The sequence below is a fragment of the Ixodes scapularis genome, unplaced genomic scaffold, assembly GCF_016920785.2.
Source record: "Ixodes scapularis isolate PalLabHiFi unplaced genomic scaffold, ASM1692078v2 PGA_scaffold4__175_contigs__length_147842914, whole genome shotgun sequence".
Taxonomy (NCBI): Eukaryota; Metazoa; Arthropoda; class Arachnida; order Ixodida; family Ixodidae; genus Ixodes; species Ixodes scapularis.
In genome coordinates this window covers 146849540-146993718 of record NW_024609879.1, presented here as the reverse complement: position 1 = coordinate 146993718, position 144179 = coordinate 146849540, and the positions used below count along the sequence as shown (strand labels likewise).

The following is a 144179-nucleotide window of genomic DNA, read 5'->3' as shown; positions in this document are numbered from 1 at the left end:
TCTCTTGCGTCGTGTCTGTTCGCTCCCCGCGCCTTGTACCAGTGTTGTTTTAGTGGGGGGGCTCGTTAAAAGTTTGGGGGGTTTTGAACTATCCAAATTACTTTCTTCCTCCCCCCCCCCCCTTTTCTACGCCACATGCTTCCCCCTCCGCAAATATCAGCTGATCTTCCAACACCTTATCTCTGTTGATGGGCAAAACAACCACTAAGATTCGAACGTAATTTGTAATTTGAGTAGAAGTTACTCGGAAAAGTAGTTAAACTACTAATAACCAAAATAGAAATGTAATTGAAAGTTACTAAACTACCCAGAAAAGTAGTTAAACTGCAATAACTTGAGTAAAGTAGTTGAACTACGTACAAGTTTGGCTGGTAGGAGCTCTGCGTAAGGGTTTTCACCCATCTGTCTAGCCCCGCACACCACCACATGGGCCCCTTCCGATATGTGCAAATAAAATTATTATTATTATTATTATTATTATTATAACAATCTTGTTTCAACTCACAAGTGGTTTGTGCCAAAACAGAATAATATTGCTTTTTAGTTCGCGTTATTTCGCTATTTCCATATATCTGCATAAAACTAAACACAAAACTATCATGCCTGGACGTTGCACGTCCGACATTCCTAACTCTCCCCAAATTCATAAACGTCCGTGTGTGTCGTAACACCAGAAATTGGAATTTTAAAGATTAAAAACGGCACGTTGCGAATAGGGAACCCATACTTTCATGCTAAGTTGACGTCATGTGACTCAAATCGAAAAACACGCATATTTACAATATTGTTATCTCTTCTGGTGAAGGCAAAGTAACCGTTGCATTCGTTTTCGGGCACGAAACAGTGACTCCCAGAGAGAGTAAAAACGCAGGGATTGCCTTTGTTTTAACAATGTAATCAAACTTGCAGGCGTGTGCTGATGAAGCCTCAAAATCAAAACTCCCGTAGCGTGAATCGTGACTGCGCCGGCTACCACCCAACCTCGTTGTCACTCCACTTTCTGCAAGCAACCACTAAAATTGCCAGTAAACACAAAAAGCGATATGGATACTATCTTGTAGAATAACACCTTATTTAGTCATAACTGTGTCAATAGGCACTAAATGTTGTATTACAGTTAAGAAGAAAAAAAAACATTAACCTTTTTTCGTTAGAAAAAACTTTATATCAATGTTAAGCCTAGGTAACAGTGCATTTTTGCCGAATCATTGCCGAATATTTAATGAAGTTCGGCAGAAGTTGCGCCGATTTTTCGATTCGGCAAACGTTTGGCCCATCACTAGTAAAAATGTGCGTCCGAGGGGGGGGGGGGGGGGGGGGCTGGTTTGCCCCCCCTCAAAAACAAGTTGGTACGCCACTGAGCGTCGGCTACGTCTGGACTTAAGCTGAAACGAAGTATAGGAGGCGCAACATGTATCGTAAGCAACGTGCTCCGCTGTTTGCGTTCCATTCGTACTCGATTGTACTCTTTTCCTGCTTCTTAGAAAGAAGACAATGATGCCATTATTTTGTGTAATTTACCATACCATTTCCAGCAACAAACATTCAATGGCGTTTTTCCGCCATGTGGGAATTTGTTTCTCGGAAACGATAGGCGTGCGGCCTGCTATTGTCCCAGGTCCTCTGGGTGTGCCAGTTCGAAGCTTGCCGGAATTTCTTCAAGCTGACTACACACCTTTTTCTGAATATCTATCAACATCACTCGCATTGTCAGAAACGCCTACGTGTTTTAACGCGTCAGAGGACGCTCAGGCAAGGGCAAAATCGAATCTCATGTTCGAGAACTGACGCCACTGCTGCTTCGACCTACGAAGAGCGAAATATTAAATTCGGCCAATAGCAAAAGACTACTGCATTACATACAATGAATTCGACTTCGTGGTTAACGACATAAGCAAGTGCACAAGTGCTACATTAATTTTTGAAACCCGTTTGAGGACGACTTTTGGGTTTTCAGTGTCTAACAGCCAAAAAATACAGAGGAGCAAACACTATACAACTTCAAATCAATGATTCAAGCTAACACGGTGATGTCATTGGTGTAAGTAATTTGGGACCCACGAAAAGAGCTTCAAGACCACGGGCATATTTATTATTTTTATTCATTCCAATACAATCTGTTATTAAAAGTTGAACTGTCCAAATAAACAACCTAGACTTTCTTGCTTTTGCACTCCTGTGCCTTTACGCGTTAATATAAAGCGCTCCCCCCCCCCCCCCCCCTCTACCCCACCTCCCCCCCCCCCCCGCAAAAAAAAAGAGAACAAAACAATTAGTGTATTTTTTACCACAAAAATAGACTGTATCCTAAAATACTCGGCCGCAGCTCAAATGTAGCTGTAGCGGTCTAAACCAGATTCCAAAGTTTCTAAACTAACCGTTATCTTATTCAAACCTTATCCGCCACGCAGCTTCGAAACTTTTCAAGGGGTAAATCATTCTCGTTGAAACCCTTAATACGAGGATGCATGGCGTGAACTACCGGAAATGTACCAACTTTTTATTATTTTTGCACCAAATAACTCAAAACTTTTGAATAAGAGAATAGTTATTTATGAAACTGCGGCATTTCGTCCGGACCGCCAGTGCTACATTTGTGCCCGGACTGAGCGTTCGTTGATGCTTCGGTTATTTTTGCTGTGGAAACAAAAACTGCCTCTTTTTTGGGGACAGCCTGTACATCAACGAATAGATACACAGTAGTGCAAAAAGCAAAAATGTTTTGTCGTTTAGTTGGACAGGCCAACTCCTAACATTGACATTGCATCGCAGTGAAATGGATGGAAATAATTAATATGATTTAGCTCTGCAAGTTGTTTTCCTTGTCCAAAATAACTTGGATTAATCACAACACATTGTCAAATATAATCATCATTGAAGAGTTGTATAAAGTTTTCTCCTCTCCGCCTTTTTTTTCCGAGTTAGTTGCTGAAAACTAGATGTTTTTGAAGTCCTTACGGACGACACCAGATTCAACGCAAAACTATTGCGCCGACTAAAGGTTATTCATAAAACAACAGGGTCTGAATTCCGCTATTCAGAAAGGGATGTTCTCATATGCACACAAACGGATGAATGAGATTAAAGATAAAACAAATTCGTCAATTTAAAATATTCAGTAAAAAGTCTACTTTGATTACTATCATGGTATATGCTATAAGAGTTTTGCAGTGCTCTGTGTCATTGTAACTTTTTAAAACTTAAGTAGTTTGGAGGAAACTGTACAATATTGCTCTGTCGCCTGAATGATGCACACTGTTCTTTTGCACCTTAGTTGTTGGACAGGTGCAGCCAGGACGTCCTGTTCTAATCAAGTAGATGGCCACCAGCACTGAAGCAGGAGCCGATCTCTGGACAGTTGTTATTTCTTTTTCGGGCAAGTTAATAAATTGTTTTGTTTTGGTGGTGTGCGCACAGCAGCTCAATGAGAAAAACAAAACAAATACGAATGGTGATTCGAGACAGTCAATTGTATTTACCTTGTGCCACGACGCCTTTTCAACAACCGAAAGTTTTCACTTGCAATCTAAGATCTAAGTGCTGAAACATGATGTACAAAGTTAAGCCTCCCAAGCGCTTTGATGACACCTCCAGTCAATCATATCTATATTCTATATTCACAGCTTCCAAACAAATCGAGGTGGTTGGGCCAAAATAAAGCATCCCGCCAAAACAGAAATTCTAGCCATACGGGCATCTAGACGAATTAGAGATTCTAGCTAAATCGGGCAATCAACCAATTGGAAGCGTCCTGCAGAATTGTTTTTTTTTTCAGAAAAATTGAGCCATCAGCTAAACGAATACCTCCCAGCCCGATCTATACCCTAACACTAACACCCTAAGTCATATAGATCCCAAGTTCCGTAGCACTCCCCCTGCCCCAACCTTCTGGCCCCCAAATTCCTGGCTTTACACTCTGCACCTTAAGCCTGTTGTCTTTGTCTTGTTGCAGTTCAGACCACGCACTGTTATGTTTATTTGCTTCCACGCGAGGCTTGAGCGCATGGTATTTTTCTCATTGGGATAATTGTAACAAATATTATGTTCCCCGATTATGTTCGCCGACCACTCTGGGTACCATTACCGGTTTTAAATTGCGCACAATCAAGCTTCCCCTAATTTGATTCGCGTAAATTCCGGGGGCCACGTCCGTTTTATCGCCATCTCGTTTCCTTTTTTACCTGGAAGCAAATGATCGCTTATTAAATCATTTTTGTTGTTACGCCTGCACCTACTATTTTATCTGCGCGACAATATTAACTATATTTTGCGCGTGCACAACCTGGGAAATATATTTGGTCATCGCAAAAATCTTTTTCGTCATTTTAGTGGTTGAAACTAAAGCTCGAAAGAAGAAAGATGTAGTGGTAAAATTGTAAAAGCAATAAAAATAAGAACAGTCGCAAGCAGTCAACAGTCAACCGGGCTGGGATAAACACTTGCAATATGTGCATGTAATTTTCCCTTCATCAAATATATATTAACGAATAGGTAGACCCATTGTATGCGTCATCCAACATGTAGTTCAGTCTGCTTCGACACGTAGCAAAAAAGGAGGCTGTGGGAGTTTGCACCCTTGATTTCGTCATCAATAAAAAATAAACAGATCGTGGTCACAGTCCCTTGCCACGCCTAATGCATTCCTGGTATATAAGGAAGAAAGAAGCCTCCTGGAGGTATAGGCTACGTGTCATTCGTTGTACTAAGACAGAGCTACGAAGATGTTCACACTGAGGTTCTTTATTCTCTTCGCACTCGCTGTATTATGCTTCGGTAAGAATATGCCATTTTGTCTTTCTTGTTAGCAAATATTTCTAATTTACTTATTTTTTGTTTAGAGCTGACTGCTTTTGTTCCCTTTGTATCTTTTTATACATTTCCAGGTTTCTTAGATATATTTCTAATGGGATATAGCATATCAATCGTGGAAACAGAATATCGGCTTAGTAGCAACTTAACTGAAACGTAACCTCAACTCTCAGTCGAGCTTGCATCGCTAGTTCATGCAGTTTATTTTTATTTTTAAGAGATAATATCTACCAAACTAGATGTACTACTCCACAGAACAGTGGCTTTCTACAATTTACTGTAATATTTTACTTCCGAATCACCTTACAAAAATCCTAGCAGGTATCAAAATAGAGACTCCACCTCAGTGGCTTTGATTCAAAACAAGGGCCCACGGATTCTCATGGGGCGGGTTCGAATCCCGGTCCAGGTACCTGCCAGCTGACGGTGGCTAATTGTGAAGAGTGAATCATGTAACCGAGATTTCGGTTGCATGTCAAAGATCTCCAAGGGGTCAAAGTTAATCATCGGTCCTTCGCTGGGCCACCCCAAAGGCACTTTTTTTGGTTCGGCACATAAAACCCCCAAAATGTAATTTTACGTAACTACAAAACCCTTTATATTACGCGAAACTTCATCCAAAAAGCTGGGGCTCCAATCCACGCTGTGATGGTGGTTGGCCAGCGAAGCTGTGGTATCACCTGCAACGGTTGTCCACCGCATTATATACCCCTTCCAAAATACTGCTCTCTGTTGGTAGCTGTAGAATCCCTGCACAATGGCGGACTAAAACCACAATGTCAGCCACACTTTATGCGTTTGGTTGGAGTAGAAAAAAAAAACATCCCCGCAGAAAATGTTATGAGAGCAGTGACGTTGCCCTTTCGACGCTGTTTGATTGGCTCGCCGGCTCCTAGCGTTGGCTACACTCCGACGTTCGCTATCTTATGGAATGACTTGCACGTTCCACGATGTCAGTTGCTCCGTTATTGAGCAGGGGTTCCGACCTTTTAATAATCGGCACGCGAATTTCGAAAGGACAAATGATTGATGAAAAAAAAGAAAATGCACTGTACCGAAACTTTCATTTTGAAACGACATTGATAATTACTTTGTTATCAATGCGGGGAGCGCTACCTGCTTCGCATTGTTCGCGCGCGCCTTATCATCTACCATGTGGTTTTACACTTGTTTTGTGCTCTTACAGAAACGAATACTGGGATGTGTGTTGCATGCACAATCCCCAGTATGTGTTTCAATATGAAAAGCACGAAACAAGTGTCAAAACCACATGGTAGATGATAAGGCGCGCGGGAACAATGCGAAGCACGCAGCGCTCCCCGCATTAGTAACAAGGCAATTTCCAAACAGTTCTTTTTTTTCAAAATTTATTTAATATTTTAAAATCACGAAAACATCTGAAAAACGAGTCATATACAGCTTCGCTGTTAAACTTCATTCCTTCAGATTTGGTTTGACTTTGATCCCACACAATTTGTGTGTCATCTAATAACGACAAAATAGTTTCCCCAATGTGTGCAAATATTCCTCAGTCAGATTGGCATTACAGACAAGTTTCGCCTTGCCGAAGAAGGAAATATTTTCCCGTAATCTCAAAATTCTGAACAGATACGAACCCTTTCAATCTTAAATTTACATGTTGGGGCCTATGTCTTGACGGATTAAAAACCGATACTCGAACTCCTGCCACTGCCAGCAAGAAGTGGAAGGTTCAGTAGAGCAAGGGTGTATTTCGCCTTAATTTGGTTACCCGCCAGTATCATCAAAAGAGACGCGACTTGCTATTTATTGTATAATGAACAATGCGAACGAAGATACTTCTTTGTTGCTTTTATACCACCCAAATATGTAGATTTAAATAACAGCAATATATCAGCATTATATAAGCTTTAATAATGATAAGTAGTGAGCAAAACCAGAAAGCTACAGCAGCTTCCAAACCACATATCGTTTAAGCATATTTGGAGGTGATGCCAGTTTACTGTATTCACAACTGTACAATTATTAGCCTCACCTATGAAGGCAGAAAACCATATCAAGAACAGCAGTCAAAGCGAATTAACATGGCACTGTGTAGCTATCGTAACATTATTATGAAACATACGCAAATAATTTCTGGCTCTGCAGCATTAAAAAATGACTACTCTTCAGCGGACAGCTGTGGCCAGCTCTACAAATCATTATAATTTTATAACTTATCACTGTTCTGCATTTGAACAAAAAATTACAAACGATGCCCTATCTTGTCAACTGATGTTTTTTGTTCTATTAGGGCTTACAAGAGTTTCCCTGATAGTTATATATATATATCTATATATATATATATATATGCCCCCGTGTCGTCACTAATACAGAGAAACACAAGTTAAAACTTTCCAGTAGCTTTCTTTATTATGCAGCAACATAAATAATAAAAATCTTATTGTTTGTGTTACTTCGTTTTGTTTTGTAGCCGTATAAATTTATCGCTTGGGAGTCCATTTTATATAGAAATTTTGTGAACAATTATGCTCGACTAAACAGGCTTTTTCTTATTTTTTTCTTATTAGGTGATCCAAGTGCCAGTGGGACCGGTTAGCCAATTTTACATATCTATTTTAATATATAAGAACATCAGAATATACAATATTATATAATATAAAATGATGATATATAATATAAATATTATAATATAACGCTGATGTTGAAATCCGATATCTGCAATTTTACGCTTTGATTACGCACTAAATCTCAGACGTTTCAATCAAACGTAAACAAAGAGAACGCGCTTCCCACAACACACGCCTACGATCGGCAGAGTGCCTTTAATATTAATCGATTGCCATCATTGCGTTATTGCCTAAATACTGAACATAACTTTTTACTAGACGTGTATATAAAATACTATAAGGCAGGAACATAGCATGATAGGTCATTATATTATTGTTTTGTGCAGTGCCTTTTAAATATATATTTCGACACCGTTTCGACGTGGTTATTTTATACATTCGAATTTATTTACAAGTGGCTTCTCATCATAACATATACCCTGTGACAAGGAGAAATATAATGTATGGCAAATTGCTAAGCAATTGTGTTTCAAACGTGAACTTTTATCATCACAAACGTTTATCGACACTCTGAACTTTCACACGCCAGACGCCTACGTTCACGGCGATCTTCATCAGATAGTTAAACGCGTACCAGGTGTACGCTCGATAGTTGTTCCTGGAATGAAGCGACAATACCGGTAATCGGGCTAATAAATCTGGCGATCTTTTAGAGCCTTCCCCCCTCTCGAGCTCCTCTCCCTCAGTGCGCACAGGTGGTGGAGCATCCTCCCCGCCTACCTCTTTGGTCACGTTAACTAATCAGCGTCAAGCAGCTCACTCATCCTCTCCCACCTGCCTACGAATCAGTGTCGACCCTTGCGGCAGCGCTTTTATCTGGACTTTACGAAATGCCGAACACCTAGCCAAAAAACGTTTTGCGAATGGCACCTCACCTCGACTCACGGTGAAATGCTATAAAGAAGAAAAAAACAAAAAAAGAATCATGGCGATATGCTGGAGAGACACTCGCTTGATAATAAAATGAACAGGGCTCAGTTCCCCTTTGTCGCAAACGCTTTTTAGTGCGATTCCAAACAGTGTCGAGCCTCGCAGTTAAGCTTTTATCCGGGGTTCATTTTTATCTGGGCTTCACAAAACGCTGAACACCTAGCCAAAGAACGTTTCACGTTAAAATAAAGGAAAATACGATGCATAGGCGTGGAGTAGCCATTGGCGCTTACTGGCGCACGGAGGATTGACAATAGGACTATAGACAACACACTCATAAGCAATGCCTTTTGATAGATGAGCTTTTAAACTCTACTACATTTAGAATCGGAGTTATATAGGTATATTTTCACATGTTTGATTTAACAAAAAAATGAAAGACGTTTACAATGCCCTGTAACGCCGAATTAGAGCGCAGCTCTAGAGGAGGAGGAGGGTAGGGTACTGAGGGGAGAAGGGGGAAAGTCCCCCACTACTAACATGGGTGTCGATCGACGTGTGCTTAAAGCAAGTCGCAAAACATGCACACCTTTGGTCAGAGCATCGCGTGTAAATTTGGCGGGAATTTAGCGAGGAGAGTGTTTCCCCTAACTTTAGCGGTGAGTTTTTTTTTCGCTAGAATTAGCGGGGAAATGTTTTCCGCTAAATTTAGCGGAGAAACTTTTTCCGCTAGACTTAGTGAGAAAATTTTTTCCGCTAAATATAGTGGGAAAATTGTTTCCGCTAAATTTAGCGGAGAATTTAGCGTCATCGTTATCGTCATCGTCACTGATGACGTCATCAGTGACGTCACCAGTGACGTCACGCGTAACGACATCAGTGACGATGACGATGCCGTCATCGTGATGACGTCATCGTAATCCTCATCGTCATCGTTATCGCGTGGTTACACTGACGGCGACTGCGACGCCGCTCAAACCGGAAACGGGCGCCTAGGAGCTGCGCTCTAAAAAAAACTTCCGAACCATGTTTGGGCAACACTAATTGGGTAACAGTAAAAACAAAGTGTACACGTTTATGACGAAGTCAAACAAGCCCCATTTTTGGTTGGCATCGACATGAAACAAACACATAGGAACGCGGTTAAAAGGACATCTCAGTCATTTTCTATTGTGCAGTCGATAGATCTTCTCTTTTTAGAGCCCCTCTCTTAAGCCCGAATCACATAGGGCGTATTCGTAGGGCGTATATGAGGGGGGGGGGGGGGGGACCAAAGTCTCCCCCCATATCAACACGAACCTACACAAACTTCTGGACAGCTACCGCCATCTATAAGAGACGACGGCAAGCGCACAACCAATCTGATTGCCGCCGTCGCTCATAGATGGCATCAACCTTTCCAGCTATTATAGAAGAATGGCTAGTTGGGCGAGTTTGTAGGAATTCATCGTAGGAAGCAGCGCGCAAAACAGACGAGGACGAAGAAGAAACACACGTGACAAGCGCTGCGCTCGTTACGTGTGTTTGTTCGTCCTCGTCTGTTGTGCGCGCTGTTTCCTACGCTCTTATCAGTTTCGGTTTGGACTTATAGCGAGTTCGTTTCACGGCACTCGTGCCCACGCGTGCCCACTCGCAGCGTGGAACGGGTTCGTTTCGGCCGGCACTCCACGAGTGGTTGCACTCTCCGAGTTCGTTTCAGCGCTGACACCCCACGCGTGCATGCACTCGCTGCACCGAGAAAATCGGGACTCGGGAGTGCGCCAAAATGCAATCCCATCATGCCTCGCTCCGGCGGGGCCGGCGAGGAGCGGGAGCAGACGACGAGGGTTCGTCTGCTACGATGTGTCGCGGAACCGAACGAAAAAAAAAGTAGATTTTCTGATAGAAATCGCGTTCCACGGGCAACGAAATCAAACGCGAGGTTGAATTGTGAGCGCCTGCTATTTCACGAAGGAAGCAATTGACAACCCGTGATTTATTTGCAGGTTTTAAATCGCTCTGCTGCCGTACAAACGCTGAAATATACCAGTGTGTAAAGAAATGCTCAGAACAAACGCAACAGCGGCCCCCGAGATGTCTATCACCATCCGTGTGCGGGTGAAAAATTTAACATTTGTCGACAAAACTCCCCCAGCAGAAACCTCCGACTGCCCAATAAGCATCAGAGAAAGCTAAAGATGGAGACTTTACACGAGGATTGGGCAACATCATCATGTTTAACATTTACCTACGTCAGCTAACTTGCCCCGTCGTATTTTGTTCGAGAAAGCTCTCGTTCTTGACGCCCTCACCAAGGCTAATATCTAATCCACCTATAATGACAATCCAAATCGAAAGTCCCAGTTTTGCTGGATATTCCAACAGGCTAGTTTTAAGCCGTACCCTTTCAGTGGTTCACGCGTAATACCATGCTCAAACGGACCAAGCTTCTGCTCAGACAGAATTATCAGTTTTCTTCAGTGTAAACGGTTATAAGAATTGAAAGATCACAACCAGCTGCTTTATAGACAGCTGGTTGCGGAAATTTACGCAGTCTGTAATTATCTCTACGGCAGCCTTGCTGCTTGAAGTCATCGCAACTATAAACTACAGGTTGCAGCGACCAACGTTTGTAGATAAACTTTGGTAGCGACTGCATTCTCGCATTCCCACGCATCACTCCGCACAGAAAGGCACTAGTTTCAGTTTGAAGTCGGTACCTTTTCTATAACATAGATGGCGGCAACATCAGTCTTCTGCACTCGGTGCATTTGGCGAGTTCGTTTGAGTCCAGTTTTCCGTGCAACACTCTGTGAGTGCGATGCATTCTGGGAGAGAACTCGAACGGTGCCAGTACGTGTGAAACGAACTCACTATTAGGATGGGTCGGCCGCGTGCCCTTTCGGGGAAAGGAGACTGGGTGAGGAAGGAGCGACGACGCACGCAGCAGCGCGAATGCGTCCGCAACCGACGCGAGGCCGCTGTCGCCTTGACTTCCACTGCGTCCACAATTAAATATTTTGCCATTTGCCAAGTATTTATTCTCTCCATATTTATATTAAAAATACTTAAAAAATACAACGAAAACATTCAATTTTTAATTGGCAATCATGTTTTTTTGTTATTTTTTTCTTATCAGGCCAAACGTCGGATGGTCAAGAAAACGACTGTAAGCACTCTCATTAAACATTTTTATAATTCCAAGTTCATTTTTACTTTCCTTTTTGTCTGTAGGGTTTACGTGGCTAGTGAGCGTAGTACCGGTCTAACTGTGAATCTGGTTGGTTTCACTTAACTGAAGCAAAAGTATCAGTGTGGATAACCATGACTAAATGTACAGCTGACGGTTGGTTCACGGGGCCTTTAGCGAGAAAATGCACCGATACAAAAAACAGCCCTTATATCGTGTCTCATGCGTTGGCACATTCTAAATTCTATCTGACAGCAAAAACTTAATATATGAAGAATACCAAACGTTATTTAAATTTCCAAAGCAATATTTATCAAATAGTTTTAGTGACACACACACACACACACACACACACAAGGATTTCACAAATAATGGTTTGATCAGCGTGTAACGTCAATGGTACTGGGAAGATGCTACCATACTTTTGTTTCAAATTTCGGCCAGGCCAAGAGGTCATTGTACTTCCGGGTCACGACAAAAGTCACTGTTCAGGTTTCCAGTTTGGGTCATACTATTTGTGCTTTCGAGGAAAGAGAGGTTGTGTTTTTGTAACAGTGAACTCTATGGAACCATAGAGATTGCATAAAGTGGGGAAGAGGGACAGTTGAAACTTCTCTATTACACTTTTCACCACTCTACCTCGCGCGGCCGCGCGGTAGGTTGATGGAATAGTATCGAATGATTACAAGCTTTCCAGCGAGTACCTCCCGGAGTTTATTGATTTTAAGGTATCGAAATTTAATGACTTGTGAGCAACTGTTCTCGTAGGAAATATTAATTAGTATTGCCAGTAGTAATGGCACCAGCTCCAAATACAACTGAAGAAGATATTAATTGATACAATCGCGTTTTTTTTTTGTCCAGTATGCGTTTACACCCGGATAATATTTTTTTTTAATAGCAAATACTGCGAAATTAAACTGCGAATTTTCGGTGAATTGGGAATCAAGCATAAATAAACTCGGATAAACTCCCAATTTTCGGCAAATATGACCTACGAAAAACACCTTCCGAATTTGACGAAAAACAAATTCCTAAAACACGGAACCCTTTTTCTCATCTATATTAATGATCTGTCTGAATGTATCTCCTCTAATATTAGTTTATTTGCTGATGATTGTGTACTATATAGGGAAATAACAGATTACTCCGACATCTCTGTTCTCCAATCTGATCTTAGCTCTGTATCTAACTGGTGCGACAAGTGGTTGATGCAACTTCATCTTAATAAATGTCAATCCATGAGAGTTTCCTGTCATACTAACAAATGCCTGAATTACTACATCGACGACAATCCGCTGCAGTCTCTGTCCTCTTACAAATACTTAGGTGTTTACATAACTTCTGATCTTTCCTGGGAAACTCACACTAGCTGCGTAACTAACAACGCCAATCGCATGCTTGGATATCTCAAACGAAATTTTTCACAGTCACCAGTGTCACTAAAACTCCTTTTATAAGGAGTTTTAGTGACACTGGTGACTGTGAAGGAGTTTTAAATACCTTTGAAGGAGTTTTAAATACCCTTCCAAAAAAATTTTTGGAAGGGTATTTAACCCGGTCCGTGGAAGATAATTGGCTCATGTTTAGAAATGTACTTACCAATTTAATCAACAGGTTCATTCCTCTTATCACCATCAAAACTGTAAACACCGCTCCGTGGTATAACCAACAGCTTCGACGCCTCAATAACAGAAAGAAGAGACTTTACCGCCACGCCAATAAAACAGACCCCCTTTCAGTTTCCTGGTTACGCTATAAAACATGTGATAAGGAATATCAGTCACTGCTTACAACAACTAGACGTCATTTCTTCAAACATGATTTATCATCTATGCTACTAAATAACCCTCGGAAATTTTGGCGTGTCATTAATCCTGTTGAGCATCCTGATATCGTCCTTACCGCCAGTAATAATGACGTCATTCCCATGTCTCAGTGCGCACAGGTTTTTAACGACGCATTCATATCAGTATTCACATGTGAAGACATCTCGTCATGCCCGAAAGTTAACCTCATTCCTGATATCAGCATGCCAGAAATAATAATAACTGAAGCGGGTATATACTCCTTACTAAATAAACTCAAAATTTCTACTGCTTCTGATCATGTCGGCTTTAATAATAAGATACTAAAGAATATATCAGCTAGCATCTGTCCCATACTGTCAGCCCTTTTTTCACAAATGTTATCGTTAGGTTGCATCCCACATGACTGGCGAATCGCAAAAGTAATTCCCATCTTCAAGTCTGGTGAACGCTCATCGCCATTAAACTATCGTCCCATCTCGTTAACCAGTACCATTTGTAAACTTCTTGAACATATAATACACACACAAGTAATTAACTACCTGGAAGATCATAACATCATACATAAATATCAGCATGGTTTTCGCCGAGGATACTCATGTGACACGCAGCTCGCCGGCTTCATTCATGACATACATTCAGCTCTTGACGGTGGATCCCAGGTTGATGCTGTTTTCCTCGACTTTTCTAAAGCTTTTGACCGTGTCCCTCATCACCGGCTTCTAACCAAACTGTCCAGGCTTAAGATTCACCCTAACATTTTGGCATGGGTAAAAGATTTCCTTTCGTCTAGAAAACAGTTCACGTCCGCTAACAATTGTAACTCTTCCTTCAAACCAGTAACCTCGGGAGTCCCACAGGGTAGCGTACTAGGTCCACTACTATTTCTAGTCTACATTAATGACTTGCCATCCTGTGTCTCATCCCGAATTAGAATTTTTGCTGACGATTGTGTAATTTACCGAATAATTTCCTCTGTCAATGACCAGAAAGCTTTGCAAACTGATCTAAATGCTATTAATGCATGGTGCTCTTCCTGGCTAATGACCCTAAATTGCTCTAAAACAAAGTTTATGTCTTTTACTAATCACGTACCCCGGATTCCTACCTCCTATGTGTTAAATAATAATACTGTTGACCTCGTCTCCACTTATAAATATCTTGGAATTCATTTGCAACCTGATCTGTCATGGCACTACCATATAAAGCTCACCCTGGCGGCTGCTAACCGCTCTTTCGGATTTCTCAAGCGTAACCTTAAACAGGCTCCTCCTAACATACGCAAACTTGCCTTTTCCACACTAATACGTCCAAAATTAGAATATGCATCAGCCATTTGGGATCCCGAACATGCTTACATCATAAACGACATTGAATCACTGCAAAATCGTGCCGCTCGCTTCATATTTTCAGATTATTCACGTCATTCCAGCGTCACAGCACTAAAACGCCGAGCAGAGCTACCCGAACTACTCCATCGTCGCAAACTTTCACGCCTATCTCTTTTCCATAAACTTTACCACCACGCGTCACTTCACGGTGATTTCTTCGAGCCACCTGCCGTTATTTTTCCACGCCGCGATCACCCCTACAAAGTTAAACGCATAACCTGTAAGTCATCTGCCTTTTCCCGGTCATTCATTCCACGTACCACAATCGATTGGAATAATCTACCATCGCACATTGCCTCAGAAAAAGACACCACGAAGTTTCAAGAACAAATTCAAAATACTGATGCCATCTAACTTTTGCTGTTTTACATTGTTGTTTCATCTTTTCCGGAACGTGCAGGGCAAATGTGTACTATTTTGTTTTTACCTTGACTCAGCTTTATTGCAGTGTGATGAGTGAATGTATGTTTTTTTTGTTTTTTTTTTATTCGTTTTTGAGTGTATCCTTTATTTTCTTTTTATTATTAAGTGTATTGATTGTTTTCTAGTATTCTCATATGTTGTTCAATGTGCACTAGTTCCTATTGGAACGATTTATGTACCCCCCCCCTATGTAATACCCTCTCACGAGGGCCTTTAGGGGTAATATGAATAAATAAATAAATAAATAAATATACTACTTTAGTACGTGCTAAACTTGAATATGCATGTTCTATCTGGGACCCCGGTCATAACACTATCATTGCAATATTGGAATCAGTTCAAAATCGTGAAGCACGTTTTATATTTTTCCCATCGTACATCCAGTGTGTGATGTATCTGCTTATGCTATAGCAGATGGCGGGACATGTTGGGAAGCGCGCGGTCCCCGCGTGCTGAGAGCGCGCGGTTTGAAAGAGCACGGGTCTCGGTCAGTCGGGAGCCATGATTAAAACGAACGAGTCGAGCGACTAACGGCTGCAGCTTGGTCTTACTCGCGATACACCACATTTTTGGCGACGAGGTCGGTGAACGGACACCACAAGGGCGAGTGAACGATGGCTACCCAGGGCAAGCTGGAAGAATTTGATGGAACAGCGTGGCCGTCTTGGGCAGAGCGACTTGGATTCTACTGCGAAGCAAACGGAGTGCTGGAGCCTACAAAGAAGAGGGCTTTACTGCTGACCCTTTGCGGAGCAAAAACTTACGAAGTGGTACGAGCGCTCGTGGCACCAAAGACTCCTGGTGAGGTCAGTTTCGACGAGCTCATGGCGACATTGAAGAAACACTACGACCCGCGGCCGTCGGAGCTTTTCAGCAGGACGAGATTTCAGCGAAGAGACCAGCAGGTGGGCGAGTCGATATCGAGCTATGTCGCAGCTTTAAAGAAGCTTTCTGCCGACTGCAATTTCGGAGTTCTGACGGCAACCCCAGCGGCGGTCACAGCTAGCACCAGCAGCGCAGGTTCCGCAGGCGAAGCACAATCTCCTGCTCGACAGCCAGAGCTGAACCCAACGTTGCTGCCTCTCGAGGTAATGTTGAGGGATCGTTTTGTGTGCGGCCTGCGCGACGAACATTTACAACAGCGACTGTTTGCAGAAGTAAGCCTGACCTTTCAGAAGGCGCACGACATGGCGCTGCGGACAGAGAGCGCCGCACAGCATCAAAAGGATCTGAAAGCAGAGAAGTCCGAAATTCACGAAATCCGGAAAGAGAAGACACCACTTAAAAAAAGAGACATCAAGGAAAAGAGAACATCCGAATCGACCAGATGTTACAGGTGCCAGGAACAACATTCAGCTGCTTCCTGCCGATTCCGTAACGCGCGATGTAACTTCTGTCACAAAACGGGCCACATTGAAAAGGCTTGCTTCGCGAGGACAGGACTCAAGAAATACCCGCGCTCCACACATACCATCGAAAAAGAAGATTATGCATCTGAAACCGAGGATGATTCCCCTGGAACTTCGGCAGATCTATACGAGCTTAATGCTGTGCGAGCATCAAGTGCATCACCCAAGTTCATGATCAAGCTCAAGATTGAAAATCGAGTCATGGATTTTGAGGTGGACTCGGGAGCGGCCTGCACCATCATCAGCGAGGAAACATATCGTCAGATGTGGCCAAAACACCCTCCGAGGCTAGACCAAGAAGATGTGACCCTACACACCTGGTCAGGCGAAGGAGTGGAAGTGCTCGGCACAGCCGATGTCCAGGTACGACACAAGTCCAAGGACTACGTACTACCTCTGTTAGTGACGCAAGGAAGGGGCTGCAACCTGCTAGGAAGGAACTGGTTCAGCGCACTAAGAATCCAAGTGAGCGGAATACACAACGTGGGTGCCAACGACAACGTTGCAAGGGTTCTAAGCACACACGACAACGTTTTCGACTGCAAGATCACCGGACACAATGGCCCACCTGTGCACCTGGAGTTGAAAGAAGATGCCAAGCCACATTTTCTCAAGGCACGACCGGTGCCGTTCGCGATGCGGACAGCAGTGGAAGCCGAAATTCAGATGCTCCAAAATCAGGGCATCCTCGAACCAACTCAACACTCGGAGTGGGCCACGCCAGTCGTAGTCGTACGGAAGAAAGATGGCACTATCAGGTTGTGTGGAGATTACCGTAGCACGGTAAATAAGAAGCAAGGACAGCGGTGTACCCAATGCCTACGATTTCCGAGATACTAGCGAATCTCCAGGGCGGATCAGTGTTTTCAACTCTGGATCTCACTCAGGCCTATCAACAACTGAGCCTGACTGCTGAGACTGCAAACGTGTTAACCATCAACACCACAAAGGGACTTTTTAGGGTCAAGAGGATGCCTTTCGGTATTTCAGCAGCTCCGGCGATTTTTCAACGATTTATGGAGACAGTGCTAGCAGGAATTCCTGGAATCGGAATATACTTAGACGACGTAATTATCAGCGGATCAACACCATCGCAACATCTGGAAAGGCTCAGTACGGTACTATCACGACTTTCCCAAGCAGGCCTTCGTCTCAAAAGGGAAAAGTGTCGTTTCGCAGTTGATCGAGTGCGGTACCTCGGACACATCATTGATGCGGCAGGCATTCATGCTACCGACGATAAGCACAAAGCCATCAAAGAGATGCCTGAGCCAACTAATCGCACAACTTTGCAGTCGTTTCTCGGCCTGTTGGCATTCTATGACCGATTTATAGAAAATCGGGCAACCATTGCAAAGGAGCTCTACGCTCTCCTCGAAAAAGACGCTCCCTGGAAATGGGACAAAAAGCACCGGGAAGCCTTTCAACAATTGAAAGAAGCCATTACCCAGGAAACGGTTTTAGCACATTATGACGAGAAGAAACGCTTGGTGGTATCATGCGACGCGTCACCGTATGGCGTTGGAGCGGTTTTAGCGCAGCTAGACAAAGACGGAAACGAAGCTCCCATCATGTTTACCTCGAGAACCTTGGGAGAAGCGGAAAAGAACTATTCGCAATTGGATCGAGAAGGACTTGCGATTGTGTTTGCCATGCAACGTTTCCACCGATATCTTGCCGGACGTCACGTGACAGTAACCACCGACCATCAGCCTTTGCTTGGGATTATGGGTCCGAAAGCTCCAGTGCCAGCTGTTCTGTCACCGCGCATGACACGATGGTGTGTGAAATTAGCTGCATACGACTACGAACTCGTCTACAGAGCAGGAAAACACAACCAAAACGCAGACGCGTTGAGCAGACTGCCATTGAGAGAAAGTGAAGATGAACCGCGACCACCAGGGGACGTTCTTATGCTGGAAGCATTGACTAAGCCTCCCATGACAGCTAAAGACCTTGCAGACCAGACTGCTGTGGACCCCACGCTTGCTGAAGTTCTACAAGCAGTCAAGAGTGGAGAGGTCAAGAAGCTAGCTGGCGAGCGTTTCACAGCCTACAAGATGAAGTCCACGGAACTATCGATACACCGAGGTTGCCTAATCTGGGGATCGCGCATCGTAATTCCCACCTCTATGAGACCAGAGGCGTTAGCCTTGGTACATGCAGGACACAGGGGAGTGGTCGCCATGAAGGCGTGCGCCCGAAGTTACCTCTGGTGGCCGGGGATCGACAAGGAGATTGAGTCGTGTGGCCCAGTGCGACACGTGTCAGCGACACCAGAAGGCAATACCCAAAGGAAGCAGCCCAACATGGGAAAGACCTTCGACTCCGTGGGACACGCTTCATGTAGACCTTGCGGGACCGGTGGACGGAAAAGTGTTCCTGGTCATTGTGGATGCGTTCACTAAGTGGCTTGAAGTACATGCTATTTCGAGTATGACCTCAGCATCCGTTATCTGCGAGTTACGCAACGTTTTTGCGACGTTTGGTGTACCACGAAAAGTGGTATTGGATAATGGATCGGCTTTTGTTTCCAATTAGATAAAGACATTTTACCGCCTAAATGGAGTTTTGCCGGTCACAAGTGCGCCGTACCACCCCGCAACAAACGGTCAAGCGGAACGGATGGTGCAGCAGCTAAAGCAGGCACTTGCTAAAAGAGGAAGGCAGGAATTCAAGTGTTTTCTACCACGGTTCCTTTACAAGCAACATACCACAGTGCACACGGCGACAGGCAAGACACCAGCTTGGATGATGTTTGGACGAGAGTTGCCATCTCCACTTGAGAGACTGATACGCGTACCCAAGGACGAGGTACAAGCGACAACCGAAAATCCACGCCAGTTTATGGTGGGACAACCCGTATGGGTTCTAAAGTTCCCAAGTGGACGAACTTGGATGTCGGGGGTCATTACAGAGCGCCTGGGTTCGCGGTCATGGATAATCCAGACAGAAGACGGACTAGTTCGACGGCACATGGACCACATACGACCAAGGCTATTAGCTGCACGTCGGTCGAGTGATACACCATCAGCAGCCTGGGGCTTGGACGTTCAGGCCGAAGAGGCACCAGCTGACGCGATAAGTGCAGAAGGCAACGAACTGTCCGAACCTGTGGCTATGCCCATCCGGGCAGGAACGCGGGAGCGAAGACCGCCCACAAGATACGGGATCACAGCCAAGTGAGGGGAAGATGTGATGTATCTGCTTATGCTATAGCAGATGGCGGGACATGTTGGGAAGCGCGCGGTCCCCGCGTGCTGAGAGCGCGCGGTTTGAAAGAGCACGGGTCTCGGTCAGTCGGGAGCCATGATTAAAACGAACGAGTCGAGCGACTAACGGCTGCAGCTTGGTCTTACTCGCGATACACCACACAGTGTTTCTTCAATGAAATATAGCCTGGGTTTACCCACACTAATAAACCGTAGACGCATTTTTAGCCTTACTTTATTTCATAAGATTTACCATAATAACCCTTTCATGCGCCGTGAACTTCTAATGCCACCTACTTATGTTTCATCCCGTGTAGATCACCAGTACAAAGGCGGTATCCCCAATTACAAAACTAACGCTTATTATAACTCCTTTGTTCCTCGAACTAGCTCTAATTGGAATCGCTTTCCGCTGACATTGCCTCCATAACCAATATTATTGATTTTAAAAATGCCTTGTTTGTTAGTTTTGATTAACCATTTTTTAGTTGGTATTACTGTTATAACATTGTGTAAACTTTATTTTTGAAGTGTCTCAGCAAGCGTGCATTAATTACTGTATTATATTTCATGTATCAGCAACTGTACCCTTGTCACCTAATCCCCCCCCCCTCCCCTCTGTAATGTACATCGGGGCCTTGAGGGTAAATAAATAAATAAATAAATAAACCCTAGTTATATTTGAAAACTCTAGGAACGGTAGTCCGGCTCCGGATAGTCACAGACAAAGCCATCTCTCCTTGTTGATACTTTTCTTTCGCCCTTCTGCTCGTGCGGACATTGAGAACGACAGGCAATCGCTTTTGGGAGGCATTGGCAGGTCAACAGCAAACAGATTTGTACTGTTCCCCTGTTCTCTTTTTTTTTTTTTTCATTATGACGGGTAAGGCACTGCTTTCACAAGCTAATGTTTTTATTTTTGTTTATCTTCAACGAGAGAAAGTTCCCACAAAGCTTAAAAAGCTACCTTGCTTTAATTTAAATTTCTCTCTTTTTTCACTTTTCTTTTTTTCTTTTAACACGGGGCATGTTCAAATTTAACCACTTGATCATCGTTAGAGAGTGGGACAGTTAACGACCTAACCACACAGATCATCGTTGGAGAGTGGGACGCTTAGCAGGAAGGATGGTGCAACGACAGCTTCTTCTAATTTTTGGTATGCGGATGTCGAAGACGGTAACAGTGCCTGAACAACAGGGAAGGCATAAAAGTCACATAGTAACGCCGATGCTGAGTTATTGAGATCCTGATGCATTATTGAGATCCTGATGCAAGGGGGTACGGTGCAAGGCATAAACATATCAAAATCTTGAAATAGTTATTTGTTAACATACTAATGAATCATGCTTTTCTTTTCATTTTTTTCTCACTAGCCCAAACATCGGAGGACCGGAAAAAAAATAAAGGTAAGGACACTGATAATATTTAAAGAAAAGAAAATCCGGAGTCCACGCTAACCTCCCTTTATGCTCGTAGTGTTCAAAGGATCAAGGAAGGTAGCACTGGTCTGACAGTGATCACCTTTTGGTTTCACTTAACTCAAGCAGCATAATCCGTATTTAAAAACATGATGAAATATACAGCTGCCCGTTTTGTTCCCAGGGCCTTTAGCGAGAAAATGCACCGACACAAGAAACAGCCCCTTCATCAGTGTCTCATACGTTGGAACATTCAAAACTCCCTCTGACAACACAAATTGAATCGTAGCTAAAATAACAAACGATATTTAAATTTTAGAAGCAATATTTATTGTAATCATCAAGCACCATAATTTTTCATTCAATACAAGGTATATTTGCAGCATGAAATTAATTAATTTTCGATAAAAAAAAGTGAAAGCCGTTTACAACTCCCTGTAACACCGAATTAGAGCGCAGCTCTTGAGGAGGAGGAGGGAAGGGTACTGGGGGGGTGAAGTGACCTGGGGGGGTCACGTGACCTTGGCGGGTCACGTGACGATGCCGATGATGTCATCAGTGACGTCACTGATGACGTCTTCAGTGACGATGACGATGCGGACTCCGATGACGTCATCAGCGATGATGACGATGACGATGCGGATGTCGGTGACGTCATCAGTGACGTCACTGATGACGTCATCTGTGATGATGACGATGACGATGCGGATGCCCCACCTCGAAGTCACGTGACACCCCCAGGTCACGTGACCACCCCAGGGTCACGTGACCCCCGCCGAGGTCACGTGACCTCCCCGATGACGTCATCGTCACTGATGACGTCACCGGCATCCGCATCGTCATCGTCATCATCGCTGATGACGTCATCAGTGACGTCACTGATGACCTCACCGGCATCCGCATCGTCATCGTCATCATCACTGATGACGTCATCAGTGACGTCACTCATGACCTCACCGGCATCCGCATCGTCATCATCACTGATGACGTCATCAGTGATGATGACGATGACGATGCGGATGCCGTTCGACGTCATCAGTGACGACGTCATCGGGGAGGTCACGTGACCTCGGCGGGGGTCACGTGACCTGGGGGTGTCACGTGACTGGGGGGTCACGTGACTTCGGGGGGGGGGGGGTCACGTGACCTCGGGGGGTCACGTGACTTCAGAGGGGTCACGTGACTTTGGGTGTCACGTGACCTTGGGGGTCACGTGACCCTGGGGGAGGGGTCACGTGACCTTGGGATGACCTTGGGGGGCCACGTGACCTTGGGATGACCTTGGTTACGCCGACGCCGACGCCGACGCCGACGGCGACGCCAACGGCGACGCCGCTCAAGCCGGGAACGGGCCCCTAAGAGCTGCGCTCTAAAAATAACTCTTTCTTATAAACTAAACCTCCGCAGGGCCGGGGTTAGGCGCAGGGCTACCAGGACGGCCACAGGAAAACACTCTAGGATTATGCACCCCCCCCCCCTTCAACCGTAGTCCATTGTCTTCTATACGGGGAGCACATGCCTCAGTCACAGCTTCTAACATATCATCGATCAGACTTCACTACCGCCATCAACATTGGGTCACACAAGATAGCAACCGCCCAGTATTTTATCGTTCAAAAAACGTTTAACCACTACCAACCGCCGGCAGAGCCCTATTCTCCTATCGTCTATGGATGTTTGTTTACTTGTCGTTTTATGTCACATTTGGACAGTGTAGTAGGCGATATCGAGAAGAAGTAACAAAGCACAATACTCGTTACTTGCAAATAAAAGGAACGCGTTACCGACCTACGCTGTCTCAAAATAAAAGCAACGCTTTACCGTTACCGATAAGATGTAACGCACGTTACTTTTGCGTTACTTTATACTTTTCTTCAATTATAAATTAAAAGGTTTTACTGCTTTGACGTAAAACGCAAAAAAATGTACTTCCTTCGAAATTTTGAGAACTTTTGAAGGCATGTGGAATGAGTGCCTTCACAAACTTGGTGCAGAAAAACATGAAAGGTTAGGTGTAATCTTTTTAACTCTTTGGAAGAGGGTGTAACCGGCAAAGTAGCAGCGTTACCCGTTGCTCCAAAGATACGACGTGACCATGTTAGCCGTTTCTGCTTTCGAAAGGCAAGAAGTGTACCTTTGCCCCCCTCCCCCCCCCCCCCCCCAAAAAAAAAAACAACAACAACAACAAACAAACAAAATTTACTATGTATTGTTCTGGATGGCCTTTTACGAAGGTAAGCGCCCGCAAGTTAACAACTTTTACAAATCCAGGCAAAGAGCGTAGTAACTACCACGAGAGCAACGTAGCTTAACTGCAATCTTTCCCGAAATTAAAACAAAAGCCGGCAAACAAAACAAACCACCAAATATTTTTATATCGCCTCAATAATAATAACCATGGCACAACGTCCGTCTTTGGCACGATAATGAGTTTGTGCATTCTTACAACGCTACGAGTGGACCCCAAACTGGACTCGATCTCGTCGAAGTCATTCTAATGTCACGGTATGAGGCCAGAAATTAGTAAAATCGAAGTATCAGCCCTATTATAAATCACAAATTTCTTAAAGGAACAAAAGACCTAGGTAAGACCGGTAACCAACCGGTGGTTCCAGACCAAGTCTAAAGCCAGGGAGAGGGACCAGTACGCGTAAAAACAAAAACAGAAAAATAAATTCACTAAAGCGATAAAAAGCTACGCACAGCACCCTAGAATCGACCCTACAAACAAATAAAATACTCAATCAACAAGTGACCCGGTGGCAATTCATTTTTGAAAACCTTAAGACTGACGCAAACAGAACACGCTAAAAAAACCATGTAACCCGAGAAAGACAGAAAAAAAAAACTTTAGGCAACAAAGCCGCAAGAAAAAAAAAAAAAGTCGATTTGAATTATAACGAAGGGAATAATTTCATACCGATGATTCAAACTCAACACAAATGCAGGCCAAATCGTGCCTGGCAGTGCAAAACTACAGGGAACGAAACTCTATCTTCCCATCAGCCGAGTCCTATTGAAGTCCGAAGGCTGCCCAAAGTCTAGGAAAACGTAGCTACAGGCCGTGGGCGGAAGGTCTTTGCCGGTACAGGTAGATAGTACGAACCAACTCCACACCACCGAACAACACTCACCCACAAAAAGAGAAACACGCCGATCACGCAGAACACGCCGTTGAAGGCAACTCGCCACAGCGGGTTACACGCCGTAATGAAACTACGGCATCGGCCCTCCAAATATTGAAGATAGATGCGGGACAGATGATGGGAAGGGACGACTAAGAGAGCACTGGGCCATCCCGGGGTATCGCTGTTTTTCTCCCGTAAAATTTCTCGCTTCTGTTGCAAAATTATATAGGCTCGCGACCCTAAGATCAAAGCTAGGCCCAAACTTCGAAAAGCAACCCTCTTCCCTTAACCTATAATCTAGCTCATGTCAAGGTTCTTCAAAACTTCAGTTGACCCTCCAAAGAGGCGAGGCCAAAACATAAAAAAAGCGGGATTGATGGTCAGACCGCAAGCTCGCAGCTCGCGTCAACAGGCCTTTTATAACCAGGAGGAAAATACAAACACAAGCAAAACTCAGATAGGCCCCCAGCGACACCTTCCCAAAAAAAAAAACCCAAGAACCGAGACAAACCATCTGGTGTTTTTGCATTCCAAACTATTACAGGTATTCTATAGCTCCCGCAGAACAACACGCAGATTAACTCATCGTAACTTTTTCATTAATAAGCGGGGACACAAATGTAAATCACCTAACTGGCAAAAGAATATATAAAAATACAACGAAATGTGCTGAAATTTGATATACTATAATCCCCATTTATCAGCCCTACTTCGCAAATCCATTCATCATCAGTTGACAACTTGTATAATATGAATTTTGGAACTACAACTTTCTTAATAATACTCACATATATGCCCCTTATTTAGAGACGAGTGACGCATTAAAAAAATTGAACTTCATTTCGGTCTGCAAACATCCGATGCAAAGTACAATATTTTCGAGCAGTGTATGGGTCAAAGGTGGAACTCATCACTCAATCAATCGATTTATGATACACACAATGCCAAACGAATAGACGTAGACATCCTCATTTGACAAAAATGAAACTAGAGCACGGTGGCCTTATTTTAACGCAAAAACTATTCATTTAGTTTAGAAAAAGAAAAATTTCTACAGTAATCTATTTTTCTTCCACTGTCACGCTCTCTGCACCTGCGAAAGCAACTAATTATTGTATATGCCTTTTTCATTTCGTTACATCTCTACACATTTGTGGTGCCACCCAAGACAAAGAATTAGGTGAGTAAAACTTTGGTTTAAAGTACACTGGGCGACGCTGTCAGCGCAAACAAGCAATCGCCATGTTTTTGTTTTTCTTCAAAAACATTAGACTGGTCTTCAAATGCACTGGTATTGTGGAGAGTGCTTCCTGGGAACACAAAGTTAAGCGGTAAATTTTGGCGCTACAAAACCCTATCAAGTAAACTACAATAAAAAAAAGTGTGAATCTTGTGTCCACGCTAACAGTGTCGCAGAGTGTACATTCAAAATAAAATGTATTCTTTTTTAATTGTCTGTGGAAACCATGAAACGTTGATTAATCGATGCGTATCAGTTCATTTTATCATAATAGTGGCTAGAAGCAGTATGACAAAAGAACGCTGTTCAAGTGGCTAGAAGCAGTATGATAAAAGAACCTGAGTCAAGCCTTTAAAGTGACCGCATAAAGCGGCTTGGTAACGTATCGCACTATACGGCATATTACAGAGGGGCCTGAAGATGGTGGAGGCATTGCATTAAAATTTCAAAGAACGAACTTACCTGAGTAAAGAATAACCAAAAGGATAACTGCTTTTCTTTACTTACGCGTAACGCGTCTGCTAACCGCGCACCATCTGACCATGGCGCAATAACCGACAAATGGCGGCACACCGTAAAGATCCCATGTAGACACCCTATAGAGGCCGTATGAACTTTATATGGTGTCTTACTATAGAGAGGGTATACGATGACCCTACATTGTCCTATAGAATAGGACGACCAGAGAACGTCCGTTGGCCAATATTCTATAGGGCAGCCATAGGACGCCTTCACGAAGGCAACAGCAGTCATGGTCTGCCTATAGATGCCTGCCGCAGCAGCTTACAGAAGCTATAGAGACTACATCGCGGAGAGTTTCCAACTGCTCGATAAGGGGTCACGGGGTTTATGGCCGCCTTTGCGATACGAGCTGCGAGGAAGTGACAAAAGCGTTGATCGTCTGCAAACGTCTCCGCTTTTCTGCTTGCTTTGCTACTAGCCACTCGAATACGCAGCGCATGCGCACTTGAGGTAAATCTCCGCACGATTATAATGCAATTAAATGCAAAGGTGCAATCGAGCTGTACAAGAATGACGAAAATAATCCCTGCAGAAGGGGAACAAGGGGACAAAGGACAAACATAAATCTCCAAACACAGCTAGGTGACTGGAGCGCGACCGAAAAAATCCGCCTGGTCCGAGTATTGAACCCGGGACCTCTCCATTACAGGTGGAGCGCTCTACCAACTGAGCTAACCAGGGGTTAGACGTCAGTAGAGCAAACGGGTTTTATCAGCCGCCGCCAGTCGTAGACTGGTGGCAGCTGATAAAACCCGTTTTAAACTTTTCTGCCAAATTCCCACGGAGTCGTGTCCACGGTTTTAAACTTTTCCTCGGTCGTTGCGCGGCTGCGACTGCAATCAAAAGAGAGAGAGAGAGAGACATTGCATTCTGAATGTCGCTGTGTCGTCAACATCACGTGCGTTGCCCACTCAGTCACGAGGAGTCGCAAATTTCAACCCTAGCGTGCTGAAATAACATACCTGAATACATCCTTAACTAAAAATTGTGATGAGAGGCTATTTGTTAAGCTCGTTGCTTCCGCTAGGGGAATATTCGTGGCTAGTTGTTGGTCAAAAGAGCTGTCAATCAACGCGGCCAAGGTCATTGAAACAATTTCGGCCAATGACATGCCCTTATTTTCTTCCTATTGTTACCAATTAATGACCAAACTCCCTACATATACGGCTCTGCATGTCGTCTGCTTTTCGCGTCAACGAGAGGCTATGGGCTGCCCTAAGCCTCCGCAGCCCGCTCCCGCCATCTGTCTATTAACACTCTGTTGTTGCGCCAGTCAGAGGTGAAGTAATTTACTCTCGTGAGAGTACTCGGTGAGTCAACCACTACGAATGACTGAGGAATAGAAAGGGATAGAAAAGATAAAAAACGGAAAGTTGCACAGGAAAGTATAATATATTATTTCCGGTTTAACGTGCGTTAATGAGTGATAATTAAAGTGTTGTTGCTTTACATTGGACAGAACAAGGGCCTGACAGGACTATATTCCATTTCACTTTAGGTCCAGTCGACGCCACGACCCGATGTAGCCAATAAAGCGGCGCCAAAAGTGCATCGTCACGGCGCTCGTTGTCTTCGTCTATTTCCAATCACCCACTAAACCAATCACGCACAAAAACAAAACAGGAACCGTGCGGCGCATTTACTCTGCGTGATTGGTTTAGTCGGTCATTGTAAATGGACAAAGACAACGAGCGCCGTGACGATGCACCTTTGGCGCCGCTTCATTGGCTACATCGGATCGTGGCGTCGACTGCGTTCGGACTCGAAATGAAACAGAATGTAGTTATAAATCAAATGTTTCAGCTTTATGCATTAATATTTCAATTTTAATTATCTCCAGGTATGATATGTAATGATGCGTACGAGGAAATATATATCAACATGTTTTGCACGGCCTTCCGTATTGACGGCGTTTGCGATTATTTGTTTTAGGCGATCATTTGCCAGACTTCATCGGTACTGAAAAGGACAAGGTATCCTATCTGGACAAGCTACTGTCCGTGTGCAATAAAGAACACCCCGTTTACAAGATTAACAAAGTAAGTATTGTCAGATAACAAAAAATAAACAGTATTTCTAATGTCTTATTTTGTGCCTCGGTTGTCATCGTCCAGGCAAATATAACCTTCGAAAAATGCACTTTCGCCTGTCTACGCGAGGATATGACCGCATCAAGTAAAGAAGAACGAATTCCAACAGGCCTGCTTTGCAACAGCGACGGAGGGGTACGTATAAGTGACTCATTTTTGAGAAAATAATAGGCATCAAGAAAGTTGGTTTGTTGCGCATAAAAACAAATTTAAATATGATCGAGTCAAGATTTTGGTATTTGCAAGGTTTTGTGTTTAGTTACTCCGCCATGGGATCTTCAGAATTGTAGAGATATCTACTCTAAACTTCGGGGTGCCTCACTGCTTCCTTCAGAATATTGTAGTTATTTTATCAAAGATTAGGAATAGTTGTTTGACGAAAAAGGCACTAAAGTTTAAAAAGAAATATTCCTTTGGTTTAAAACTACTTACAGCGGCGGACGTCAGGTTACGAACGAAAAGTATGAATTAGTTATTTCTTGATACCAAGATTTACTATTGAACTTTTAAATCATTCGCCTTTGCCTGCACATTCTAATGAGCGATTAATTGTTTCTCATCAAAATAGGTAATTGCTGCTAGAGCTCAGAAATTCTCATAAGAGCTATTTTATGTCAATTTTAACCCATGAACATCCTCAGATTTATTTACTGATTCATTGCTTGATTTACACATACTGCAAACTGCCATTTGACTGCCGAGGCACGAGGAGGTACAGGCAACTGAAATAACACATCAACAAATTCAAAAATACAAAAATCAAAATAGGCAACAATAACTCACCTGCTAAAATGAATTTAAAAAGTAACACTAAAGCGCTGTAAAAGATATTGAATGGACCAAGCACTCGTAATTTTACAGTGACGACTATTTCAATCGTTAATGCTACGCGTGAAAATTATTTTTCTTAAAACACTCGTACTGCAGTGGGATACGAAGTGTTTGCATTTTTGTGACGTGTTTGACTTGACTTTTAAATTTCATAACTTTGTTAAACGAGAGGTGGAATGAGCCCTGAGCAGTGATATATTAAATCTTTAATCGATTAGTCCTGCGACCACTTCATAGGAGGTCAATTTTAGATTGTTTATAACTTTTTCTGTTGGAACTCATACTTCCATACTCGTTGACAAAGTGCAAAGCCATCTTCTGCACTCTCTCAAGTTGTTTAATATTCGCCTTTGTAGATGGATCCCCACACAACGTCCGCATATTCTAAAAACAATTGAACTAATTTATTACTATAAATTCAAAGCTTGGTTGAGGGTGTGCAGTGCTTTAGCTGCCTTTGCAGTGACCGGAGCTTTGCTAGCGCTTCTTCAACGATCGAGGATGTATGACTGTTCTAGCTGAGATTTGGAGTGATTGTGACACCTAACTACTTGAACTCATGAACAGTTTGTAGTCGGATGTCATCTATACAGTTTTTATATACCAGGGGGATGTTTTGCCGGTTATGCTCCTTTTCACGCATTTTGAAGTGTTCAACAGCATTTGCCAGTCCTTATACCACTGAAAACTAGTGTACAGAAACTATAGAAAGAAAGTAATTTGATCAGTAAGAGACGTTCGCTCTCCGCAACGCACACCATCATCTGCGAAAATACGGCAATGAATTTCCTCGCCAGCTTTCACGTAATTAATAAAAAAAAGGAGTAGTCCGAGTACTAACACCTGGGGAACACCATATGTCACCTGCAGAATTGGGGAGAAAGCACCACCCACTTCGACAAAATGGTGATGATTGTTAAAATAGGAATCTAGCCACCGCATGAGTTGCTAGTTTCCCAGTATTTATTTCACTTTGATGAGCAGTGTCTGGTGCGACACGCGGTCGAACGCTTTTGCAAAATCTAAGAGGACTATGTACGTCTGCCCCCTTTATCAACAACCTTCGCAAATTTATCTAATGTCTGAAGACGTTGAGTAAAGGCCCGTTCACACTCTTGCGACCGAGTACGACCGAGTACGACCGAGAGAGACTAGACCGGTTTTTAAGCCTCTTGCGATCTCTTAGGACCAGCTCCGCTGCATCGCATCGTCGCAAAAGGCTTAAAAACCGGTCTGGTCTTTCTCGGTCGTACTCGGTCGCAAGAGTGTGAACGGCGCTTTACCGTAAACAAAGAACGTCGAAAATCATGTCGACTTTCTGACAAAAAAATAATTATCTACAAAATGGGACATAACATGAATAAAGAAATTGTTCCAGAACCTTGTTGCTTAAACAAAGTAAAAATATCGGCATATATTGTATTATTGCCTATACATCGTAAATGGGAATGACTAGCCACTTTCCACTGTTTGGGAACCACATCCTTTTCAAGCGACTTGCTATATATGAGAAGGAGATATTTGGAACACCCCTCTGCACATCATTTAAGATATGTATTAGAACTATTTTATGAACCGCAAGGCTTTTTAGTGCGAAAGCATTAACTGTGTCATCGAACGAAGCCGGCGTTGTCTGTAACCGTCTGTAGCAGCGAAACGGCAGTTAAATTCCCATCTGCCAAAAGCACAGCAACGCCGATGCTTCGTCGCGCAAGCCGTGGAACCGGCGGGGTTCGCCGTGCCTGCGCAGTGAGGGAGCCTGATGTCACCGCCGCATTAATTGTAAAATACTGTTGTGTGTGTTTCAGGGTGTGGGGGGAGGGGGGGATTGGCACGTCGAAATTCGGAGTTTATCGGATAAATCCAAATTAACCAAACTTTTACTGGCGGGTTTTTTTCGGAGTTTTTCGGATTTATCCAAAAACACGAAACACTACATATAATCAAAAACAATGAATGGTAACAAACAATTCCACATTATTATTTCACTTAGGATCTACAAGAATCAACAAAGTAGAAGGGAGTATCCCTTCATGCCCGGTCCACTTAGCGTAGTCCACTCAGTAATACCGGTTTGCCAACAAATTAATTTTGTAAGTAATCGAGGACATGCAGGCGATCTGGTGAACTTCCAACATCTTGAACATCCTAGACTTAGGAACAAAAAACGTACACTTGTGTGTGTTTTGTCCTCTTTATTGGTCCCTGAGTCTCGGGTGTTCAAGATGTTGAAACTAAATCATTGGCCACAGCAGCGTCTACAGTACATCGTCAATTCGTTGATAGGGCGGCTCGGCAGTGTTGGTTTTTGAACAGTCACACACAAGGCGTGATTAAGCTGTAGGACACTAGATATAGAGGCATAGTAGTGTGTTTCGTACCAAAAGGAACACAAAGTGGAATAATTACCTGGCTTCGTTTAGCATGCTTTACAGTTAGGCCTTGCTAAAGTCAGCTCTGTGCCACAATTTCTCCCTCGAAAAACTTTCCCTGGGACTGCAATTCTGACAAATTACGGTCCCACAATTCCTTGCTAAAACGTTTCCTCTCTTGGCTATTCTGACAAGTGCAAAAAAGGGACAGCGCTAGAAACGAATAAGGCTGGCGTTGTTTTCCTTATTCTAGCTATATAAGAATTCACAATGGCGTCCATATTCTCGCTTTGTCTGCTCTCTTCGGAATTTTCGGGCTTGTAGAGATATGATAATAAAACTTCACAGTGTTACTGAATTATTAGTTTTCTTCGTGCAATGTTAGTTGTTTGTTTGTTTTTTTCGGGGTGGGCGAGGGGGACAATAATCACTGAACTAAAATCGCAATACAAATTATATGTAACAGTTAAACAGACACGTAACGCTAATCTCGACAGACAGTACATGAAAATACCTTAGCAAAACCGCTGCCACAAGTACATCTTGCTTTAAGTACGAGATGTTACAAACTAAATAAGAACAACTACTGATACAATTAGATGCGGTCGCCACTGTTATTTATTCGCAATTGCCCCAATTGCTTGCAAGCAGTTAACCCTAGAGAAACAATTAACTCCGCACGAAATTCTCTGTCTAAAACATTGAAACATTTACTCAGGAGGCACTGGTTGATATAAAATTCGTAAAAGGGTATTTTGAACTAACGTGATGCCCAACCGTTTCAGAAATGCCCCGACGAAGGACCCTGCCCAAAACTCCCATTGCCAAGCAGCTAAAGAAAGGAGAATGCCGAGTTCTCTCTCTACAGGGCTACTAAATGAAATCATGTTCCAAATAAAAACTGTTTTAAAACGCTGAAAGAACAAAGTTTAACAATGAATTAACACACTTTTGGAAACGCTCACTCCCCGAGATGAATATTTTTAAACATTTCAGTTCCACTTCTTTTGATGGTTGGGACATACATGACACACCTTACCAAAACGATGGATGCATAATTTAGGTTGTAGTACTAGCGCCACGCCTCCGGATTCAAAAACACTGTGAAATTCCTAGGCCAATATTTTGCCTCAAAGACATCGAGGTCGCTTGAAGCTAAAACAAATTACTCATCAATAACATTTTCAAATCTTTGGTTTCGTTGCTCTGCAACGAAAGTGTTTCACATTTGGAACATTCTTATATGAGGTAATCCGAGGCTGACACAAAACCTCCAAGTTTCATTGCCGATCTTGTGGAGGGGAGATTGTGAAGTTTTATAGTACACTCTGAGAAAAGATGAAGGAAAAAGGTCGCAATGGCGCAGGTTCCTCTCTTCTACTGACGTGCCCCCAAGCGGACACGAGAAGAAGGGAGGAACGAGACGTTTTTCTGCTCCTCCAGGCAAACGGGAAAAAGCTTCCTTCCTCCAGACTTTTCTTCTTTCGGTTTCGTTTTTCGAGCACGTCGCACAGGTTGTTTAATAAAAGTAGTTAAGTTGGGGGGATCGGTGGCCGAGTGGTCTAGCGCACACCAGCTCGGAGCACGTGGAGCGAAAGCTCGCGCTGCAGAACCCCAGGGGTCCTGGGTTCGAGCCCCGCCCTTGCCCGTTTCGATCTGGATGAGCATCGTTCCGGCGTGCGGTCGTGTATCAGTACTGCGTGGTGCACGTTAAAGACCCCAGGCTAGCGGCTGTACCGCACTGGCTAAATTTCTCATCTACAGCTGGGAGACTCGTTGCCCCTGTGAGGCAGACCAAGTTCTAGGCTGTATAAACACACACACAACCCAATTATTATTATTAGTAGTTAAGTTGACAGAGCTTCAGCGGTAGCTAAGGCTGTCTGTAATTCCGTGTCCCAGTGCAAACGTGCAGAGCGTTGCGGTTGCATTGACGCTTTACCACTGATTTTATCAAACGAGCAAACGAAGCCGCTAGAAACAGCGAAGTTCCGGAGCAATGCCAGCAGCGCTACGTACACTGGGCTAAGATGGCCATTTCTGGATTGCGGAATCAAGGGGAGGGGGGAGGAGAAGGGGGGGGAGAGTTGATAATAAGGGAGGGCGCGGCCTCGCTCCTCTCCTCCTCGCTTCGGTTCACCAGCTAGACGGGACGAAGCGAGGAGGAGAGGGAATGAGAGTCGTGACGTGACTCGGCTCGTCGGGCTCGTCGGTTGTGTTCAATCACACATTTCTTTTCCGAAAATACGGCCATCCGTTAGAGATTCTGGATTCTGCAGAGTCCCACCTATCGCACCAGTCCTGCTTTGTGAGCTCGAAATTTCGGTTTAGTATCCCTTCAAGTTCTATGTTGTAGTGCCCATTTTATGAATACTACATATTACAACGTTATCTTCGATTACTGAGCGTTGTCAATATGTGCAATGTTCAAGTAAAAGTCTTTTTTTTTAAGAGGATTAAAGTATGATAAACTAATTACCGTCCAAAGCACGAACTGTCAAACTATTATTTCTACAACTTACTTTAAAACACAATTAGGCTTTAAACAAATTAAAGATTGTTTAGCCTATGCGTGGACGGCACTCTAAAGGATGTCATATACAAAAAACTATCTTAGTTGCACTATCAAGTCATATTCTAATTTTGGATGCAAATTAATTTTAAAAATGCTTTCAAAGCTCGAAAACAATCTTGCTAAATCAAATGCCGAAATTAGTTTCACAGTGTTGAGGAAGCACTTCCATCTAAAAAATTCTTGCGCGCGAAGGCGCCTCTCACACTCCCTCTCTAGCCTCTATACACCTCCTCAGTCAAAAGCAACTTACCTGCTTTGGACTGAGAATGTTAATTCTTTATTGAATTCATTGCATATTTCCACGGGCCGCGCTTTTCTAATGCCAATCACCACACGCTCGAAAAGTGTCGCTCATCTAAACTAGAAGGATAATAAACCCTGGACAAGCAAATCTCCAAACACAGCTAAGTGTTCGTAGAATTATTGTCTTTCCTGCCTCGCTTGCACTGTTCTGTTAACTGTATTATCATCAAAATAGAAGGGCGTAATTTCCAGAATCACCAAATCTTGCTTCAAGTAGATTTCATCAACGAGATGTGACAACAAATAAAACTTGATTTGATTTGATTTGATTTGATGGTTCTTACATTTATCTATTTTTGTAAGAAATTGAAGTTTATGCAAACAGTATTAGTTAGATTTAAAGTGCATGCCTCCAGGTGTCGTACCTTGCTGTTTTAATGTTTTCTATTCGAAGTTTTGTACGATTTGTTTCCCAATGCTTACATATTTCTTGAGAACAGACTATTCATCGATCGTGTTTTATGAGTGCAAAAGGCCCATTTTCAGAAACTCACCCTGCAACATTTTCGGACGCCATTTTTTTCGGTACGAAGCCTGTGATTGTATCCGACTACTCGCTGAACGCTGACGCGGAACTCGTGCTCGATACGAGCTAGACCGAGTTCACACCAGAGTGTCGATCCGGAACCGAACCGTTATATTCAGCCAAACCAGAACTGAACCGAACCGAAGTCGTCACCGCCATCTTGAAATTAAACCGGAACTGAACCGGAAAGAAATACAACAGTAACCGGTTCAAAACGGTTCACAATATTTTTTGTACATACAAAACATTCGTATTTGAGAATAAAAAATTGGCTGTTGTATTATTATATATCGATCAAAACGTCGTATACAAAATTGCAATGCATGAGATATTGGTTGTTTTCGTGACGCTTTTGTATTGGCACTATCATCAATCATGTGTCACGTAGTCACGTGACGTCGCGGTGTCAAACCATGCAGTCAAGTAATGTCACGTCACGTAGCTCCGTGATGTCACGTGACTACGTCACGTGACTCACTGAGTTAAGCGGATTTAAATCGAGAGCTTTACTAAATTTATTAGCGTTGCTGACACTGTCATATCACGTCCCGACTTCGGACCGCGAGTCACGTGACACCGTAACATACTCGACTGTCATCAGCCCGAGTCGAATGCTCAGGCTCATGACAATAAGCATCGACAAAAATCAGTGTAATCGCTTGTGTTCAATCTGAGAATAGCCAAACTCTAACGGTGCCTGAGGCTCAGCCCATGATAGGCTTCGCCAGCCCCAGCGCTTGCCTATAATGAACACGGACGGCATATAATTAGGGTCAGACCACGAGGTTGCTTGTTCTAATTGCGAGTTGCAAAGGGGAGAGCTGTTTCTTTCCTGTATTCTTTCTGCGTCTGCAAATGCGCGGGAAGCAAATCTAATCAGTATCAACGTCAAGAACCTTATTATTTTTCTCTTTCTGCATATTATGTGTGCTGCGTTCAGACCTATCATGTGAGCACATAGACCTTTTTCGCACGAGCCGGTATTTCACACTGCCAAATAACGAACAAGAAGGCACGTTTCCGCAGACCGGCTCAACAGCTGGCATATTTTCCAGTATCATCCTCCCGCGTCGGTCTCAAGCGGTATGTGAACTTCATACAGTCGAATTTATTGATGATAATAAAATATATTTAATTACTGCCTGAAGATTTGACAACATAAATAAAGGAACGACCTCCGAGTAAATGTACCCCCAGTTTATCTGAAACTTGCTCTGATTTTTTGGTTGGCTTTTATCATCGATAGGCGCGTGTATAAGTGCGTTGGGAAAGCCGTAAGCAAATTTCTAATTTTAAAGCTTATTAAAATAACTATATCTGTTCCTGGCATATAGGGAGTGCCTGGAGTCACTAGGCTTGATATAAAATTGACCGTAAACATTGGCGCCTGCATGTAAGAATCTAAATTTTTCGAGAAATCTGTATTTCACAGATCGGTTTCATCCTGTAAATTTACAAAGCGCAGCCCCCTTTCTGTAAAACATAAGGCCAAAGAACTTGCCTGGGTCAACGGCGGACGGCGACGCACACGACCGAATCGGGTAGCGGGGTGCGTTTGGCGCACGTATCAATAGATGGCGTCGGAGCAGCGTCTGAAGGTGCAGCCGACCTGCGAAAGAAAGCAGACGACACGCAGACAAGATCTGCCGGCAGCAAACACCGTCGTTAAGCAACCGTGTTTTTTGTTTGTTTTTACTTCAAGTTTTGCTTTTATTGTCTGCTTTTAGTTTTAAACCAAAGGTACCTAAGGTAAAAGATTCGGTTCAGTTTAATAAACCACCGTCGTCGTGAGCAGTCTCGAAAAAGAGGTAGCGCCATCTATCAATGCGTGCGCCAAACGCGTCCCGCCACTCGACTCGGTCGTTTGCGTCGCCATTCGCCGTTGACCATCGCAAGTGTTTTGGCCCTATTTTTAAGAAAAAGAAAGCTATACTTCGTAATTTAAAAGAATAAAACTGACCTGTGAAATACACCTTTGACACAAAGCTTAGAATGCTAGGTGCAGGTGTCGATTTTTACGACCCATTTTAGATCAAGCCTTGTTATTTCAGTCACCTTATACATTCTGACTGAAATAGTCAGGCTCGATCTAAAATGGGCCGAAATATCCAGCGCCTTGCCGAAGCAATCTAAACTTTTCTTCAAAGGTTTTGTTTCACACGTCGGTTTTATCTTGTAGAATTACAAAGCGTAGCTCCCTTTCTGTAAGAATTAGGGTCGAAAAACTTGCCAGGGTCACCGAGGACGGTGACGTAGACGACGGGGAATCGAATGGCGGGGAGTGGTTTTACGCACGTGTTGATAGATGGCGTCGGGAGCTGCGTCTGAAGGTGCATCCGACTAGCGAAAGAAAGCAGACGACACGCAAACAAAATCCGTTGGCAGCAAAAGCGCCGCCGTAATGCAACCTTGTTTTTAAATATATTTTTATTTAAGGTTTTGCTTTTATTGTCCCCATTCATTTTTCAACCGACTGTAAATTACAAAAAGATTATATTAATTTCGGTACATTATGGTGCTCGCGAGCAGTCTCGATAATGAGGTATACAACTTTTGCTAAATTACCCAAGGACCAGGGAACATGCTGCAAGTGTAGTTACACGTGAAGCACGTGCTGGCCTCAGAAGTAGTAAATTTTCTAATGCAAATGCCTAAAACAAGTGGTATCTGGCACGCGCGTTCGTCAACGCTTTTTTTTTTTGTAATTTACTTTGAATCTTTTGTGCGGGGAAGGCGAGCGCGTGTGACGCGTGTACATACATTCCCAGCATTCTCCTTGATGCTTGGCTAATTTAGCAATACGTCTATTGCCATCTAACAATACGTGCGCCAAACGCGTCCCGCCACTCGACTCGGTCGTCTGGGTCGCCGTCCGCCGTTGACCCTGGAGAGTTTTGTGGCCCTATATTCTACAGAAAGAGAGATACGCTCTGTAATTTTCCAGTATTAAACCAAACTGTGAGATACATTTTCAACGAAAAGTTTAGATTTCTAGTGCAGGCGCCGATTTTTTCGGCATATTTTAGATCCAGCCTTGTTAGTTCAGTCACTCATATATAACTTTTTAAACATAAAGAAGTTTGCTATTGCCTCTTTAATGTAATGAATATCAATCTTAATGACTGTGGGCTGGACAAAAACAAATTACATACACAGGGGCGGACGGCGGAACTATAATAAGCACACAGACCGTCAGAAAGTGGCCAATTAAGTAGCTGCCATGTTGAGTAGAGCATGAAACACTACTTCGTTTTATTTAACGAAGTCATCAGTTAGCAAGGGTGATGTTTATTTGCAAATTGAATTGACCGGAATCTTGTGAAGAACAAACCCCAACAGTCAGGCTATGCTCGTTTATCCTGTATAACAAAAGGTTACCTTGGGTACGCGCTATTGTAGGCCGGATTTGATCTGAGTACAAAGGGGCGCATAGATTTTAGCGAACAATTTTATCACTCCTTTCTTCATGGATCTTTGCCTGCATCACGGTCCTTAATGTCAGCAATGATGGATTGGAAAACAAGCGTTTTGATTGCCGCTCAGTGTTTCTATAAAAGGTTGACTGTAAGGGATTGTCCTAAATCTTCCATTACACTTTGAAAATATTATAACGTTTAGTTTAGTTGCGTCCTCATCATATATATTGTGAAATCTATTTCGTGAATTACAGTTCACGATATATTAGGCGGCGATGATTCAACTTTTAATACTACGACTCAAAGTTGTACAAATCACGGGTATATTAGGCGACCTACCACGATTCTTGACAACTTTTCAATTCATGTAAAAAGTGTGGGAAAGAGATTGTAGGCATTATCTTGTTGCTGTCCGTCTTGGAGAATGACACAACGCACTGGTTCAAAAACACGTAGACGTTTATTCACGGTCACTGCACGCTCCGCGATCCCAAGAACCACTCGCGACGGCATTTTATCAGAGGCGCAGCGCCACTCGCGTGACCAAATGGCAGTTGTACCTCTCACGGCGGAAATGACAATGGACGATGTGGCATGCAGGCCACCTGGTTCTACGCTTTGGATCCCGCAGGATACCCACAAGGTAAAGAAATGGATGTTGAGTCGTATGAGCATGACGTTTGTATGTTAATAAAGATTTTATTTTACTGCTGCGTCAAAATTAAATAACGCAATTTCTTATTTTTGGTACATGACAATTAAAGTGGATTGTACGATCGATACAAAAACAATATAGTTACTCGTTTCACGGCGGAAATAGTGCATATTTCTAAAACTACGCGGGAAGCATGTTCTCAATTTAACGGTTCAAACCAGTCTGAACAGGTTTGTAACATTATCTTTGCTCCCCGGAAATGAACCGGAACTGAACCGAAAGCCGAGCACCCGAACCGGAACCGAACCTACTAAAATGTCAGTTCGGCACTGGTTCACGCCAAATGCCGACGCAGCCGGCGTGCTCAATACGGCAAAAGAGTACATGCTCAAACAATGGTGGACTCGGATAACTGACTCAGCAGGTACTAGAAGGTGCGCTGTTAAAAAGGGTCTGTTGAGAGAGTACGCGGCGTTTCCATTGGCCCCGTAAGTGATGACCTAACACCATCGCGCTGTGCTTCAAACATATCGTAACTAGGACCGTTGTAATGGACATGTAGAGATCAGATTAAAAAAAAACAGCGCAAAGACGAGGACAAAGTAAAAAGTAACCAAGAGGACGCAGCTCTGTGCATTTTCGGTCACCTTTTACTTTGTCCTTTTTGCGCTGCTTTGTTTTTAATTATATCTGCATACCAACTAGCCCAAACTTCTACGTTAATCAACATATAGAGGCTCGTTACCCTGCACGTATAACGTTATATTAACAATATTTGCAAATCAACAACTATTCGAACAATGTTCGAAGAAATCTGGTGTAAATGTTGCTTTGAAGCTCACGCGGCTCTCGTGACCGCTTCGTCTTCCTCCTTGGGATGGTCACTAGAAGTACTCCCTCCCTTTAGTAAAAACGCGAAGATGACAAGCGTTTTCTTTAGCTTTTGTGGTCGTTGTTTTGAAAAGTTACAGCATGAAACTACTGGTACTGCCGCTGTGTAGTTGTATTCCAACGGAACGAGGTCTTTGAAGCAGTGTTGTTTCAGGCACACAAAAATCGGTGTCGAGATGAGCAGGCGTCACTCGATCTAACAAAACGACTCTTTTGATACCGTTATCAGCGGCATCAGAGTTTTGTCACTGCGTTGTAGAAATGCCAGAGCATCGTACATCCATCATCTGGTCAGCCATATGAGTCAGTGTGGCGAGCGACTGTTTCGCTGACCTACCGAGAATCATTCACACTTGGGTCGGGAGTCGTTGGAGAATGAGCTCTCTATTGAAAATAACATTTCATCCCTGTTGTGTTACGGGACGCTCTCAGCGCTTCAAAGCCTTTCAGCCCATCATACCCCTCCACCCTTCAAACCCCGTCACCCTTCAAACTCCTTCAGCTCTTCAACACTTTAGACGCCCAAATCACTGTGAACATAGACAAAAAATGCAGTTTAAAATGTTATTAGAAGTTCATTTCAGACATTGAGTTTTACATGCACGTTGTGACTTAAAAATATGATAAGAGCCAACCTGTACTCAAATCCGGGCGCAAGATGCTGTAGACAAGAGCGATCAGACCAAACAGAGACAACCAATTCCTTTGTAGGGGAAAAATATTTCGAGGTACTCACAACGCAACTGGTAAGTTCCTGAGATGTACGGTAGTACATCTCAGAAACTTACTAGCCTTTTGTACTGGCCCTTCTTTCGAGCTCTGCCCGAAAGATAATAAAGGAAAAAAAGTTAAACTACAAAAATTGAGCAGGTACACCACATGCACATACGCAAACTCTCAGCAGCATGTTTAGCAAAAACCACGAACGCGAAACCAACGTCCGCCGCCGTTGACAAATCCTGAGCACAGTGACGGTTTCGTTCCTGGTACCGTCACGGTGACGTATCTGGCGTCTTTATCTCTCGCTGGATGAACTTCTAAAGCCGGATAGACAAAGGGCGCAAGGAAGAAGGCACTGAGAGCCCTTCGTGATGCGCACGCTGAGCTGCTCTAGAGGTCCCACGCATGGGACGAGAAGCCGACACTAAGCGTCCGCTCGTTGTGGCCGTCCGATGTAAAGTCGCCAAGCGGCTCCCGGACGCATATATCCTAAAGGGTCAGGGGATCCCACCCATAGACCCGTTAAAACGATTTCGATGAGTGCTGTGCTTTCACGGAAAAGATTGGGACAAACCCCACAGACCTCTCAAAAAACTATGACGGCTCACTTACTGTTAAACTTTTCAAAAATGCATGAAGGGTACGTCAGGCCCCTTAGAAAATTTTGAGAGACATCTTGAAGCCCTCAACAGTGTTTGAAGGGTGCATCAAAACATTTCAGAAATCCTGATGGGCCCTATAGACGGTTTTCCAATAGGGCTCGATCATGATCGACGTGTTCATGTTGTCACTTGGTCTCCGAGGAGTTTTTCCATGCTTCAGAAGAACTCGGTGAGTTTTCCATCGCCCAACACCTCGTGCACTCTGAGAAAAAATATGGTCTCAAAGGACTAACGGCAGCATTTGGCCCTCTGAACTCCCATTTGCTCCCTAAACAGAAAATCTGGTTCGAGCTAGGTACCGTTCGCAAATGCTGAGGACTAACTGCACTCGAGCGGGACTAACCGAAAGGCGCGCGAGAGAAAAACAGCTGCGGGAGCAAAAGCGCTGGAGAAAAAGCAGCGAGAGGCGCGAGGGAGCAAAAGCGTAGGAGCAAAAGATGCGCGGACAAGATGGCGGCGCCTGCTGCATCGCCGATGGCCAGAGTTAGCGAAGCACTCATTTCTTCAGAACGCCCAGACAATCACAGCTGACTTTATAACGATGATAGCCTCTGGTCCAGCACCTCGTGGAAGCCAGCACTGACTCGAGCACGCCATTGTTGATCACTGGTCATGCGGCGTTTGACCGTTGTCCTGGCGTCCTTCCCCTTTGCATTATTTGGAACGTGCTTTGAAAGCGTTTATATTTTCTTTTTGGTTTAACTGGGATAAAAATAGCCACTTAGCACGTGGTAAAACCGTTTCCAAAGACAAAGAAGGTTCATTTTATTTTATTTTCTTTTGGCACTCTTTAAAATCTGTTGTTTTTTCGCGAGAGACGATGCGGTTGCCAAGGAGAAGCGCATGCGCAAAGTGGTGCAGTCTATGTGGGAAAGCGAGAAAATGGCTGCCGAGAGTCTATGAGGGCGCTGTTTTATAGACTGTCACTAACAGTGTGTACCGTTACTTCTTAGTAAGAGGTACACTCATTGGAAGGTTTAGCAACGATATTGGAGAACAATATTGGTGCTAAAGCAGAACCATATGTGTTACATCGTTCACGGTTGAGATGGTCACTGACCAAACGACTCCTTTCAAACGATCAGTATAAAAGGCGCATGAGTAGCGTTTGGGGGTAGCGTTTGGATTAGTGTGGATTCTATTTTCGAATACCGAAGCGAACGAACGTGGCATCATGAGCTCCCATGGAGCGGCTTCAGCGGCCCTCGCAGGCCGCGGTAACAGGGCTGAAGACAACACTCAGGACTACAACGTCCTCCTGCCTCCTTCGCCAACCGGGTCAGTGATTTTAAACGTCTTTGTTCATGCGGTCGTGAAGGGTCGGCCGTACCATGTCGAGGACTTTGGAGACGCCTTTATTCGTCTGGCTTTGATTTCCCAGGTCTTGGCCCTCGGGGCTTACAAGATGAATCACGTGTAGGCAGTAACGTTTATGAATGACGAAGGCAAAAAAATTACCGCATCTTCACATGGTGCATGATGTTGATTGGGGCGAAGCTCGGGTGGTGCTGATGCTACTGATTTTGGTCATAGGTAGTGCTGATGGTGCCGTTTTCATTCATATCAGTAGGAGAATGTGTGGTTTTCTTCTTTTTCTTTTTTTAAGAAGACAGATGGGATGGCAACTCAGAACCCCCTACTCGTTTTTTTTTTCTTCTTTTTTTTTTAATACTGGTTTTGGTCATAGGTAGTGCTGATGGTGCCGTTTTCATTCATGTCAGGAGAAGAATGTGCGGTTTTCTTCTTTTTCTTTTTGTAAGAAGACAGATAGGATGGCCACTCAGAACCCCCTACTTTTTTTTTTTCTTCTTTTTCTTGATACCGATTTTGGTCATAGGTAGTGCTGATGGTGCCGTTTTCATTCATGTCAGTAAAAGAATGCGTGGTTTTTTTTTTCTTTTTTTTAAGAAGACAGATGGGATGGCATCTCAGAGCCCACTATTTTTTTTTTCCTTCTTTTTCTTTTTTTATATTTTTTTTTCTTGCTCTCGCTGCTGAACTTACGAGCTCACGAGCAGGGGCACGCCGGACGGCGGACGGACATACGGACATGGCTAGCCCCTAAGGAGCTTCGCCCCTAAAAGAAAATGCTGAAAACGTCGGAGCTGACGGTCAAAGGTCGCCGATGCATCATTATCGACCCCAGCCACCAGGACGTTCGCGTCAAGCTTCATTAGCTGCTCTTTAGAGTCGCCAACGGTGATGTGAGAGAGGCCCTGGCGCCGTACGGCAAAGTCATCGAAGCGGTTAGAGAAAAGTGGCGTGTCGACGGCTGCCAGAGCGTTGGCACCATGACGAACATGGCGGTACTTCGGCTCAAGGGGGGCATCACCTGCGACGACATCCCGTACCAGTTTAGGGTGGGCGGAGAGCTAGCCCTCGTCGTCGTGTCTGGAAGAGCTTCGCTTTGTCTCCGGTGCCAGCAGACGGGGCATATCCACAAGGAGTGTCGTGTTCCGCGATGCAACGTCTACCGTCGTTTCGGTCACGAAGGTGCCCACTGCGTCCGAACGTACGAGGCGGCTGCTGCGCCTGCGGGGGGCCTGGGGAAATCCGAATTCCTTATGGATGAGGACGACACCGAGGAGGCTGCCGCGGGCTCTACAGTCAAAAGAAGCCCTGTAGCGAACGCTCTCCCTGCGGCCGAGAACGTGGCGGGGACGAACACGAATGATGCGTCGCCAAATGCTGGCGAGACGGTGAACGCTGGGCAGCAGGAAATGGTGGCGACGGAAGCGCCTGTAAACTACACCGTCCGGTGTTGAGAGCATCATTGCCGATGCAGTCAACAACCAGCCGGCAGTCGACGTCCCCATGAACGACGCAGAGAAAATGGCGAAAAAGACGCGGAAAGAAAACGTCGCAGTCCCCACAAATTCGGAGCAGGATGACCTGGACAGACTTCTTTTCACGCCTATCCCACCACATGACAGTGGACACGGGTTGTGCACCGGCAAAGGTACTTGCGGTTTTCACCGATCGGTTGTCATACCACTTGACAACGATCACCTTCTGGTTATCCACCACTGCCTCGTACTCTTCTGCACTTCCTCGTCCTCTCTTGCGGAGTTCTGTGTCCGAGGCCATTTTGCAACCCTGCAGTCGATTTGCACGCACAGTACCAAGGGCATATCTGCCTCTTTGTGCCAAAGTCACGAGAAGCTTCAGAGACGTGAACCAATTGCCAAAGTACAGAAGGTGGCCCAGTTGAGGCTGCACGCACTGAGCCAGTTTTATGACGATGTTACCACTTGCCCCGATGTCAGGAAAACCCGGCACTTGATCGATGTGGCCAGTGTACACGTCAAAAGAGTGTACAACACCCCTGGAGTCACAAAGCATGAATATTTTGTAACCCCACTTGTGAGGCTTCTTGGGGAGGTATTGCTTGATGCTGGAGTGCCCTTTGAAGGGAACCATCTGTTCGTCCACACAGAGGCATTGTTCCTGAGGAATCTCTTCGAATTTCGGGAGCAGCATCTCGAGAAGCGGGCGAATCTTGAACAGTCTATCCTTCGGGGAGCTGTCGGCTGGTGGCATGCTGAGGTTGTCGTTGAAGTGCAGCGAGGATTTGATCTCCTCCCACCTGTCGCGCGTCATAATATCGGCCACAACTGGTGGTCTGCATTCAGCTGACCAGTACAAACGGGATCGTGGTAGCTGGAAGATCGACATGTAGACAGTGCAGCCTTGAAACTGCTCAAGTTCCACCCGGGACAAGGCTAGAGGCTTATTCGGGTTTTGCTGTACTGCATAAAGATTGCTCTGCTGCACAATTAGATTGAACACGTTGTCGTCGAAGAATCCCTGGAAGTACTCGATTGGGGACCTGACGGCCTCGCTCTCATGCGCAGCGCCTTCCCACTGAGGAACGTCATTACTCAGAGATGAAGATGTTTTTGACCAGTGCACTGGCCGATTCACTCCTTTCGAGGAAGCTGGCACCGATTCTTCTTCTTCTTCACTTTCTTCGCTTGTGTCATTATCGGGGGGTGCGCTGAACTGTTGGGGAGGGTTGTAGTCCGCATCCTCATTGTCAGTGTCACTTAGGCAGCTGTCGTCGCTTCCGTCTTCGGGTGGTAAACGCGTCCTACACAGAATTTTCTTCTTCCCATAGAAGGGGCGAGCTTCCATGACCTACAATATATAAAGTATGGCTCATTGAAACTAAGTGGTAAGCCAGAAATATTTTTTGTTTTAGATTAGCCAAACTGCGGCTTGCAAATCGCTGAATGCCGAGTGTCGCGAATTCGCGACAAAGTGAACAGAACATCTTATTTTCTGAAAGATCTCAGTATTAAAAGGATGCGTGCCTTGTACAGTTAGTTGGGACCACATTTAAGCTAGAAACAATTTTAAAACGACAACTTACCTCTCGATTACGCTAGAAGGACAGCTGGGAATTCGAAAACCACGTGCTCTGAAATCTTGTCCACCGGCAAAAGTTGTTTACGGCGCAAAGTACACCGGGCGGCCGACAGATGGCGCAAGCATACCGTGGCGCTTCGGTAGGTACGTCGCGATTTCGCGACAGTCGGCGCGGGGCTCATAGATGACGGAAAGATTTTATACAGTGGACCAGGGCCGTACCCAGAAAAAAATTTCGGGGGGGGTTTTCGGGGACAACGGCGGCCATTTTGAAAGTGTCTATTGTCTTATTTTCGCCTATGAATCATGTGCATCGGTGGCATATAATAGAGAGTTACAGCAAACCGGAGAACCGGTCCCGGTTTGGTACCCGGTAGCCGACCGGCGCCACTGCGCGTGCGCAGAGGTGGAGATTAAAATCGGCTGGCTGCCAGTGCACCGACCAGGGCCGTACACAGAAAAAAATTTCGGGGGGGGTCAGAACCCCCTAACCCCCCCCCCCCCCCCACCCTGGTTACGGCCCTGCAGTGGACTAAGTGGTATGTCGCGAATTCGCGCTGAATTCCACCTCTCCACTTGAGCATCGAAAAAGTCACTAGCATGCTAAATGTGACAAAATCGAAACGTGGAGCACTTCGATCCTATGCCTTGTGAAGCAACCTAGAGTCGAAAGAGGTGCGAGGATGAGTGAACAGAGTTTCATATATCGATTGAGTCGCGAGTGTCTGGAGTGTGCTCCGGGTTCTGACATTCCGCGTGCTTTTCGATCAAGTGCTTTGCAGACTGGAAGGACCAGAGTGCATTCTGGATTTAAGCGTTTTGTGCGATTTTCAGTAGCAGTACCATTTCTGATTGTTGAAAGTGTCTTTCGAGCTCGCCTCAGTTCGGGCATTCCGTCGAGACCCTCCATGTGCAAAGTTCTTCAAACTTGCATGGATCTATTCAATGGTGTAACTGACAAGTAATGATTTGGAGCAGCTCATGTAGCAGGAAAATACGGGTTTTGGAGCAGACAATTGTGAGCTTTCATGTCAGAAAGTTTTATACAGCCTCTTTGAAAGTTAGCCCGTAGAAAAGACTGCAGTTGTTCGAGAGTTGGGAGACTACTGTGTTATGACTACAGAAGAACTGCCCTCTACAGGTATTTATTTATTTATTGGACAACCATAGGCCAGCAATTTTGAAGATGTCTCAATTAACCTTTTAGGGGTACGGATGGCGTCTTCGGTCTGTGTTTGACGTAAAAAGATGTTTTTGGCTACTTTGTAGAGCGTTTGTATCACGGTGATGTAATCGCCGCGAGTTCGACATCAAACGGACACTTTTGTGCTGAATGTGTCTCACACTGCCTTCGCTCATATTCAATCTGCAGCTGTTCATAGAGCAGCTAAATGGAGCATATAGCTACTCTAACCGATCACAGGGACGAGTACCAGCTATTCATCGCAATCAATGTAAGCACCGTTTGCAAAAAAAAAAAAAAAAAAAGAAAAAAAAAAAACGACAGTTCTTTGTTTGGCATCTGCAAATAATGGATTTTGGGTTCGAAGAGAATTCGAGCATAGCAACCCAAATCTTGTTTTTTTTTGTTTTTTTTTTTGTTTTTTTTTGTCTACTGCAAAGGGCAGAAAAAGTTATACTTTTCCAAACCACCCCGATTTCCGTGCTTTCCTTTCAAACTTCCCCTGCCTAATTTTCACACTCCCAAAAGAGGCCCTATGTTTTCATAAACCAGAAATAAAAATAAATCAGCAGTTATAACAAACAGATGCAGATTATAATATCTATAAAAAAAAGCAGAGGGGAAAACCTTTAATGGCCTCCTTGGGTTTGATATAGAACGCATGTTATTAAATCCCCTGTGAGCTCAAGATATCCCCCAATATTTGCTTACCGTAAAATCCTGAGAGAGAGCCCACCCAATATTAAGAGCAAATCGGCTGAGAATATGGAGTGGGCTAACTTTCAGTGTACAATCAAGAAAAGTTTTTAAAAAATTGTTATTTTTAAGTCGTGCCCATTCCAAGCTTGTTATGGAGGCGAGTGGCAACGAAGCAAAGAATATTGTACTTTCAAGTCAGCAATGTTCGCTTATATCCGACCATAGCGAACTAGCCACATTTACGCCGAGGTCATTATTGACCCAACACTACTATTACTAAAAGTGGGCTAGCTTTCAGTGTTTAAAAAAAATAGCAAATCAAGCCAAAAATAGGGTTAGGCTTTCGTTTGAGGGTGAGGCTTCTTTAGGGATCTTAGGGTAGTCATTAAACATTTTTTTATTTGATTCCGTACATTACCATGTCTACTTTTAAGCTGCTCAATGTCCATAGAGTGTGTAAAAGGCCAGTACTAGAAGCCGTTTACAGACAATTAGATTCTAATCTTTTCCATTACTTTTTTTAAATTTTGCAACAAAAAAAAATACTAAGCAAAGAAATGTTTACATGAAACATCACTGTGAATACCAAACAAAATCATAGGTCTTAGTATGAGCACTGAATTTCTAGATGACAAAAGTAAGGTTTAGTCTCAGATTCCCAGCCACTTAGTTCGCTCTGAATCACATGGTTTCCATGAAGCGAACCGTTAAAATGCACTCAAACTATTTTTGAAACTCTAAAAAAATTGCAAGGCACGCAAAATTTGTTGGAATGTACAGTATGGCACCTGATGCGTCCCCCATGTGACACATAATGGCTCGCACTGTTATCTGCATAAGGGTGATTTCAGATAAGATCGACCAAAGGATGGCTAGTCGACATTTTCAAATCAACTGATGTTTTTATATGTTATTGTCTAGTGTCTGGTATGAACGAATCCAAACTTAGTTTTGACTAGAAAAAATACTTGGGGACAGGAAAAATCGTAAGACATGAGGTGGTGGACAGTTGCATTAACGCGCACTGATGGAGGGGGCCCGTTTGAGAGTGAATAACTAAAGCGATAACATTAGGAGAACTCTAATACGTTTTAGGCGCAAACTATGGGTATAGCTTGCTTGTAATATAAAGTAATCATATTTATTTAACATTTATTTATTTTTCTAAAAATTGACAAACATGCCTGCTCGAACGACAAATGGCAAACTGGAGGTCTGTATCTCATGAAATAATTTAATCATTATGATATAATTTGCAGATATTATTCTACTAATATATAGCTAATATTTAAAAAAATAACTAAGGTATCTGTGTGATACAATAGTTAGGATATATTTAGTCAAACATGGAAAAAAAATCAAACAAAGAAAAATTCCGATGCGAATAAAAAAAAAACACCACCCTCGATTTTTTTTAAAATTTAGGTAACCTGTTATACTCTATTTCGGCATTCATTTACATTAAAAACATGTTGCATCATTGTATTGAGAAAGAAGATACAACTCCCCAAAGTAGGGTCCTTTTTCAAAGCCTACACTTAGCAGTGTTTTATACAAGAACTGACTCTGAGTTCCAGTTTCATGAAACCAACACACATCTTTTATATATTTTTATTCAGATGAGGCCAATGATAACTAAAGAAATCGTTCACACACTTAAATTAAGGAGAAACTACTGTGTACAAAGAGGTATCATATTACGGACTAGTGATGCGAGAAAAGATCATGCAGCCATCGGCCACTAGGAACTTTGTTTACTTTATTCTCCTGCAACACTATATGCTATTCCCTCTTCCGCTCTACCTTCATCTCTCTCTCTCTCTCTCTCTCTCTCATATATATCCCTGACATATATCCAGAACAAAAACATGTTCAAGCATTCCCTTTTTGCGTGGTAGTGTTCTGTGGCTAGCAAAAATCATTTCCTCGCTAAGCTCACGATTATGGCAAAATAGTTGCCGGAAACCGCAGACGACACTCGTCGCTAGTTCTGGCAAAACGGCCGATACAATCTTTTTTTCGCATTTCCCCGCTCGCTGTCAAGGACAAGGGGGTTCGCTTCAACCAGCAAAACATGGCCGCCGACGCCTGTTTACTGAGCAGTCATGCCTGTCGCCATCTCACTCGCTGGCGTCACGGGCGATAATATCAGGCACAAAGGGGCCCATCAACTGGCAGCATTATCCCCAAATACTCGAGCCTCGCGTAAATACATAGAGTGTAAACGCTGCCGCCATGTTATCGTAGTAAGACCGCCCCCCCCCCCCCTCCCCCAACGGGGGACTGCAGTACGCGACGGCGTACTAACACAACGGCGACGATATCGACATCGCGGGCTCCGAATTTTCCCATAGTTCTACTCCACGGGCATTTCTCGAAACGCTTGATATTGTGTACGCCCGCCTGGAAGGATTTCAGGCGCGTAGTTAAGATAAGGCGGTTCTCCGCGGCAAAAGAAAGCAATTTTACAAAAGCTTAAAAGCGGCGGCGACGCGTGTGCGGTGAACGCTTGTAGTTTTGGTGTAGACAGGGTGTGTGTGTTCTCGTTGTTGACACCAGCCGGCGATAAGGCACTGCAGGCGGTAGCTCAGTACAGCAAGGGCTAATCCGAGTGACCATCAACGTAACCCCACTGCCAACCCCTCGCGAACCGGTCGCCGACATGGCTCAGGCTGTGTCATGAACCACGTGGTAGAAGCTCGGGTGCTTTCATATCAGCGCGTGGAGGGACGAAGGTGCGATTCCGGAAAGTCTTTTTCGAAGGCCGCTGACCACAATTTTTTGTCTGGAGACTTTCCCTCTTTCTTCCTTTGACGTGGATCAAGCTTTGCCGACAGCCTCAGTTGTGACCTCTCTTTTCAAATGTACGTTTGCAGTGAGTGAGCTCCTCAGCCTCGGACTTGTCACTTGTGCACCCAGTAGTTCTTTCACTTGGCAATTATATGCCATCAGTTGGGGTTTAATTTTTATTATTTATGTATACATTATGAAGACGTCCTGGAGCTCCGAACGAGTGTTTTGTGCAGATTACTTTTGCAAACACAAAAAGACTATACCAAAGCAGCGGAATTTTTGAAGGGTTGGCGAGTTGGACCTAAACTTGTTGAAGCAAATTCTTCCGCCTGACTGTTCCACCAAAGTGAGTGCGACGGACTACCTGTGCTACCACTGCTTCATGCACATCACTAAGGAGATCTCGATGCGAAGCTCGGAGCAGTTCCCTGACATATTTGCGCCAGCTGAAGAAGCAATTGAAGATCTAAATCGCAGCATACTACCTACAGATGTGTCGCCGCTGAGACAACCAAGCGTCGTAAGAAGTCGGGACAGGCCTGCCTATGTCAAGAGAAAGCAGACAGAACTGGAGCAGGTTGCTGTCAAGAATATACGCTCAAGGCTACGTATTGCGTACGACAGGGACGCACCATCGGGGTCGTCCGAACCAACATGCTCCACATGCACTGAGTGGGTGGACAACTTTCGGCAGGCCTTTGAAACCGCCACCTCTCTCCGGGAACGTTGTCAACTGCTTACACTCCTGCCGTCAACACTGACGAAGAATGAGGTTCAAAAGATGATTCCACAGGCCTCAATGTACCTCATCAGTAAATCCCGAAACCTCAAGGAAAAGCATGGCGTGTGGTATAAGCCGGATCCTTACACGAGGTGCAAGGTGAGCCCTGAGAACCTGTCTGCTGCCCTAGAGTACTTCACGAAAGACGAGCTACAATGTTCGCGCCAAAGTCCCAACCAGAAGGACGTCATCTCTGTCATGCTCAACGGAGAGAAAACGTTCGTGCCAAAGCGCTTCATGACACGCTCAATACGAGAGGCCTTCCGTATATACAAAGACAGGCATCCCGATTCCGGCGTTGGGCTAACGAAATTTTATTCGTTGCGCCCTAGATGGGTCCAATGTATTCCACACCAGGAAGTGTGCGTTTGTGTGCGCTGCGCCAATTATTATCTTTGTATTGCCGCTCTAGAGAACGTTACAGGCTCAACATTCAACACTGGTGAAATGAACTCGGCATTTCTGTGCGACCCAGCAACAGAACTGTGCCTTCAGGGAGACTGTGATCACTGCCCAAAAGGCCAGTTTCTTACACTCCAGGAACTTGATATCCCGGAGGATGAAGAGATTGTGCTTGCAACATGGGAGTCCGGCGACCTTATGAAAAAAACTTTGGAACCTGAGACTTTCCTAAAAGTCATCCAAGTGACGGTTGGAAGTTGGGTACTTCACAACCATATCGGGCAAACGCAAGGTAAAGCGATCTACGATGAAAAACAGTGCATGCAACGCGGGAGCATTGTCTTTCATTTTGACTTTGCTGAAAACTGGACCATCGTGCTTCCTGACGAAGTGCAAGCATATCACTGGAAAAAAAACAAGTTTCGATATTTACATGTGTAGTGACGACAAGAAAATCTACAAACAGCTTTGCCATCATCAGTGAGGACCTGTGTCACGACGCCGCTCACGCTTGCTTGGCTCTAGAAAAAGTGAAGGAGTGGGTTGAAGACAACGTTGCGGTATACTCGTACGTGACGTACGTAAGTGACGGCGCCGCCAGTCATTTCAAGAATCGCTACCAGCTTCACCAATTTGCAAAGGACGATTGCCCACAAGCCCAGTGGTTATTTTCTGCATCTGGACATGGGAAAAATGCATGTGACGGAGTTGGCGGACTCGTGAAGCACCAGGCCACGCTGAACAACCTGAGAGAACGTTCAGTAAGCGCAATTCAGACGGCCAGGACAATGGTGAGCGTTCTATCAAAGAAACTGAAAGGCGTGCATCTTGTATATCTGGACGAAAATGAGGTTGTTCGGTATCGTGAACAAAAAAAAGAAGAGTGGCTGACGGTGCGCGCCTTCCCTGGCATTCAGTCTTGGCACGCGTGGCGGCTCAGCAAGTCATCAACAGAAGGGACCTGTGACGTATATGTAGCACGGACAGTCGGATCTGCTTGGAAGCAACTTTATTAAATGGGTACAGCGAGGAAAACCTTAGCGTAAAGTGCCGAATTTGATTTCCCAAGGACTGCTCATTTTGAATGCAGGGACATCTTATTTATCACATTTTTCTTCACGGGGTATTTAACCTACCGTTTTTGTTGGTGGTTACTAATAATTTTTATCTGATCACTATAAAAAAAATCCCAAAATGTTATCCTCGAGCAGGATAAAATATATCGGCTTGCCACGATTCATTCATACACCAAGAGCATCGAAGCTGCTCCAGTTAGGCACTATGGCATCCGTCACCTGAAATTGTTTGTAATCGTAAATACACAGCCAACCTAAATATCTTACTATTATATCTTTGTTTTTGTGTGTGGAAGTAAAATTATTTATTTTACTCTAGATGTAAAATATACCGGAAGGTACAACTTCACACTGCATCATCTTTTCTCAAATCATTAGTCTCTAATATGATACCACTTTGTACGCTTATGTAAAATGCTGTATATAGTTTCTCCTCCCTTTTACTGTGTGACCGATCGCTCTTTTTATCAATGACCTCATCTGAATAAATGTATATAAAAGATTTGTGCAAGTTTCATGAAACTGGAACTCAGAGTCACTTCTTGTATAGGACACTGCTAAGTGTAGGCTTTGAAAAAGGACCCTATACTTTGGGGAGTTGTTTTTTTCTTTCACAGTGCAATGATGCAACATGTTTTTAATAGAAATGAATGCCGAAATAGAGTATATCAGGGCACCCAAATTTAAAAAAAATCGAAGGTGGTGTTTTTTTTTTATTCGCATTAGAATTTTTCTTTGTTTGATTTTTTCCCCATGTTTGCCTAAATATATTGTAACTATTGTGTCACTCAGATACCTTATTTATTTTTTCAATAATAGCCATATATTAGTAAAATAGTGTCTGCAAGTTATGTAATAATGATTAAATTATTTCATGAGATAGATTACCAAAGTTTGCCATTTATCGTTCGAGCAGGCATGTTTGGCAATTTTTAGAAAACTAAATAAATTTTTAATAAATATTATTACTTTATATTACAAGCACGTTGTACCCATAGTTTGTTTGTAAAAAGTTTTAAAATTCTCCTAATTTTATTGTTTTAATTATTCACTTTCAAACTTGCCCCCTCCATCAGTGCGCGTTATTGCAACTGTCCACCTCTCCCTGCCTTACGATTTTTCTTGTCTCCAAATTTTTTTTCTGGTCAAAACTAAGTGTGGATTCGTTTATACCAGACACTAGACAATATTATATAAAAACATCAGTTGATTTAAAAATGTCGACCAGCCACCCTTTGGTCGATCTTATCTGAAATAACCCATAAGCAAATGATGAAACCATAGAGCTTGACCAGCCTTTCCTAAAATAAAGTTGAGCCCGTTTTGTCTCGTAAAAGGTTTATTGTAATCAGTATTTGTATCTGCCAATGGTGGTGTATCTGCTAGTGGCTGAGGTAGACTTGAGCTCAAGTGCATCTCAGCTGTCAAGCAGTGAGAAGTCACCTTCTCAGGTACCAGGCAAGCAAAAAGCATATCACTCCATTTCTAACCACTAAGCAACGTCATCCCATTAACCTCAACACATTCCAATGATTTGTGAACAACAAACATGCTAGGACATCTTGCAATCAAAGCATTTTGACAAAATTTCTAGATTTTCTACAAATTGCTAAAATAGAAATTAGAACATACCCAAAAGCAGTGCCATACTATTTTCCAGGTCGTAGAAAGCTTGCTTTTGACCTGACGATCCCTTCCAGCTGCATTGGCCTGCAACATAATTTTTCACAAGGAAAGCCAGTGTGCCCCGCATGTCCTGCCGGTACTTTCCTGCCCCCCCCCCCCCCACCCCCACCCCCTTTCGGGCAAAGTAATTCACCTAGAAAAGTAAAAAGAAACAAGGTGAAGTACTCAGAGGCCATGGTACGCCAGATATTTATGAGGAGGGGGGAAACCAGTGCATGCCATCTCGATTCGAGGCGGAGAGGTGTGTCGGCAAAATTGAAGGCATGCAAAGTTGCCTTTTAGAATGGTTACAAAGCTTTTTTCATTCAATAAAAAGGACTTTAAACCAGATATTTAGTAGTAGCACTGCCAACATATTGCTTTTGTCCTTGGGCGGTTTTAGGGAAAACTACGGTGTTGTTTGTTCAATTATTAAATCACAATTAACAGTTAATACTCCTTATATGTTTTATCCCCAAAAGGTAATCACAATTTTTGCAGTGAGTATGAAACTGCAACTACTTACAATGAGCAAAACCCGCACGTGATTGAGAGGGTGCTTTCAAATTTAATAAAAATTTTCTTTTTCCAAAGCAAGGATTGGCTTTATTCTTCCGGGCATGGAGCCAGCAAAAAAAAATTGTTTCATCAAATTTAAAAATGGTCATTGGACAAGGTTGTTTGATCTCATCTGAAAACGCCCTCTAGCACTTTCAATAAAAAACACTATATTCTGTTCCTCAATCAATTCCCCCTCCCATACACGCCTCAGGCAATAAAAATTCCTTTTAGATGGTTAGGAATCTCGTGGACATTTAATTTTTGCTTTCATTGTCAACTACTCGGAACACCGTCGAACCATATTCGTAGTGGGTGTTCATACAGCATGAGGTTGGTCTGTACTTTGAGCAAATCTGGACATAGTTCAACTACTCTACTCAAACTACTGTAGTTTAACTACTGTTCCGAGTAACTTGGTAACTTTCAATTACAACTTTATTTGGGTAATTAGTAGTTTAAATTTAACTACTTTTTTCAAGTAACTTCTACTCAAACTACTGACTACTTCCGAAATCTACTGCTAATTTGGCTCACCACAAAAGTTTGACATCAGAAATAAATAAGGCACCTGCAGATGAATGGACATTCCCCAATAAGGGGAATGCCCATTCCCACGCACTTATACTCGGCAGCCGAAAAAACTGCATCACAGGCGTCCTTGGACCAAGGTGGCGCCGCGCCTCCAGCTGCAACCGTGAAAAACGGGGATACTCCCAGGGTTATTGTTGTTCTCATGTTGTCTGCCTTTTGGTGAGCTCTGCCTCAGACGGTTTGGGGGTTCCACGGGAGACGCAATGGAAGTACCTCGCAGCTAGGCGCCTGCTCCCATAGTTGCCTCGTCGCGAGCGGATACTCCCTTGCAAAGCCCGACTCTCCCGCGCACAAACGCAGACGCGGATGATCCGTTAATGGGAGCACGTTCCCACTTCCAGCTGCAACTGTACGAGCCACGATGCTTGTTCACGTAGTTCAACTGCGCGTCCTTCCGACCTTCTAAGCAAGGAGACCTCCTCACTGTTGAAAACGATTTACTTGTCAGGTGTGTCAGGCGCGTCAGGATACCGTAGTCGTCGGCGAGGATTGCGAGTCACCCTTGGGAGATCCTTTTGTTGGACCCGGCATCAGCGGCGAATTATGGTTTGTTTCATCTTCTGTCAAACAAAAACATTTTTTTTTTCAGTAGCGTAGCATTAGCACTGCAACGAGACGCGCAGTCATCCGAATGATCTCGTCGTCGTGGCGCGAGACTTGAACCATTGACGGTCAGGTGCGCTCGCTCAGCGTACAGTCCGAATGTCGTGAGAATAAAGAAGGACCAGTCATAACAATCTTAACTTGCCGAAGAAAGAATAAAGAAAGGAGGCTATTTTTCTATAAAAGACCCTCTAGCCGAGGCAAACTTCACATGTTTCGTCATGGACACCTAAGATGCCGATACTCGCTTATCCGACCCTGCACAGCCGCTTTCTCAAATTCCACGCTGCCGTTCCATCCAGCGCGTCAATGGAACGCCTTTTTAGTTTGGTTGGGGATTTCTTTAGGAGGGAAAGTGGAAAACTCTCCTATCAAGAACTTTGAAAGCTAATTGCTTCTGCGAGCGAATAAACCATTTTGGTTAAAACGCAAGCCGTAAAATGACAGCATTTATTTTAGGCTCGCTGGGTTTTCACGGATCAAAATTGCTGTTCATTTTGCTACCAAAAAAATATAAAAAAGTAACTTCGAAAGTAACTACGAAAGTAACTCACTTTACAGTAGTTAGTAGTTTACTCGATTACTATTACAAATGCGTATTTTCTACTCTACTCCAATTACTTTTGGCGTAGACACTCAGTAACTCAACTTAAATACCTTTTATGAGTAATTTGTACATGTCTGATTTGAAGTATGGTGACACAGGTTCGCCGTGCACCGTATTGAAGAATGCTTGCTCTACGAAGCTCATGGCAAAACTTTTGAAGTTGTGTCATAAACCGGCTATCAGCCCCCTGTTGTCTCCCCGAGGCCCCGCGACCTCCACAGGTCACCCCGTATCCCCCCTTTGCACACCTCTGACCTACGTGATTATGTGGATGTAGCCATAAATAGGTTCCTCTCATGACTATGTTAGCCAGTGAGAAAAAAAAAACTGTTCCAGTTTTCATTTAAGGCTGGATTGTGAAATATACATTAAGGTAAAAGCAAACTGTCGCAACAATGGGGTAAATGAATAAATATATTTGTTTTCCATTTTAATGAACATTCATTTTGGGATTTTTCATTGGCCTAATGTGGATATGTGGTGTTTAGGCCTGCTTCAGACGTAGCAACCTTCCCTGCAATTTCCATGCTGCAGACAAGTTGTTCTCAAGATCGGCATACTACAACACGAATTGCAGCGATCAGGTCCAGTTCACAACTCGGGTGCGTTTTGTTTCTAGATAGATCAGCGCCCGAGTTTCGGGAGATCCTTTTGAATCGGGTGGTTGCTCGCGTCTCCCAAGGCAACATTTGACTCTATTTACCTTTTTTGGTGACTATTTACTCAGTAATAGTTTCAGAGGGATCAGTTAGCACTCCCAGCGCTATTTCAATATTTTGAAATAACTTATACTGCGCAAGGTTCCACCTACTGAATGAGGAGGAAGAAGTTTAGTTTCGATAATGGCGATGACAAAATCTAGCAAGTATAACTAGAGGACCATTACAGGTTCCTCGTAAAGTCTGGTTCAAACCAAAATTTTTTTTTCCTTTTTTTTTTTTACTGGAACTAGGACGAATCCTGCGAGACATCATGACGTCACTTTAGCGTTCCTAACAGGAGGAATTCTGGGCAAACTCTGCCGTGACGTCATAATGTCTCACTGGAATCGTCCCAGTTCCACTAGAAGAAAAAGAAAACAATTATTTTTGCTCAACCGGCTTACAGAGGGTGAGCGCCCAAAATGCCACTTTGCTCTTTCCTCTCCTCTTCTTTTTGCACACTTTTCTCTCCAACGCTATGCTTTTTTGTGCTCATTTTGCATGCCGGTGATACCAGTCCCCACCCCTGCACGAGTTTCAGATGTTGCGGCTTTTGAATGAAGGTATTCTTTAATGGGTTCAGGGGAGTCAGTTTGTGCTCCAAATGCTATTTAATTGTTTCGAAGGACGTTCTTATTGCATAATTTTTGCACATAAATGAAGCGAAACAATTTCGGTTTTGATGATGGAGATGACCAAACGTCGCAACTCGAGCTTCGGCGGTTGCGGCTTGCGTCCGCAGAAGGCCCATGTTGCAGCTGTTGCAACGTCAAGATGTGGGCAAAAGTTGTTCCACCTGTAGCAGGCTTTAGAGAGTTTAGGGCATCCTCACTAGCGAGTAGTTGATAGCAGACCAGATGATGATGTTTCGACGTTCGTAGCACACTTTCGAGTGTGAATCATCGCAATTGTGCACGTCAGGAGAGGCATGTACAACTACTGCTAGAAAACATTGTCTCAAGTGGACAATAAAGATATTCTCAAAAGAATCTGTGCTAAACAAAGTAGTATATTATAAAAGGTTCCTGACAGCTTAAAAAATGTTGGGTGTGGCTTATTATCTACCTGCTTGGTGCTTTGGCATTCTTAATGGCAATGCCGCTATGCCACTGGCTGCAGAGCAGGAATAGACCATTTGCGAATTTCCCAAGCTCCCGCACGCGTACAGCAAGTGTAGTTACTGCGTTGCACGTGCTCACCTCGCATCTATACTCCGTTCCACCTTCAGTCCGAGCGCAGTGGACGCCACGAGCCATCCCAGCCGATCCAGCGCCGGGAGAAAGTCGCGTGACCTGCCGGTAAGGCGGGGCGACGCAGGGAGCTCAAGGTCGCATGACACTCCCTCAACGCCGCATTGGCTGGGATGGCTCCTAGCGTCCGCTGTGCTCGGACGGAAGGTGAAACGGAGTATAGGAAGGATTCCAGGTAAATAACAAATAAAAGGCGACAACGAGCGCGCGTGCAACATTCTATTTCATCCAGATTTTTGCTTTAAAAAAATAACTGCTGCAGACGCCAGCATGTGCTGCACGTGTACCTACAATCCCTGCATGCAGCTTGATGCTTGGGTAATTTAGCGCACCATCTATCAGAGACTGGGGATCCGGCACCGTCAGCATTTCTCAAAAAGTCAGCTGATAGATTTTGAACTTTGAAAATTTGCGTGCAGTCAATTCCGAGTTGTCCGGGTTTTCTTTTTCCGCACTTGTGGTAGCAAGTTAAAAAAATTTTTATTTCCTCATTTTTACTTTTTTTATGGAATCTTATTGCAAACAAGTAATTTCACTACTTGCGTATTTCATGAATGTGTTATTAACTTTTCGTGTATCCTTTTGCTGGCTTTCATAGCAGCTATTCCCAATCATCTAAAATTTACGTGGAGATGGTATTAGTGCAATTATCCATTGCTACAAAAAAATTTAGAAAACGTTAGTACCAAGTTTTAGAACCTAGTGCTTCAAGAGAAAAAGAGGAGGTTCACACTACTCGGCCACAACTGCAAGCAGATTTTTGCATGTTAAGACTGGTACATGAATCTTGCACATGTGCAATTCAGCTGCCCTAGAATATCTTTAATTACCACTTGGCATGATTTTCCCTACGTTCATGACGTGCAGAATACCGATACATTTCAATTTCCAGCACGATAGACCACCTCTGCACTCAGAAGCATGCTACAAAGGTCATAACACACATACAGTTAGCTTGTTTGTTATTAAAGGGACCATGAAACGATTCTGAAATCGAATTTAATCCACCGATCGTCATAAAAGGTGTGAAAAGAAACACAAAAATAGGGAGCCAAAAACAAATTATTCACTATAGAACTTTTAAAAGAAAACTGGACTCTTTTGCGCCTTCTTTCATTCGAAAGCTCTCTCCGTTTTCACTGCGATGCATCCGCGGAACCGCAGCACATCAGCCTGATTCACGTCGCCTATTGGGTAAAAGCCTACCTCGCCAGCACCGCGATCATAAACAATAAATAGCCGGCGAATGTTTCCTAAAAGATTTGTTAAATAATATTCAGATCCACATTTTGTAGCATAATTAGAGATGTGACGAATATTGCCAAGTTCTATAATGCTGAGAGACAAGCGCATTCTATCGTGTGGTAAACGAAGCTGAGGGCCAACTCCGCAGCTGCCTTACGCACTTTTTTACGATCAAATCAGCATGGCCGACAGCGTCGCTCAGTTACTTGGTCGCGACGACCAACAAACGTTTATTTTTCTACGTGTTCTTCTCGCGCGTCCCGACTTCAAGCAGCGAGAAAAAAGTACTTGAAACAGACCACGACGAACAAGAACGATGGATACACAAACACCTGAGAAAACCTACAACGGCCACGAATCCACCGACCCCGACCAAGCGAGCTGGGCAGAATATAGGCCTAGCGGGCACTCCGATTCGGCGCAGCGTTGCTTAAACCAACATTACTAGCTTCAACGGTACTTGGCCAAGACCATCTGCACACGACCGGCTGGCGTGCTGAATGGAATATGCCCGCGCGACCCTTGTGGACCCTTCCCGTATTATAGTTTGATCGCTGACCTCAATTTTAGATTAAGAGGTGAGGTCAATTTTTTCCCCTTGTCATCTCCTTGTTTTCCGAGGCAGTGGTGACGAACACTGTCGTCGAAAAAGGACTCTCGTCGATTCTATCTCCTTATTTTGTGTGATATAGATCTCAAATAAACGCCGTATAGATTATCTTCGTCACACGGTATGTACACTTTGTTATTAGTATGCCATTTTGATTCTGACACAACTGCACGTCACTGTCGAGCTATAACAGTTCGTGGGAGCTACATACAATGCCGGTCCAACCTTCTTTTGCCGAGTGTCACGTCAGTATCGAGTTGCAATTGTAAAAGATTGGTCCCGAAGCGCTTACCTACAGTGCGAATACGGCACTTCCATCAACCGCGCGCGTCCGCTCCGAGTGTGAACAGGTATTTACGTGGCTCTTGCTGACACTGTCGTAATTCAAACGTATCTTTCTCAACGTCGGCTCGCTCCTGCATCTCCGAGGCCGCGAAAAACGCCGCGGCAATTTGCTTTCATCTAAGTCGCTTTGCAAACAACTGACACGGGCCGCCTTTTACCAACGATGACAGTTGGGTTGACTTCTGGAGTCTTCACCGGAAGACTCGCCGCACTTCTCAGCAGGCATACCGGCGTATGGGACTAGTCCCATGCTGTCGCTGTAGCGCAACATATCTAATTGAATTTCGCTCAGCTGCGATGTGTCCATGGCTATCGCGGCGATGAGAGGCGCCGATTGAGAAAATACGTCGGTGACATCAGCGCCATCAGCGCAGTAAAACCTACCGGCGCACCCCCGCCGCTAACGCTCCCATTCTCCTACAGCCGAGAGAACTTCCGGTTCCTGTGCCAGGGTACGTCACGACCGTCAAAATTACGCAGCAACTTGTTTTGCGGTCGGTTGGAGAGAAAGAAAAAGTCGATATTTCAAGTGTATATGTTAACCTTGTCAGCACGACATGCAAGCCAAGAATGCAAGTTGAAAACAAACAATGCACGACGAACGTTTTTTTGTTTCGTTGCAGCTTCGATTTTAATGATTTTGTGGGAGTGTGGCGCACTGGGACAGCTCAGGTACACATGGAACAAACTTCTGCTAGAGTTGCTCCCTGTCTCATCTACTCTCACTCAACGACATTAGACAGTTTTAGTGTAGCGTTGCTGGATCTTACGTACGCAATGCGCAATAGTATAGCGTACGCTAAAAATGACCTGCTCGGACCGAATTTAGTTGTGCGTTACGTTTTCGAGTGAACACCGCGCATGATCTTGGCTAAATTTGCTAGAGCCGTAGAATTCCGCGTGCTTATAGCGCAACCATGCTCCTGGAAAGAAATATTGAAAAAGAAAAAGTCTCCAATCATTTTAATTCAGATTAAACCCAGCCACAGCTGCCTCGTCAAGCGCGCTTTTCTGCGGGGTACAGAGGCTACGAGTACGATTGCGTAGCCAAATTCGATCACGGAGCCTCCGTCAGTCGTCCCGTGGAAACGGCACCTTTTATAAATGCTATCGCGGAATGAAATTCATGACCCTGATGTCCAGTGCATGGGGAGAACTTCGGCGATTTCTTTTAGAGTCGTTCGTCCGTCGGCGATGAACTGTGGGAATAGGCTTAGCGTTGAGCAGATCGCAGCGTCGACGCACACTGCGTGCGGCGAACATTTCCACTGTGCACTCCTTCAGCTGCAGGGCGATCTGGTTCGACCGCGGTGGGTCCCAGAAAGAATCGCCGAGCTGAACACCACGCAATTTCACGTAACACAGAACTTTGAAAACACCACGTCGCCCTCGCTGCGTTAGTCGAGGCAACCGCCATCTTGAAACTGGCGCTCTCGTTGGATCCGAGATCTCTCGAGAGCGTCCCGCAAGGCCCGCTAGCCAGCAACGCAAAATCCCCAGCGTTGCGTGCGTACGCAATACGCTAGCCCTTCTATTGCGTTCTTCGCATGCGCACTCACGACCCGCAATCTCCTTGCGTACGCAAAGCTATAGCGTACGGTCCACTAAAACTGTCTATTATTAGCCGCGTTTCATTTTACGACACGCTATATTATCTCGGTTCAGTGAAAAGCGGATAATCAAACTTCGACCGTATTTCAATCAAGGAAAGTTTCAAACGCCCCACCAGCCGGGGGTAATACAGCTCCATATAGACCTTCGGGAAGCTAATAAGGCTGTCGTTATTGACAGTTACCCTCTTCCTCATGCTGGGGGGCTTCTGAATGCGCTGCATGGCACGAGACGTTTCTCCAAATTGGATCGGCGTCAGCTTAGCTTCAGGTCACACTTCACCCTGACAGCGTAGACAACCGCGTCTATAACGCACGATGGCTTATTCCATTTCATGAGTGTTTGTTTCGGCCTCGCTTCTGCTCCAGCAACCTTCCAGCAGATAATGGCAACGATTCTAGAAGGACGCGAACGGGTCTTGTTTTACCCTGACGACGTCATAGTCTTTGGTAGAACTAGATAAGAACACGTCTAGCGATTGCGCCATGTCCTCCAGCGAATCGCTGATAGTGGACTCAGGCTTAACATGTGCGATTTTGACGTTCCCGAACTCTACTTTTTAGGCCATCATGTCAGCGACGAAGGAATCACCCCACTTAAACAAAAGATAGACGTCATCAACGCAGCTCCCATCCCAACAGACATTTCGCATTTCCGCTCATTCCTTGGGATGGTAGAATACTACAGCCGTTTTGTTCCTCGTCTAGCCGCAGAAGTCGAGCCCCTGTGCAAGTTCCTGAGAAAAGACGCTCCATTCATTTGGGATACCGAAGCTGACTCCAGCTTCAAGTAAATCAACTACCCGCAAATACTACCCGCAAGCCAACGGGCAAGTTGAGCGTTTTAATAGAACACTAAAGGGTTTCATCCAGTGTGCATCGAGGAAGAAACGGTAGATAAAATCTGCTGTCGTTGATTACTTGGACATATATGGGCACACCACTTACGACAACAGGGCTCTTTCCTGCTCTGCTACTTTATGGTCGCAAACCCCGAACGCCAGTGAATATCTTGGGTCTCTCATCGTCAAAGTTTCTTCGAAACCCCTTTGAGGAAGTGCAGCGACTTCGTCGACGTGTTTGACAACAACAAGACAAGACCAAAGCCTACACCGACAGAAGGCGAGGAGCTAGAACACCGATGTTCAATGTCGGACAGCTGGTCCGTGTAAAGGAGCACGGATCTGTTCCGAAAGGATCCTCTGCCTTTAGCAGTCCTTACCGGGTTGTCGAGCGTGTGGGCCGCTAGACATTTCGCCTAGAAGAAGGCCTAGTATGGAATGCCTCAAAGATAGCGGCAGTTCCAGGACCGGCTTCCTCTGGTTTGTATCCGAGAAGCCCGGTACCAAAAGGAAAGTTTAGTCAAAGGTCAGCCGACCACACCACTGGCAACCACCGTCTTCACCATTGGGCTTGCGAATCCAGCATGACCAGCAGACGCCACGTGCATCAGCTGGTTCTGACGAAGTCAGTTCCTCGGCCGTCATCGCCAACTGGGAATCGACCTCTATCGGCACCTCCACCAGGTCCAGCGGGAGATGTGCCGCGGCCAGATCGACCACGGCGGGAACGACGACCGCCAGTGCGGATTGGGGACTATGTCTCAAGATGAAACACTTTCTGACTCTGTATATGAACATCTCTACTTCTCTTTTATTTATTTTCGATTTTCTTTGTGAACATTTCTCTTATACTTCCTCTTTATTTTTAACCTGTTCAATTACTTGCTTTAGGCTTTTTTTTCAATTACTTTCTTAAAATGGGAGAGGGGAAAATGTTGTATCTTCTAGTTAATTACTTTGCGGTCACTTCGTCTTCTTCAGTTCTTTGCCCTTTCTAGTTCCTCTTCTTTACCAAGAAGATTAAAGATTCAGTCTTGTGGCAGCCGCGCTCAAGTATGGCTGCTCCAGTCCGGGTTTCCGGATACCATACTGTAGTTACCTGCGCACAATGTCTGACACGTCAGGCCCCCCCCCCCCCCCAAAAAAAAAAATAAAAAAAAAAAACGTGTTTTAGCGAGCATATTATTTGCATTGGTACGCCACACCTTCGGTACCATACATTTAAGAAAAGTCAAAATTGAAAATGCATCCACTGTATTTTACTGTGACGGGATGTCGTGAAGTTAGGTTCGCAAATGTAAACCGAAACCGTGACCAATTAATTCCCAAGGTGCTTGGCCTACGCCGCTATGATCGCTTCGATTCTGCTAGATGTATTATAGACACTTGCAAAAATCGCCTTCTGCGCGCTGCCATGCCTGTCTGCTAGACTGTGAAATGTCTTCTGAGCATGCGCTGTTGCTCTGCTTACGGTATATCGGACGCTGCGCATGCGCGCACAGATCAGTGACTCAGCATTTTTCGTCCGGGTAATAAGCGAAGGAAAGGTTTATATAGAGGGGCTTGATATCCGCCCGCAACTGCTCGCGTGCACGCCACAGAGGAGAACCGCTTTCAAAGGTCGCTCTTCCTTGGAGCTTGTTAACTGACCATCCGTTTGCTGGCCCAGCTGGCAGCGGCGCGAGCAAGGCCACGAGGGGAACGTGATGGTGCTCGAGCCATCCCACCGTGAACCAGTATTTCGGCCACCCCACGGGTGCGTGTCGCCATCTATTGGTTGAACTAACGCCTTGTTCAAGATGGCTGCCGTGGGACCGCAGCCTTAAGAGGGAGCGCTCCTTCAAGCCCCACGTGTCATTCACATCACAACTAACAATTGTGCAGCTCCGCGAAACTGCAGCGTTAAATTCCGTTGTACTGCGACAGCCAGCAGAGTGTGTGAGTGGCTGTTTGAACCCACGTGACTAGCACGCTATAAGCCTCGGTCAGAGCATACTTTCGAACAGAAACCTTTTCCTAGAAAAGCAAAGTGTATGAAAGTCGACCGGAGTACGGCCCATGCCGTGAATTTAAACATTAGAAAACACGTCATCTGCAGTATCCTGTTTGGACAGCCCTTTAAGGTTCGTTCACACACTCCCGTGAGTACGACCGAGTTCGACTGCTACAGCTTGCAGGTTGCTATGACAACAGCTGCGTCGGCTCCGACAAAACCGGGTAAAAACCGGTTTTGTTGGAGCCGACCCAGCTGTTGCCATAGCAACCCGTTCGTCGCAGGCCATTGCAGTTGCACTCGGTCGGACTTGACGCAAGTGTGTGAATCGCCCTCCAGTCGTATGGAGCTGTCAGTCGTGTTGCCACGCTACGGCGTTATCGACGCTTAGTCGTAGTGCATGGGGCTGTCAGTCCTGTTGAGGTGCTCCGACATAACCTGCGCTTAGTCGTAGTGGGGCTGTTAGTCCTGTTGAGGTGCTCCGACATAATCCGCGCTTAGTCGTAGGGTGGCTGCCAATCCTGTTGCAATGCTCCGGCGTAATCCGCGTTTAGTCGTGCCGCGACTGTTAGTCGTGGCGGGATGTTGACCATAACTGTACTCTAAGATCATAAAATCCATGGAGTGCATTGCATATGCAGTAGGCTTTATTCAAGAAACCTAACATTGTATAATTTAATATTAAACTATAAAACTGATCCAGAAACCTCGAAGCGAAAATAAGCAAAAATAAAACATTTGCTTGAAAGAAACAAAAATTCAGCCCCGGATTAGGGGCACCAGCCAGAACCGATTCCTCGATCAAGATCTCCTATCTCTTTCTAGCACCCATTCCCCCATCTCCTTCCTTTCCTAAAATAAAATATGTTTTCCACAACAAAAACAATCTTAGCCTCATGCAGCGATCGCCGAGAAAATAACAAAATTTAATTTCGAGCACCTTCAAGACTTTTTGTTCGTGCGTCGAATACCGTTCAACATGTGTTTTCAGGAAGCTTCGTTCTTCTGGAATAGTGTGTGTGTGTGTGTGTGTGGGGGGGGGGGGGGGGGGGGGGAGGGGGTTTTCAGCGAGGTCTCTGAGCGGAAATACTGCCCTACGCGAATTGCAAAGTCATAGCAAAAGTGTGGGTGCAATAAACTTCCCTTTCCTTTTTTTATACTTTTACGCATTTATGCAGATTTTAGTGTATGTGCACATCATAGGTTCAAACTGTGTCTTCTTACATATAAACGTGTGAAGAGATCACACCTAGCAAAAATCCAAATACACGTGGCAAGGCGCCCTGCCATGCACTCAGTGCCGAAAACATTCCGTTTCTTTTTTTTTTTTTTTTATTTCTTTCATCACTTTACTTGTACTATCGTGGTCACTGTTAGCTATAACACGGCAGCGGCGGCCGTCCCTAGAGTTCCTGTATATGCTCTATACAGGAACTCTAGCCGTCCCGTTCCCCCAGCGCCCCATAGCAGGCGCCGCCCGAAACTCCGCGCATGCGCCAAGTGGCGGACTCGCTCTTCCCGCCTGCGAGCACACCCTCGCTTTGTCGTCTGCTATACTCCGTTTCAAACATAGCGTTCAACGTAGTCAAAGCTAGCGCGCCGGTTTGCACAGCCGACCGCGACTACGTTCGCTCCACAAAATAGTGCGGCCTCTGAAAAAAAAAAAGGCGAAAAGTGTACATTTTTGTAGCTAGTAACTAATAGTGGCGTTATGATTTCGAGGGAACACCGATTCTTTTTCAATAAAAAGGAAAAGATAATCTAAACTACTCCAAATTATTTTCAGTTTTCGTTCGTGCGGCTTGCACTCGCTTCGGGTTTTCGGGTTGTGCGGCTGCTCCTGCCTCGCCGGTTTCGTGAAGATGGCGTCTTACGCGGGAAGCTTTCTTTTCCTGCTCAGATATTTTCGAAGGTTCGTTGTGTGAAGATCTCGCAAAAGTGTAAGCAGGTGATCGCCAACGTGTACGCGAGTTCAAGAACGTGTTTCCCGGAGACGTCGGTTCGTGAGGTCCTGGAGACGGTCAGTAACGACACCGGAGTGTCCGACAAGGTGGCGTCCCTGAAGCGAAGACCTCGCAACGTGAAAGTTCCGAGCACGCGGACAGTGTTGAGAACTGCCACCTGTTATTTCTGGTGTTGAAATTGGCCTTATGGCTTCAAAGTGAAACAAGCCTCAAGAAGGAACTGTGTCGGTGATGAATCGTGCCTACGGCTCCGTCTGCTTGCGGGACCTTACAGCAGGCGGTGCCCGTGATTGCATTCCGAAGCGTCTGGGTTCTTCTGCCTGCGGGACCGTAACCTTGGTCCGCTCCGTCTGCCTGAGGCACCTTAACCTTGGTCGGCTAAGTAAACGACGCACATGCCCGTGCCTGTATTCCGAGGCCCCTGCTTTCCTCGAAAAGGAAACAACACTCGATCCTGATCTCGAGTGCCGTGTGTTGTGTACGCGTCTATTGTGAATCACTCCCGGTTCATGGGGGCGCCGGCACCAGAGCACCCAGATACTGCCGTCTGGATGACTTCTTCCATACACCGGCGAGTATTCCGACTCTGAAGGAAACTTCCATGAAGTCACATCACGTGAGGGAATGCCAAGCCGTCTGACCAATGGCAGTGCGGTCCCCTAATCACAGTATTCGTTATATAAAGGACCGTCCACCACATTTTCAAGGTACTCTGATTTTTACGCTACCATGTAAATAAACGGCTTTAAATAGAGACGCCCTGGATCTCGACCGTTCTTCCGTTTGGACGTGGCCGGCGCAAGTTCAAGCGGAACACCAGCCCCTAGTCTACCTTCTTATAAATAAATATCAACAAGAAAAGAGGAATTGAAATATGCACTTCCGCAATACGCACAATCTTGCACAAAAAATAGGTCGAGGTGAAAAAAAAAAATCTTTTGCGCCCTAAGCGGATTCGAACCACCGCCACCGAGACGTCGGCATCGCCAGAGCAGCGCCTTGTACCGCTCGTCCACGAAATCTCGCGGAGTAATACATTTTTTTGTGTTTTTTCATGCGCACTACTTCAGTAGCTTTCCCAGCGTTGCACGCGATGTTTGAAACGGAGTATAGGCACAGAGCAGACGACACCACAGCGCTCGCCAATTTTCGCTAAACACGGTTCAGCGAACCACCGCGTAAGAGGTACCCACGGTTGACACCCTCACTCCGCTGGCTAAGGATAATCATCGTCACTAAATGCAACATCACGGTAGATTAAATTTTTTTATGGGACAAACTTGCAGTTATACTCTGTTTCACTTTAGGTCTCAGCGCTGCGGACGCTACTAGACGATAGGACCAACCAAGCAGCGACAAAAGCACCTTTTGCAAATGGGTCGCCCGGTGATGCACTCCGTGACATTGCACCTTTGCCGCTATTTGATTGGCTCTGTCGTTTTGAAGCGTACGCTGCGGTCGGACTTAAGGTGAAACTGAGTATAACAGTCTATTTCTGTATCACACCTGCTGCGCTCATACAGGTTTGCGAACGCATATTGGTAAAAAGGCATTGCGCACGCCTGTTTCTGAAAAAGCAAAAAAATCTTAAACAGGGGTAGTGCCCTAACGACTCTGCAATCTGCCCCAATAAAAATCGTCGGTTGAAAATGAGTTTGAGACCAGTTCACTATGGCGAGGCTACCAGTCGAGCAGCACTGTGGCATCGCCTGCTCTGCGCCTAGCAGACGACAAAGCGAGGGTGTGCTCGCAAACGGGAAGAGCGAGTCCACCACACGGCGCATGCGCGGAGTTTCGGACGGCGCCTGCTATGGGGCGCGGGGGGTACGGGACGGCTGCCGCTTTCGCGTTATAGCTAACAGTGTCCACGATAGTACATTCTTCAATCCTCTCAATTTCACTACAAACATTACAAGAAATATATTTTCGATGAAAGAATCAAGTTCCCCTGTCATGTACGCACGAGGCAAAAATAACAATGGCACATAAACAAAGGAGACGAGGCAGATGTGCAACCAAAGTATTTTTTAATAAACAAACTTGCGCTCCGATGTAAAAGACAAAGAAAAAAAGAAGCGGTGGAGGAGCAGATGCGCACGCCTTGAAATTTGACTCGGTGGAACAGACGAGCCAATCGAGCAGCGCCAACAGTGCATACATTCTTGGAGTCTTCGTCGTCTTTGTGCATTCACTCTCACCGTCTAAACCAATCACGCAGACGCCGTGAACCTAAGCCTTTTTTTCAGCGGAACTGGTTCCGGAAGTAGCAACCGCACAAAACGACGAGAGCCGTGACGATGCACTTTGGGCCCTGCTTAATTGGCTTCGGTCAGACCTTAGGCCCTTTCACACACATGCATTTGCTTGAGACTGTTTTTATATATATATATATATATATATATCTTTCGACGGAGATAATAGACTGGAATTCTGGCGCCCTCTATGAGGTGACCCTGGAACAGCTTTTCACTAGCACGAAGGAAGGTTTTGCGTTATATGCGAGGGGACCAAATGTAGGTGGCTATTTATTAGAAATGATTGTTTATAAGATTTCCCAAAGATTTTCGAGCCACGAGAGAAAACATAATGCGTTAAAATAAAAGAAATATACGGAAATGTCAAGTGTTCTACGGCCACGCTCAGAGTATCGGCAGTCTTTTCACCGATATTGTTGTGGGCGCCGCCACCTTGGTGGTTAGTACAAAGCAAACGCAACCGCCGACCGTCATGATTCAAAAGTGCGACTTCCTCAGCATTAGTTTCGGTGTTAGGAAGCTCACGTAATATTGCTTTTCTTTGTCGCGAACTGTTTACACATCTGTGAAGACGCAAAAACGTTTCCTGTGATTTCAGACAAAGCTACAGATTACTGACAACCGTCATTTTGAGCACCAAGATGTGTGTTTCGTAGTGTATTTAGTTGTTCTACTTTAGTCCGACAGCACAAGCACAGAAAGAACGAACTGCATGACCTCGTGCTCTTGGCGCTGCTTCGGTGGCTTCATCAGCCCGTAGCGTTGGCTGCGCCCCGAACTAAGATAAAACAAAGCAAATATTCAGATCTTGGGGTTTTACAAGCCAAACCAACAAGCATGATATGACACGCCCCCCCCCCCCCCCCCCCCCCACACACACACACACACAGACACAGAAAAAAAATGCGGGTTTATTTTGACTAACTGGATATCTTTTGACGCGCAACCGAAATCTCAGATTGGCCTCCGTCAGATTGCGGGCAACTCGGCCGATATTTAAACCCGACTTAGATCGGATCCCAGGTCCTGTAAAAACACCGTTCATTTTTCACAACACGCAATCGAAGTCGGAGAAAAAATTAAAGAAAAACGAGCCGCGTTGATTCCTCAAATCGCAGCCAGAACAAGCGGCCACGAGATCTGGAGCCGGTTATATGCCGCGAATGTTGATCATAGCCACGCGCTGGGGTTGGCAAAGCACAGGACACGCGCTGAGTTCCGGACGTTGTTATGGCTCGGCTATTGTCGTCATAGCGGCGAGTGGACATGGGCTACTACCCGAATCCTTCTCGAGCTAGCAATTATCACGAGCCCGAATCGAGTGCTCACGCAATGTTCGGGTTTAATCTATGAGCCACATTCAAATATCGTCACTGAAGGATACTGCGATGCCCCAGTTACTTCAAGTTTGGCGAAGAAGAGATTGAATGACAATTACAGCGCAACAAAGGCGTTTCTTGGCTAATGGCGTTGCGTGCGAGTATCCTTGAGTCCCACTAGTGCCAGTAAGCTCGTGTAAAGTGAAAACATGCCAATTGAATATCGTTGGACCTCCCCTTTAAGTTCGATAAGAGCATTCTGAATTTGTAAGGCTTTTATTTATTTATTTATTTATTTAAAAGTTCCCTCAGGGTCCGAAGGCATCACAGAGGGAAGCGGGTTACATCACTGGAATTCAACAACATACAATAAATAACAACCTATGAATGCAAAAAAATATGTACATATTAGTGAAACGCTGAAATGTGAACACTGCTAAGGCAATTTTTGAAAGCAACGCTGTCAGATATTGATACCACAGACGCTGGAAGGTGGTTCCACAACACTGTAGTTCGGGGTATGCATGAATTGTGAAAAGTAGTAGTGTTACATGAAGGCACGCCTATCTTGTGTCGGTGATCGAGACGTGGTGATATGTAAAAAGTAGATGCTAATAACTTGATTGATTAATTGATTAAAAACGTGATTGCTTAATTGATTTTTTTTCCATTTAAACCGGCTGTTTCAGCACACTTCCACCAAGACAAAAAAAAGAATAAGAAAAACAGCTGCAAGTTCCACGTGTTTCAGCAACACAGTATTGAGTTAATCGAAATATTTTTGCGAAGTTGTCAACTCGCTAATGAACCGAAATCACTTAGCTAACTTTTTAAATGTTAATTTGTGCGCGAACTCTCCAATACAGAGGTTGTAGAGCGTGTCATTCCATCATGTCGTTTCCATCAAGGTACCCACGTGAAGGGCACGAACATCGCTGTTGCCTAACGGGTAGTCACGTGGAATTTACTCTTAATCTTGCGCGCGTTTCTTTTAAAGCCACTCAAGTGCTACTTTGATGGAAAGAACTCGACTGGATGTTTCCCGACATGCTGTCTGGTTGGTTGGTGGAACGATTTGTTTAGTTAATTCCGACAACAAACGAGGTTTGTTAAATAGGTGTGAGGTGCTCTGCACCCTCCACATTTCTTAGAGGGACAAGCGGCTCCTAACCGCACGAAACAAAGCAATAATAGGTCTGTGATGCCCTTAGGTGTCTGGGGCCGCACGCGCGCTACATTGAAAGCAGCCAGCGTGATTTTATCCCTGCTGTAAAGACTGGGTAAACCGTGGAACCTCCTTCGTGATTGGGATAGGAGCTTCCAATTGTTCCCCTTGAACGAGGAATTCCCTGTAAGCGCGAGCCATAAGCTCGCGTTGGTTACGTCCCTGCCCTTTGTACACACCACCCGTTGCTACTAGCGATTGAATGGTTCAGTGAGGTCTTCGGAGACCTAAACCCGGAGCGGCCTTCGTGTTGTGCGGGTGTGTTGGAAAGATGACCAAACTTGATCATTTTGAGGAACTAAATGTATTGTAGGGTGTGCGCAAAAATTTATTTTTAAGGAGGTAACTAGTTATTTTATATTAATTAGCTCGTGCAAAAAAAAAAAAGAACTATCTGGTCTTGCTGGATCAAAGTGACAATACTGCGTTGGTTAAACATCTGTAACGCACGCCAGGTCTTTTTTTTATTTTTAGCACAAGTCTGTGCAATCCTGCCTGTTCGCACTTATACTTCGTCTCACCCTACGATGGACTAAAGGCAGAAGCTACGAACCACCAGATCCAATCACGAGCCACTTAGACATTATGTAGTATTCCGCTTCGAAGCACGTATTGGATACCGCGCCTCGGATCACCGATGGGAATGGGCCGACAGTGGTTCGGATCGGGCAATGAGTAACTCAACGATTTTACATTGCAAAGAAAGCCACGGCTTACTGGCTCTTTGCAGTGTCGAAGCTACAAAAATGACGCAGCGTTTCTGGATTCGGAGCATTATTCGTCCAAACCTAAGCAACGCTAAGGGTGTCATAGTTTAGCGTGGAACGTGATCGGACCTGGCGGCCCGTGGCTTTGGCCTTTAGTCTATCGTAGGATGAGACGAAGTATAGCTTTCTATCGAAGAAACGATAGCTGACTAGGGGCTCTAATCTGGACACTTGGCGGAAACGTCGGCGAGAAGTCAGGCGACTGTGATTGGCCGGCGCCAAGGTTCAGTGCGGCGTCGGCCAATCATGGTCGCCGGGTTTCTCGCTGACCTTTTCGTCAAGGGTCCAGATTAGGGCCCCAGGCCGTTGACGATAGCTTTCTTTCGAATTCCAATATTCCTCAACGTACCTCAAATGTCAATATTTATTCACCTGTGTGAATGCAAATACGAGCTCTAAAGGGCGCACTTCTAGTTAGGAAGTACTTAAAGAGACCGAATAGCATTGCATTATCGGGTACGAGTGAAATGCGAAGAGCGGAGTGCGTGGCGTTCCATACGTGCTCCGCAACAGAGGCAACGAGCAACTGATGAAACTGCGGAGTGGAGAGAATGACAACGAGGTTATGCACATCTGAGTAGGCGCGCACCCTCGCAGCACCCCTTTCCAACCCGCAGTTTAATCACTTCCTAGTGGCTTCTATACTTTGTTTCACCTGAAGTCCAGACGCCACTGACGCTACGAGCTGCACCAACCAGACAACGTCTAAAACGCACGGTCATGGTGTTCGTCATGCTTTTGTACGTGTTCGATCATTCTGGCCAATCATGAACGAAGAAAAGGCCCAGTGATTTGCGCTTTTGACGCTGCTTGATTGGTCTTATTAGTTCGTAGCGTCGGCTACGTATGGACTTAAGCTGAAACGAAGTATAGGTGGCGCAACATGCATCGCAAACAACGCGCTCCGCTGTTTGCGTTCAATTCGTACTCGATAGCACTGGCTTCCTGCTTCTTAGAAAGAAGACAGTGATGCCGTTATTTTTCTGTAATTTACAATAACATTTCAAGCAACAAACATTCGATGATGTTTTTCCGCCATATGGGAACTTGTTTTTCGGAAACGATAGGCGTGCGGACTGCTATTGTCCCAGGTCCTCTGGGTGTGCCAGTTCGAAGCCTGCTGGAATTCTCCAAGCTGACTACACACCCTTTTCTGCCTCTCTATCATTGTTCAGAAATGCCTACACGTGTTAACACGCCAGGGGACGCTTAGGCAAGTGCACAGTCGAATCTCATGTCCGAGAACTGACGCCACTGCTGCTTGGACCTACGGAGAGCGAAATATTGAATTCGACCAATAGCAAAAGACTACTGCATTACATACCATGAATTCGACTTTGTGGTTAACGAGAGAAGCACGTGCGCAAGTGTTACATTAATTTTTGAAACCCGTTTGAGGACGACTTTTGGGTTTTCAGTGACTAACAACCAAAAAATACGGAGGAGCAAACACTATACAACTTCAAATCAATGATTCAAGCTAACACGGTGATGTCATTGGCGTAAGTAATTTGGGACCCACGAAAAGAGCTTCAAAACCAGGGGCATATTTATTACTTTTATTCATCCCAATGCAATCTGTTATTAGAAGTTGACGTCTCCAAATAAACAACCTAGACTTTCTTGCTTTTGCACTCCTGTGCCTTTACGCGTTAATGTAAAGCTTTCCCCTCTCCACCTCCCCCCCCCCCCCAAAAAAAAAAAGAGAACAAAACAATTATTGTATCCTTTTACCACAAAAATGAACTGTATCCTCAAATACTCATCCGCCGCTCAAATGTAGCTGTAGTGGCCTAAAGCAAATGCCAAAGTTTCTAAACTAACCGTTATCTTATTCAAACCTTATCAGCCATGCAGCTTCGAAACTTTTGAAGGAAAAAATCGTTCTCGTTGAAACCCACAATACGAGTATGCATGGCGTGAACTACCGGAAATGTACCCAATTTGCCATTAATATTTTCGCCAAATAACTCAACACTTTTGAATAATAGAATAATTATTTCTGAAACTTTGGCATTTCGTCCCGACCGCCATTGCTACATTTGGGTCCGGACTGAGCGTTCGGCGATGCTTCGGTTATTTTTGCTGTGGAAAAAAAAACTACTTCTTTTTTGGAAACAGCCTGCACATCAACGAATAGATACATAGTAGTGCAAAAAGCAAAAATGTTTTATCGCTTAGTTGGACAGGCCAACTCCTAACATTGACATTGCATTGCAGTGAAATGTATGAAAATAATTAATATAATTTTGCCCTGCAAGTTATTTTTCTTGTCCAAAATGACTTGGATTAATCACAACACATTGTCAACTAGAATCATCTTTGAAGAGTTGTATAAAGTGTACTCCTCTCCGCCTTTTTTTTTCCGAGTTAGTTGCTGAAAACTAGATGTTTTTGAAATCCTTAAGGACGACACCAGATGCAACGCAAAACTATTGCGCCGACTGAAGGTTATTCATAAAACAACAGGGTCTGAATTCCGCTATTTAGAAAAGGATGTTCTTATATGCACACAAACGGGTGAAGGAGATTAAAGTTAAAACAAATTCGGCAATTTAAAATATTCAGTAAGAAAGTCTACTTTGATTACTATCAAGGTGTACGCAATAAGAGTTTTGCAGTGCTCTGTGTCCTTGTAACCTTTTAAAAACCTAACTAGTGTGGAGGAAACTGTACAATATTGCTCTGTCGTCTGAATGATGCACACTGTACTTTTGCACCTTAGTTGTTGAAAAAGAGCAACCAGGACGTCATGTTCTAATCAAGTATGTAGCGGCCAGCACTGAAGCAAGAGCCAATCTCTGGACAGTTGTTATTCATTTTGCGGGCAAGTTGATAGATCATTTTGTTTTGGTGGTTTCCGCACAGAAGCTCAATGAGAAAAAGAAAATAAACAGGAATGGTGAGATAGTCAATTGCATCTACCTAGTATCGCGACGCCTCTTCAACAACCAAAAATTTTCACTTGCAATCTAAGTGCTGAAACATGATGTAGACAAAGTTAAGTCACCCAGGCACTTTGATGACACCTCCAGTCAATCATGTCTATATTCTATATTCACATCTTCCAAACAAATCCAGATGTTTGAGCCAAAATAAAGCATCCCGCCAAAATGAAAATTTTAGCCAAACGCGCAAATAGGCGAATTGGAGATTCTAGCGAAATCGGGCCAACTCAACCAATTTGAAGCGTCGTGCCGAAATGTTTCTTACAGAAAAATTGAGCCATCAGCCAAACGGATACCTCAGCCCGATCTATACTCTGACACTCAAACCCAAAGTCATGTAGATCCCAAAAACCTAAGACCCCCTCCCCCCTTCTGGCGCCCAAATGCCTGGCTGTATACTCTGCTCCTTAAGCCTGTTGTCTTTTTCTTGTTGCAGTTCAGACCACGCATTGTTAGGATTATTTGTTCCTGCGCTAGGCTTGAGCGCATGCTATTTTTCTCATTGGGATAATTGTAACAAATACTATATTCCCCGATCATGTTCCCCGACCATTCTGGGTAACATTACCGGTTTGAAATTGCGCACAATCAAGCTTCCCCTAATCTGATTCGCGTAATTTCCGGTGGGCATGTCCGTTCTATCGCCATCTCGTTTCTTTGTTTACCTCGAAGCAAATGATCGCTCATTAAATCATTTTTGTTGTAACGCCTGGCTCTACTATTTCATCTGCGCGACAATATTAATTATATTTTGCGCGTGCAGATTTTGGGAAATATATTTGTTCATCGCAGAAGTCTTTTTCGTCATTTTAGTGGTTGAAACTAAAGCACGAAAGAAGAATTGAAGGATGTAGTGGTAAAATTGTAAAAGAAATAAAAATAAACACTTGCAATATGTGCATGTAATTTTCCCTTCATCAAATATATATTAACGAAAAGATATACGTCATCCACCATGCAGTGCAGTCTGCTTCGACACGTGGCGAAAAAGGAGGCTGTGGGAGTTTGCACCCTTGATTTCGTCATGAATAAATAATAAACAGATTGTGGTCACAGTCCCTTGCCACGCCTAATGCATATCCGGTATATAAGAAAGAAAGAAGCCTCCTGGAGGTATAGTCTACGTGTCATTCGTTGTACGAAGAGAGAGCTACGAAGATGTTCAAACTGAAGTTTTTCATTCTCTTCGCACTCGCTGTAATATGTTTCGGTAAGAACATGCCATTTTGGCTTTCTTGTTAGCAAATACTTTCATTTCGCTTATTTTCGTTTAGAGCTCACTGGGTTTGTTCCCTTTGTATATTTTCTTACATTTCCACGTTTCTTACATATACTTCCAATCGGATGTAGCATATGAATCGTGGAAACACAATATCCGCTTAGTAGCAGCAAAACTGAAATGTAATTAACCTTAGCTATCACTGGAGCTCAAATGGCTAGGTCGTGCAGTTTTTGTTTTATTTTTAACATATAGGATGCTACCAAATTGAATGTACTACTCCACAGCATGGTTTTCCAAAAAAAATAGTGACTTCCTACAATTTTCTATCATATTTTCCCTCGGAAATACCTTTCAAACAAAGTTGGATCTTTAATCCACGCTGTGAAGGTGCTTGACCAGCGAAGCTGTGGTATCACCTGCAACAATTGCGCACTGCACCGTACCAAAATATTGATGAAAGAGAAGTAAGTGCATACCACCAAAACTTTTTTATATATATGAAAAACTTCGTACTCTGCCGCTGCTGCGGCAGCTTAGAAACCATTCTCTTTACCGCGAAACGCATGCGGGGAGCGTTACGTGCTACGCATTGTTGGCGCGCACCTTATCATCTATACCGAGGTTTTGACACTTGTTTTGTGGTTTTCTTATTGAAACAAGTGTGAAAACCATATGATGAATAATAAGGCACGCGCAGACGATGCTAAGGCGCGCGTGATGGTTTTTTGTCGACTACTGTTCTGTCGACGGAAACGAAGATATCCGACCAACGAATCATATACAGCTTCGCTGTAAAGCTTTATGCTTCAGATTTGGCCTGCCTCTGCACCCATGTAATAATGAGTGTCATCTAACAATGGCAAAAAAGGTTTTTGTCATGGTTAACTGTCGTTTGCCTGACCACAGTTAAAACGGCTCGTGTAACTAGGGTATAACCTACGTATTGAGCATAACCGGGAAGTAGCCTGTGCTTATGAAACAACTCATTCCCTAAATATAGTCGCAAGTCATTTCGACTTACTGTTCTCACATCAGTACAGTATTGTACTGATCACCACCTATAAACGAAAGACATTATATCAAGACATGTAGTGAAAGCCAGTTAGTTTCTCACTCTGCGACATGATAACATCATACTGAAGCATATGAAAACATTTTTGACTATTTAATATTTTTCGTTACCCTCAAAAAGTGTATAAATAAAACCGTAGGGTTATATGCTCTTTAAATTAAAAAGTAACAAATTTATGTTACTTATCGTGACGAATAACATACTTTACGTTACATCCTTCTTGGTGAAATTAGCGCGAAGACAAGGTAGAAAGAACGTAGAGACAAGATAGAGCGCTAATTTTACCAAGATGTATAACCAACAAGCCCACCGGATGATTTTAATATATTATATCCCCTTGACCGTGTAACTCATCTTCACAGACCGCGTTTGCGTAGATCTGGCTGCTTTTTTTTACACCCTGTAAAGCCTAAATAACACCTTGTATAAATAATGGCTCGATCAAAACTGGTAAATTCCAGCTTTTCACATTTTATTTGTGCGCCTCAGTTGCCCGTGGGAGCGGTAACGCCGGTGTCACTAAGATTGCTATCCGCCCATATTTTCTCGCGTGCGGGCAACGTACAAGTTCTACTTTCAAACGACGCTCTTCTGTGGGGCTAGTGAAATTATCAAGCTAAGAACATTAATTATAAACAGAGACGCGTTCCAGGCACAACCGCTAAACTACTTGCAAGGCAAGTCAATTCACTTCTTTTTTTAAATTGTGGCTTCTAGAGGTTCTGTAGCGAAAAATATGTTCACGTTCCATGAACTCCCGAGCGACCATGATAGGCTTTCAATCAAGAGGCTCAATGCAGCTCTCGTGGTGTGCACGCGTGTTCACTGCCCAAAGCTCTCAAGCCGGCAATTTCTGAAAATTGTAAATAATTTTCGATTGTGTCCTGACTGCACCCCGTCTGGGAGTCCCTGGGAAACATATCGCCCACAAATGTCATATTGCCACACTTATAGATACGGTGGCTAAGAATCTGATGATTGGAGTAAACATCCCCATAATGCAAAAGACGACATCCGCAAAGTCATAGCGCAGGCGTCTTTTCATCGAACGAATGCCCTGCCTAGTCCTGTTTTAGGTGTTCGTGTAAGATTTTGTTGGGTTTCATCAGACAACGGCAAATATTTTATGCACAGCATATTTATTAGCGTGCAACTTCAACTAAGAACTAGATGTGGACTGCTCCGCCACCTCGGAACCTCCTTCGCTTTTCTTCAAACTAATGTTGTAGAAATGATTTATTTATGGTCCATGGAATGCTTACGCTCCCTTTTTCAGGGTCTGAGGACAATGAAGGAGAGGCTGAAGGTGGATCATCTACAGCAAGTAATTCATTATTTCCACTCGCATCCTCTGTTTTCAATTTATAAACATTTTATAAAGCGCTTTCAACAGTCAATCACTGGCAAATAATACTTTGTTTCTGTCCTATTCTTGCAATGTCCTTTTTAAAACTGCTCCAATAGGTATTATGCATTACTTAGTGACAATAATATCCCGAACTTAACAATCAAAAAAGGTGGAATTTAATGTTGACACCTATGAAGAATGCTGCGTGTGAACATTATTAATTTTGAATCTGAAAAATTGCCGGTTAGACAACCATCTCTGTTTCTACTTAAATTGGGCGTGAAGCGAGAGTTAGAAAGGTGCGGGCCATCCGAAATAAGTGTGAATAGCGTAAGTGTTCAGTGTCCATCACCTCAGCGCTGGAATGCACAGGATGCAGAAATACATACACATAAAATGCCGTGCAATGTAAAAGTATTTGCAGGTTCTGACACTTTCCGAGGCCAATGTGTTCAAAATAACAGACGCCATTTCGAACTATGTCCTCAGCCGGTGTCTATTTTAGGGTATTTTAACCTATAAAAAAATCACGCATATCGGTATCAACAAAATTGGTTACATTTATTACGCTCAACCTCTACTTTGCCTCAACACACAGAAGTGGAAATTAATAATTCAGATGTGGTATGATACTAATCTATTTTAAGATTCAAAAATGTATTGCCATTTTCACAGCAAACGCGCCATCCATATACTCATATTTAAATATCGCGACTGCACACGCTCGAAGCGAGAAACTTTACACACTGCTTCGTCCGTGACTCTGTGAGCAGTCGCACTGCTTCAATACTAATAAGTATCAACTCCCCCCTTATCTATACTGTTACACGTATATATAGTGTGTCCAAAGTCATCAGGCTCGATCTAAACTGGACCGTAAAAATCGACGCTTGCGCAAAGTGTTTATCGGAGTTTTTCGGATTTCTCCAGACACGCGGAGCCCTACCTTGAAGGCACTTATTTGTATCGGTCTTATAGCCGCCATTACTTCCCTCAGAGAAATGACCAGATGACGTCTCGAAAGGCGACAGCACGTTTTTACTTCACGATACGACTTTTTTTTTTCATACTTGAGAAATGTAAATAAAAGTCGGGAGTTGTGCTTTCCTCGAAAAGTATGAGAAACAATGCTTTAAAGGGGCGATGCAACAATTTTTGTACTTGGCGCAAATACCCCTTAAAACGGATCCCTGACGTTAATGACCTATGAAACACGCGTTCGTTTTACAACCCACGCGATAGAAGTCATAAAAAAGAATTGAAGAAAAACGAGCAGCGTTCACCCCCTCAAGTCGCAGCCAGAACAAGCGGTCACGTGATCTGGAGCCGATTATATGGCGCCAATGTAGATCATAGCCACGCGCTGGGGTTGGCAAAGCGCAGGACACGCGCTGAGTACCAGACATTGTTATGGCTCGGCAGTTGTCGTCGTTGCAGCGATTGGACACGGGCCACTACCCGAATGCTTCTCGAGCTAGTAATTATCACGAGCCCAAATCGAGTGTCCACGCAATGCTCGGGTCCAATCTATGAACCGCATTCAAATATCGTCACTTGGGAGTACTTTAATCCCCACGTTACGTCATCAAATTTTGCAAAGGAGAAATTGAATGAAAATGATCGCCTTTGTCCTTGAAATTACACCGCAACAAAGGAGTTTCTTGGCCAGTGGCGTTGCGTGCGAGTATCCTTGAGCCCCACTAGTGCCAGTAAGCGCGTGTAAAGTGAAAAACATTCGAATTGAATGTCGTTGCACCGCTCCTTTAAGTAAATACAAGTACATACTCATTGAATATACTTAAAGTAAAGTACAAGTCTTCTGAATCTACTTGAAATGTATTTCAAGCACAATTACGTAAAGAGATGGGCAACTGAATTTGGGATTTCAAAAAAAAAAAAAAACAATGCTGGAGATGTAGGCGGGACGCTACAATCCCTACAACACTACTCGTAAAGCGATATCTCAAATGGACGGCCGTATTTTTGGAAAAAAAAGTCGAGATTGAGCCAGGCCGACGAGGCGCGTGACCGTCAAGATACCTAGTTTTCTCCTCTCTTCGCTTCGCTCCCTCAAGGCCACGAGGCGGAGAAGACGCGAAACCGTTCCCTCTCGTTCTCGGAGAAACATGACGTCCACATTCCTGCCAAATGTGCCACTTTTTAAAAAAAAAATACGGTCATCCGTTCGAGATATCGCTGTATGAGTGATGTTTTGGTGCTTGTAGCATCCCGTTGCACGCTTTTGCCGCTTGTTTTGGGAAATCCAGATTTCGGTTCAGCATCCGTTTAAAGTACTTCCTAACACTGCAGATATCAGCACATCTTTGTTGACGAAATAGTCTGATAGCCCTGAATTCAGAAGAATCGTTAACTCGCATTCCCACAAGGCGCGAAGGTCAGTGTCTTATGTAATGTCTGAAAAATCATTGCACAGTAAGTAATACTTTTCACCAGTTTCGTCTGAGTTTGGTCAACGCTTTCAGCAGCGCTGGGCTGAGTCGTGCATGTCACGAAGACAAACGAAATGAAGGTTTTGTCTTCCTGGCGACCATCTCATTTGCATTCAGGCACTAAAAGATACAGATACAGACCTGTCTGTGGAGGACTAATGGCTGATTTTTCTCGCACACTTCTCTTGGTTTGTCCCAATCGATTGCAGTTTTTCTCCATGTTTTACAATTGGCACCTAGCTTGAACCAAATTTTCTCTTCGGGGAGCAAATAAAAGTTTAGAGGACCAAATGATGCACCTTGTCGTTTAAAACCATAATCTTGTGTCCCTAAAAAAATGTTAGTGTTTTTCTTTTATTATTATTCATCTTAACAATAAACTACGCATCGCTGGACGTTCATTCTCGGCCCAAAAGTAGCTTTAGCGGTGTAGACCATATGCCCGAAGATTCAGGATTTGCTGTCATGTGGTTCAAGAGTTATAAGTGATTTTCGAAAGTTTACACTGGGAAGATGGCGGCCGAAGGGGCCAACAAATTTATGAGGATGAATGGCAACAGCTACAGGGAACGGCCCCTACGTTTCAACGTTTCAAAAAGCCGGTCGTTTTTTTTTTTTTTTTTTTTTTTTTAATAAGGCAACAGTTATTTCTGAAACTTAGGTATTTTGTCTGGACCGCTAGTACTACAGTTGGCGGAAACTGAGCGATTGACGATGCACAGAATATTTTCGCAGTAAAAAGGACCAGTAAATTTTTATCAGGGATATGCTGCATTTAAGCTATTCCACCCAAGCTGTAATCATCGTATATACCAATCAAAGTCACAACAATGTCATAAGCGAGCTTTTTTTGTAAATATTATGCACATTTGACCTCGAAAATCCCGCAAAACCTTCGCTCTTGTGAAATGCAGTTCCAGGGTCACCGCACAGATGGCGCCAGCGAGCAAGTGTGTTCTCTCGTCCTGATATATTTTACGAGGTTTCAACAGATCTCGTCTATCCCGGCCGTACTCCGTTGCAAGAGTGTGAACGGGCCTTCAGCTTCCCACGCTGCGGGAGAAGTGACGCCACGTAACCTGCGTGATCTCTACACCGGTTCAGTTACCCCACTAAATTTGACGGGGAAAAACTATGTCCCATTTACTTGACGTAATAGGATCCATGCACCAATTCAGTTTACCTGTTAAATAGAGAAGTATATTCATTAACCTATACGTAGTGCTTTAACCCACAAAGCGACCGTTTGATGTTTCCTAAACAGGGTTAAATAATCGCTCCTTAAATACTGCATTTTATTCATTATAAAGCTTCAGAGATAAAGGTCGTTGCCAATTTTTATATCGTCCAAATATTGATAACGATAACAAATATAATTGTTTCACTCTAAAAGTGATCTCTGCACTCTTCAACTCCGTGCATAGTGGAACGCCTAACACATCTGCTCTCGTCAAAGCTACGCTCCACAGGAAATGGTCCTCTACTTGTCAATACTTTCCAACCTTACATCCAGCGCTCATATAAATTTGAAAACTACCACCTCCTAAATACTGAAGCCGATTGTTTCTTCTGATTTCAAAACTAAAGGATACTGACATTGCGTTAAGTTTAACTTAGTACCCGGCTGCTAACACGACGTAGACAGTTATGTAGCTATATGTAACTTTGTACCTGACTTCTAATACGACTCAAAGTGCAATGCTTTTGCAAGATTATCGGCTGATTTTTATTCATGTTAACTGAAACAAGCAGTCGTAGAAAACCGTGGTTAAGACAAACGTTGAGTCTCTTGGCCTTCGATTGAAAAGTGCTTGAAGGCAATTGATTGCATTTTCAAGAAACTATCGTTTGGCAATAGCCCAATTTTCTTCTCCCGCTTTCACGATTTCTCAACTAACAAAAACAATAACAATTGTGTTTTTTCTCCTCTTTTGTATTTATCCTGAACGTTTCAACTTGAAGAAAAAGAAAACCGTACACTAGGTGAGTACAAATTTGGTTTCAATAGCATTTCGGTTTTGCTTAATTTCACTATTGAACGTTTCATGGTTGATTTGTCAACCATGAAACGTTTATTAAACGGTTTATAATTTTTTCACCATCCTACGTTTTAGATTCAGTGATAACTGATACATCCCACTGCGCACAAGAAAAATATATAAAGTGTTCACTCAGAACCAATATAATTCCATTCCATATTCACTGGGACCTGGTACAGAAACGCAGATTACCTTTAAACTCGCCTAAAAATAGAGCAATATCACACGATTAAAAAAGTTTAGTTAATCAGCCATAAGCTATATTAGCCTGTGTTGTTTGAGTATAATATTACATCTCAGCGGACTTATACGTTGCTGTATCTCAAGTTATTTCTTGAGCAAAATAACATATCTACACCTATGATGGCAATACTATTTGCAAATAATTCCCATGAGTTTTGAAGTGACGTTCGAATATTTTTTTTTCTATTTATAGAATTACTTTGTACCTAAATGTTTTCCTATTAGTTTAACTAAATATGCAAAATGAACCCACCTGACATAATAACATTTCCTAACCGTGCTTGCGACCGTTGGTTTTCTACCGCGGGACGCTAGGTTTTCGGCATCCAGTGAAACTAATAAGTGAGGTTGCGTGGCGCAGATCCACGTGCACGAAAGATATGTGATAGCGACGGAGCTTGTGTATAACAAGCTCACGGCAAAAGGATCATTGTGCTTTTGCTCTTCCTCTCATTTGTGCCTTGGGTCACAGCTTTACGCTTTCTGATTTCTGGCAGAAAGATAAAGTCGTACGTTTTTTAACATTCTGAGTAATTAGCAAAATGTGAGGGCGGCTAACAACCTGGTGGAGATTATTAAATATAACACAACGCCGAGACTGCAGGAATCAAACACGACACACACACACGCACAAAGTCTCTGACACAACTGAAATTGATTTCACTTTAAAAGTGTTTAAATAGGAAATGTCACAAAGAGAGCCTCAGAAAATCACAAAAGAAGGAAAAAAATCACCTAACTGTCTCTTACACCGGGTTAATAAATGTTAGAATAAACATAACGCATCTTTACGAAAACAGATTTCTGCTCAAGGAACCTTCGCTTAAACCTGGAAGAGTCTTCACTCCTCCACCACACATAACAGTAGGCTATCGCCCCCGCACATCAGCCTCCCAAATCAACGTCACTGTATATTTTCACCGACCGCCATAATCTTGCGTCCAGTCTAAAAAAAAGAAAAAAAGAACATTTGCAATAGTCTTTTTTGGTAAAGGAGAACTGAAATGAAACTTTAAGTAAAAAGTTCGTGAAATTAACAGGCTTGACTGATTACATTATTCTCCAGGAATTTACCGTGCTTGGAAAAATGAGCGACCATAGCGGAGCGATGAGCGGCATCCCGGCTATATGTAAAAACCCATTTCGCTGTCGAAGGGTTGGAGGCAGGAACATGATCGCCAGTCAAGCTCTTTAAAGATTGAATTTGCAGCGAGGCAAATGGCGATACCCGTCCCGGTCTGTTAGTATATGTTCATTGTTTGTCTACTCCAGTGATGGAACCACACATGTGCTCGTCAGCCATGTTTATTGACCGACGCCAAACCGTGCTGCCGCCACTGGCCACCTAGCGGGGGCCAACAGAAACAGCTACAATGCCATATTGTAACATCCCCTTTCTTTCGGGAGTGTCGAATTATCAGATTCTTAAGGTACATAGTCCTTCAGATAGTTTGGTACTCGGCGTTCACGAACTGGTCGGGTACTTGGGCTGCTTGGATCCCTTGATGTTGCCTCCACCGTAATGCTCTGCGGCTCGGCGACACAGCTGTCTCCCGCTGGGCCTTCATCCTGATGGTGGCTTTCGGTCTCGTCGTTGTCCACTTCGGCTTCTTCGTAGCCGTTCCACGTTGGGGGTGGTACCTTCCGCAGGAAGACTATTTCGCCGAAGCACATTTCCATTCGTTTCAACATCATACGATCTGTTCCTTTGCCCTACGCACGATTACTCCCTTGTCCCATGTGCGTTTTTCCTGTAGGTTGGATGCGCACATTGTCTCCTTGGTGTAGTGGCGGTAGATCTTTCGCCTTTGCGTTGTAATGGTTCACCATTTTGTTCCTCAATAGTTGTTTTTCACGCTTGCAGTTGATGATCCGTGGACGTAGCAGCATGGTCGTGGTAGGGAGGGTGCTTCGGGTTCTCTTTCCCATCAGTAGCTGCGCAGGGCTGCCATTTAAGGGCTGTTTATACTCCGACGTTGAGCGCATTGAACGCAGCGTAGCGCAGAGGGCGCGCCTTTCATTGGCCGGCAACCAGTAACTTGATATCTGCGACCAATCAGTACCTGTGCGCGCTGCGCTACGCCGCGCCCGTCGACGTTACGTTGGAGTATAAACGAACCTTTAGTCCTTGTCTCGGTGTGTTCCGATACTCCAGTAGTGCTGGGTAAGGGTCACTTCCATCCATCATTGCTCGCCGTAGTATCTTCTTTGCTGTTTTTACAGCAGCTTCAGCCATGCCGTTGGACTGCGCATGTCCTGGGCTTGATGTCACGTGTTCGAAGTCCCATTCCCTTGTAAACTTCGCAAACTCTTCACTCAAAAATTGCGGACCATTGTCGCTGACAAGAACTGATGGACTGCCATATCTTACAAAGTGCGCTTTCATTTTCCTGATAACCGCGGCTGATGTAGTCGATCGCAGTTGGTCTACTTCAAAAAATCCACTGTAGTAGTCTACGATTACAAGGAATGTTTTTTCTTTGCATTCCATGAGGTCTGCACCCACTCGCTCCCATGGTTGGCTTGTCATAGGGTGGGGCTTCAGAGTTTCCTTCTGTTGTCTGTCGGAGTGAGCTTGGCATATCTCACATGCCGTGATGTAGTCTTTCAATTCCGAGTTCATCTGTGGCCAGAATACACACTCTCGTGCTCTTCGGAGTGTGCCTTCCACGCCCATGTGCGATGCATGAAGTTTCTTCTTGATCTCGTCGCGCAATGTAGCGGGCACGACAAGTCGCTGTCCTTTGTAGATGATATTACTTTCAACTGTTAGTTCGTCCCGAAAAGTTAAGTATGGCTTCTCCTCCGGTCGGACGTCGCGCTTCGTGTCAGGCCATCCTCTTAGGATTGTTGTTTTCACTCTCTGTAGAACTGAGTCTTTGAGTGTTGCCTCCTTGATCTTCTGTATTGTCTCTGCTGACATTGGGAGGTAGTTCACAACGTTGACATCAGCAAACGGTTCTGGCGTTCCAGTCTCTTGTAGATATGCCCTTGACATAGTGTCCGCCAGGGCGAGCTCTTTCCCTGGTCGGTACTCTATCGTGATGTCATACCTTTGAGTCTGGAGGAGCATTCCTTGCAGTCGTCTGGGGACCTGATCTAGTTGCTTGCCAGAGATTGACTGTAGAGGCTTGTGGTCCGTGATGACTCTCGTGTGGCGACCAAAGGTGTACTGATGAAATTTGCCCAGTGCAAAAGACCACTGCCGGCATCTCCTTCTCGATGTGTGCGTATCTGCACTCTGTTGGAGTCAGAGCTCTGCTTGCAAACAACACAGGTTGTCCATCTTGAAGGAGAGCGGCTCCCAATCCCTTTTCGCTTGCGTCGCACTGCACTGTCAGTTCCTTATCGGGATTGTAGTAGGCGAGGATCGGAGCTGTCATGACCAGCTGTTTTGCTTCCTGGAATGCTGGTTTCTGCTCCTTGCCCCATGCCCATGGCTCGTCCTTGTTGGTTAGTCTTCTTATGGGTTCCAAGATCTGCGATATCTTTGGTAAGAACCTTGCTAAGTAGTTCATCATACCGCACAGTCTCATGACTCCTGAGACATCTGTCGGTGATGGCATATTCTTGATGGCTTTCACTTTTTCTGAATCCAGCCTCAGCCCATCCTTTGTCAGTTGGTGTCCCAGGAAGACCATCTTGTCTCTTTTGAACTCAGTCTTTGTCTCGTTAAGCCTGATGCCAAGCGTCTGGCATCGCCGCAGCAGGTTCTTAAGATTGCGATCATGATCACGCTCTGCCTCTTCCGTGCTGGCTCCTACACCACATACCAGGATGTCATCTGCAACACAGTGGACACTCTTCAGGCCGTCCAGCGCTGCTTGTAGACGCTTTTGGAAGATCTCACTGCTCACCGCAAGTCCAAACGGAAGTCTTAGCCATCTGTAGCGACCTGCTGGGGTTTGGAATGTTGTTAGCATGCTTGACTCTTTGTCTAACACACACTGCCAATATCCATCTCGGAGATCCAGCTTTGTGAAGACCTTTGCTTTCGCTAGCTCTGGCAAGATGTCGTCTAAGACGGCGAGTGGATGCCCTTCTCTTCCTAATGCTTTGTTGAGTGCTTGCGGGTCTATGCAGATTTGCAAGTTACCTGCCTTCTTTGTTGCGATCACCATGCGGCTCACCCATGTCGTCGGCTCTTCCACTTTTGTTATGACACCTCTTTCTTCCATCTGTTGCAGCATCGTTGCAAGTTGAGGTTTCACACTGACCGGCACTCTGCAGCCTGTCACTGCTTTGGGTTGTGCTTCTGGGTCAGTGACCAGATCGACTTTTCCTGGTAGTGTTCCTAGGGCTGATCCAAACACGTCTGGGTACCTCTTGACAATATCATTTCTGGTGGCTACACTTGCCGTTCCCTTTTCTACCTTTGCCACCAAGCGATAATCAATGGCAATGAAGCCCATCTTTTCTGCTGTTTCTCTCCCAACGAGAGGTGTGAGCTCTTCGTCCACGACAATGAATTCCACCTTGTGTTTCTTGCCATGTTTCGTGGTAACATCCAACTTGCACTTTCCTGCTGGAGTCACTGTGCTGTCATTCCACATTCTCAGAGTTGTTCTTGTAGGCACCATCTGTTCAGGTCTCACATCCTTGCTTGTGATGACGTTTACAGCAGCACCGCTGTCGACTTGAAATTTCAACTCATTGCCGTTGATGCTCAGTGTTGTGAATATAAATTTCTTTGTGTCACTCCTGCTTATGGCCAGGATCTCTTCGTCTGAGCTCTCGGTGGCTTCCACATTTGCCACATTCTTGGCTCTGCACTGTGCTGCAAAGTGATTCTTTCTCTTGCACTTGTTGCACGTTTTCTTCCACGCCTGGCACGCTTGCTTCGTTCTCTCATGGTTCCCGCCACAGCATCCACAGTTGTGCTGCTGCGGTGACTGTTTTGGCGGTTTTTTGGCGTTGACTCTGTGACGCGTTTCCTTCACGCCATGCACGCTGTCGGTCGGGGTAGCTCCGTTCTTGAATGCCTTCAGTTGAGACTTTGTCGTCTCTTGTGCTAGGCAGATTTGCACCACCTTTTCAAGCGTCGGGTTATCAGTCTTCAAGATGTCGGCGCGCGGTTTTTCATCGTTAGTACCAACGACAACTTGGTCTCTGATCATTTTCTCCCGCTCCGCCCCAAAGTTGCAGTCTCTTGCTTTCAATTTGAGATCCGTAAGAAAACTGTCGAACGTCTCTTGTTGTTGAGTACGGCAGCGGAACACATACCTGGAGTAGACTTCGTTTTGCTTCGGCGCAAAATGGCTGCCCAGTTTCGTGAGCACGTTTTCGTAGTCGAGCTCTGGATGTGGTCGTGCCGTTGTTGGAGTTCCAAAGTCGATTGTGTTGTAGGCATCGAGTAGCGCAGGACCGCCGACGGTTAGAAGTATAACCACTTTCTGTTCGTCCGGCTTGCTTGCCGTTTCTGTAGCCTTCAGATAGAAGTTGATCGCCTGCATGAACGCCCGCCACTGCTCGGCGGCGTTGCCGGATGCGGAGAACTTCGGCGGTAGTACCAGTCTCTCCATCACTTCTTTATCGGGGCACAGATGATCAGCGACTCACTCGTTTTCCTTTTCTCAATGTTTACGATCGACGATGATGACCACTTCTGACACCATGTTCATTCTTTGTCTACTCCAGTGATGGAATCACACATGTGCTCGTCAGCCATGTTTATTGACCGACGCCAAACCGCGCTGCCGCCACTGGCCACCTAGCGGGGGCCAACAGAAAACAGCTGCAATGCCATATTGTAACAGTATGAAGCCTCATTTGATGTAAAAACTGCTGGCAATAATTGTTTGTAGATGGCGGAGTGTGTTGGTTAAATGTCCCTCTTTCCTTATCGTAAATTAATAATTGTTTTCTTACAAACATTAGACAACGCACAATTTAGATCAACCTTGATTGTACTTAAGGTTGATCTACCTTACCTTACCCGACCTTACACTGGAACGCGCGATTGCTATTTTTGAGGCTGCGGTGTCGTACGTTCAATATTAGAACGCCAATAAAAGCCCGGAATCTACCCCTTCTATTACGAAATAGGTTGGTTCCAGTATCTCTAATCGCGATGAACAACAACGCTCAAAGCGTCTCATAAAGGATTTCCTCTAATCCGGTCGGCGTTCCGCTGCAGTACCTCATATGTCCAGTACTTCCCTTATGATTTTTGTTCTGGGATATTTCTGACAAATACAGTAACATCAATTATTTTTTTGCCATTCACGACCATATATTGCAAGAATACAATCGCGGCGTCGATTGTTATTTCTAAAATAATTGTTAGGGTGTTTCCTAAAGCTAAATTTTCTCATATTTGGCTATAATATATATTTGTGTCAACTGCAGGTACTGACTATTTGATAGAGAACTGACTAGCTAAAACAACATATCTATTTTATTCATTCGTTTACTTTAAAACGGTGAGTATAGCGCACAGAAATGTAACACTAAAGTAGAACAGTGCTGGTATATATGCCACACAATTAACAATACATACTTCAGTTAAAAGTTAACTTTGTTTTACCTTCTCTTGTGTTGTCTTTCGTGTGCGCTGAACTCGCTGTTTTAGACATGATCAAACAACTGGCACAAGCTTCAGTCTTAACAAGATTCATTCATTCATTCATTCATTCATTCATTCATTTATTCATTGAATAATTTAAGTACTCATGAGCTGCTAATGTCTTAACGATGGGCAATAAATATATTAACAATTAGTCAAGAACAACATAAATCCTTCAAATTTTTATAACTTGTCACATGACCCGCATACAACCCGTATATAACACAGTCGGTGCAGCGGCTATTGACGTTTCTGGCTCAAATTTTGCAATATTTAAGTTTTTTTTTCTATCAAATACCTAGTCTACCTGTTGTGTATCCTTGCTTGGGCATTGGGTGATACTATAAAGGTTAATTAGTTACAAAACTACAGCTTAATGAATACGAAGTATTGTTTTGATATCCTTGAAAATGCTGTTAGGCCTTCAAATGGCGAAGTTGAAAATATCATCTGGAACGCAATAAAGGTAACACCATCTTACCACATTGCGCGATGGGCCTTTAATTCTGTAGTAGGTGATAGGTTAAGACTTCAGGGAAAGCTTTTCCCACCCCTTTCCTCTTTAACAGAGCTAACGCTGGAGAGGTGGTTGCCTCTTCTCCAGCGTTCGCTCTGCTAAAATGAAGAGAGGTGGAGGTGCTTCCCCGGATCTTTTAACCTGTCGCCGACTGTAAAAGCCCAACGACATGTGCGCGTGTTTTACGCGCATTATCGGCGCTTCATTGTCTCTCCGTGTCAGCACGCGTCTGTAGAGAAAAAGGGCGGCTAATTTCATGGGAACGCGCTCCGGCCCCCGTAACTCAAACGCTGCGCAGTGTCGCCAGTTGGACCAGGCCTAAAACATCGGGCAACCACCTGGTTACAGTGTACTGGTACTGCACAGAATTCATTTAAAGATAATGAACTTTTTTTTCCGTTCTACGTCAGAGATAATCAACTGTCAATCCCGAAACAGTCGCGTATACGTCGTTGCATCTGCTGCAAAGAGGGGCATCTCGAAAATCAAGAGACGTCAAGACCTACGCACTAACGCTATCAGTAACTACGTGTGCAACTAGATAATTAAGATGAAGGGAAATTCAGCAATTAGTGCGATATGTAATAAATAAAAATCAGAATAATCTCCCCACTTTTGTATAGGTGTGAAGGTAGGTTTCTTCTATACGTTCAAAACTTCATATCTGCGTGCTTGAAAACTTTGAAAATTTGAGGAAAGACAGAAAACAGTTATCGACCGAGAAGAGCGGCACAACAATAAACAGGAAAACACATTTTGTTGCCCGCGTACTTTTACTGTTTTACTTGTTTTAACCGCTCGTAAATCGGGCTCATTTCAGAGGCCCGTATATTCCGCAGATTATCAGTATTATAGTGCCATCGGGAGAATGGCGCACCTTGAACATGCCCTACATTCTTGTCAGGTGTTATCGTTGCTTAGATTCCTCGCTTGTCTTTACATGCGTGAAGTGGGAAATAGAACTGTGCCCGGAAATACTGCGAAGTTAAACACCGCTCACTGATCAGATATATACTGTAGCAATTGCACTTTTGTAATATTAATAAAGTTAACCTCTAATATTTGCTACGACCTAAGTGACAATTGTGGTTCCTAATGTTCTCCGACGAAAAGACAAAGTCCAAGCGCGTTTTCCAATGGGATTGCGCAGGAATATCGGAAAAGTAGACTGGTTGCTGTCTGCTTCAATTTGAAATCGTGAGTCTTGTAGACACCAGTGCCAGCTGAACCTCTAGCGCGTACATTAAAATAGTTCCATGTTCTTTGCTTGGCAAGCCACTTCCGGCGTCGACGCCGAGATCTGGTCATAGAGATAATTTAATAATCTTGAGCGAAATGCCCCATGCATTCCGGCTGCTTCGGAACGACGAGGCATAGGCAACCTGCAATGCTGTTTGGTTTGGCGCCATCTAGCGACTGAAACAAGAAATATTGGGTACCCCTGGGAGTGTCGGCTGCATTGTTTAAACGTGAGCTATTACTCTGGTGGCGCCGCTTAGCCTAGTGTCTCAAGTAAGAAATACTGGGTATCCCAGGAAGCCGTGATCAAGTAACGTGCCAGTAGAGCGGAAGCTACGGCCCTGGCGGGCCAATCGGAACGTGACTGCGTATCACCCGAGTGCGCCTCAACTCCGATGAAGTATGAGGCTTTTCGCTGCGTCATGCTCCAATATGTGTGCGTTGGGCTCGTATACGTCGCGCATTTCGAAGCCTTCGGCACGCAATGGGGGGCTTATCGTTCACCCTTTGCCAGGTTACAAAGAGACAGAGTATAACCGTGCCCTCTCACCCTGCTGGCGCCGCCTGGCCGTTGCCGGCTGGCTATAGACGCAGATATCGGTGGTCCCGATGGAAGCATACTGCTGGCGACGCTTTGATATACACAAAGAAGTAGAAAACATCCTTGCAAGGTCTGCGTATTCTGTATTTTCTAGCTTTACTTTGCAGAAAAACACCACCGTCACGCGTTGTATACAAAAAAATGAAGTTGACGCGCTCTCGAACAATTTCAACTGGTCGCGCCAAAACGAACACGTCAAACCTATTGTCTGTTTTTTCTTTTTTTTTTTGGGGGGGGGGGGGGGAGGCGGGGGGTTTGGGGGGGGGGGGGGGGGAAGAGACCACCGATGTTAGCGATCATGGTTTGCTGCGTCCCATACCGCGTTCCCCTCTCGTTTTTACCACCTGGTTTCGTCCGAGACAGATATCGGCGCTTCGCGCAGCTCGCATTGTTGCGGGTGACTTCGAGCGACACACCCCGACACAGGTGGACGCCGACGCGGTTGAGACGCATGAAAGACACTTCATGTGGCTGACACAGAAACGCGAGAAAATACCAACATGTGTCTGTGTCTCAATTTGGCTTTTTCGTGTAGGTATGCAGTCCCTACGCCGTTGTGTTAGCTGTTCATGCGTAGATTTTTTCACAACGAAACATTTTAGCACACCATTATTTTAATATAAAAGCTTTCTAGGGTGTCCTCATTTATTTACTTCCATCCTTATCGCCATCATTACTACCAATTATGTAATCCGAAAACTAAAAGCCTGGAAAGTTGTCCAGAGCATACTGATATTAAGCAGTCATTATGAATTAATCATGCTATATACAGATTTCAGAACACGCGTCTAAAAAGCATATTCGTTTTTTTTGTTTTTTTTTTTTTTGTATTCTTTACTCGATTTCAAATGTTTCAGTTCCTCCAAATATAATATGTAGTGATAATGAGGAGGATAAATTATGTGCGGAAGCATTTTTAGTGTCTCTTATGTAGAACGCGCTTTCTGTCGTTCGTCCTAGGTTCCGATTTGCCAGGTTATATCGGTACTTCGGAGGACAGGAAAGAATACATGATGAAACTCTTCAAAGCGTGTGGTGGACAGAAACAAGAATACAGTGTAAACGAGGTAAGTATTGTAAACTGATCATATTATACTACCAAAAACGCCAAAATAAGCTCTTTTCTTGCTTTTTTTAAATTTTTTTTCAATTTTTCAGAAAGATATATTTTTCCATAACTGCACATACATATGTAAGAAAAGAAGCACGCCCTTAACTCCTGTAGTTCGTCGAATTCCAAAGGGCATGATTTGCAACAGAGACGAAGGGGTGAGTAGAAAAATGCAGTACATAGTGACTTTATAGGAGAAAAAAGAAAGTAGTTCATTTCCCTCGAAAAAGCAACTTGAAATGTGACCAAACCACAACTATTGTTCTTAAGGCTTTGAGTCTCGCGTATCCTTCGTAGGTATTTTACTATATCATCCTATATTTAATGATAGAGTTAGAACGGCAGGGTAAAGTTTGAGTTGTCCCACCTCCAGCGCGAGCTTCCTATCATCAATAACGCTTTGGCGTCTCGTGAGCCTCGAGCGTCTATGCGCAGCCGAAGCACGGTGGAAGGCGATGAGCGCGTGCTGGAGGCAAGCCGTTCGAAGGAGATGCCCGGCCGTTCACATCCTGGCAGTGACTTAGCTCAGTGTGCATGCTCCACGGCCCGATTTCTATTTCCTAATTTTTCGAAGGATAGAATAGTATATATTTAGATGGGTAGGAGACAGCTCTTAGCCTAATTGTTGATACCTTCTAACGTGGCACAGGCGCCACCTGGTGCCTGGCTCCATTGCTATGCATATCTTTTGCCTCGTCAAGATTTGTAGCTTTCAGTGTTCGTACCCATATCTAATTATCTGGTTTCCTTGGACAGATCTTGGTGAATCGTGGATCGGGCCTTATTTGGAGGCCACCCAATACTCCTATTGTAACGGATTGTGCGCGGCAACATGTCTGTTTAGTTAAGGCCCTGTCACACTGAGGCAACACGATGGCAACAGCAACACAACACGCTGTCCAACAGTCGGGCAACTTGTTGCTCGCTTTCCCTGTTGGCCAACAAAGCTTACACATCACGGCAACTCTCGAGAACATGGACGACAACTAAAATGTTGCCTCGGTATGACAGCTTTCGGCGACAAAAACAGCAACAACTTGTGTTGGACAACGTGTGTTGCCCTGATCGCTGGCTGAGCGAATTTCGGGCCGGCAACACAACATAGATTGCTTCAATGCTAGAGCTAGTCCCCTATCAATAACGTCTTACTCAATTAAAGGCTGGGAAAACGTTATTTACCAATAATTAGGGCTGGCGTGCAGCTAAAATATTTTCGATTAACGTTTTTTACTGCGTAGTTACGGAAAGCGATTGTCGAAATGGTCACAGCTACGGTCGTGAACGTTCAGACTGATTTTGAAATTATAACTTCCGAGAGACCAGCTCACATCACTGATAGTAAAATAAAATGGCATGCCTAGTCACTCGCTGATGAAGTATAATAAAAAATAATCCAGAAAACCAAAGATTCAAAAATCGAAGCATTAAAACGACCATTCTGATCAGGATTGTTGATGCTTGGAACTTGGAAACAGCCGCTACCAGACACCTGATTTGTTTTCAAAAATACCCAGGACGTTTTGGGGGAATGAAGCGATCATATAGCAGGCGGTAACCAAGTAGACAGCGTTGAAAAATATTTATTCCACCGACTGTAATGAAGGCCGATCGTGTTGGTGTCGCAGTTTTGAAGCACTCTCAGTTCAGCTCAACACCACGCTACAAAAGACGCTTTGGGGTACTGTCGGTGCTAACTCAATTTTACAGCAGCCATATGAATTGCATGAAAGAACCGGTCAGAAACACTTCATACGGTGGCGTAAATCCCGAAAATATATCAGCGATTTCACTTTCCTTGGTTAGGGCTATCTGCTTTGTCAACGAACGAAGAACATTTTGATAAAATAAAGAGCGGAAAATACTCGCCGTGTCAAGTTTTCTAATCACAGTCACTGGTTTATGTCGTACCGTCGTAATTCCCGGCCCTTCGAACGCACTAGCACTTTGTAGAGTCACATTTCCAGCGATTCCGCGCCGCACACGAACGAAGGTAAACAATCAAGATGGCGGAGTGTTCCCCATGTTGTCCTCGCCGTCAGCGCGGTGTGACAGGGTTGTCGGACAACAAATTGGGCAACGCGGTTGCCGGGCGGCAGCAACATGTTGCCCGACTGTTGTTGTTTCTGCGATGTGACAGGGTCGCCGGCAACACGACTTTCCCGTGTTGCCGGATAGAGTTGTCCAACTGCTGCCTCAGTGTGACAGGGCCTTTAGCGGTTCAAAATCTTGATATGATATAACGTAAAAATTTGTGCTTTCCTTCGGTTTTCCTTTCTTATAATTGCCAAAGTAATTAAATATACTTTATTTAGCTGTCAGATATTTTGGGTTATCTTAAAGTTCAGAAATATAGAAATCTTTGCCATCTCGCAATGTTAGCAGTCATAATAAAACAGATGTATGTTCCGTTTTTCTCAAAATGCCCCATACAATTTCTAATCTTTTACTCTGCAATTCTTGCATGTTGACCGTATAATATTCTTGGTTACCATAGTAGAGGATGAGTTCGTAGTTACCATTGTAGAGCGTGCTGTGTTATTATTGATGCGGTGTTGCCAAAGGGCATTGGTGTTAATTGAAAACTAAACTAAAATAAATGTGAAGTTGGAGAGTAGGCCTCCAAGCACTCACTCTTTTTTTTTACTTTTTTTTCATTATTCCTTTTGTGCTAGACTTTTTCTGGTCTTGCGATCCTGATAAGCACTAAACATAGCGGGTCCTAAAAAAGATAAATCTTGATTTCGTCAAGAGAAAACTGGATTCTAACTCGAATAAGCACTCCCAAAAGCTTCTACCACCATGCCTTCTGAATCGTCTTCAAGCTTATACTCGTATGGTGACGTGTTGGATTGTTGCTGCATTGATCGGTTGGAGTTCTCTCATGCTTGTCTTTTGCCGGAGGTGGTGGTGGGGTGGTGGTAATTAGTGATTCACAATGAAAAATCAATCTCTCTACTTCCATTATTTTTTTTTTACTCTCTCCCTCTCCATAGCGCAAGTCAGTTATTTCGTCAACTGCGAGAGATGTTACAGATCAGTCTTGACCAGCTGTTCCTAAAATTAAAGTCATTTATCTCCGATGTTTCTTTCTAACAGTTTTCCCACTTGCTTGTAACCAGCTAACCCCTGTGGAACTAATTAGCTCACGTAGGGCCCCATGCGTAGAAGATTAATATATTCAACCAAACTTGAAGAGACACTGATTAGTATAAAATTCCTGAAAAAAAATATATTTAACTCACGTGATGTACAACTGTTTCAGACATGCCCCGAAGAAGGAAACTGCCCTTTACCAATGTGTTGAAATAAGGCTGCTGAATGAAAGAGGAAACTGCCCAGTTGTCTCCTTACAAGGCTGCTAAATAAAAACATATTCTAAATGAAAAGCGTGTTTATGTGGGTAGAATATTATCGTAAAGTTAAACAATAAAATTAAATCAACCTTCAACAAGCGCACACGAGCCAGCACATGTTGGATTGTGTGTGTTATTTCAGCTCGACTTTTTTCTCTTTTTATTTTTAATTAAATTGGGTTTAGCTATGCAGCCTTATGGCACACCCGAAGCAAGCATTAAATTAGAACCCCTGGAGATATTTAATCTAAAGCGGATATTAGTCTTTTTTTATGACCCCACTAAAAAAACAAAAAAAAAAACTCTACATTGTTTTTACTACGATTAGAGTCCCAAACCACCCCCGGTTATCCGTAGCCCGGCACTTAGCCTTGGATCCACTGAGATAGATTGCAACTAAAATAAATTGCTCCCCAAAACATTTTTAAAAGCTCAGCTCCTTGCCCAGATTGCAATGAAAATGCAACAAGCTTGGGACATTCACTGAACATCTAATACTTTTGTTACACGGGCAAAATTGACTGCAGTTACGCTAAGCCATAGTTAACGCACAATACTTGCGGACAACATTCTGCGGCTACGCCGTCGAAGCTATGTGCAAACGTGCGCTTGAGCATTTTGAGCACCCATGAAGGCAGCGCACGCGCACTCTTATCTTCTTCTGAAATAGCTATCCGAGAGTATAGTGCGGTAACTGTAGCGACGCGCTACAACGGTTAAAGGTTAACGGCGGTGAAGGGTGCCCGTGTAACACCGGTATAATACGACTAAAAATGCAAACTCGGATTTTCATCGCCGGCTCGAAGTTCAAGGTCGGTACCAATTGTGGCTGTATAACACGAGAGTGCACGAAGCTAGAGTGTCGACGAGAAAAAGCGCGACAGGAGAGCGCTTGCCATTAGAGCGTGAGTCACAAGAGCGCTTATGCGCGCCTTGGGAATGATCGATGTTGGGTTCCTCAAACACATGTTTTTACGGAGCTGAAATTTCGACACTAAAGGCAGTAAAGACATTAACTAACATTTCGAACGCTTGATTTCAGTTAATTGCCTGAGTACTCGCTGGACGAAATGGCACAAGCATGTTGAACGTAGCGGTCTGTAGTGACGCCATTTAAGATAATTTATTGTGTTCAGGTTATCTATCCCAACGCCACACATTACCGCGCGGTAGTCGTCGCTGCCGCTTATTGCTCCTTTTAAAGTTGGTCTACTTTCGCTCTCGAGACAATTCTACTTTTCATTTTCGTCCCCCCAAAACATAAACTGCGTTCACATATTAATATAGGTGGGAGAAAAAAATCGTTTTTGCGATAACCTTTTTTTTCTTTTTTTTTTGGGGGGAGGGGGGGGGGTGGGGGGATTTAGCATTTCAGGTATTTACTGAGAACCAGGATACAGGAGCCTACTCTGTGCGCAGGTGTAATATCATTATCATGTTTACTGCTGACAAACGTCGGGAAAACGTCGAATTTGGAACGCGCTAGAAATAAATCTGTTGTTCTTATGATTAGGAAAGAAATATGAATCTGCAATCACATACTGTGCAGTGCTGGCTGTCGCGTAACAGATAATCCTATCTATAACAATTCAGCCAGTTACTATAGAAGGGAATAGACCGATCACACCAGCCAGTTCCGCTACGCCGCCGCTGCCGGCAAAAAAAAAAAAAAAAATTTGGGTTGTGGTTCAGGCACGTAGCCAGGAGTTTGTTTCAGGAGGGCCGACCCATGACAAAATTCTGTATGAGGGGGAGGGGGGAGAGGAGGTCCCAGCAAAATGGAAAATTTCGGGGGGGGGGGGGGGCGGAGCTTATATTCGGAGTTGTTTTCGGAGCTTATATTTCGTTAAATTTGGAGGGTGTCTTTTGCAGTATACTTGTTGCCGAAACTTTTGAGCTCATCGGAGTTTATTTTCGTTAAATTCCAAATCTTTGGAAATTCTAAACATTATTTTGCATTGTTTTCTATTAAACAAGAATTATCCGGGTGTAAACCAAGGCTAGATTCAAAAGAACGCGCTTGTAGTTTATAAACTAAATATAGTTTATTTCGCTGAATTTGGCGTTCATGCCATTGCCACTGGCAATACTAATCTATGCCACGACAAATTTTGTAAACAACTATAGCTTCGATTAACGTTGATGCTCTTAAAATTTCTAACCTTCTGCAGGTACTCGCTGGGAAGCTTGTTTTTATCTTATCCTACTCCATTACCCTACCCCCCCCCCCCCCCGCGGCCACGTCGGCTGAAGAAGCTTCAACTGCCCCCCCCCCCCTTTATGGTTCTTTCACTCTTCAAAAAAATCTTTATAGTTCAGAACTTTCACACTTACAAAATCACAACTTCTTCTACTAGAACGGATAGTTTAATCCAAACTGAAAACCGGAAGAGTGACTTTTTTCGTCAACCACAAGTGGAGTGACCTATTGTCCTGTCTCTTAAATTAACTTTGACACGATAAGTGGACACACCTTTAGTCAATGATCCGAGATTTGAAAGTGAATTGGGGAGGCATTTCCTCAGGAGTGTTAACCCTGTCCTATTGAAAATAACCCTTCAGCACTGATATGTTATATGGGACCCTCTCAGACCTTCGAACCCCTTCAGCCCATCAGACCCGAAACCCCTTTAAACCCCTCAACCCTTCAAGCAATTCAATCCGTTTCAACCGTCAGCCTTTCAACCCTTTAGACTGTGAAACATCGACCGAAAATTGAGTTGTTTAAAACGTTGATTGGAAATATATTGTATACTGAATTTTACATATATCTTGAAATGCGAGAACAAAAAACGAAGCAACCTGTACTCAAACCCGAGCGCCAGCGATCAAACCAAATAGCGGCAGTCAAGTTCCTTGTCGCCCAACATATCTTTCGAGGTACTCACAATGCCACAGGGTTAATTCTTGAGATGTACAGTAGCTCAAGTCTTAATACCAACAAGTTTATTACACACGCACACACACAACTGTCAGTAACACGTTTAGCGAAAACCCCGACCGCGAAGCAAACATCGGCCGCCGTTGACGGAATCCTGACCGCACTCACAGTGTTGTCCCTGGTGCCGTCGCGGTGGCGTCTCTGGCGTCTTTTTCTCTCTTTAGTCGATCCTCTGAAGCCAGAGGGACCAAGAGGCGGAAGAAACAGTGTACTGAGAGAGACCTTCTTCCCTATCCGCACACTGAGCTGCTCTGAGAGATAAACCCCACGCTGAGGACGGGAAGCCGACACTGAACGACCGTTCGTTGCAGTCGCCTGATACAAACTGGCCAAGCGGCTTCCCCGACTCATGTATCCCGAATGGTCACATGATTTCTCCCACAGACCCATTAAAAATATTTTGATGGGTCACGTCCTTTCCCGGAAAAGGTTGCGACAGACCCCACAGGCCTATCAAAAACTATGACCGGCTTCCCACGCCCTTCAGAAATTCTTGAAGCGTGTATATGAAACCTTCATATATGTGAGGCCCCTCGAAAAACCTTGACGGAAATCTCAGACCTCTCCGAAATGTTTAAAGGGTTCGTCGAGACCTTTAAAAATCCTGATGGGCCTCAACAGCCGGTTTTATTTATTTGTTTATTTATTTCAATACCCTCAAGGCCCATGGGACATTACAGAGGAGGGTAGGCGAAAGGACAAAATATGTATGCATAGATTAGAAATATCAACACAGCTATGGGACACTTTCACAAGAAAAATTATTAGTAACGGCAGTTCTAAAGAAATAAGACGAGAGTATTGATAATAAAAATGCTGGCAGGTTGTTCCATTCTAATGACGTTCTAAATATAAACGAATTGAGGGGAGCTGTGGTGTTGCAATGGGGAATTCCTACTTTGAACTAAAGATCGATGCTTGCAGAGATGTAAGTGGGTTCTAGGATACGTTTCCCCTCACTGAATTAGTAGGATATAGTTTGTAGAAACGCCATAGGCGAGAGCAACGACGGCGTAACGAAAAAGGAAGTAATGACTAAAAGAGGTTATTTTTCATGGATGTTAAACCCGCCGTACGATGTTAATTGCTAAGTACAAAACGAGCACTGCGATTTTGAAGCGATTCTAGGTTAGATTGAGTGGGGTTAGACCGGTATCCTAGATTGCTGCAGCGTAATCTAACTTCGAGCGAACAAGAAATTTGTATAACAAGAGTTTCAGAGAGAGACAGGAGCTAAAGAAAAGTTTCGTTTGAGGTAGCCCAGCATTGAATTGACATTAGCAAGAATGTGGTTAATGTGGGTCTGCCAGGATAGGTTATAACTAATGGTCACACCAAGATTTTTATAGGAAGTTGAAGAAAGCAAGGGGAACGTTATTAAGGCAGTAGGCGGAAGGGAATATGCCACGACGCGAGACTCTCATTGTATCGCATTTGTTAGTGTTCAGGGTCATGTGTCATTGTTTACACCAATCAGATACAGCATTTAAATGTGTTTGAAGAAGCAGAGTCAGAATCATTAATAATTTCTTTATAAATAGGGTTTCCTCTGTCCTGATCAAATATAACTGTAGGGTACCGTCTTTCTTTTTTGCAGTAGGGCATCAATTTTGGCTTTTATTAAATAAATCCGAAATTACGGAAATTTTATCGCTAAGTGTTTTTTAGTTTTTCGAATTTATTCGAAAACACGGGACTCTAGATATAAGGCACGTAGAGCATTTTGCGGCATCCCGACGAAACGCTCAAATTGAACGCGTTTCTAGGTTTCCGCTTTTTATCGGAGCGCATCACCGCCACCGGTCCTGCCCCCCCCCCCCCCCCTTTTTTTTCTTTTTTGTATCCGGGGCGCGCAACCCACGGTCACACTTCTTGCCATCCTAGAAGCGAGGCGAGGTGATAGCTTCGCCCATCGGCAAAGTGAGAGCAGGGGCGCGGCACAAATATGCTCTCTAATAGAAAAGACAAATCTCGAAACGCGTCCGAATTGAACTTTTTAACGCCGTAAAATGTTCTATGTGCTTCCTGGCTCTAAAATGAGTTCATCTAGTGGTTTTAATGTGCTCAGCAAGATTCTAATAAGAACCATTTGTGTATTTTTAATAAAGGAGCTAGGACACGAAAATTTAAACGGATAGATTATTACTTAAATCGAATGTTCATTTGCTACTTAGTATATAGACAAAGTTTCGCCATTTTTAGAGCTCTAGTAATTGCAATAATTAATTTGCGAAGTTCGATCATTTTCATCTGGCGACCGGGCAATAGTGTTCAAGTTAGTCATACCATGGTGCCCATAAACCACGTGATCATGAATGCTCTTTAACCCTATACTCCGTTTCAAACATAGCGTGCAACGTAGTCAAAGCTAGCGCGCCGGTTTGCACAGCCGACCGCGACTACGTTCGCTCCACAAAATAGTGCGGCCCCTGAAAAAAAAAAAAAAGTCGAAAAGTGTACATCTTTGTAGCTAGTAACTAATAGTGGCGTTATGATTTCGAGGGAACACCGATTCTTTTTCAATAAAAAGGAAAAGATAATGTAAACTACTCCAAATTATTTTCCGTTTTCGTTCGTGCGGCACTCGCACTCGCTTCGGGTTTTCGGGTTGTGCGGCTGCCCCTGCCTCGCCGGTTTCGTGAAGATGGCGTCTTACGCGGGAAGCTTTCTTTTCCTGCTCGGATATTTTCGAAGATTCGTCGTGTGAAGATCTCGCAAAAGTACAAGCAGGTGATCGCCAACGTGTACGCGAGTTCAAGAACGTGTTTCCCGGAGACGTCGGTCCGTGAGGTCCTGGAGACGGTCAGTAACGACACCGGAGTGTCTGGCAAGGTGGCGTCCCCGAAGCGAAGACCTCGCAACGTGAAAGTTCCGAGCACGCGGACAGTGTTGTGAACTGCCACCTGTTATTTCTGGTGTTGTAATCGGCCTTATGGCTTCAAAGTGAAACAAGCCTCAAGAAGGAACTGTGTCGGTGATGAATCGTGCCTACGGCTCCGTCTGCTTGCGGGACCCTACAGCAGGCGGTGTCCGTGATTGCATTCCGAAGCGTCTGGGTTCTTCTGCCTGCGGGACCGTAACCATGGTCGGCTCCGTCTGCCTGAGGCACCTTAACCTTGGTCGGCTAAGTAAACGACGCACATGCCCGTGCCTGTATTCCGAGGCCCCTGCTTTCCTCGAAAAGGAAACAACACTCGATCCTGATCTCGAGTGCCGTGTGTTGTGTGCGCGTCTATTGTGAATCACTCCCGGTTCATGGGGGCGCCGGCACCAGAGCACCGAGATACTGCCGTCTGGATGACTTCTTCCATACACCGGCGAGTATTCTGACTCCGAAGGAAACTTCCATGAAGTCACATCACGTGAGGGAATGCCAAGCCGTCTGAAGAATTGCAGTGCGGTCCCCTAATCACAATATTCGTTATATAAAGGACCGTCCACCACATTCTCAAGGTACTCTCTGATTTTCACGCTACGATGTAAATAAACGGCTTTAAATAGAGACGCCCTGGATCTCGACCGTTCCTCCGTTTTGACGAGGCCGGCGCAAGTTCGAGCGGAACACCAGCCCCTAGTCTACCTTCTTATAAATAAAAATCAACAAGAAAAGAGGAATTGCAATATGCACTTCCGCAATACGCACAATCTTGCACAAAAAAACGGTCGAGGAAAAAAAAAAAAAAAAAAAAAAACCTTTGCGCTTTAAGTGGATTCGAACCACCGCCACCGAGATGTCGGCATCGCCGGCATCGTCAGAGCAGCGCCTTGTACCACTCGTCCACGAAATCTCGCGGAGTAACACAATTTTGTGTGTTTTTTCATGCGCACTACTTCAGTAGCTTTCCCAGCGTTGCACGCGATGTTTGAAACGGAGTATAGGCGGCCCATGATCGCCCAACCTCGCCTCGCCGCGGTATGACCGAAACCGCTCACGCAACTCGGAAACCCCAACGTCATTTCCGCTCTCGCTCCCAGCCCTTTGACCTTCCACCCTGCATGCGCCTGCGAGATTGTCCCGGACGTCGGCGACCATGGCGAGTTAGTCCGTGACTCGCCGTCGCTGGAGCAGGTCGCCAGCGGGTCGCAGTCAAAATAAACAGCTTCCAACGTCTCTTGTTAACAATCACTCTCATCGCTGCTGCGATCAATGTCAAGACTTCGACGAAGCGAGCGATGCCGTAGACATAATCATGACGGACGGCATGCTCGAAACGTGGAAGGTGAAGCCCGACATGCCAAGAGAGCCAAGTCTGTGAATGCGTGCAAAGGGACGCCGCGCGCTTGGGTGGTGACGTCACCAGCTCTCCAGCTAGGCGGCCTTTTCGAATGGGACGGATCCGAGGGTCCCGCAGATAAATCGATTTGTCCACGGAACTATCGCACCATTGTCAAAATATATTCATCGGGATCGTAGGTATGCGCAATGTGTCCTAGCAGTATAGTCACCTCATATTTTATTTTTGGCGTGTCCTGACTTCTTTAAATGCCGACCCACAGAATCGTTCTCAGCTGGAAAAAAAGCCGCTTCCTAGTTTCCTTCTCTTCATTCCCCGTCGCAATCTCCTCTTCTCTACCCACAGGGGAGGGTCTCTGAGTCCCCGCAAAAAGCAGGAGGGTCTTCCTTTTTCTGAATAGGAAAGATCTGGGAAATGTCTTCTTTCTGGTTGCTATTCGCCCGATAATTGAAAAGCTAATTGGCAAATTTTATTTAATTATTCAAGTAAGTAGTGTAAATTTTGCAATCCCTTACTTCTGCCTTGGCTGGTAGATTGTTCACGAAAAGTTTTTAGAGCGCAGCTCTCAGGCGGCCATTCCCGGCTGAGCGGCGTCGGCGTCGTCGCCGCCGTCGGCGTAACCGTGAGGTCACGTGACCCCCCAGGTCACGTGACCCTCCCTCCACCCAGATCACAAGACCCTCTCTTCCACCAGGTCACGTGACCTGGGGGCAGGGGGGCCCCTCGGCAGGGGTTCGAACCCGCCACCTTTAGTCATCTTTAGGGCGGCGCTTTGAATCGGAGCCACCGAGGCGTCTAAAGGGACATATTCAATTCACATTTTATAGAAAATGTTTATTGTAAGAATCAACTAAAGACTAGTGTAGCTGCGGTTGTAAGCATCTGTCATGCATGTGAGTGCAAACAGGCATGACGAAAAGTGTATGAGCATACCTCGATGTACAAGCTGGCTCATGGTGAAATGACCTCTATGTTTTTAGCATAGCAAGATCCTTAGATTGAGCGTTCTTTCTTAGGGGAAAACCAAATTGGATAACTTATGTTGTACACGTTCCCCTCCAGGAGTAACTACATACCTTTACTCGTCACTCAATCAAAAATAACGAAAAGTGTAATATGGTAGAAAGTTGGGCGAGTTGGTGGTACATGTTTAAAGAAAAGTAAGACAGCGGCAAAAAAAAAACAGAGGACAAGAAGACGAAGTGTAAAAACAGCGCTCCGTTTGTACATTTCGTCTTCTTATCCTCCGGTTTTTTTTTTCTTTCTTTTTGCGTTGCTTTACTTTTTTTTAAATAACAAAAAGTGCGTTACTCGTTCCTTCTCTTCAAAAGTGACCAAGTCGTTACTTTGATACCGAAGAAGTGACTAGATACTTGAATCGGACATTCTGCCCAGCGGCCGGTTCTCCTGGTACCTTTTCGGAGCAGGCTTGAGAGACCTCAAGAAACCTCCTCACAACTTGGTGGAGGTGCAGAATAAATGGAGCTACGCAGCGGCGTTCGGATGACCGTCACGGCAGCCAACGCCACACCGCCAACAGATCCCTTGGGACAGCATGCGGTTTCCACTTCTCAGCCACCCACTGAAGGTCGGATAGGGTCCCTTTCTTCAACTCCTGGGCTCATCTGGCATTCCTCGTTGCGCCAACGGGTCCCGCAAATGTTTACCAACCTTGGCGAGGCAGACATTGACGAATGGCTTGACATCTACAACAGTTTGTCGACGTTTAGCGCACTCGAAAAACTCTTTTGTTAGCGGAAAGCTCCACTCAACGGACACCTGGCGCCATCTGTGGAGGGGCAGAGAAAGCTCCACACGGACGGACAGCTAGCGCCACGGGTGGGGAGGAGGAAGAGAATCGCGAGAAGACTCGCGCACGTCATGTCGACTGCAATTTGTAATCCGTGTTAATCCGAATTAAATCGTTGAGTTTAATCAATATCGCTTCTTCCTGACCACAATCACGACTAACATGGCGACGAGGACTCACGAACAAAGACCACGCGGACGGGCAAGCAGCGAAAATTCGGTATGAAGCGACCGACGACTACCTGAAAAGAAACACGTGCAGGCGGCCCACGGACGACCTGACGTACGACGGCATCACGATACAACGCACCAAGTCACCGCGACAGTTATGTCATCGACTGGCATAACAGCGAGAACGCGCAAACGACGCCCAAGTCGACATCAAGCCGAAAAGCACCACCGCTTGCCGGGACCGGCACCGAAAGCGTGGTGAGCTGTCAACACGTGCACCAGCGACACCAGCGAAGAAACGCAACAAGCAACAACCGTACTGCCGTACGTAACGGACTGAGGACACCGGCTGAACGAGGTCAACGACTGGGGACGGCGAGGAACACGTACTCTCGGATCCGTTTCCCGACCTCCACGGCGTCAGTTGGCGGCGTCCTCATCCACGGCAAAACGCAACGCACAAGCAACTGCCGTCCGTAACGGACTGTGGACACCGGCTGAACGAGGTCAACGACTGGAGACGGCAAGGAACACTTACTCTCAGATCCGTTTCCCGACGTCCACAGCGTCAGTCGGCGGCGTCCCCATCCACGGCAAAACGAAACGCAACGCGACGAGCGACTACTCGGCATGACTGACCGAGACAAAGAAACGAAACACTCGACGCTGGTTTACGACGAGAACGACAGCGACGATCCACTGCGGACGCCCCTACGAGGTACGCTGCAAACAAGCACCTCAACGATAACGAAAAACGAGTCAAGCCCGGAGCTCACGACGCTCACGACGACGGTACAGAGTGACCATGGCCGAGCTCAACGTTACTTTGACCGAGACAACATCGAACTTTCCAACAAGATTTTCGCAGGCAGCGTAGACGCCCCGCATGGCTCACAGACTTTGTGACAGACTGCGAGGACGCAGTATTTTGAGCGCGGGCGTGTTAGCGGAGAGCTCCACTCAACGGACACCTGGCGTCATCTGTGGAGGGGCGGAGAAAGCTCCACACGGACAACTAGCGCCACGGGTGGGGAGGAGGAAGAGAATCGCGAGTAGACTCGCGCACGTCATGTCGACTGCAATTTGTAATCCGTGTTAATCCGAATTAAATCGTTGAGTTTAATCAATATCGCTTCTTCCTGACCACAATCACGGCTAACACTTTCAAGCATTCACACACCCAAAGAACAGTCCTCTCACACAGCGCTCACTAACAACTTTGTATTTCGTGTTTTACTTCGGCTACTACTACTTCAGATTTTAGACGATTTGCAAATAGAAAAAGACGACATAAGAGTAAAAAATTCCTGTCTAACGCTTAGGCTAATTTGCAGCTAAATAATTAATCTCTTTTCGTGATAATATTATCGACGGCGTACTAACGCATTTGCCCTCTAGTCGTATGATGTTCTCGGCTTCGATGATTTCCCTTGTTAATTGGTTTACACTTTTGCCCAACACGGTGCTGTTGTTGAAATGTGCAACACACCCACAATCCCGACAGTGTATTCCCAAGTGGCCAGAGTCGGCGTTTACAATGTTGTTGGAGTGTTCTCGAAGGCGGTCATTTACACATCGCCCAGTTTGTCCAACGTATTGTCTTCCACAGGAAAGGGGGAATGAATAGACAACCCCCTCAACGAAAGACACAAAGTTGGTCCTATGCTTCTTGGAGGAGCAGACTTCGGGTTTTGAGGGTGTGGTGACGTTTTTGCAAAGGCTGGACAGTTTGGTGGGTGCTGAAAACACGATATCAACATTGACTCTGTTCGCTGTTTTCTTGAGGCCGTGGAAAAAATTGTGGATGTAAGGTACGATGACTGGTCTTCTTGTCCTGTCTCTGTGTGTTTGACGAAAAGGCAAACAGCGCGCAGAAAACGGGGACTAGAGGAAGTGCAGACAGGACAAGCGCTGTCCTGCACTTCCTCTAGTCCCCGTTTTCTGCGCGCTGTTTGCCTTTTCGTCAGTATGAACCAACTAACCCACATCGCCACCCTTACTCTGTGTGTTTGTTTGACACAGTTCTCTTGCTTCATTTCTTTAAGAATAGTTTCGACCACTGACACCAATAAGAACACAGGGTACCCTACTGACTTCAGTCTTGCAATTCGCCCGTCGAAACTCTTTTCTATGGAATGCGAGCACGACTTTGCGATTGAGCTCTTAAGACATGACCGCACTATGCCTCTTTTCACGAGTTTTGATTGCGCGGAGTTGAAAGGGAGGAGTGTTTTTTTACCCCTGGGTTCATAGAACCAGCAGACGTGGTGAGGTAGCACCACCAGTCGGAGATCCAAGAATCTTGGGGATCCTTCAACCGGCAACTCGTGGGTGATTTCTAGGGGACTCATCCAGTCTTTAAATGCCGAGAGGACGCTGCCCACCGAGCTTGAACAATTGTTATCATCGGTGGCTAAAAAAATTAAAAAATCGTCCACGTATCTAAACACGCGAACTACTTTTGTGTCATCTAACCTCTGTTGTAAAATCCTATCGATATGTGCAAGATATAGGTCGCTGAGTACAGGTGCAATGCACGAACCTATGCACACTCCTCTCTTTTGCAAGTAAGTGTGACCATCCCAGGCAGCAAAGGTGGATTTAAAATAGATGGTAATTAAGCAATTCCAAAAATTTATTTTGGGGCATGCCTGAGGCATTCTGAAATGCAATAGTACCAAAGGTGTCAATGCTGTCTTCAATACTTGTTAAGAGACGGTCTTGGGGCAATGCACAGTAGAGGTTCTTAATTTCAATTGAAAAAACTTGCATCTCTTGGTGTTTTCGTTCTTCTAGGAAGTTGAAGACTTCGAAGGAACTTCGGATTAAGTAGGGGTCATCTATGGTTAAAAGATTTAGTCTGTCTTGTAGGAATAAGGCAACTGATTTTTGCCGCGTCCCGCGCTCTGGAACGATGAGTCTTAGGGGGCAGTCAGGCTTGTGGGTTTTTGCACTAAAAAATACTTCTAAGGATAACGTTTTGCTGCGGTCCATGTGGGAGCAAAAATTTTTAGGTCAAGCGATTGGCAAAAGTGCCTTGCGGCTTGTTTTACCTTGCCTAATGCTATCTCGTCATGGTTGTTGAAGACGGATTCAATTGCTTCTTCTGCCTTTTTGCTGAATGTATCTTTGCGCATAAGGACAAAACCTCCTTCTTTGTCAGCAGGCATGAGTGCTAGGGAATGCTCTTTTAGGTACCACTCTACTCTCTTTACAGGTAGTGGTTTGACAGGTAGTTAATGTCGAAGGAGTAGGTCCATTCTTTCAGAAGTGCAACGATCAATCTCAACTTCGGGAGCTTGCCTTGACACTTGTCTCACAATGGAAAGTAACTCCGGTGGCGATTTTTTAGGCTCCACAGCAAACTTAGGACCGAGACTGAGGACCTGCTGCACAAAATCTGGTACAGAGACTGTACCTATTGTGTGCACTGGGTTGCACGAGCCTCTCTTTTTTCTAGGGGTGTTGATGCGGAGATGCTGTAAAGTAAGTCTCCAAAGATGTTCTGTAGTATGGTCCAGTGAGAGAGAAATTTCTCGCTGCCTACGAAAGGGGAAATTTCCGTTGCCTCCCATTTGTATGAAGAGGCAAATCTTGTAATGCCTGGCTTGCCTATGCCATTCTACCTGGAGAATCTTACTAATTCTTTTTCCATGTCCTATAGACGGGGCAAAACCCCGAACAGGTTCTTGACTACAGGAGGTAACATGTGTAGTCAGATGCAGTACCCGTACGACCCTGCTTGACAGATGCAAATGGCGATCCACGTAATTAAGACGCTTGGTAGTACAGAAAAAATATTGAAGGGGCCTGATGTACTAGAAATGAAACCTGTAAGAACTTGAGATTGGGCGAGTTGGTTGTTCATGTTTGTCGACGTTTAGCGCGCTCGAAAAACTGTCATTCAAGCATTCACACACAACAGAGTGAGCACTTACAACCGATGGGACAGTTCGATAAAGCTAGCCAACATCATTTCTTATTTTACCGACGTAGTAAAAACATGGTTCCTAAACCACGAACACGAGTGGCAATCGGGGGAAACATTCACAGCTGGTGCAAGAGAGGTATTTTGAAGACCAGCAAATCATCGTACTATTTTGGTGCGAAGACTGAATACGCGCACTCAACAACCGGGCGAAACCTACACGTCATATATAAAACACGTCCTGACTCTCTGCCAAAGGGTAAGCGACCAGATGACTGAAGGTGAACGAGTCCGTCACCTCCTTAAAGGAATCTCACAAGAAGCCTTCAGGTTGTTTTTGACACAGCCTCCTGCGGATGTTAGATTTGTTGTAGACGGCTGCAAACGCCTCCAAGAAGCTCGCCAACAGCGCGTTATCTACTCTGGGTATTCACCAATGCCTCAGGTGCAAATGCGTCAAGAACCGCTACAATGTTCTCCCACACAAGAGAGCATGCGTCCTCTCGTCCACGAAATTGTCCGTGACAAACTGAGGCAATTCCTTGCTACGCCTCCGCCCTCCCTATCGAGACAAGCTCCGCTGCAAGACATGATTCGTGAAGAATTACGGCAGGATATCAGTCTTACTTCACCGCCACAACCTCTACAACCGGAAGCGTCGCTTTCTTATGCACAAGTGCTATCAAGACCAGTTGAAGCGCGACCCCCTCAGGCTGAACCTACAGTTCCTGTTTCAGCGGCATCACTCGTAGATTATCGCTTCCGCTATCCTCAACAAAGTTCTTGGAGAGGATATAACAGTCGACCGACATGTTTCTACTGTGGAGTAACAGGACACATTGCCCGCTTCTGCTACAGGCGTCGAAGCGACGAAGAAAGACAATGGTACCAGAGACCTCGCTACATGTACGATGACGAAAGACCGTCACACCAGACACCAAGACGCAAATTTCATGAGTCACCACGTCGTTCATCAGATGACAGGAGCAACAATTTCAACTCTGAGCCTCACGCATCACCTAGACCACAATACGCCCGATCCCAGTCCTTCTCGCCTCCCCATCCACGTTTCTCGTCGCCCATGGGTCCCCCGCCGACAGCTCGACCACGATCGTCTACGGGAAACTAAGGTGCGCAGTTTCCGGAGGTGAAACTGCAGCAGTCGACACCTCAAGCAAGCCCCACATCCAGGAAACGGCATAAACGTTATCATCGCCGGACATCACTTTTCAGCTCTTTTCGATACCGGTGCGGCCGTCTCAGTTATGCGCGAGGATGTTGTTGTATCTTCTAGTTAATTACTTTCCGGTCACTTCGTCTTCTTCTGTCCTTTGCCCTTTCTACTTCCTCTTCTTTACTAAAAATATTAAAGAGAAAGCCTCGTGGCAGGTGCGCTCAAGTGTGGTCGTTACATTCCGGGTCTCCAGACACCAAATCCTTTCTGGCGAACGGGGATGGAGGGATTCGGACTCAAGCCGCCTCCAGACTTCTTGGACAAACCAGGGACTCCGGAAATTTCCTGGGAGCGATGGCTTTCGCTGTTCGAGTGTTACGTGGCAGCATCTGGTGCTTATGTACTACCCGTGGAACGCCGCCGATACATGCTATGCCACTGCCTGGGAATAGAGGGTCAGCGGTTCTTTGACAACCTGCCTTCTTCTCGCGCTGTCGCTGTGCCGTCGCCAGCAACGACGTCAGCGGCAGCCACTTCTGGACTGCTGACAACGAATGTCTACCAAGAGGCTGTCGACGCCCTCTACGCGCACTTCAAGAGGTCATGCGACGTCATGGTCATGGCCATGACAACCAACCTTCCAGCAGATGATGGCAACGATTCTAGAAGGATGCGAAGGGGTCTGGTTTTACCTGGACGACGTTATAGTCTTTGGTAGGACAAGAAAAGAACACCTGGAGCGATTGCGCCATGTCCTCCGGCGAATCGCTGATAGTGACTCAAACTTAACAACAACTGCGTTTTTGACGTTGCCGAACTTTCATTTTTAGGCCATCATGTCAGCGGCGAAGGAATCGCCCCACTTGAACAAAAGATAGACGTCATCAACAGAGCTCCCATCCCAACAGGCATTTCGCAATTCCGATCATTCCTTGGGATGGTAGAATACTACAGCTGTTGTGTTCCTCGTCTAGCCGCAGAAGTAAAGCCCCTGCGCAAGTTCTTGAGAAAAGACATTCCATTCATTTGGGATACCGAAGCTGACACCAGCTTCAAGAAAATCAAAACAATGCTATCTTCAGCAAGTGCAAAAAAATGCGAGGTTATTTTGACTAACTGGATATCGTTTGACGCGCAACCGAAATCTCAGATTGGCCTCCGTCAGATTGCGGGCAACTCGGCCGATATTTAAACCCGACTTAGATCGGATCCCAGGCCTTAATGACCCGTAAAAACACCGTTCATTTTTCACAACACGCAATCGAAGTCGGAGAAAAAATTAAAGAAAAACGAGCCGCGTTGATTCCTCAACTCGCAGCCAGAACAAACGGCCACGTGATCTGGAGCCGATTATATGCCGCGAATGTTGATCATAGCCACGCGCCGTGGTTGGCAAAGCACAGGACACGCGCTGAGTTCCGGACATTGTTATGGCTCGGCTATTGTCGTCATTGCAGCGAGTGAACATGGACCACTGCACGAATACTTGTCCAGCTATTGATTATTACGAGCCCGAATCGAGTGCTCACGCAATGTTCGGGTCCAATCTATGAGCCACATTCAAATATCGTCACTGGAGGATACTGCGATGCCCCAGTTACGTCAAGTTTCGCGAAGGAGAGACTGAATAACAATTACACCGCAACAAAGGCGTTTCTTGGCTAATGGCGTTGCGTGCGAGTATCCTTGAGTCCCACTAGTGCCAGTAAGCTCGTGTAAAGTGAAAAACATGCCAAATGAATATCGTTGGACCTCCCCTTTAAGTTCGATAAGAGCATTCTGAATTTGTAAGGCTTTTATTTATTTATTTATTTATTTATTTAAAAGCTCCCTCAGGGTCCGAGGGCATCACAAAGGGAAGCGGGTTACATCACTGGAATTCAACAAAATTCAATAAATAACAACCTATGAATGCAAAACAATATGTACATATTCGTGAAACGCTGAAATGTGAACACTGCTAAGGCAATTTTTGAAAACGGCGCTGTCAGATATTGATACCACAGACGCTGGAAGGTGGTTCCACAACACTGTGGTTTGGTGTATGAATGAATTGTGAAAAGTAGTAGTGTTACATGAAGGCACGCCCATCTTGTGTCGGTGATCGAGGCGTGGTGATATGTAAAAAGGAGATGCTAATAACTTGATTGATTAATTGATTAATAACTTTATTGCTTAATTGTTTTTTTTAATTTAAACCGGCTGTTTCAGCACACTTGTGCCAAGACAAAAAAAAAGAAGAAAAACAGCTGCAAGTTCCACGTGTTTAAGCAACACAGTATTGAGTTATTCGAAATATTTTTGCAAAGTTGTCAACTCGCTAATGAACCGAAATCACTTAGCTAACTTTTTAAATGTTAGTTTGTGCGCGAACTCTCCAATACAGAGGTTGTAGAGCGTGTCATCCCATCATGTCGTTTCCACCAAGGTACCCACATGACTAAGGGCACGAACATCGCTGTTGCCTAACGGGTAGTCACGTGGAATTTTCTTTTAATCTTGCGCGCGTTTCTTTTAAAGCCACTCAAGTGCTACTTTGGTGGAAAGAACTCGACTAGATGTTTCTCGACACGCTGTCTGGTTGGTTGGTGGAACGATTTGTCTAGTTAATTCCGACAACGAACGAGGCTTGTTAAATAGGTGTGTGGTGCTCTGCACCCTCCACATTTCTTAGAGGGACAAGCGACTCCTAACCGCACGAAACAAAGCAATAACAGGTCTGTGATGCCCTTAGCTGTCCGGGGCCGCACGCGCGCTACACTGAAAGCAGCAGCGTGATTTTATCCCTGCTGTAAAGACTGGGTAAACCGTGGAACCTCCTTCGTGATTGGGATAGGGGCTTGCAATTGTTCCCCTTGAACGAGGAATTCCCTGTAAGCGCGAGTCGTAAGCTCGCGTTGGTTACGTCCCTGTGGAATTCTTAAAGATCTATCAGTGAGACGGTGTACTTTAGCATCAGAAGGTCTATGTGACCGTTGAGATTAATGGTAAAAAGAACAACACCCTCACCTTCCTCCTTCTCAAGTCTCGATCAGTACTTCCATTCCTCGTGCCTTCTTCTTTCTTCTGTTCGACTTCCTCAACATCCTCCCGAGCAAGCAAAGCTGAATGGATTTCAAGTAGATGCAGCTTTTGAACTGGTCTTCGATAAACGTTTCCATCTTTGTCTCTGACGAGATATGCTCTAACGCACCCATCTGTTCCAGCGTAGACTTATGTAACTCGGGCGAGCTTCCAAAAATATCTTGGACATTTTTTGTCCTTTAACAGGACTACGTCATCAACTCAACGAAGCTGCCTTGACATTTGGGTACTGATGAGCCGATCGCAGTTGCACGATATACTCTTTACTCCACCGATTCCAACAGTGGTCCATAATCAGTTGTCTATACCTCAGCCTCCGAGTGGATTACCTGTGAGTCATGGTCTTAGGAAGCTGAGGGTATGAGCCGACTTCCGGAAGAACAATGAGGCTTTGTCCAATCAGAAAATGAGCTGGACTGACAGGTTTCGGCTCCTTGAGGTCGGAGTAAACGTATGTTAATGGTCGGCAATTAATAATGGCTTCTGCTTCTACAAGCACCGTTGCTAGCTCTTCAAACTTGAGACTGCTTCTTCCCAAAACTTTCCTTAAAACTACCTTTACTGAGCGAACTAACCTCTTTTACCATCCTCCCCACCAGGGAGCGCTTTCAACAATAAATTTCCATCTAATTCTCCGTTCAGCGAGGTATGACGTTAAGTCCGGATGACTCAGGGAGTTCCAAATTACCCTTAGGTCAGCCGACGCCCTCTTAAAGGAAGTAGCATTGTCAGAGTATATTGTACTTGGTATTCCTCTTCGGGAAATGAACCTTCGAAATGCGAGAAGAAACGCTTCCGTGGACAGGTCGCTTGAGAGCTCCAGATGGACGGCTCTTGTTGTCGCGCACGTAAACTAGACAATATACGCCTTAGAGCTGCTAGTTCCTGCACTCGCTGCCTTCATATATAAAGGTCCTGCGAAGTCAATGCCTGAGATCTCAAACGGCTTTGTAACGTTCACTCGTTCCGCTGGAAGGGGAGCGAACGGCACAAGTGTATACTTCGTGCGAAACCTCGAACATAGAAGACAGTTTCGGATAGTCTCCTTAATTACCTGTCGAGCTCGAGGTATCCAAAATCGCTGTCGGAGGGTGGCCATGGTGCTAGATACTCCTTCATGGCCGACTTGATAATGAGCATCCATAATAATCAGCTCAGTCAGACGATGATCGTTCGGTAATATGATCGGCTGTGTCACGGAGCAAGGGGCGTTGAATTGTTGCAGCCGTCCCGTTACCTTGAGCACATTATCATGGTCCAGAAATGGGTGCAGATCCGAAAGAGGAGAGGCCGGCTCAGTGTCCTGATTGCTAGAAAGCAACTGAATCTCCTTTGAGAAGGCTGGTCCTTGAGCTTGCTTTATCCAATATTGTTCTGCTGCAGCATATTCTACGGCCTTCAATTGGCCGACTTGTCTATTTTCTTTAGAACCGCTGTTCCGCGCAAACCTCATCACCCAGGCTGTTACTCTAAGCACCTTCTGATACCCGCTGTACTTCTTTAGATCAAAAAGTGCGGCCGTTTCTTGACCTTCTGTTTGCAGGTACACCTGGGTCGATTTCAACTCATTTGTTTCGAGCTCATTGAGTTCCCCTAATTGAGGTGGGGTTTCCGGCCAGTCATCTGCTCCAGAAATGAGCCATTTCGGCCCTTCCCACCACAGACAGCTATCGCGAAAAATCGATGGAGATTCTCCTCTTGTCAGCAGGTCTGCTGGGTTAGTCTCTCCCGGGCAATGTCTCCGTTTCTCTGGCACGCTCCTAGTTTGAATTTCTAGAACACGGTGTTTGACAAATGGCTTCCACCTGCTCGCCGAACCTCTTATCCAAAGCACAACTGTCGAGTCAGTCTACATGCTGTATGTTTTTTTAAGCTCTGTGTGCGTACAACCTAGGTATTCCAGCAGCCTCGTTCAATTGTGGCTCCCATGAGCTCCAATCGTGGCAAAGACAATACCTTAAGAGGCGCCACTCTTGACTTTCCGGTAACTAAGGTAGTCCCAACGTGCCCGCTGTTATCTTCGATTCTTAGATAGGCACATGCTCCATATGCCTGTGTGCTGGCGTCCACGAATATGTGCAACTAGACTTCTTTAAACGGTTTTTTTTGTCCATTCTTAATTTGCCTTGGCATATGTACTGCGTAGATGTTAGGAATGTCTCTGCATCAGTTGGACCATTCGACATATAGTTCCTCAGGTATTTCTTGCTCCCAGTTCACTCCCAGTTTCCATAGTTTCTGGAAGAGGAGCTTAGCTCGTATAATGAAAGGGGCAATGAATCCCATGGGATCAAATATTCTTGACGCAGCTTGCAGAATGGAACGCTTGGAGTCCACTTTTGTCTGAAGGAACGATGTAAGAGAGTCCACCGAAAACTTGAAACTGTCACTGTCCTTGTCCCAAATCATTCCCAGCACCTTGGAGATTCTGGACAGCTTAAGGTTCCTGTCTGCCGGTACCGCATCTGCTTCCGCTTCGTTCATTATGTGCTGCACGTGCTTGTCGTTGGAGGCCCATTTTCTCAAGTTCATGCCCGCATCCTTCATGATAGAGTTAGACGTCTCGTATAGCGTAATCGCTTCTTCGACCGTGTCGGCGCCCATCAAAATGTCATCGACATAAAAAGAGCTCCTCATCTTTTCAGCAATGTTCTTTGTAGCAGTCACTTTTTAGGCGGTGTTGAATTGTCTCAGACAATAGAAAAGGACTTGAGGATACCCCGAAAGGGACTCTGGTAATTCGCCATTCCTGTAAGCTTTCTAAATCAAATGGCCCGGTGGGCCCATTGGCAAACCAAATGAATTTGACCGCATCACGGTCTTTTTGACTGATTTTTATCTGAAGGAAAGCCTTTTCAATGTCAGCTGTCAAGGCGATCGCATACCATCTGAACCGAAAAGGATCTGGAGGATGTCTGGATTCAGGTTTGGTCTCCTTTCCAGGCAGTCATTGAGAGACTAGCATCCTTTTGCATGTGACGAAGCGTCGAAGACTACTCGTAGCTTTGTGGTTGTAGACTCCTCCCGGACAACTTCTCGGTGTGGCATGTAATAGATGCGTTTCTTCTTATCACCTTCCAAGTCGGATGGTACCACTTCCGCATGACCTAACTTTATGTACTGATGGATGGTGGTGTCGTGCCGATGAAGTAAACCCTCTTTGGATGAAAGTCGTCTGAGAAGCGAACGCAAGCGTGAGACTGCTATGTCTCGATTGTTCTGCAAGGGCTCTGTGCAATCCTCCTTCCAAGGAAACGCTACTTCGTACCGTTGGCCATCTTTGACTGTTTTCTTCAAAATATGCGCAGAGGCTTAGATTGTCGTCCGCAGCTTCCTTAGCCGAAATTCCCTTGGCTTCCAGCTCCCAGGAGGCTTTTAGTACTTCGGATGTAATTTCATCCTCTGTCAAAGTTTGGGTGTTCAGTACACATACCATCAAAGTCGACGCGGACGTCAAGATTCCTTTTGGTATAGACGGTCCCTGCAAAGTTCAACCTATTTTCGTGTTGACTGCCACCAGCCCCTCGCTTTCCTTACATCTCGCGACCTCTCCTGTGAGGATTTTCCAAACTTGGTCGGATCCAATAAGTAAGCTAATTCCCGGCGTAACTTGCATTTCTGGAACCACTGTGTCATCTGCTAGATTTCTATTTTGCAGGCGTAAGAACTCTACGAAACTGTCCTCAGAACTTTGCGCTGCAATGTCCTGGCAAATAAACGGAATGGTTACCGCTTCGATTGAGCACTCTCTATCGTCAAATTGACTCTTGAGGCGGACCTCCACTACATTGCTATGTTCAAGCTCCTTGCTGGTAGTGCTGTCAAACGTGGTCAGTTTAAGCTTCGTCTTCCGCAGAATCTTGAGATTCAATCGCTGCGCCAAGTCTTCTTGAATAAATGATCGCTGACTGCCTCCGTCCAGAATTCCCCTTATATATCGGCCGGTGTCCTTGTTGATGACCCATGCTTTAAATGTCTGTAGGTCGACTTGATCTCCGATTGTCCGTTGACACGAGTCATCTCTCTTTTCATACGGCTTAGACGAAGACACACAGGCGACTGCTCCTTCTTTTGTTCGTGTGTATGACGGGTCACAGATATTGACGGCATGTCGACCACCGCATGATGAGCAGATCAATCTTTTTCGGCAATCTCTAGCACGAGTGCCCTTTTGTAGTACACTGAAAGCATCTCCCATCTCTTCCTAACATCTTTTTGTTGTATAGCGTGTCCTGAGCATCGTAAAATTGTGTCTCGTGCTTCTTCGAGTGACAAAAAAGGCATTCCCCTGGCACTGAAGGTGCCGCACTATGGAGCGCTGATGCCGCCGGCTGGAACTGGTCCTTCGTTTCGTCTGTTTGCTCCTTGCCTCGAGCTGCGGGGTGGCCGCTTCGCTCTCTGCTTTCTACTTCAATGCGGAGGAAACTGAGAATCCCATTGAGATTCGAAGCGGCATTGGATGTCTCTGATGCGGAACCGTCGCCCTGCATCAAATTTGCGTTGCTTGAGAGCTTGTAGCTGACTTGCCGATGATATTGCACGACGATGTCACGTGGCATTGCCTTCATCAGAATGTCGCGGAGCATTGCCGCAAAACTTGCAGTTGGAACATCTAGGGCGTTGAGGCAACGTATGTTCAGCTGCGTTGAATCATAAAGCTTGCGAAGACCCCGGGTGTCAACCGAAGATCGAATCTGAGGAAGGTTTCGCAGTGCCTGATAGGTCCTCCTGCTCTATTCTTTTGGGATCTCCGAAGCGCTGTTTCAGGAGTTCAATAGCATCTGCGTAGCACCGCTCGGTCGTCGGTAACCCGGCAATCGCCGATGCTGCATCGCCTGCGAGGTAGCGTCGTAAGTAATGGAACTTGTCAGTTGTAGACAATGCCCGACTTGAGTGGGTTGTTCCATCAAATCGCTCACAGAAAGTGCGCCAGTGGCTGATATTGCCTTTAAAAATGGTTATGTCCAGTTTCGGCAGTCTTGGACCACTCACTGGGGTGATACTTTCAGGAGCGTCTTGTAATGGGGCCGTTGTAGGAGGAACAGGGTTACGTCTGGTGATCTCCTGGTGTTCGATCTTGTATCGCAGCTCCGCGAGAACCCTGATGGCGTGGTCTTGGTATTTGGCTACCGAAGCGTAGTCATTTTCCAGCTCCGTCGTTGGCAATAGTGGCTCCAGCTCCTCGTTGATGCGGTCTAGCTCGATGTTGCTGGCAGACAGCCGATCCTTGACCGCGTGGAGCCTGCCTAAGTCTGTCTGTGGATCATTCAAGATCGTGTCGGGTTCGTTAATCAGCCGCGTGTTCTGGGCTCGTCGGGCCGAACGCTTTCAACCGATCCATGGCTATTTGTGAGCTCAGTGGTCAGCTGATGCCGTTTCCAACCTTGTAGATCTCTAAGCCGAAGTCTTCGTGTTATTCTCCCGGTCGTAACGCTTCCGTCGTTTGGCTCTTTGTGATCAATAAGATTTCCGTTTCACTTGCCTTCGCAACGTCTTGTTAAGCACGATACGATGACTTTAAGCTCTCTCCCGGGTTTCGGCACCATGTGGAATTCTTAAAGAACTACCAGTGAGACTTTAGCATCAGAAGGTCTATGGGACCGTTGGGTTTAATGGTAAAAAGAACAACACCCTCATCTTCCTCTTTCTAAAGACTCGATCAGTACTTCAATTCCTCGTGAATTCTTCTTTCTTCTCTTCGACTTCCTCAACAGTAACTCCCCTTTGTACACACCACCCGTTGCTACTAGCGATTGAATGGTTCAGTGAGGTCTTCGGGGATCTATACCCGGAGCTGCCTTCGTGTTGTGCGGGTGTGTTGGAAAGATGACCAAACTTGGTCATTTTGAGGAAGTAAATGTATTGTAGGGTGTGCGCAAAAATTGATTTTTAATGAGGTAACTAGTTATTTTATATTAATTATCCAGTGAAAAAAGAACTAACTGGTGTTGCTGGATCAGAGTGACAATACTGCGTTGGTTAAACATGCGTAACGCGCGCTAGGTCTTTTTTTTTATTTTTTAGCACAAGTTTGTACAATCCTGCCTGTCCGCACCTAGCTTTCTATCGAAGAAACGATAGCTGACTATAGGGGCTCTAACCTGGACACTTGGCGGAAAAGTCGGCGAGAAGTCAGGCGACTGTGATTGGCCGGCGTCAAGGTTCAGTGCGGCGTCGGCCAATCAGGGCTGCCGGATTTCTGGCTGACCTTTTCGTTAAGTGTCCATATTAGAGCCCCAGGCCGTTGACGATACCTTTCCTTCAAATTCCAATATTCTTAAGCATACATCAAATGTCAATATTTATTCACCTGTGTGAATGCAAATACGAGCTCTAAAGGGGGCACTTCTAGTTAGATAGTGCAAGCATTACTTAAAGAGACGAACTACCAATGTACCATCGGGTACGAATGAAATGCGAAGAGCGGAGTGCGTGGCGTTCCATACGTGCTCCGCAACAGAGGCAACGAGCAACTGATGAAATTGCGGAGTGGAGAGAATGACAACGAGGTTATGCACATCTGAGTAGGCGCGCACCCTCGCAGCAGCCCTTTCAAACCCGCAGTTTTATCAGTTCCTAGTGGCTTCTATACTTTGTTTCACCTGAAGTCCAGACGCCACCGACGCTACGAGCTGCACCAACCAGACAACGTCTAAAACGCACGGTCATGGTGTTCGTCATGCTTTTGTAGTGTTCTATCATCTCTGACCAATCATAAACGAAGAAAAGGCCCAGTGATTTGCGCTTTTGACGCTTCTTGATTGGTCTTATTAGTTCGTAGCGTCGGCTACGTCTGCACTTAAGCTGAAACGAAGTCTAGGTAGCGCAACATGTATCGTAAATAACGCGCTCCGCTGTTTGCATTCGATTCGTATTCGATAGCACTGGCTTCCTGCTTCTTAGAAAGAAGACAATGATGCCATTATTTTCTGTAATCTACAATAACATTTCAAGCAATCGACATTCAATGACGTTTTTCCGCCATATGGGAATTTGTTTCTCGGAAACGATAGGCGTGCGGACTGCTATTGTCCCAGGTCCTCTGGGTGTGCCAATTCGAAGCTTGCTGGAATTTCTTCAAGCTGAATACACACCTTTTTCTGCCTCTCTATCAACATCACTCGCATTGTTCAGAAACGCCTACGTGTTTTAACGCGTCAGAGGTCACTCAGGCAAGGGCAAAATCGAATCTCATGTCCGAGAACTGACGCCACTGCTGCTTGGACCTACAAAGAGCGAAATATTGAATTCGACCGATAGCAAAAGACTATTGCATTACATACAATAAATTCGACTTTGTGGTTAACAAGATAAGCAAGTGCACAAGTCCTACATTAATTTTTGGAACCCGTTTGAGGACGACTTTTGGGTTTTCAGTGACTAACAACCAAAAAATACAGAGGAGCAAACAATATACAACTTCAAATCAATGATTCAAGCTAACACGGTGATGTCATTGGTGTAAGTAATTTGGGACCCACGAAAAGAGCTTCAAGACCACGGGCATATTTATAATTTTTATTCATTCCAATACAATCTGTTATTAGAAGTTGACCTGTCCCAATAAACAACCTAGACTTTCTTGCTTTTGCACTCCTGTGCCTTTACGCGTTAATATAAAGCGCTCTTTCCCTCCACCCCCCCCCCCCCCAAAAAAAAAAGAGGACAAAACAATTATTGTATCTTTTTACCACAAAAATGTATCGTCAAATACTCAGCCACAGCCCAAATGTAGCTGCAGCAGTCTAAACCAGATGCCAAAGTTTCTAAACTAACCGTTATCTTATTCAAACCTTATAAGCCAGCTTCGAAACTTTTTAAGGGAAGATCATTCTCGTCGAAGCCCACAATACGAGGATGCATGGCGTGAACTACCGGAAATGTACCCAATTTTCCATTATTATTCGCACCAAATAACTCAGAACTTTTGAATAAGAGAATAGTTATTTCTGAAACTTTGGCGTTTCGTCCGGACCGCCAGTGCTACATTTGGACCCGGACTGAGCGTTCGGCGAGGCTTCGGTTATTTTTGCTGTGGAAAAGAAAACTACCTCTTTTTCGGGGACTGCCTGTACATCAACAAATAGATTACACAGCAGTGCAAAAAGCAAAAAGGTTTTGTCGTTTAGTTGGGCAGGCCAACTCCTAACATTGACACATTGACATTGCATTGCAGTGAAATGGATGAAAATAATTACTATGATTTTGCTCTGCAAGTTATTTTCCTTGTCCAAAATGACTTGGACTAATCGCAACACATTGTCAACTCTAATCATCATTGAAGAGTTGTATAAAGTTTACTCCTCTCCGCCTTTTTTTTTTATAAGTTAGTTGCTCAAAACTAGATGTTCTTAAAGTCCTTACGGACGACACCAGATTCAAACTATTGCGCCGACTAAAGGTTATTCATAGGACAACAGGGTCTGAATTCCGCTATTCAGAAAAGGATGTTCTCATGTGCACACAAACAGATGAATGCGATTAAAAATAAAACAAATTCGGCAAATTAAAATATTCAGTAAGAAAGTCTACTTTGATTACTATCATGTTATACGCTGTAAGAGTTTTGCAGTGCTCTGTATCCTTGTAAACTTTTTAAAACTTAACTACTTTGGAGGATACTGTACAATTTTGCTCTGTCGTCTGAATGATGCACACTGTCCTTTTGCACCTTAGTTGTTGAACAAGAGCAACCAGGACGTCATGTTCTAGCCAAGTAGATAGTGGCCAGCACTGAAGCAAGAGCCGATCTCTGGGTAGTTGTTTTTCATTTTGCGGGCAAGTTAATAAATCATTTTGCTTTGAACATTAGGTGGTATGCGCACATCAGCTTAATAAAAAAAAACACGAATGGTGATTCGAGAGAGTCAATTGTATCTACCTTGTGCCACGATGCCTTTTCAACAACCGCAAGTTTTCACTTGCAATCTAAGTGCTTAAATATGATGTAGACAAAGTTAAGTCACCCAAGCGCTTTGATGACACCTCCAGTCAATCATATTGTCACGAATTAAGGCGACGAGAAAGCAAAGAGTAAACTGAAAATAAAGGTTTAATGGGCGAACTACGAGGACGACTTCGGGTCGTGGCTGGCGGCGTCCTGATGGGCGAGTTCCGTCGGGGAGCACCTCGTAGTTCAAGTCCCCAAGGCGGCGGATGACCTTGTAGGGTCCGAAGTAGCGTTTTAACAGTTTCTCGCTGAGGCCGCGGCGGCGAATGGGCGTCCACACCCATACCCTGTCTCCGGACTGGAACTCCACGTCGTGGCGGCGAAGGTTGTACCGGCCAGCGTCCACACGTTGCTGGTCCTTTATTCGAAGACGGGCTAGCTGGCGTACATCTTCTGCGCGTTGGGTGACCAGCTGGGCGTCGTCAGTGCCGTCGTCCGTCGGGTCGTGGGGCAGCATGGAGTCCAGCATCGTCGTCACCTTTCTGCCGTGCACCAGCTGAAAGGGTGTAATGCCGGTAGTTTCTTGAATCGCCGTGTTGTACGCAAACGTGACGTAGGGCAACACTTCATCCCACGTCTTGTGTTCCACGTCCACGTACATCGAAATCATGTCGGCGATGGTCTTGTTTAGTCGCTCCGTCAGCCCGTTGGTCTGCGGGTGGTATGCCGTGGTGCGGTGGTAGTCGGTGTGGCTCAGGCAGAGTATCTCTTGTGTCAGTTGCGCCATGAACGAGGATCCTGGGTCCGTAATCACGACTTGGGGAGCGCCGTGTCGGAGGACGATAGACTCCACGAAGAACTTGGCTACTTTCACGGCGGTCCCCGACGGGAGTGCTTTTGTCTCGGCGTACCTGGTGAGATAATCAGTTGCCACGATTATCCACCGGTTTCCCTGCGTCGACGACACGCTGGACCGGTTGCGCCGCTCCCGATACTTTTCGTCGATGGACCTTAAGAGTGGCTACTGGCAGATCGAAGTCGACGAACGAGACCGAGAAAAGACTGCCTTCGTCACGCCCGACGGACTGTTTGAGTTCAAGGTGATGCCCTTCGGACTGTGCACGGCGCCGGCAACGTTCCAACGTGTCATGGACACCGTCCTGGCAGGCCTCAAGTGGCAGAGCTGTCTCGTTTACCTCGACGACGTGGTATTCTCGACCAACTTCGACGAGCATTTGCGACGCTTTCGTGCCGTTTTTGAGGCAATCAGGACCGCAGGACTCACCTTTAGGCCGACGAAGTGCCGGTTTGCCTACGGCGAACTGAAGTTCCTGGGCCACGTTGTGAGCAACGAAGGTGTAAGTCCTGACCCTGAGAAAACTCGCGCCGTAGCGGCCTTTCCACCGCCCACCGACAAAACGGCCGTCCGAAGGTTCCTTGGACTTTGCGCATACTACCGGGTGCGGAGTACCGCATGCCCATGCAGCGTTCCCTTCCAAGAGCCCGCAGTGCAAGTCCGGTTCCAAGCCCAGTGAGAAGACCACTCCCCGCGGAACCCGAAACTCGGACCAGCCGGCGCATCAAGAGAGAGGTTCTTGAATACGGTTCGTTACTGCACAAGTTCCCCACATTAAACGTTTATTTATTCCTGTTTATTTCTTGTTTATTGCTCACCACCCGTGACATTTTGGTGGAGGTGCGGGGTACAAAACGCGGGCAGCTGCTTATCTACCGTGCGTCACTAATTTGAAAGTTCGGCAAAGAAGGTTCGAGCGTCGCGCGCTCGGGGCGAGGATGAACTGGCACTTTCGAGAATAACAAAGCAGAGGGAAAGTTATGTCTGCTGCGAGGATGACTGGGAATCTTCTAGAAGACCGTGACCAAGCGTTGCCTTCTCGGCTCTGCGGGCGGCAATGTCTATATTCTATATTCACACCTTCCAAACAAATCGAGGTGATTGGGCCAAAATAAAGCATCCCGCCAAAACAAAAATTCTAGCCAAACGGGCATATAGACAAATTGGAGATTCTAGCCAAATCGGGCAGTCAACAAATTCAAAGCGTTTTGCCGAATTGTTTTGTTTGTTTGTTTGTTTTTCAGAAAAATTGAGCCATCAGCCAAACGAATACCTCAGCCTGATCTATACCCTAATACCCACAGCCTCAGTCATGTAGATTCCAAGTACCGAAGCACTCCCCCTCCCCAACCTTCTGGCCCCCAAATTCCTGGTTATAGAATTTGCTTCTTAAGCCTGTTGTCTTTGTCTTGTTGCAGTTCAGACCGCGCACTGTTATGATTATTTGTTTCCGCGCGAGGCTTGAGCGCACGCTATTTTTCTCATTGGGATAATTGTAACAAATACTATGTTCCCCGATTATGTTCCCCGACCATTCTGGGTAACATTACCGGTTTTATATTGTGCACAATCAAGCTTTCTCTAATTTGATTCGTGTAATTTCCGGTGGACACGTCCGTTCTATCGCCATCTCGTTTCTTTGTTTACCTCGAAGCAAATGACCGCTCATTAAATCATTTTTGTTGGAACGCCTGCCTCTACTATTTCATCTGCGCGACAATAATAATTATATTTTGCGCGTGCAGAATCTGAGAAATATATTTGGTCATCGCAAAAGTCTTATTCGTCATTTTAGTGGTTGAAACTAAAGCACGAAAGAAGAATTGAAGGATGTAGTGGTAAAATTGTAAAAGAAATAAAAATAAACACTTGCAATATGTGCATGTAATTTTCACTCCATCAAATATATATTAACAAAAAGATAGATCCATTGTATACGTCATCCAACATGCAGTGCACTCTGCTTCGACACGTAGCAAAAAAGGAGGCTGTGGCAGTTTGCACCCTTGATTGCGTCATGAATAAAAAATAAACAGATTGTGGTCATAGTTCCTTGCCACGCCTAATGCATTCCCGGTATATAAGAAAGAAAGAAACCTCCTGGTGGTATAGACTACGTGTCATTCGTTGTACTAAGAGAGAGCTACGAAGATGTTCACACTGAAGTTCTTTATTCTCTTCGTACTCGCTGTATTATGTTTTGGTAAGAATATGCCATTTTGTCTTTCTTGTTAGCAAATATTTCCATTTCGCTTACTTTCGTTTACAGCTCACTGGATTTGTTCCCTTTGTATATTTTTACACATTTCCAGGTTTCTTAGATATACAGGGTGTCACAAAAGAAAATTTACACGGTCTGTTTTACCGGAAACATAAACTAGGCATCGCCGGACGCTCATTCTCCGCCCAAAGGTAGCAATAGAGGTCACAACCAGATGCCAAAGTTTCAGCCCGATCCGATAACTTAATCAAAAGTTATAAACGATTTTCTGAAAATTTCAATGGGAAAATGGCGGCCGACGGAGTTTTCAAACACATGGGGCTCTATGGCACCAGAAACCGAAAACAGGCAAAAATGGGCTCCATTTTCCCATTGAACTTTTCAGAAAATCGCTTATGACTTTTGATTAAGTTATCGGATCCGGCTGAAACTTCGGCATCTAGTTGTGACCTATAGCTCTACCTTTGGGCGGAGAATGAGCGCTCGGCGATGCCTAGTTTATTTTCGCGGTAAAAAAGACCGTGTAAATTTTCTTTTGTGACACCCTGTACTTCCAATGGGATGTAGCATATGAATCGTGGAAACACAATATCCGCTTTGTAGCAGCAAAACTGAAACGTATAGCTATCACTGGAGCTTAAATGGCTAGATCGGGCACTTTTTTTTCTTTTAACATATAGAACGCTACCAAATTAAATGTACTACTCTACAGCATAGTTTTCCACATAATAGTGGCTACCTACAGCTTCCTATCATATATTCCTTCGGAAATACCTTAGAAAAAAAAGTTGGGCCTCGAATCCACGCTGTGAAAGCGGTTGGCCAGCGAAGCTGTGGTATCACCTGCAACGATTGCCCACTGCACCGTACCAAAAGATTGATGAAAGAAAAGTAAATGCACACTACCAAAACTTTTTTATATATGTGAAAAACTTCGTCCTCTGCCGCTGCCGCGGCAGCTTATGAAACCATTCTCTTTACCGCGAAACGCATGCGGGGAGCGCTACGTGCTTCGTAATGTTGACGCGCGCCTTAGCATCTATCATGTGGTTTTGACACTAGTTCTGTGGCTTTCTTATTGAAACAAGTGTCAAAGCCATATGGTGGATAATAAGGCACACGCGAACGATGCTAAGGTGCGCGTGATGGTTTTTAGTCGACTACTGTTCTGTCGACGGAAAAAAAAGATATCCGACCAACGAGTCATATACAGCTTCGCTGTAGAACTTTATCCTTCAGATTTGGCCTGCCTCTGCACCCATGTAATAGTGAGTGTCATCTAACAATGGCAAAAAAGGTTTTTTGTCATTGTTAACTGTCGTTCGCCTAACCACAGTTAAAACGGCTCGTGTAACTAGGGTATAACCTACGTATCGAGCATAACCGGGAAGTAGCCTGTGCTTATGAAACAACTCATTCCCTAAATACAGTCGCAAGTCATTTCGACTTACTGTTCTCACATCTGTACTGTATTGCACTGATCACCACCTATAAACGAAAGAAATTATATCAAGAGAAGTAGTCAAAGCCAGTTAATTTCTCATTGTGAGACATGGTAACATAATTCTAAAGCATATAAAAGCATTTTCGACTATTTAATACTTTTCGTTACCCTCGAAAAGTGTATAAATAAAACCCTAGGGTTATATGCTCTAATTAAAAAGTAAGAAATTGAAGTTACTTATCGTGACGATTAACACCTGTTAAAATATATCCTTCTTAATAAAATTAGCGCAAAGACAAGGGAGGAAGAACGTAGAGACAAGGATAGAGCGCTAATTTTACCAAGATGTATAACCAACAAGCCCACCGGATGATTTTAATATAGAATATCCCCTTGACCGCGTAACTCATATGCACAGACCGCGTTTGCATAGCTCTGGCTGCTTTTTTTAACACACTGTAAAGCCTAAATAACACCTTGTATAAATCATGGCTCGATCAAAACTCGTAAATTCCACCTTTTCGCATTTTATTTGTGCGCCTCACTTGCCCGTGGGAGCGGTAACGACGGTGTCGCTAGGATCTCTATCCGCCCATATTTTCTCGCGTGCGGGTAACGGACAAGTTCTACTTTCAAACGACGTTCTTCTGTGGGGCTAGTGAAATTATCAATCTAAGAACATTAATTATAAACAGAGACGCGTTCCAGGCACAACCGCTAAACTGCTTGCAAGGCAAGTCAATTCACTTTTTTTTTAATTGTGGCTTCTAGAGGTTCTGTGGCGAAAAATGTGTTCACGTTTCATGAACTCACGAGCGACCATGAGAGGCTTTCAATCAAGAGGCTCAATGCAGCTCTCGTGGTGTGCACACGTGTTCACTGTCCAAAGCTCTCAAGCCGGCAATTTCTGAAAATTGTAAATCCTTTTGATTGTGTCCTGACTGCAGCCCGTCTGGAAGCCCCTGGGAAACATATCGCCTACAAATGTCATTCTGCCACACTTTTAGATACCACGGCTAAGAATTTGATGATTGGAGTAAACAGCCCCATAATGCAAAAGATGACATCCGTGAAGTCATACCACAGGCGTCTTTTCATCGAATGAATGCACTGCCTAATCCTGTTTTAGGTGTTCTTGCGAGATTTGTTGGGTTTCATCAGTCAACGGAAAATATTTTATGCACAGCACATTTATTAGCGTACAACTTCAACTAAGAACTAGATTTAGTCTGCTCCGCCACCTCAGAACCTCCTTCGTTTCTCTTCAAATTAATGTTTGAGAATATGGTTTATTCATGGTTTATGGAATGTTTACGTTTCCTTTTTCAGGTTCTGGGAACGGTGAAGGTGAAGCTAAACCATCTGGAGCAGGTAATTTATTATTTCCACTTCCATCTTCTGTTTTCAATTTATAAACATTTTATGAAGCGCTTTCAACAGTCAGTCACTGGCAAATAGTTCTTTGTTTCTGTCCTATTCTTGCATTGTCTTTTTTATGACTGCTGCAATAAGTATTATGCATTACTTAGTGACAATCATACCCCGAACTTAACAATTAAAAATGGTGGAATTTAATATTGACGCCTATGAAGAATGCTACGTGTGAACATTATTAATTTTGAATATGAAAAAGAACCGATTAGACAACCACCTCTGTTTCTACTTAAATTGGGCATGAAGCGAAAGTTAGAAAAGTGCGGGCCATCCGAAATAAGTGTGAATAGCGTAAGTGTTCAATGTCCATCACCTCAACACTGGAATGCACAGAATGCCGAAATACATACACATAAAATGCCGTACAAAGTAAAAGTATTTGCAGGTTCTGACACTTTCAGAGGCCAATGTCTTCAATATAACAGACGCCATTTCGAACTATATGTCCTCAGCCGGTGTCGATTTTAGGGTATTTTACCCTATAAAAACATCACACATATCGGTTTGGACAAAATAGGTTAAATTTAGTACGTTCATCCTCTTCTTTGCCTCAACACACAGAAGTGGAAATTAATAATCCAGATATGGTATGATACTAATATATTTTAAGGTTCAAAAGTGTCTTGCCATTTTCACTGTAAACAACAAAAAAAGTCTTATCGTGAAGTAAAAACGTGCTATCGTCTTTCGAGACGTCATCTGGTCATTTCTCTGAGGGAAGTAATGGCGGCTATAAGACCGATACAAATAAGTGCCTTTAGGTAGGGCTCTGCGTGTCTGGAGAAATCCGAAAAACTCCGAAAAACACTTTGCGCAAGCGTCGATTTTTACGGTCCAGTTTAGATCGAGCCTAGTGACTTTGGACACACTATATATACATGTAACGGTATAGATAAGGGGGCGAGTTGATACTTATTAGCACTGAAGCAGTGCAAATGCACACGGAGTCACGGACGAAGCAGCGTGTAAAGTTTCTCGCTTCGTCCGTGTCCAGTTGCGATGTTTCAATATGAGTATATGTGCTTTCCTTGAAAAGTATCAGACACAATGTTTTAAGTAAATACAGGTACATACTCATTGAATGTACTTACAGTAAAGTACAAGTCTTGTGAATCTACTTGAAATGCATTTCAAGCATAATGTACTTAAATTACTTTTCAACACTGCAAATATCAGCACATCTTTGTTGACGAAATAGTCTAATAGCCCTGAATTCAGAAGAATCGTTAACTCGCATTCCCACAAGGCGCGAAGGTCAGTGTCTTATGTAATGTCTGAAAAATCGTTGCACAGTAAGTAATACTTTTCACCAGTTTCGTCTGAGTTTGGTCAACGCTTTCAGCCGCGCTGGGCTGAGTCGTGCATGTCACGAAGACAAACGAAATGTAGGTATTGTCTTCCTGGCGACCATCTCATTTGCATTCAGGCACTAAAATATACAAAAGCCTTGGGCTGATTTTGCTCGCACACGTCTCTTGGTTAGTCCCGGTCGAGTGCAGTTAGTCTTCATGTTTTACAAACGGTACCTAGCTTGAACCAAATTGTCTCTTCGGGGAGCAAATAAGAGTTCAGAGGACCAAATGATGCACTTAGTCGTTTAAAACCATAATTTTGTGTCCCTAAAAAAATGTTAGTGTTTTCTTATTATTATTCATCTTAAAAATAAACTACGCATCGCTGAACGTTCACTCTCCGCCCAAATGTAGCTTTAGCGGTCTAGACCATATGCCCGAAGATTCAGGATTTGCTGTCATGTGGTTCAAGAGTTATGAGTTATAAGTGATTTTCAAAAGTTTACACTGAGAAAATGACGGCAGAAGGAGCCCACAAATTTATGAGGATGAATGGAAACAGCTACAGGGAACGGCCCCTACGTTTCAACGTTTCGAAAAGCCGGTCGTATTTTTTTTTTTTTTTTTAATAAGGTAACAGTTATTTCTGAAAGTTAGGTATTTTGTCTGGACCGCTAGTGCTACAGTTGGGCGGAAAGTGAGCGATTGACGATGCACAAATTATTTTCGCAGTAAAAAAGGGCCAGTATATTTTTATCAGGGGGAGAGAGAGAGAAAACCTTTATTTTCGCTCCGAGTCCGGAGCTCCTTTATCAGGGATATGCTGCATTTAAGCTATGCCACCCAAGCCATAATCATCGTATATACCTATCAAAGTCACAACAACGTCATAAACGAGCCTTCCTTGTAAGTATCACGCACGTTTGACCTCGGAAATCCCTCAAAACCTTCGCTCTTGTGAAATGCAGTTCCAGAATCACCGCATAGATGGCGCCAGCGAGAAAGTGTGTTCACTAATCCTAAGATATTTTAAGAGGTTTCAACAGACCTCGTCTCTCCCGGTCCTACTCGGTTGCAAGAGTGTGAACGGGCCTTCAGCTTCCCACGCTGTGGGAGATGTAACGCCACGTAACCTGCGCGATCTCTACACCGGTTCAGTTACCCCACTAAATTTGGCGGGGGAAAATTATGTCCCATTTACCTGACGTAATAGGATCCATGCACCAATTCAGTTTACCCGTTAAATATAGAAGTATATTCATTGACATATACGTAGTGCTTTATCCAACGAAGCGACCGTTTGATGTTTCCTAAATAGGTTTAAATAATCGCTCCTTAAATACTGCATTTTATTCATTGTAAAGCTTCAGAGATAAAGGTCGCTGCAAATTTTCATATTGTCCAAATATTGATAACAATAACAAATATAATTGTTTCACTCTAAAAGTAATCTCTGCGCTCTTCAATTCCGTGCATAGTGGAACGCATAACGCATCTGCTCTCGTCAAAGCTACGCTCTACAGAAAATGGTCCTCTACTTCTCAATATTTTTCAACCTTACATCCACCGCTCATATAAATTTGAAAACTACACCCTCCTAAATACTGAAGCTGATTGTTTCTTCTGATTTCAAAACTAGAGGTTACTGACACTGCATTAAGTTTAACTTAGTATCCGGCTGCTAACACGACGTAGACAGTTATGTAACTATATGTAACTTTGTACCTGACTTCTAATACGACTCAAAGTGCAATGCTTTTGCGAGATTATCGGCTGATTTTTATTCATGTTAACTAAAACAAGCAGTCGTAGAACACCGGGGTTAAAACAAACGTGGAGTCTCTTGGCCTTAATTGAAAAGTGTTTGAAGGCAATTTATTGCATTATCGAGAAACTATCGTTTGGAAATAGCCCAATTTTCTTCTCCCGCTTTCACGATTTCTCAGCTAACAGAAACAATAACAATTGTGCTTTTCCTCCTCTTTTGTATTGATCCTGACCGTTTCAACTTGAAGAAAAAGAAAACCGTACACTAGGTGAGTACAAATTTGGTTTAATAGCATTCGGATTTTGCTTAATTTCTCAATTGAATGTTTTATGGGGTATTTGTCAACCATGAAACGTTTATTAAGCTGTTTATAATTTTTTCACCATCCTACGTTTTAGATTCAGTGATAAGTGATACATCCCAATGCGCACCAGAAAAATATATAAAGTGTTCACTCAGAACAAATATAATTGTATTCCATATTCACTGTGACCTGGTACAGAAACGCAAATTACCTTTAAACTCGCCTAAAAATAGAGCAATATCACACGATTAAAAAAGTTTAGCTGATCAGCCATAGGCTATATTAGCCTGTGTTGTAAAGTATTTGAGTATAATATTGCATCTCAGCGGACTTATACGTTGCTGTATCTCAATTTATTTCTTGCGCAAAATAACATATCTACACCTATGGTGTCAATACTATTTGCTAATAATTCCCATGAGTTTTGAAGTGGCGTTCGAATATTTTTCTTTTTTCTATTTATATAATTATTTTGTATCTAGATGTTTTCCTATTAGTTTAACTAAATATGCAAAATGAACCTACCTGACATAATAACATTTAAGTGATTGCGATTGTACTATCGCAATCACGCCTAACCGTGCTTGCGACCGTTAGTTTTCTACCGCGGGACGCTAGGTCTCCGGCATCCAGTGAAACTAAGTGAGGTTGCATGATGCAGATCCACGTGCAAAAAAGATACGTGACAGCTACGAAGTTTGTGTATAACAAGCTCACGTTAAAAAGATCATTATGCTTTTGATCTTTCTCTCATTTGTGCCTTAGGTCACAGCTTTACGCTTTCTGATTTCTGTCAAAAAGATAAATTCGTAAATTTTTTTAACATTGTGAGAATTTAACAGAAAGTGAGGGCGCCAACAAGCTGGTGGAGATTACTAGATATAACACAACACCGAGACTACAGGCATCAAACACGACACACACACACACGCACAAAGTCTCTGGCACAACTACAATTTTATTTCACTTTAAAAGTTGTCACAAAGAAAGGCACAGAAAATCACAAAAGAAGGAAAACAATCACCTAACTGTCTCTCACACCGCGTGAATAAATGTTAGAATAAACATAAGGTATCTTCACGAAAACAGATTGCTGTTTAAGGAACCTTCGCTTGAAACTGGAAGAGTATTCACTCCTCCACCACACACAGCAGTAGGCTACCGCCCCCGTACATCAGCCTCCCAAATCGACGTCACTGTATATTTTCACCGACCGTTTTAGTCTTGCGTCCAGTGTAAAAAAAAAAAAAAAAAAACATTTGCAATAGTCCTTTTTGGTAAAGGAGAACTGCAATGGAACTTTAAATAAAAAGCTCGTGAAATTAACAGGTTTGACTGATTACAATAATCTCCAGGAATTTACCGTACTTGGACATATGAGCGACCATAGCGGAGCGATGAGCGGCAGCCCGGCTATATTTATAAACCAATTTAGCTGCCGAAGGGTTGGACGCAAGCAGATTATTGTCCTTCAATCATTTTAAAGAATGAATCTGCAGCGCTGCAAATGGCCATAACCGTCCAGGTCTGTTGGTATGAAGCCTCATGTGATGTAAAAACGGCTAACCATAATTGTTTTGCTGACATACACTATACAGCTCACAATTTAGATCAACCTTGAGTGTACTCAAGCCCGACCTCACACTCGAAAGCGCGATTGCAATTATTAAAGCTGCGGAGTCGTACGCTTAATATTGGAACGCCAATAAAAGCCCCGCATCTATCCCTTCTATTACGAAATAGGTTGGTTCCTTTATCCCTGATCCCGATGAACGACAACGCTCAAAGCGTCTCATAAAGGATTTCCTCCAATTCGGTCGGCGTTCCGCTGGGTAGCTCATATGTCCAGTGCTTCTTTTGTGATTTTTGTTCTGGGATATTTCTGACAAATGCAGTAACATCAATTATGTTCTGCTTTTCACGACTATATATTGGTAGAATATCCGCATAAAACTCCCGTCGTCAATTGTTATTTCTAAAATAATTGTTGGGGTGCTTCCTGAAGCTAAATTTTCTCATATTTGGATAATATGTATATTTATGTCAACTGCAGGTACTGACGATTTGATAGAAAGCTGACTTGCTAAAACAACACATTTAATTTATTCATTCGTTTACTTTAAAACTGTAAGTATAGAGCACACAAATGAAACACTAAGGTAGAGCAGTGATGGTATATATACCAGAAAAGAATACATGCATTAGTTAAAAGTTAACTTTGTTTTACCTTCTTTTGTGTTGTCTTTTGTGTGCGCTAAACTCGTTGTTTTAGACATTATCAGCCAACTAGCACAAGCTTCAGTATTAACAAGATCCATTCATTCATTCATTCATTCATTCATTCGTGTCTTCATTGATTAATTTAAGTTCTCAAGAGCTGCTAATATCTTAACGATGTACAATATATATATTAACAATTAGTCAATAACAACATAAATGTTTAAAAATTTCATAATTTGTCACATGGCCCGGTGCAGCGGCTATTGACGTTTGCTTAAATTTTGCAATATTTAAGTTTTTTCCATCCAATACCTTGTCTACCTGTTGTGCATCCTTATTTGGGAATTGGGTGATACTAGAAAGGTTAACTAGTTATAAAACTACAGCTATATGAATACGAAGTATTGTTTTGATATCCTTGAAAAGGCTGTAAGGCCTGCAAATGACGAAGTTGAAAATATCATCTGGAACGCCATAAAGATAACTCCATCTTACGACATCTCGCGATGGGCCTTCAACTCTATAGTAGATGACAGGTTAAGAGTTCAGAAAAAGCTCCTCCCACCCCTTTCCTCTTTAGCAGTGCTAACGCTGGAGAGGAGATTGCCTCGCCTCCAGCGTTCGCTCTGCTAAAGTGGAGAGAGGTGGAGGTGCTTCCCCTGATCTTTTAACCTGTCGCCGACTATAGGGAGTATTCACTGGACGCCATATTTGTGGGTTCTGTTTAGAGCGCATGCTCAGAACGAGCTCACCTCAATAGGCTGCTAAGAACGGCACTCTTGGTGGTGCGGAATACACGTTGCAAAAGAACTGTGGAACCTCGCCATCAGCACGCGCTCATCATTCATGCACACAGCTATGGCCGCCAATGAATACTCCCTATAAAGGCCCAACGACATGTGCGCGTTTTTTACGCGCTTCATCAGCGCTTCATTGTCCCTCCGCGTCAGCACGCGCCCGAAGAGAAAAAAGGCGGCTAATTCCATGGGAACGCGCTCCGGCCCGCGTCACTCAAACACTGCGCAGTGTCGCCAGATCGACCAGGCTTAAAACATCGGACAACAACCTGGTTACAGTATATTGGTACTGCACAAAGTTTATTTAGACATTATGAACTTTTTTTTTCAATGCTACGTCAGAGATAATCAACTGTCAATCCCGAAACAGTCGTGTATACGTCGTTGCATCTGCTGCAAAGAAAGGCATCTCGAAAATCAAGAGACGTCAAAAACTACGCACTAGCGCTCTCAGTAACTCCGTATGCAACTAGACAATTAAGATGAAGGGAAATTCAGCAATTAGTGCGATATGTACTAAATAAAAATTACGATATTCTTCCTGCTTTTGTATAAGCTTGAAGGTAGGTTTGTTCTATACGTTCAAAACTTCATATCTGCGTGCTTGAAAACTTAGAAAATTTGAGGAAAGCCAGAAAATAGTTATTGACCGAGAAGAGCGGCACAACAATAAACAAAAAAAAAACATTTTATTGCCCGCGTACTTTTACTGTTTTGCGTGTTTTAACCGCTCGTAAATGGGGCTCATTTTAAAGGCCCGTATATTCCGCAGATTATCAGTATTAGTGTCATCGGGAGGATGGCGCACCTTGAGCAAGCCCTACATTCTTGTCAGGTGTTATTTTTGCTTAGATTCCTCGCTTGTCTTTACATGCCTGAAGTGGGAAATAGGACTGTGCCCGAAATACTGCGAAGTTAAACATCGCTCACTGATCAGATATATACTGCAGCAATTGCACTTTTGTAATATTAATAAAGTTAACCTCTGCTATTCGCTGCGACCCAAGTAACAAATCTGATCCCGGTATTCTCCAACGAAGAGACAAAATGCATGCGCCTTTTCCCATGGGACTGCACAGCAACATCGCAAAAGTAGACTGGTTGCTGTCTGCTTCAATTTGAAACCGAAAGTCTTTTAGACACTAGTGCCAGCTGATCCTCTTGCGCTCACATTACAATAGTTCTATGGCCTCTGCCAGCTAGGCAAGCCACTGCCGGCATCGACGCTCAAGTCTGGCCATGGAGTTAATTTAATAATCTAAAGCGAAATGCCCATGCATGTAGTTCCGCTGCTTGGGGACGAGGAGGCATAGACACGGTCATCGGTGGTCTCCGTAGGACGATACTGCTGGCGTCACTTTGATATACACAAAGAACAAAAAAAAGCATCCCTTCCAAAGTCTGTATATAGTTTTTTCGATAGCTTTATTTTACAGGAAACACCTGCGTCGTGCGTTGGATAAAAATAAAGTTGACGCGCTCTCGTACAATTTCTACTCGTCGTGGCAAAACGAACATGCCAAACCTATCGCCTGCTTTCTTTCGTCGCGTTTTTCGCTCTCTTGTTTTTTGTTGTTTTTGTTTTTTTGTGGTGGGGGAATACTAATGTTAGCCTTCGCGATTTTCCGCGTTTTGCTTCTGTCCTTACCTCCTGGATTTGTTCGAGACGCAAATCGGCGCTTCGCGCACTACGCATTGTTGCGGGTGAGCTCGAGAGACGCGCCCCAACACGGGGGGACACCGACGCGGTTGAGATGCATGAAAACGTCCCATGTTGTTGGGACTTCCCTGGTCCTGAGGGCATCCAAAAATGAGAAAATATCGAAATTTATGTGTGTTTTGATTTGAAACTGTTATGGGCTTACGCAGCCTGTTGGCCGCTATGTTAGGTTTTTCGGCATAGATATTACTCCACTACAAAACTTTTTAGGGCACCCTCATTTATTTAACGCCATCTTTATCGCCATATTAGAACTACCATTTATGAAATGCAGGTACTAGCCACGTTGAAAGTTGTAGAGTATAGTGATATTGAGCAATCATGATCAATCAAGTAGTGCACAGCTCAAAAAAAGCCTCTAAAGAGCCTGAATACAAAATACATTTGTATTTTTCTGTATGTATTACCTGATTTCAAAATGTAAACGTCCTGCAAACATAATATGCAGTGATGAAAAAAAAAATATATGTGCGAAACCATTTTTAGTGCCTCTTATGTGGAACGTGTTTGCCATCACTCTTTCCAGGCCAGGATTTGCCATGGTATATCGGTAATTCGGAGCAAAAGAAACAATACATGATGAAACTCCTCAGTGCGTGCGGAGGACAGAGCCAAGAATACAAATTAAACGAGGTAAGTAATGTAAATCAGTCATACTATATGCCCAAAGAGCCCGAAATGAACTTTTTTTTCCGCTTTTTTGTTAAATTATGTTTCAACCTTTCAGAAACAAATATGGTTCCATAACTGCACATACATTTGTGTGAGAAGGAATACAGCCTTAACTTCTGAAGTTCGTCAAATCCCGGAGGGCATGATTTGCAACCGAGACAAAGGGGTAAGTAGAAAAGTGCAGTTCATAGTGACATACCTTTAACAGATTTCATAGAAGGGCAAAAAAACTAGTTTATTTTCCTTAAAAAAAAACTTCAAATGTGACCAAACCACAACTATTGTTTTTAGTACTTTAGGTCTAGCGTTATCCTTGCTGGTATTTTACTATCTCACCCAATAGCTACTGATCGGATGAAAGCGGTAGGGAACGAGTTTCAGTATTCTCGCCTCCAGTGCGAGCTTCCTACCTTCGATAATGCTTTGGCGTTTTGCGAGCCTCGAGCGTGCACGCGCAGCCAGAGCACGTTGGAAGGCAACGAGAGCATGCTGGACGCCCTCCATTCGAAAGAGGCGACCTACCCTTCTCATCCTGGCAATGACTTAGCTACTTCAGTGTGCACGCTCCACGGCCTGAATATTATTTCCTATTTTTTTTTTCAAAGAATAGAATAGTCTTTATTTTGATGGGCCAAGAGACAGCCCTCAGGGTAATGATTCATACCTTCTAAGGTCCCTATATACTGAAAGGTAGCGCAAGTCATTGTATGAAGTGGAGAAGAAATATTCCTCCTCTTCTATGCACTTTCCTTCTAAAAACAATTGCGTTTCCCCTCGCTTCAATTGGATCGGGCGCGACACTTGACCGTTACCTCCGCATAAAATGTGTATGAATAAACCAAGCTGCCGGCTTGTCAAAACGATCGGTAATGCTAAAAAGTGCCGAAAAGCGTTATGCTGTCTTTTATTTTCGTAACTCGAGTGATGCCGAGTCTGCAAAGGCACTTCTTTATAGACGTTTTTCGTTTACTTTCCTTCCCAGTCACGTGGGTTCCATAACTGGTATGCGGGACGTAAAAGTAATAATACATTTCAACCTAGAATATGCCACAAAATGGAGGTAGGCAACACAAAAATGTGTGACAATCACGCATTTTACGTGAACACCTACCAACGACGTGGACAGGTTAAAACGATGTTTTAACGCATACTGGTAGCGACGACATTCAAGATGGTTGCGCTCTTGTGGAAAATGTGTATAAAATGTTTTAGTAGATTCTGCGCTAAGGATTGCAGCATTGCGGGCCTTGCGGGCGCGTGCTCAATCCATGCTCGAATCGACGGCACGAACTTCCTCCAGCAAAGCGCATTCTGAAAAAAGGGGGTGTAGCCACTACACTCCTTGGCCCATATACGACAGACACCCCAATACTAAAATTCGAAGTACAGCGCACCGAAGTCGAACTGACTGCCCCAACGTTTGCGAAAAGGTTGATGACGGTGCGGTATTACATAGTAAACAGCTAAAGCACGTATCAAAGTCTACTTAAAAGAAACACAAAGGTTTTGCAGTAGTGCCAAAAAAGAACCAGTAACGGTTTTTGCAGACATTCACACCTACTTAAGCTATTTTAATAAGTTGTACAACTCGGCTATCAAGCCGCTTGTAAATTTTGGTAGCGTCGGTTCAACTTCAGTGCGCTGCACGTCCAACTGAAGTTTTGGGGTGTCGTATATGTGACAAGGGGTCTAAGAATATACCTCTTATTTTATTTTATTTTTAGTGTGCAGTCTTTCTCTACGATCTACAAAAACTGTCTATTTACACGCTGGAAGAGGTTCATTCTATTGTGTGCGTTCTCTCAGCCCTTGCTACAATATACGGGTAAACACCATATATTTTTGCAGTACGATTTCATGTTCCAATATACTCAGGCGTCAGGACTACACTGGCTTTTTTATTTTATTTTTTCATCTGCGTTCAGCGGAAGGGGAGAAAGCTTGTTTTTAGACTTGAGCGACTCAGACTCTGATCGCATTAATACATTTGCCGGTCGAGACGTCTTCCCGTGCTTTTTAACTCCAACAAAGGTGCACCAACGCTAGTTTATTCACGTTAGAAAACAGAACTGTCTTCAAATTAAAAAAAAAAAAGAATAATTTCTACTCCGCCGTATGCAATAGCAAACAAGTACGGCCCAGAACGGATAGGCGCGTGCCTACGCGCGCCTTCTTGGTATCCCACAAAAATGGCGGCGGGAAGGTTGGAGGGGGGGGGGGGGGGGGAGGGGAAGGGGGGGAGGAAGATCGTTTTCGACTTAAAGGACGCGAGGAGAGTGGGAGTTGCGCTACCTTTCGGTATACAGGGACCTTACTTCTAACCTGACACAGGCGCCACCTGGTGCCTGGCTCAAGTGGACTACATATCTTGTGACCCGTCAATATGTGTAGCTCTCGGTGCTCGTACCCACATCTAATTTTCTGGTTTTCTTGGACGGATCTTAGGAATTGTGGATCTGGCCGTATTTGAAGGACACATAATATTTTCTGTTTAGTTGGCCTTTAAATTTTTTGATGTTATGTAACATACAAATCGTGCATTCCTTCGGATTTCCTTCCTTTTCTTTGTCAAAGTAATCAAATACAATTTTTTTTTGTTGTCACAAAGTCTGCATTATCTTAAGTTCAGGATAAATAGAAATCTTTGCAACCTCGCAATGCTAGCACTTATGATAAAACAGATTAATATTCCGTTTTTGTCAAGATACCACATTCATACTTAGTTCGACGTGAGCGCGTTGGTGAAGTTAAATAAAAACAGAAGGAATAAACATAGGGACCTAACTTTTTATACAATTTCTAACATTTTAGAGTGAAATTCTTGCATGTTGACCGTATATCATTCTCGGCTACCATTGTAGAGAATAAGCTCTTAGTTACTATTGTAGAGGATGATGTCTTTCATCGATGCGGTGCTGTCAAAAAGAATTGGTGTTAATTAAAAACAAAATATAAATGTGAAGTTGGAGAGCAGGCCCCTAGAGCACTCAATCATTTTTTTTTTTACTTTTTTTGGGGTTACAAGTTTTTGCGCTAGACTTGTTCTGGTCTTATAACTCTGATAAGCGTTAAACATGGCGAGTGCTTAAAAAATAATACTTGCATTTCATCAAGAAAAGCACGGATTCTAGCTTGACTAAGGACTCCCAAAAGCTTCTGGTACCATGCATTCTGAGTTGTCTCCAAGTTTACACTCGTACGGTGATGTGTTGGATTGTTCCTGAATTGCTTGGTCGGTGTTCGCTCTTACTTGCCCTTTCATCAGAAGAGGTGGTGGGTTTCCGGTAAACAGTGATTGACAATGGCGGATGGCAAGGGTATTAAAACGTGATACAGGCACGTGACGCAACCTCAGCGGGAATCACATTAAGGCACCTTATTCAACTACATAGGGCAAGTCAGTTATTTCGTCAATTGAGAGAGATTTTGCAGATCATGTTACACCAGCTGTTCCTACAATTAAAATCATTTGCAGCGGATGCTTCTTACTCAAGTTTTCCCACTTGCTTGTAACCAGCTAACCCCTGAAAAACAATTAACTCAGCGTTCGACCCCATGCGTAGAAGATTAAATTATTCAAGAAAACTTGATACGATACTAATTCGTATAAAGTTAATGTAAAAATTGTTTCAACTAACTGTTTCAGACATGCCCCAAGGAAGGAAACTGCCCCTTGCCAATGTGCTGAAATAGGGCTCTTGAATGAAAAATGAGACTGCCCAGCTGTCTCCCTACAAGTCTGCTAAATAAAAGCCCATTCTAAAAAAAGCGTGCGTACGTGACTCAACAATTTTCGTAATGTTAAACAATAAAGTAAAATAACCTTCAACAAGGGCCCACGAGCCAGCGCCGGTAGGATTGTTTCTGTTATTTCAGCTTGACCTTTCTCTTTTTAATAAATGGGGCTTTACGAAAACAACCTTACGGCACACCCCACCAAAAAAACCTAGAATTAAATTAGAACCCCTAGGGATTTTTAATCTGAAGCGGACGTTAACTCTTTATGATTTCATTGGAAAAAAAAAACACTTCATATTGTTAACACCACGACTTGAATTCGAAGCCACCTTGTAATTCGTTGCACGGCACTTAGCCTTAGAACCACCGAGATAGCTAGCAAATAAAATTAATTGCTGCTCAAGGACATTTTTGAATACTAGAAAGAATAAAACATAAAGGACGGACAAAACAAAAGATGTTTTGTTTTGTCCGTCCGTCATGTTTTATTCTTTCTAGTATTTAACTTTATCACAAACGCGCTCTACAAAAAGGAGATTTTTAAAAGCTCAGCTTTTTGCCCACCTTGCTATTAAAGTGTAACAAGCTTTAAACATTCACTGAACATCTAATACGGCTTGAAAAAAAAAAGCCTTGGATTTTCATTGCCGGCTCAAAGTACAAGGCCGGCAGTAATTTTTAGATTTTAGACAGTTTCATTTACAAATACGGAACGAATACCATAGCCGGTTTATAACTAAACAGATGTGTAGGAAATATTGAGAAACTATTGCAACAACGTAACTAATCGTTTATGTTTATATTCTTCCGCGCAACGGGGTTATTTTTTGGGAAACCTGTACAAAAGCCATGTTTGCTTCCACTAGAGCAGTGGTTCCCAAACATTGATGTTTCGCGGACCCCTTGTGGATCGGCGGAGATGATGAGGGATTCCGTTCGTAGTGAGGGGAAGTGAAATGTATTGGTTAATTATAATAATGATAATAATGATTTAATAAATAACATAGATAAGGGATACTGTGAAGTATATTTCTGTCATTGACCTACACACGAGAAAACTTACCGGAAAACTAGAACTTTCTCCCCAATCTGAAGGAAAAAAAACTTTTATTGTCGAGTTCGACTGATGAGGCCTTCGCGTACCCTCATTTGAGAACTACTGCACGAGTGGAGAGTTAACAATTGCGTGTGTGAATCTACGTCTTTAAGTACCAAATAAGTTATGCCTACCCCCACTAACCGTTTGTGCATCGGTATATAAACCTTAATGCGATTATCAGCAGCATCTTTAATTCTGGGAAAGGGCAGCTCCTTGTTGCCCTTTCCCAGATCCTCTCCCACCGCCATTTTTTCCCACTTCTTATTTCGCTAAACGTAAACAACGTTGAGTTTCAGTAGTCTCGACACACCGGCAACACTGTGAGGCCACTTCCGTTTCCGTTCATAAGAGGAGTCGGAGGCTCAGCGGTATGGTGGTGGTCGTGGCTGTCGCTCTCTTTATTCGGGTGTTTCATATATTGAAGTTGCGAGCAGGAAGTGTGCGTTACTTTTATCGAAACGCGAGTTCCCGCGACAAAATGGAGCGCCACAGATCGGGATTGAGCGCCGAAACCTCGCCGTCGGAACAAGAGTGGTGAGCGCTCCCTAGCCCTTACTAGGATTAGCAGCGTAGTCCGAGCGCACGACCGGCGAGTGTGACAAAATGGTCGACGAAAACAGCGGAGGTTGCCATGGTAATGAGGTAGGCAACACTGGTTTGTCGGCAACAGGTATCACGAACGTTGTCGCCACCCTAAACAGCGGAGCGGCGGAAACATGTAGGCACCCTAGTTTAGTTATGGTCAAGATTGAAATGACTCAGCTAAGCATCATGCCCGGTACCACAGAGTGTCACATCGCCACCATTGTGGGTGGCTAGAGCTGCTTAGACGGGATTACCGCAGCTTTCCAGCACATGGTTTTGAATTGGACGTAGGTCCTTGAAATCTGAAGTTTAATAAAAAAAATACGCTATACCGGGGTAAAAATATGCTGTGTAATTAGGTGATGTGACCTGACTAAACATACAAGCATTAAAGAAAGAATAAAAAAACTTAGCGACAAGGACGGGCACCACAGTTTTTTCAAGAAGCAACAAACATTTACTGATGTATCCTTCAATACGTACGATATCCCTCTTAACTTATTAAACTGAAAAATATACATGAAAACAAACACCAAGAGAAAGACGAAAATCACTCAAAATAAAAGTAAAATAAACCAGAAGAT

At 44.4% G+C, this 144179-nt stretch overlaps 2 protein-coding genes across 2 annotated transcripts; one reads left to right on the top strand and one right to left on the bottom strand.

The window, feature by feature from the left end:
* Positions 1-32457: 32457 nt before the first annotated feature.
* Positions 32458-45184, bottom strand: LOC120837402 (piggyBac transposable element-derived protein 2-like). The gene is made up of 2 exons (XM_040206723.1): positions 44018-45184; positions 32458-32508 (listed from the first exon to the last, which is right to left on the bottom strand). Exons 1-2 carry the CDS (start codon positions 45182-45184, stop codon positions 32458-32460), a joined length of 1218 nt encoding a protein of 405 aa, XP_040062657.1.
* A 31427-nt stretch (positions 45185-76611) lies between these two features.
* LOC115308730 lies at positions 76612-141861 on the top strand. The gene is made up of 11 exons (XM_040206730.1): positions 76612-76663; positions 79024-79071; positions 83508-83528; positions 93710-93816; positions 93908-94018; positions 129296-129337; positions 130619-130625; positions 132714-132728; positions 138028-138134; positions 138229-138339; positions 141820-141861. The coding sequence occupies exons 1-11, from the start codon at positions 76612-76614 to the stop codon at positions 141859-141861; spliced, it is 663 nt and encodes a 220-aa protein (XP_040062664.1).
* Positions 141862-144179: the final 2318 nt, after the last annotated feature.

Excerpts from the sequence above, each read along its gene's own strand:
- LOC120837402 (XM_040206723.1), bottom strand. The coding sequence starts at position 45,184 with ATGGAAGCTCGCCCCTTCTATGGGAAGAAGAAAATTCTGTGTAGGACG. Across the intron at positions 32,509-44,017 it reads ACAACCGATCGGTGAAAACC|AGCAACGAAACCAAAGATTT; the intron begins GCAAGTACCTTT and ends CTTTCGTTGCAG.
- LOC115308730 (XM_040206730.1), top strand. The coding sequence starts at position 76,612 with ATGTTCAAACTGAAGTTTTTCATTCTCTTCGCACTCGCTGTAATATGT. Across the intron at positions 76,664-79,023 it reads ACTCGCTGTAATATGTTTCG|GGTCTGAGGACAATGAAGGA; the intron begins GTAAGAACATGC and ends TCCCTTTTTCAG. Across the intron at positions 94,019-129,295 it reads TTTGCAACAGAGACGAAGGG|GTTCTGGGAACGGTGAAGGT; the intron begins GTGAGTAGAAAA and ends TTCCTTTTTCAG.